At 38.5% G+C, this 144,179-nt stretch overlaps 1 protein-coding gene across 1 annotated transcript; it reads left to right on the forward strand.

Moving 5' to 3' along the window:
* The first annotated feature begins 25,878 nt into the window (after positions 1–25,878).
* Positions 25,879–119,226, forward strand: FILIP1 (filamin A interacting protein 1). Its single transcript, XM_028097781.2, has 5 exons — positions 25,879–26,154; positions 65,652–65,825; positions 73,124–73,302; positions 113,445–116,250; positions 119,020–119,226. The coding sequence occupies exons 1-5, from the start codon at positions 25,879–25,881 to the stop codon at positions 119,224–119,226; spliced, it is 3,642 nt and encodes a 1,213-aa protein (XP_027953582.1).
* Positions 119,227–144,179: the final 24,953 nt, after the last annotated feature.

Below are 144,179 nucleotides of genomic sequence, written 5' to 3' on the forward strand. Positions count from 1 at the left end.
GAGCAGTCCCCACTCAGTATTTCATTTTGTCTCTTCAATGTTATTAGTATCCCCATACTCAAGTAAAGCTGAGGCTTTGAGAGGTTAAATGGACTTTTTGCTATACGGCTCACTCTAAATGTGAGAATGCTAGAGCTGAGAGAAACTAGAGGTCATCTATTTCATCAAAAACTTAGATGCTAAGCAGTCAGGTAGGTAACTGAACACCAAGAATCCACACTATATCCAAATGGGACAACTGCTATTCGGTTTCAACCTTTGTTTTCACTTGGGCATATAGGCCCAGTGTTGCCAATCTTATGATTTTTAAAGAGAAATCAGAAATCTGGATTTAAATGTGAAATTTCCCAGTTTTTAAAACAGGCTGGGCAAACAAGGTATGTCCAAAGACTGGGTGTGACCAAGGGGCTATAGCTAGCAACGTCTTTTTTTTTTTTTTTTAAGGTTTTATTTATTTATCTGAGAGAGAGAGAATGAGAGAGAGGACACGAGAAGAGAGAGGGTCAGAGGCAGAAGCAGACTCCCCGCTGAGCCCAGGGAGCCCGATGTGGGACTCGATCCTCGGATTCCAGGATCATGACCTGAGCCGAAGGCAGTCGCCCAACCAACTGAGCCACCCAGGCGCCCCTAGCTAGCAACTTCTAATCGAGTACAATCCCATTATTTTACAAATGACACAGAGAGGGGAAGTGAGCTGCCCAATGTTATGCAGTGATTCAGTGGTATAGCTGGGAATCAATATGCAATATATATTCCTTCCATTTTTTTCCTCAAAATCATGTTAGATTACACATTACTAAAACAGTTCTTTGGGGCACATGGGTGGCTCAGTTGGTTGAGCATCTGACCCTTGATTTCGACTCGGGTCATGGAGATCCAGCCCACGTTGGCTCTACGCTGGGTGTGGAGCCTGCATGGGATTCTCTCTCTCTTTCTCCCTCGGCCCTCACCCCTCCCCTGCCCCTGTTGCATGCTCTCCCTCTAAAAAACAGTAATAGTAAAAAATAAAATAGAATAAAACTGTTCTTTAAGTTTTTCAGAAAAATTGAAGTGTGTAGATGAGGAAATGAGCTAGTGACTGACAAGGATGGACCAACGACCATAGATTTTTGAAAGGTATTTAAAAATTCTTTACTGCCTTGCCATATTCTATTGAAAATTGATGGACACTTTTTGTTTTTTAAAGATTTTGTTTATTTACTTGACAGAGAGAGACACAGCTAGAGAGGGAACACAAGCAGGGGGAGTGGGAGAGGGAGAAGCAGGCTTCCCGTGGAGCAGGGAGCCCGATGTGGCGGGCTCAATCCCAGGACCCTGGGATCATGACCTGAGCTGAAGGCAGATGCTTAACAGCTGAGCCACCCAGGCGCCCCCTGATGGACACTTTTAATGCTAATGCTTTTGGCATAAATATTTATAAATATTTGCTTTTCTTTCTGATGATTGCTTTTGCTTAGTGGTTTATAAGGAGCTTTAAATAGTGTGATTTGGAGAATAAAATTTCTAAGGAAAAAAGAAAATCTGTGGGTTGATTTTAAATTTTTGCTTAAAAGATATTTCATGAGTATAATGAATTCTAACTACAAATTTTCTAATATTCTTATTTTTCATTTGATATAAAAATTGGAGAAATGAGTTAGTGAATAATTTTTTTAAATAATGAAGGAAGTTTCTGCTTTCTCTTTAAGATTTTTCACTGTGGACCCTAGCAGTTATAGAGTCCTTCTATACTTAACTTGAAACATTTTCTTCCTTTTTTTGTTTCCTTTCTAATGTTAAAAAACAAAACAAAACAAAAAAAGCACCAAATGGCTCTTACGGGAATTCTTTAGTCCTCCTTTCATTAACTGGGTTGTCAAGGAATCTGGGATGGGCCACTCCACTGATAACCCATGGCTAAGGATCCTGCATGTGTGCAGACATGAATTTATAAGGATGAGTGTTTTGGGAAGGACTATAAAGTAAAGAGAAAGTTTTACTCTTCAATCACATCGATTTCTTAAAAGAAGTCATTGGAGTCAAAAGTTAGAGTGACGAATCAGTGGGGGTTTTCCCAGTAGGCCCTCACCTATGTGGTCTCAAGGAGTCATGTGATTCTTGATCTCAAGAAGCTGATTTTGCCTGCCCTTACACTTTGTAGATGGGTATCAGCATTTCCCTATTGCTGATTTGCGTGGCTGCCAATAGTACAAATGTTAAGTATCTTTAATAAACCTAACCATAGTGAAAATTCTCTTCATCTGCAACTTTTCCTTTACCTCCTGTACCATCATGGGCCAGCAGTAAACCTAGCTGACTAGTCACAAAGGTCAGGGAAGATGGGTGGAATCCCGAATTGCTAGGTTCTTAGGATTTCACTGACTTGAAGCTAAGTATTTTATTTATTTTTTTTGCACTTTTTAAAATTATGTTATGTTAATCACCATACATTACATCATTAGTTTTTGATGTAGTGTTCCATGATAAAGCTCAGCATTTTAAAAGATCAACTTATATTTCATAGTGCTCATATTTCATTTTCATATTTGCCACAATGTATTTTTTTAACTTAAATAATTTTAGATTTACAAAAAAGTTGCCAAAAGAGCCCATGATACATTTTCAAAATGAATTTCTTTAAAAAAAATTAAAGGTTATTTCCTTGTATTATTTATTTTAACATCTACTTAATGCAATTATTATATATATTTTTTATCTTTGTTAGGAAAAGCAAATCATCATAGCAATAGTATATGGCCATGCAAATGCCTATATTTTCCTATTGACTCAGGTGAGGAAGGATATCCATAAGGCTTTACATTCAGTAGGTTCTCAAGAAATGTTTGTCAACTTGTGTATATAATAGGAAGGATTTGCTGACACAAATTAATTGAGAATTACTTAGCCATGGTCTAATTTGTATTTCAATATTAGGAAGAAGTTATCATGTACTAGTTCAAATGTGTGGTTCCTTTAACCTAGAGTTTTGTTTTGGTTAGTGGTCCCATCTTAGTGTATTTGGGCTGCTGTAACACAGATGGGTAGCTTATAAGCAACAGAAATTTATTTCTCACAGTTCTAGAGACTAGAAGTTCAAGATCAGGGTGACAGTATGGTTGGGTTTTGGTGAAGGCTCTCTTCTGGAGTGTAGGCTGCCGACTTCTCCCTGTGTCCTCACATGGTAGAAGAGGCTAGGGGAGCTCTGTGAGGTTTTTTACAAGAGGACTTATCCCAATTACGAGGGCTCCGCCTTCATGACCTAAGCACTTTCCAAAATCCCCAACCCTAATACCATCACACTGGGCATTAGGATTTCAACAAATGATTTTGGGGAGAGCACAAACATTCAGATCATAGCAGGTCCCCAGTAAGCTTTCTGGAAGAGTATGGCAGTTGCTCTCTAGGACATTATATTTGAAGGGTACTCTTATGCATAAAAATTTCCTAACTTCTTTTTAGCATCCTTTTAAACATTGATCATCCATTTATTTATTTAAATCCCTTTGAAATCTGAGCTGCGTGACTAAATCCGAGGGGTGAATATTGTTCTACAGTGTTAAGAATAGCTTACGTTTTATTATACCGTATCTGCCCTCCTGCATACCTTAAGGACTTCTCTTTTTGCACATTATTCTGTACTTTAAGAGAACATGGCTTTGCAACCTCCAGTTATGACCATATTTGCTTACTATAGTAGCTTAGGTTTCCTCCTCTCAACAATCTGGGGAATTGCTATGATGTCGGACGTCTGTGTCAACGTGCTGAGGGTGAGAATTCAGATATCTGGAGACATTTCATTTGAGGTTATTTGAGGAGAATGTAATATTGACCTATCAAATTGGTCAGCAGCCCGTTTGTAACCCCCATCTCTGGCAGAGCTTGTCTATTGGAGTCATTCAAAATTTATCTAGTTTCTGAATCTTTTAGTCACTTTTTGGCTCTCCTGATTTCTGTTACGTTTGGGAATCCTATAAATTCACCATCTTCTTAATTAAAAGCCCATGAGTAGAAGCAATATTCAGAGGTGCTTATAATTTCTGAGGACTTTTGAGAGATCTCTCTACATTTTTTCACATTCTTCTATTTATTTTAGCTGGAATGGGGCCACCTTTTCCAGGAGATCAAGTAGAATATACTGGTGCCCATTGCATTTTCTCAAACACTGCCTCCCCTTCCTCCCCCCACTTTGTTTAATTCAATTACACAAAGATGTTCTGCTCATACATTTTTTTTTAAAGATTTTATATATTTATTTGAGAGAGAAAGATAGTGAGAGAGAGCATGAACGGGGGGAGAGGGAGAAGCAGGCTTCCTGCTGAACAGAGAGCCCTATGTGGGGCTCCATCCCAGGACCCTGGGATCATGACCTGAACGGAAGGCAGACGCTTAACCGACTGAGCCACCCAGAGCTTACATTTTGTGTAAGCTTTGTGCTAACTGCTGAAGGGGGTTACAAAAGTGAGTTAGTGAGTTTTTGTCCTAAAGCAGTTTATGATCTTGTGTGATAAGGGAAATGGTTAAGGACACCAAAGCTGTGCAGACAAAAAAATATTTCTGTTTCCGTTTTTATTTTTTACTTGGGTTAAATTTATCTAAAGCTTTCTAATCAAAGCTCTATGGAATAAAAGAGAAAAGGAAGAGAAAAGCAAAGACCCTGGGCCAAATATGCTTATCATGTGCTATGAATAGTCTTGCTCCAAAGTATGAAGTCCAGATGTTGGATTTATCCCCTGGTTCAGTGAATGACAAAACTCATAATACTATATCTTTTATAGCTTCACTATTTATATATAACCTGTGACAAAGCATTAACCCCCTTTGACTAATATTTTCTGCCTAAAAGGATCCACTGGCAGGCATACAATTAAGCTCAGTTGGAAGAAGCATATTCCTGAGTTCATGACAGTGAAACTGGTTGTCTTTGGCTTGTCACTGTGCCACAGTAATAAAATGTAACAGAGATAATACAGGAATTGTTACAATGCAACATGACTAACATTGCCATTGCACACAGTGCCTTGTACCTAAAATCTTTCTGTTCAACCAATTAATTCATGAAACTTTTTCATAGCTTACGACTATGAAAAAGAACAGTTAGTGGTCACCTGCCTAAGATGGGGAAACTGAGGCACAAAGCGAGCAGTTAATTTCTTTGAAATGTCCAGGGAGCAGTTAATTTCTTTGGAATGTCCAGTTAGCCTCTGAGCCAACATTACTGATGACTAATTCTTGGTTCTTGACAACAGTTCTTCCCCAGCTCAAATATGTTCTCAGCAAATCGTGAAGCTCATGACTGACCAATGAGCACTGATCAGCTTGTTCCATTAGAGAGGCATTAGAAATCTTCAAGGTCACTGTTTGTTTGTATATATCTTTGACATCATCTTTTGGACTGTACTTGAGGCCGTTACTTCGTAGCCAGTAAGGAGAGATCCCTGACTCTATCAACACACCAGTAACTGTTACCGAAATACCACAGACCCAGGCTCTCCCAGGAGGCATCCCTGGCCAAGAGGATTACTGAAATGAGGAGCGTGAGGAAGAAGAGAAAGCCAATATCCTTATGAACTAAACTTTATTTCTAATAAAAGAAAAGAGAACAAGAACAAAACATTGACTTCAGTTCAAAATCCAGCTTGTTTTCTTTACAGAGCTATTGAAGTTTGTCCATACAAACTCACATATTTTCTCCCTAGCTTATTGTCACATACTTTTAAGAAGACAAATTATTTCCTCCTGATTTTTTTCTCCTTCCACCTGCTTTTCTATCTGCTTTGAAAAACCACAATACTGTGGACGGAGGCTTGACTTGGTGGTATTCCTGGCAGGCAGACAGAGGGTTAAAGGACGGAAGCAGCAAGTGATGCTAGGTTTATCTGACATATCCGTTTTCCCTACTTCTGCCTTCATAATCTCTTACTTAGGAACACAGGGAAATCTCTCCAATCTGACCCTGACTGCATGGAAAAGAGCGAGCAGGAGGTCGACACTGCAGCAGTGACTTGGCCGTTTCTCAGGCGTGTGCTGGAGCCCGCTGGCTGTGGCTGTAGGAGCCGACTATGCTCATCTCTTCTCAGCTCTGTGTTCAGTGATGTCATGTTGGTAGCTTGAAATTGGCCACGATGGGGTATTTATGCCATGGAAATCTGCAGATGCTACCTACCAATCAGGGATTTTTCCCCCCCCTGGAGAGCTAGTTTACCAGCTTATCACTGCCCTTTGTCTTTAACCCGTACTGAAGGATTTCCACCAGTGTCCAGTGAAACTTCACCAAACCTTTGACATATTGTGAGCACAAGATGACAACCCAAAATGAATTCGGAAGAGATAAATTCTCCAGCTGTGTCATCATCAAAAGATAGCTTGGGGGCAGGGCTTTATCTGTCCCATAATCTCTAGGAGCAACTGCTTACGGGTCCACCAAACAACTCGTAATATATGACATAAGTGTGTTTCTAAGCAAATGGAGCTTTGAGATAATCTATAATCCCTTGTTCCCACTTTCAACCAGATTATCCTGCTAGATCTCCTGGCTCCAGTAAAATCTTAGCAACCCTTGCTGGCAACTTTTGGTACATTTGCAGTTATGGGTGGAGGCCTTTTGCAGCAGTAACTTCTGTGATTCTGTGCTTCTGTGATCCCCAAAGACTTGAAAAAAGCATCAGAGATTCTGGTCCCACCATGGCCTTCAGTGTGGGGGAAGTTTGGGTAGCATCTGAGCATTGGGGTAAACCTTGGCAGCTCTGGACTTCTGAGATCTTGTCTTTGTTGCCTTGATAACATCTCAACAGCTTCAATGATGGCAGGAGAGGCCACTGGCAGCAAGAGCCAGAGAGAAGGAAATACCAGAGTCTCTCGGTAGCTGTCAGGACAGCATCGAGGACCACAGTTATTCGCCCTTTCCCAGTAGGGATTTCTATTTCTAGAAGAGTGAGGATCTTTGAGGAGAATCTGCAGGTCCCCAGTCATGCATGGGAGCAAGAGTTTGAGAGGCCATCATTTTACTTTCAGCTTACTGTGTTCTAAGGAGGCATGATTTTAAGTTCTCAATCTGTGAAATGGCAGAGGCACAAAAATGCGGCGTCTGAATTTAGGCAGACATGATTTAACTGTTGGTTAAGCCCCTAACAATCACTTATCCATTCATTCATATTTCAAGATAAAAAAAAAAAGCAAAGAAATCCCCAATGACTTAACATCATTCTCTCAAGAAAAGTGAACAAAGTGATAGGGGCCTCTGAGTTGCCATTGCACATATGATACAATTTTGTGCTTTGAAAAAATCAACTGCTAGAATACAGAGTACTTAAAATTTTTTTGTTTAAGATTTATTTAATTGAGAGAGAGCGCTCATCAGGAGGGGGTGAGGGGCAGAGGGAGAGGGAAAGAGAGTCCCTAGTAGACTGCATGCTCAGCACAGAGCCGGTGGCGAGGCTCAATCCCATGACCCTGAGACCATGACCTGAGCCGAAACCAGGAGTCAGACACCCAATGGACTGTGCCACCCTGGTGCCCCTGGGGTACTTTAAAAACTTTTTAAAGATCACATTAAATATTCACTCTCTGTGAGCCATTGTGGATGAAACCTATGCCCTCTTGCATAGGGAAGGTGCTTTGTAACAGTTTTGAGGAACTGGCTTTGAGATAGGAATTTTGACTCATTTTTTATAATAAATTTAAAATGAATTGACCTGGAAATAACTCATTCAGCCAATCAGCTAGCACAGGCATAAGCTCTTACTAATTTCCCCAGCTCCCACTGTGACTTACCTATTCAATGATACAAACCACCTAGCATTTCTTTTCTTTACCCACGCTGGGCACTTTGAAATCACTTAATAAGCATGTATTGAATGAAAATAATACAGTGGAGCCTGAAAATAATTTCACTAATGACGGTAACATGAATTCTGTTTTTAAATTGAGTTTTGAGCAGTATATTTTAAAGTGACAAAGAAATGTTTATTCTAAAATTTCCTTTTCAATGACACATGCATAGGTAGGGTATGGTATTTATAAATATATAATTGACAAAATGATTTGATGAAAACAGTGGAATTTTAGTAAAATCTAAACGGCCTACCAAATGTAGGGCATGACTGATCTATAATCTAAGTGAAATCTATGGAGGAATAGAAAACCTCTAAGTGTGTGGTCCCTGTCTAGGACTTTGATTCAAGCAAAATCCAGCTATTTACAGTTCTTGGAAGAGAAACTCTATTTTCACACAATTTATATATGTCAATATCTTTTACATAGGGGATTGTGAGAAATTTCTAGAAGGTAGTTCTCTTATCTTCTGTGGTTTTGATTTTTGTTTTGTTTTGTTTTTTCTACTTTACATTTCTTCTTATGCTCCCGTGAGTCACTGGGTACATTTTCTGAGAGCAGAGGTACAGGGAGGACAGAGGGATGTTCGGGCTCATTACCTCAGTTGGCCCATGAGTCCACTAATGCGGGCACATTCTCTGCCTAGAACAACTAGCTATGGATGGTCTAGAGGAAAACTCTCTGTTCACAAGCCATGCCACCTCTCTACTCTGGTTCGTCAGCTGCTGCGCAAAACTTCGTCTTTGGCCACGAGTGTCATTAGATGAGAGAATACTGATGACAGAAAGCAAACACATCACCACTCCTAAAAAAGCAATTCTCAATTTGTGTTCTGTGGATGGTGAGTCATGCTAGTCTACTAAGAACAGAAGAGCACAGAAAACAAGAGGAAGAAGGGTAAAGGATGCCCTCCCTGCTTACAAATTTGGAAAATGCTCACTTTGGGCATTTTGGTTGGCTTGAATGACAGCTGATGAAAATGAAATGTCAACAAAATAAGGAGGTAGTATTGAATTACTGAGAAAGTATTTTTTCTCATGGCTGCATGAGAAACAGACTTTACTATTTACGTACATCTTAAGGTTTAGACATTAAAATTATAGGAACATAGCCAAAATTTAAAAATAACCTATGTTTTGTACTTTCTTGATGTGTAACTATAGAACATTCCTTGAGCTTCCTCTGCCCTTGCTCCCACTATTTAGTTACCATAGCGACCACCAAGGTTCACTTTTTTTTTTCTGATGTGGAAGAATAACTACCATATGAGGGACAAACTGAAGGCTGAACATGCAAACACAGAGTGCAGTCTTATTATAAGATGCCATTTGCCTGGGTTAATTCATTATGTTCAGTTACACACATAATTAGTATTTTGCTGCACTTGTCCTCCATTTTGAACTTTGTCTAAGTCCACATCAGGCCACTGAACAGCAATGCACTTTTGTTTATACTCTTCCTTTAGCCTGGAAAGAGCTTACTTGTCCCCCAAACCCAGGGGAATACTGCAATCTGAGAAATGCTCAGTCCTCAAAGCTTGCCCCTCTGTCTTAATCTGTAGCCCTTTGTCTTTGCACACTTCCAGTTTTGTTTTTTATGATTTTATTCAGGATCAGATCTAGTTATTTTTCCAATCCAAGAATGCTATTAAAGCATTTCTTAAGATACCTTTAATTTAAAAAATCTGTTTAAATATCTATTTTGTAGACAGTTTTTCCCATGAGAAGTCATTAGGATATGAACTTCCATTATATTTATTTATAATGTTTATTAATATTTAGTTATCTGTTTTTGGATATAATTATAATATGCCTAATACATTAAGAGATTAGCATAACACTTATACTTTATAAATAAATATACAAATATTTGGGATAAGTGATTACATTTTCAAATAATGCATCGAACTGTCAAAAAATTTAGGGACTGATATCTTGGACTATGACATTCTTGAGGGAAGGAACTTGTTTTATATTTTTGTGTGTCCTTGCACCCAGAATGGTTCTCAGGTGCTTGTTATTTGGTATAGTGGTGCACAAAAAAGTCTGTGGAATGAAAGATAACCCATAGTTCTCAAGCTGAGAAAACCAAGGATTTAGTAGTAAGAGATCAGTGAGGTATTTCCTTGTCTTAGTTCCTACCTAAATTTATATAGAGCCTTCTCTCTACCTTCCTCAGGTTAATTTAAGAAGTGGTCCCCAGAGGGTGTCTACTGGCCCTCCAAATGCTGTCCTGCCCCTGAGCTGGCTTGAAGATCTATTGGTGCCTCTGCTACTTCTGCTGGTTCTAACAGTGACCATGCAAAAGTTCCCCAAATCCTCTCCGTGCTTCCTGCTTGGCCACTTCTCAAAGCCAGGCCCCAGCTCCTTACGAGCATTCGCTGGTGCACCTCTCTTTACCATTTAGGCCTTTATTGTAGTCCCCTGTCAGCCTCCACTGCAAGTCTGTGGAGGCATCCCCTGGAGCACATTCCCTGCTATGCACAATATTTCCTCTCCCATTGCAAAGTGACATTGTCTTTGGATCAAGCTTGTGATAGACTGCAGCTTCTTTCTTTTGGACAATTTCTTTGCAGGAGGTTTCTTTGACTGTCTGCACACAGAGTCTGCCTCTTGCCTCTACTCTCTCCCCCATGCATTTCTCCCTGCCATCCAGGCTTGTCCAGACTGGACCCAAACTCAAATGGTTTCAGAAGACAGGCAGATAATAAACAAAACTGGCAGAGTGTTGGAATATTAAGCCCATAGGAGTAGTCATTACTAAATACTCTCTCCTTTTTTTTCTTGAAACAGGAAATTCTCTTGATGTAGCTTTTGTTTTTATCCTTAGCTGCAGAGAAGTATTTCTGTACTAGAAGAAAAACATAGTGCAGATGTAGTAATAAATATATGGCAATTGACTCTTGGGTCTCAGTGTTCAAGTGGTAATAGAGAGTGGTAAGGAGCTAGCAAGTAAGTCCTCCATCCAAATGAGTCAGCCATTGATTCAGCTCCAAATAAATGTAACTATGTGGGAAGATGGGCTCAGTTGTGCCAGATATTCTGATTTTTTCAATAAAATCTGCGCATCCAGATTATTTTGTAAAATATTCTGACAGAAAAAGTCTAATTATTTTTGATGGTCGAGTAATATTCCAATGTGTGTGTGTGTGTGTGTGTGTGTGTGTGTGTGTGTGTGTGTGTGTGTGTGTGTGTGTGTGTACACTACATCTTCTTTATCCATTCATCAGTCAATGGACATTTGGGCTATTTCCATAATTTGGCTATTGTAGATAATGCTGCAGTAAACATTGGGGTTCATATCAATGATGTGTATGGAGCTAGAGAGTATTTTGCTAAGTGAAATCAGTCAGAGAAAGGCAAATACCACATGATTTCACTCATATGTGGAATTTAAGAAACAAAACAAATGAGCAAAGGGAAAAGAGAGAGGCAAATCAATAAACAGACTCTAACTATAGAGAACAAACTGATGGTCACCAGAGGGGAGGTGGGTGGGGGATGGGTGAAATAGGTGATGGGGATTAAGGAGTGCACTTGTCATGATGGGCACAGGGTGTTGAATGTAAGTGTTGAATCACTATATTGTACACGTGAAAGTAATATTACACTCTTTGTTAGCGAACTGGAATTTAAATAAAACTTTAAAAAAAAGGAAGTGAAAATTTGCAAATAAATAATAAATAATACATAGTAAAAAAATGTCTAATTAACTGTTCCTTTCACCCCATATCTGCAAAGAGATTTTGGCCTGCAGGACATAATTTTTTAACCTACTAATCTAAACCCTCAAACAGGGATCCTGTTAGAGGATGAATGGTAATTAGGCATGTAATCAGTAATGTAAATAGTTACAATAATATATATTTTTTCCAGTCAGATCAAGTATTTCTAGTTTAGTTGTGGGAAGAGCAGAGAGTTTCTAGTTGAAATAGATAAATATTTTGAGGCCTCTTTGCCATTTTCCGGACTTATCTTAATCTTACCTTGTCCTAGAATGTTGGTTCTCAATGTATAGTCTGGGACCAACAGCATTATCATCCCCTGGGAACTTGTTAGAAATGCAAACTCTCAGGCCCCACTCTAGACCCATAGATTTCGAAATCTGAGGGTGGGAGTCAACAGTCTGTGTGTTCATAAGTGCCGTGTGTGATTTTGAAGCACTCTGAAGTTTGGGAAACACTGCCCTAGGCTTTCAGAGGGAGCTTCTCTACTTGCAGTTGCTCCTAGAGCTCTGGCAGGCTGTATAACTTGGTCTTCTGGCTTCCTTATCCCCAACCCAGGTTTTAGGAGCCAAGATATGTCTGCTATGTGAACTCTGGGTTCAGCTTGGCTCTCCAAAAAAGGGGTGTTGGACTAAGACATAAAAGGGCATTGGTACTTAGTAATGGAGGAAAAGGGACTTGGAAATTAAGCATGTTCAGAAGGGAAGAGGAGGAAAAAAATATGTTCTGAGATGTCTTCTTGGCCTCCCTCTGCCATGGTTTATTTTATTACCAACAGCCTAGTGGTATGATTGATTGATTGGTTGGTTGATTGATTGATTGATTTTTAGAAGATTTTATTTATTTATTTGAGAGAGAGAGAATGAGTGAGAGCGAGCACAAGCAGGGGGGAGAGGGAGAAGTGGGCTCCCCGCTGCGGGGGGAGCACAACATGGGGCTCCATCCCACGACCCTGGGATCATGACCTGAGCCTAAGGCAGACGCTTAACCTACTGAGCCACCCAGGCGCCCCTTGTGGTATGATTTAAAGAAATACTGTTTTTGCCCTACTTTTAGCCTCTTAAAAATGGCTACTTCTGTTTTAATTTCAATCACAGCTTCACTAGGGTTCATAAAGACTGAGGAATATACAGTTAGGGTAGTGAAGTAACTATGTGATTTACATTTAGAGAGGTTGATTTCTTAACTCCACCCTGAGATTCTGGAAGAGTGAGAGTTCAATAAATGGGTGAGAGGTTATATTTGGGCTGGGGACACACTTCAGGCAAATCCAGGCTGGGAAGGCCCCTTGTGCAGCAGAATGAGAACACTGGGATCTTACTTTTATAATTTCAGTGAAAGGCATACGTGAGGGATACAGATGAGAAGACATGAAAGGTGCCTAAAAGAGGGAGTACAGGAGGGGCAGAGAAAGGCAGTGGATAGCTTTGGGGCAGAGGACCCCTGTATCATTCTCTCTTTCCAAAAGCTTCTCATCGACCTCCTCTCAGAGGTTCTGCACAAAAATTTCATTGTTGGAAAATCCCTGAGCTCTGGTTGCCTCCAGTCCCCACATATGAGTCTTATTTCTTGCTTTTCTTTTTCAAAGCTAAAGCAGGAGTAATAGTGATGTGATTTAAAGGAAAACTAGTTACATATATTGCCTGAAGGTCCTGTAGCACTTATGGTTTATACACTGTACCCAGTGTTATGTTTCATAGTTAAGACACCCCAGAAAACCCAAGGACATAATTCTAATACTTTATTTCTTTGTGACTGAATTCAACTTTACTCTTTAGTTACCTCTCCTTTATTTCTTACCTCCAATACCCATCTGAGGTAGAGAACTTAACCTGGATATTTCCTGGTAAATTCAATTTTATCTGGTGATATTTTTCTTTTCTTTTCTTTTTCTTTCTTTCTTTTTTTTCTTTTTTTTAGCTCAGTCCTAGAACAACCCAGAATTCCATTTCAGTCTTCCCCTGCTCTCAAGCTCTCTTCTTCCATATTTCGGGGGTTATCACACAAACATAGTGCTTCATCTGTGGGGGCCAGGTAGGGAAGTTTGCTAACATGACTAGCTTAGTGCAAGTAACAGGGTAGGAGCAACTCCAGTATCTAGCTCAGATTGACGGCCCTGCTGTGGTCAGGACTGGCCACATCGTTTAGGGGGTTGGTACATAAGGGAAATGTGGGGTCTCTAGTTCAAAAAATAATGAAGGGTTTCAAGATAGCAAGAGCAGAGCATTAAACTGAGGGCAGGGCTCTCTGCAACTGTATGGGTCACATGCCTATAAAGCCATTTTACCTATATGTCCTCTTGTCATCTCCCAGCCTGGCTATGGCTCTTTCTGGGAAGTGCCCTGTCTCCCCTGTTGTGTTAGAAAGCCTACCATATTCTCACGGGTGCTGCAGATTCCCTGCACCTTCGGTTTCATCCCCACTCTGGGTGGCGTGCTTTGAAGCCCTCTGCCTTGGTAACTCTTCTAGAAGCATGCCAGCTGTCTCTCCAAATACCTCCCACCGTTACTAGACACACACCCCTTGTGTATCATATACGTAGTGGGCATCAGTCTCCATCACCCCCTTTGCACAGACGCATGCTGCTGAGTCTCTATAGTCTGTCTGCAAATCCTATGGCATGACTAATGCCAGTGGGAATCCTACTCTCAAATTGTAGCTTATCAGGTTCTTCCACCTTAGGTTCCTCAAACTTTGTGAAGGAACCTTTTTTATATTCATGCCCTCCTTCGAATTATCTGGAAGCAAAGAAGAGGATAGGTGGGCAGATGGTATAGCTACTACATGATCTTTTCTGTCATTTTTTTCTTCTCGTTTATTTTTAGCCATTTTTCTCATTTCTGTAAACTGGGGGAGGGAGTGGGGAGTGGCAGAAACCATTTCTGTTTCTCCCAGTTTAAATGCACCTACTAATTATAATTGTGACACAGTCTAAATCAGGTTTGGCAAACTAGGGGCGAGGGGTCGAATCTGGCCACACCCATCTGCTGCATCTACTCAACTCTGCTGTGGCTGAGTTGAGTAGATGCTGCAGAGACCACATGACCTGCGGAACCACAGATATTTAATAGTTACCCTTTTACACTGAAAGTTGTCGACTCCTGTGCTAGATGATCACAGTTGAAAGTAAAGTGTCTGTCTCCGGTGGTACCTTTATGGGGGTGTTGAGAGGTGTTTGATGACCTCGGTAGTGAATCTGCCACAGATGAATGCTTCCTGCCTTACTACTGCTAGTAAATATTTTCCCATACATATGGAGTAGAACAGGCATTATGATTTCACATATACGCAATGGGTGGAACAGGCATTATTATCCTCATTGTACAGATGGGAAAGCTACCGGCTGGAGAGGTTAAGTAACTTGTCCAGGATTACAGAATAAGTGAATGTGAGGTTAACAGTGGGGACATGGCTTTCTTAAGGCCTTAAATTAATGGCAAACATCTCCAGGAGGATTCAACATGTTAGGAAAACCAATGCTAAGGATGTATGAGGTCACAGGACACCTTAAGGTCCACTGTAGGGTTAGGGGTATGCTGAGGTAGCGTGGCTGGACGGTGGAGAAAAAAGAAGTGGTTTGGGGCCATTATGTGTTTGAAAAAAAGATTCCAAAAGTGGTGACTCATTTTCTTACGTACTTCCTGCCTACACACTGTGTTTGAAACTTCTGTATTATGGTAACATGACATTTTAGATAAATTAAATTTCTGATGCATCTTAATTAGCTAATCACAAAGTTCTATCTATTTACTCTTTTTGCCAGGCTTTGCATTCACATAGCAACTAAGTTTATGAAGACTGGTTGATTGGTATAAAATCCACAGCCTCTTCACACAGTATTAGACTGATAAGAGTCTTTAAACATCAGATAAACATCTATGACAATCATGTGGCTTCTGTTGCACTCATAGAATTTTTGCTTTTTTCCTCGCTTGGTTTATAAAGTAGCTGTGCTCTGTTTTCAATTTAGGCTTCCTGTGCTCTGATCTAACCCAAGACAAGGGGTGTTCAGGGATAATTAGAAAAGACAGAAGTCAGGAAGAGTTAAAAACAGACACAACCCATGACTCCCTTCATTATAACTGACTTTTATGTTAAGAAATGGCCTAGAGATTGAAAAGAAAAGGAATTTAAAAGACACCTGAATACAACTGACGTGTGTGTAGGCACTTAGAACACATGAAGTCATCAGAGGCACACAAATGGGGTGATCCACGCAGTAGTTCATCTTCCCCCTTGGTAGCATGAAGCAGTTAATATCCAAACCACAGCATGTCTTTCTTCTCGTTAACCCATCTTGTTGACATTGACCAGCAGTTGTGATTTGCCTCACATTTCTTGAAAATGCAAAAAAATTATTTAAGAATATTTGCTGCAGAAAGACATTACTTTTCTAACAGAAAATTTGTACAGTTGGCTTAAAGCAATCAGCTACTGAGCAAACTAGAATTTTTCTTAATTTGCCTAATTTAAAAAATCTTTTCAGTTCACATCCAGTTGTATAACAATTGTCATGTTTCTGGAGTCTTAGTTACTTTTTCAATTCAAAAAGTTAGAAGTGGCAAGATCTCATTCCTTTTGATGGCTGCATAATATTCCATTGTATATATATATACCACATCTTCTTTATCCATTCATCTGTCGATGCTCTGTGAAATAAGTCAATAAGAGAAAGACATGTATCACATATTACCTCACTGATATGAGGAATTCTTAATCTCAGGAAACAAACTGAGGGTTGCTGAAGTGGGGGTTGGGTGGGAGGGATGGGGTGGCTGGGTGATAGACATTGGGAAGGGTATGTGCTATGGCGAGCGCTGTGAATTGTGCAAGACTGTTGAATCACAGACCTGTACCTCTGAAACAAATAATGCAATATATATTAAGAAAAATTAAAAAAAAGAAGACGATAGCAGGAGGGGAAGAATGAAGGGGGGAAATTGGAAGGGGAGACGAACCATGAGAGATGATGGACTCTGAATAACAAACTGAGGGTTCTAGAGGGGAGGAGGGTGGGGGATGGGTTAGCCTGGTGATGGGTATTAAAGAGGGCACGTTCTGTGTGGAGCACTGGGTATTATACGCAAATAATGAATCATGGAACACTACATCAAAAACTAATGATGTAATGTATGGTGATTAACATAACAATAAAAAATTCAAAGAAAAAAATTAGAAGTCAACACTGCAAGGACAAAGTTCCTCTTCAGCTTTGTTGAAAACCTCAAGCACAGAGAAGTAGAAAGGCAACATAAGGGGAGTGATAAGGGAAGAGAGTGAGAGAGTGTGGTCTTAGAAGAAGAATGTATCACAAAAGCAGAAGACATTAGAGAAAAATATCTGCTGGAACAGTGGGATTCTGAATTAATTATTATTGTTGGAGACTATTTGGTGGATGCTATCCCCTGAGACTAAACTTATTTTGGTCCCATAAAAGGGTGGCTATGAATTCATTTGTGTTGCAGTAGTTCTGATACGGTGGGAAAAGCCCCCATTCGGATTTCCCCTTGCACATGGAGATCCAAACAAGCTTGCATTCTATCTCAGGCTTTCCAAGGCACTGGCCATATTATTTTGGGCAAATGTCTAAATCTCTCTAAACCTCATTTTCCTTATTTTTGTAAGAGGAAGAATTATAGTACCTGCTTTATGGATCGGTATCAGGATTTCATGAAATGATACTACGTATGTCAGATACTTACCCCAATGCTGAGAGCATAATGAGCTCTTTAGTAAATGACAGCTATTATTACTGTGAATAGAGGTAATATCTAAGAATAATTCATCAAATATAGACTGCTGACATAGAGTCTAAGGTATTTGTCATTCTGGCTACAGATAGATGTTTGTTAGGGGAAGGGAAAGAACTGATTCTTCTACAATTCTGGGGCTGGACGTTTTCAGGAGTGATGAGATACAGGAAGGAATTCTGGGTCCAGCTAAGCAGGGGTCTGGTAATTTTCCTGAGGTGTTCTCTTTGTCACATGATAAAACCAACGTTTAGCAATTTTGATTAAACTAAATGGTAACGTTTTTTAGAGGCCACAGTTACTGTTAGAACGTTTGAAAGAATTGTAGTGCCCAAGTAGAAAGGATATAAGTAAAATTAACCAGAAAGCTAAAGAGTTGTCTTAATCACTTAAATTTCAGGCCTTACTCTTTCTTTGTAATCAATGACTATGTATTATATACTATGTCTAGAAGAATAGTGACATCAGAATTACAATAATAAAGTATTATGAAAATATTTAAAATGTATTTGAGGTTTAAGAATGAGTCATTAAAGTTGAAAATGCGAGAAAAAAGTGATATGTCATTATGTCATCGTTTCTTTATAAAACAGTATATGTCTAGATAAATGCTTTTCTCTTTTATATGATTGACAGTAGCCTTATTTCTGTGAAGGAAGTAAAAAGAACAATAACAAACCCCAAACCCTGTTATAAATGCTAGAAGTGAGTATAAAGAGGTAAACTGACAGTTGCTAAGAGAGGTCACCCTATTTTACATTCAAAGTTTTAAAACCCTCAAACTGTACATTTAGACTCAGGTATCCTGTTTTATTTTATAATTTTTTTCAGTTATCCTATTTTAAAAGATTTTTTATTTCATGGCAGTTCCCTGATCTATTCTTTCATTATTTTTTTTTTCTGGGAACTTTTTCCAAGTCTGCTTTTATCTTCCTTGAAGAATATTAAGCAGAACTTTATAAAATATTTCACCATGGTTTGGGGCTAGGGTAGAATAATATTTTTCTATTTTGCCGCAGTTATAATATTTTCCTTAAACTCTCGATTACAACATCTCTGCAATGACCTCAAGACAATCCCCTTTCTTGAATTCTAACATTTTGTGGAATTATTTAGAAGAATTTTCATTTGGTCTGGATAGATCTGTCCTAATAGAATGTTATTCTGAAGATTTTATGAGTGTGGATAATGAGCAGTGAAAAATCATTTAACATGGCTTGTTTCATAAATAGGATGAAGAAAGTGAAAGAAAATTGTAAAGAAAATTTAACAGTAAACATAGGAACACTTCTGAACAGTCTGCACCATTAGAATGAATGATAATCTCATGAGAAGTGTTTGAACATTTTATGAGTTGGGCTCTTTATAATTAGACTTCACCAAGTAAATAAGATACGCAGAGGGAATAATCTGGCATCAATAGAGAATAAACTATTTGATTTTTTCATGTTTTAAAATTCACATAAAACTAGAACAGATGTTTTCTTTTGCCTTTAGTTTGGGGAGCTTTGGGTATTGTCATTTAAGTCCAACAGAAAGAACCAGGACAGTTCCATGCTAATGTTCTGGAAGCCTCACTTGCAGCAGGCCTTCTGCCAGGCCACACTGTAAAAAGTAGGCTTTTCTGTAATTATGTGCTTTCCTTTTTACTATGTACTATAATTTTTCCTTATAATTCTATAAAGTCATTTAAAAATAGAAATTATATAAGTAAAATTATTGTGACATCTCACCCTCTGCCTTAGGTAGGTTCTTAGAAAAGTATATAGATAAAATATAACCAGAAACAGAGGCTGGATACATGAGAATCATAGGAAATATTCCAAAACGCAATTTATGCAGAAAACGTTTCTTTTGGTGGTAGGGATGGGGAGTCTTGTGGCCAAAATTGAATCATAACACGAAAAGATAAATCTGAAAGCAGGCGAGAGCAAGAGTGAGAAAAGGGAAGGGGGATATTCAAGGTCAACATTTGCAGAAGCTAATGAAGGTGGGCACTAGAGTGGGTATTTCATTGCTGTAGACCTTTTCTTTGTCTTTTTCCTTTTCCTTGTTCAAAAGCTCTAGAAATGCTTGTTGGTTCAGCATAAATGGCTCAAAGTCTTTATAAACATTTTCTGATTCCTAGGATATTATTCATCTGACAGTATGCTCTGGTGATTGCCCAATATATGCGGGGGGGGGGGGGAGGGCGGGCCTGAAGAGGAGGGATGGCCATAGATAAAAGAGGGAGATTTGGAATACCATTTTGTATTTCTTTTCTTCACACCCTAGTCAGCAAATTCCATGCAAACTATTGCTGACTAATTACTATGAACGGAAAAGTAAGTCTACTTCTTGAACTATGTTAGGATTATTTACTTATTAAAAAGAGGAATTTGTGTCCCAAATAACAGTGATTCAAAAAAAAAAAAAAAAGAGAGAGAGAGAGAGTGGTGTGGTTACAAATCTGGTGTGAATTTTCAGTTTATTTATACCTTTGTCTCAAGGAGAACTTTCTTCAAAGGGTATATGCTGGGGTAGAGCAAAGGTATTTTTGGCTTCTTTCAGAAATTTTGTTATCTGCATGTCCCAACCCTGCAGCCATGAAATCAACTCAACTATTAAGAAGCCTACAGAGTACCCGATGCCTTTTTTGTTACCTGCCTGATACTCTGTAAACACAATGGACAGGATTTGGCCAACTGATTAAATGTTTACTATTGTTCAACTCTGGGACTTTTAACACAGATGGTCCCTGTTCAGACTTCACATCCTGTTTTCATAACATGTATCCTTAATATTTAGCCATGTTGCTTCTTGGGATGATTTAAAAGTGATTCATCATTTTACAAGTTCTGCATCAGGTTAATGATTTTGGCAAAAGTATTTTGCTTAGCAACCTAATTTTAATTGCTGTGTGAGTTTTGCATGAATGTCTGTGGAGAAAGATGGATTTCTCCAATTCTGTAGTATGAAGTGAAAAACATTACCTTAGTAAAGATTTGTAAATTTTTCTGAATCATCTGATTTACAGGGTATTCCCTTACCCCTTCCAATTTGCATGCGTTTAAGAACTTAGAGGAAAGCCGTATAGTGAGTAGGTATTTGGAATCAGACCTGGGTTCAAATCCTAGCTCTTCTATTCACTAGGAGTAGTTGTGTGATCCAGAAAAAAGATATTTAATGTCTTTCAACCTCAGTGGCCATATCTGTAAAACTGAGAATAATAAGGTTGATGTGAATATTAATTTAGATGAGATGCTGTATGTAAAATGCTTAGCACACTGTATAGCACTTAAGAAACAGTGTGTGAGGCAGCCATTCTGGAAAACAGTATGAAGTGTCCTCAGAAAGTTAAAAATAGAGCTACTCTATGACCCAGGAATTGCACTACTAGGTATTTATCCAAAGGATACAAACTTAGTGATTCAAAGGGGCACATGCACCCTAATGTTTATAGCAGCAATGTCCACAATAGCCAAACTATGGAAAGAGCCCAGATATCTATCAACAGATGAATGGATAAAGAAGATGTGGTGTGTGTGTGTGTGTGTGTGTGTGTGTGTGTGTGTGTGTGTAATGGAATATTACTCAGCCATCAAAAAGAATGAAATCTTGCCATTTGCAATGATGTGGATAGAGCTAGAGTGTATTATGCTAGTGAAATAAGTCAGTTAGAGAAAGGCAAATACCATATGATTTCACTCATATGTGGCATTTAAGAAACAAAACAGATGAACATAGGAGAGGGGCAGGAAAAATAAAATAAGATGAAATCAGAAAGGGAGGTAAATCATAAGAGACTCTTAACTATAGGAAACAAACTGAGGGTTGCTGGAGGGGAGGTGGGTGGAGGGATGGAGTAATTGGGTGATGGGCATTAAGGAGGCAGTTGCTGGAATGAGCACTGGGTGTTGTATGCAACTGATGAATCACTAAATTGTACCTCTGAAACTAATAATATATGTTAATTAAATTGAATTTAAATAAAAAATTAAGAAAAAAACTGTTGATAGCTATTCGAATAAGGAAGAGTATGGCTGTCATTAAATGTGATACATGGAAGTCATTATTGTCTTGATATTTTCTTCCTTCAAAATAAAGTAGTTTATTTTTTATTTTTTAAAAGATTTTAGATTAATTTACTTGAGAGAGAGAGAGAGTGAGTGAGAGAAAGAGAGTGAGTGAGAGAGAGAGAGAGAGAGAGGGAGGGAGGGAGGAGGGAGAAGTAGACTCTCCACTGAGCAGGTAGCCTGATGCAGGGCTCGATCCCAGAACCCTGGGATCATGACCTAAGCTGAAGGCAGACACTTAACAGAGTGAACCACCCAGGCACCCCCAAAATAAAGTAGTTTAAAGTGGACATTACTGGGGTGCTGGCTGGCTCAGTCTGAGGAGCATGTGACCCCTGATCTTGGGGTTGAAAATTTGAGACCCACGTTGGGTGTAAAGATTACTAAAAAAAAATAAACTTTAAAAATAAATAAATAAATAAATAAATAAATAAAGTGGACATTATTGATGGCACACTCGATTACACTATTGAGAATATGTCTTTCACTTTCGTATATGGTGTCTACTTCCTTCCTAAAACATTTCTTGGCTAGTTTGTGATCTCTGAGTACTTTTACATTGCTGAGATAGAAAAGGCGCTGATTGCTGACTTTGTTGTGGAGATAAAGATAGTAGACCCTATTTGGATCACCAAGAAAGTACTAAAATCCACGAGCACATGTCAAAGGAAAAGCAATTAATGTGAAATTTCAGTGTTATGGAGAAAAAATATTTCCTAAGACAGAGTTAACATCATGGTCTAGCACATGAGATGTTTTTATCAAAGTGAAATAACATGGAAGAGAATAGGGAACTGAAGCTTTTGAGCTGATTAGTGATATAAAATAATTAGATAATTCTAAAATATGTTTTTTCTGGGCGCCTGGGTGGCTCAGATGGTTAAGCGTCTGCCTTCGGCTTGGGTCATGATCCCGGGGTCCTGGGATCGAGTCCCACATTGGGCTCCCAGCTCCTTGGGAGCCTGCTTCTCCCTCTGCTTCTCTCTCTCTCTCTCTCTGTCTCTCATGAATAAATAAATAAAATCTTTAAAAAAAAATAAAATAAAATAAAATATGTTTTTTCTGTGAAAGTAATTAATTCTGTAATCAATTAATTCTATAATCAATACTAATTAACTAATATAATTCCATTAATTCCACAAAAGCTATTAATACTACAATAAAATTTACCTAAAAATGCATCAGACTGAAAATTTTAGAAAGTACTACTATAAAAAGAGTTGCACTAATTAAATGACACTTTCTGTGTGTGTTTTTTTTTTAAGATTTTATTTATTTATTTGACAGAGAGAGAGAGAGGCAGGAGAGAGGGAACAGAAGCAGGGGGAGTGGGAGAGGGAGAAGCAGGCTTCCCGCGGAGCAGGGAGCCTGATGCGGGGCTCCATCTCAGGATCCTGAGATCATGACCTGAGCCAAAGGCAGACACTTAACGAATGAGCCACCCAGGCACCCCTCTGTGTGTTTGTAAATACGGTTGAGTAAATGCACATAACATAGCTAGTTAGGCATTTTTCTAATTTAGGAATACCTAAATGCTGAAGATTCTATAAAAGATATAAAAAGTCCAGGGAAATATTACACAAACACATGCTACAGTCAAATACAAATATTGTATATGATTAAGGCCATGTATGACTAAGTTTAAAACCTTCCCACCTTACTATTGTCTAGAATTTTTATTAATGCATGATCTAAATTGAAGTTGTCAAATCAATATTTGATGCACCATCCCAAAGAGCCTTAAGATCTTATAGAGAAAATTATTTCAGGTAAAAAGGCATGGAGTTGTAGGGAGTCACAATTCAGTTTGGGGAGCCCATGTCTTAATTATGATGTGTAAAATTCAAGAGTTAAATTTGAAATTGTTGGGGAGGAAAAAGTTTTCCTTCTACCTTTCTAGATTCTTGGCTGAGACACCCCCTGCAAAAAAAGACAAATTAACAGGAGAAAAACAAACAAGTTTAAAACATGTATACCTCTTCTATACATGAGAGAGGAATTCTCAGAAATGGTTCAACCCATCACCTTAATATCATCTTCAGCTAAACACAATAGAAGATGTTGGGGTAGGGAGTCAATTGTGGGAGGTTACCAGGAAAAGCACAGTAGAGTAAAGTGTTGGGCAGATTTAAGTCCTTACCTTCTCTGCTAAGAAGAGGTTCCAGAAATTTAGTCATTCTTTTCTTCCTGGTACAAAGAAGAAGACACCCTTACAAATGGAGATTTCCCTTATAAATTTAATGTTTCATACCAAAGGGTAATTTCTACTCAGTTTTCAGAACTTCACCTGTGTCTATTATTTCTTAAATAATCAATATGCCAAAAGAGCATATTTTACTCCCCTTCAAAACTTTCTATTCATCGCTTTTTTTTTTTTTTTTTTTTTTGACTGGGGCTTAAGTCAGCCCTCTCCACCCACAACAAACTGATAAAGTATAGTAGGTCTGCTCTGAAGTGCTCTGGCTTCCATTACAAAGACACATCTATTCTTTCTTCACCAAGGAAGCAGAAAAGATGCTCTAAAATTTCGAGAACTAATCACTGAGTGAACCAGAAAATAGGGTGCCAGTGTTAAGCATCACTTTTTCAGTTTATATTGTTCAAAATTAGGGTGCTGAAGAAAGTTCACACACACACAAAAGGGTCCATTTGGTTATAAGAGTTCAGTTCAAAAAAGGAGCATGAATGTAGATTTAAAGATTGGTTGGAAGAATTGAATATGCACTATCTGAAAGGAAACATCACACTGTATTTATTTTTCTATTATAAACCTAGTGTTTTGAAAAGCTTTCCTTGGTTTCCTAAGTATGGTTGGGTTCATAAAGGAAATTTACTTTCAGAAAACAAGTCTTTCTATTTTATCTGGAATGAGTAATGAAAATCTTGCTGCTTAGCTGTTCAGGGGAAGGACTATTTATACTGTGAGTTTTAAATAATCCCATGTTCTAAGCTACTATATTTAAGAGTTTAGGCAAATTTTGTAGTACAGCCCCCAGGAAATTAGAACTCTCTTTCTTGCACTTTGAGTCTTAGGGTTTGAGTTCAGGTTGTTTGTTTGTAATATACCTGTTGGTCAAGTTCTTCTGCTCAGAGATTGACAGAGAATCTGTAAAGCATTCATGATGGAAAGACCCAAATGTGTTCCCCACGAGATAAATTATTCGCTGCTTTGTCTTTTTTCTTTATTTTACCTTAAAATATTTAAAATATTTTTGATTTTGAAATTGATCTGTTTTCCCCAATTCTTTGTGCTCTTAATCTTATTACTGTAAATGACTGACATAAAACAAAACAAAACACACCACCCTGCCCCCATTTTGAAAAAGAGGTTACAGAAAAACAAAATCCCACATTACTAAAAACAACACCACCCTCTTCCCTTTGAGTTTCCCTTTTCCTCTCTCCATTTGAAGCCCTCTCCACCCTATGTGGATTTTTCTGTACATTGTGACTTCCAACTGGTTCCTGGCAAGGTTTGATGTTTGAATTTTCTTTTCTTTTTAAGATTTTATTTATTTATTTATTTATTTATTTATTTGAGAGAGAAAGAGTGCACAAGTGAGGGGAAAAAGAGGCAAAGGGAGAGGGAGAGAATCTCAAGTAGACTCCGCCTTGAGCATGGAGCCCAACACGGGGCTCAGCCTCATGACCCTGAGATCATGACCTGTGCCAAAACCAAGAGTCAGATGCTTAACCAACTGAGTCACCCAGGTGCCGCAGATGTTTGAATTTTCTGATAGGCTTAATTTAGAATCATTTTTTTAAATAATTTTTTTATTTTACAACAGCTTTTGATTCATAGAATTATTGCAAACATAATACCTAGGGTTCCAATATATACCACACCCAGTTTCTTCTATAGTTAATAGCTTACATTAGTATGGTACATTTGTTATAATTTATGAACAAATATTGATACATTATTATTGACTAAAGCACACATTTTATTCATATTTTCTCAGTTTTTCTTCATACTGTCTTTTTTCTATTCCAAAATCCCACCTAGGATGCCATATTGCATTTAACTGTCATGTGTCCTTAGGTTTCTCTTGGCTGTGACAATTTTCAGATATTCTGTGTTTTTGATGACCTTGGTAGCTTTAAAGATTACTGGTCAGCAATTTTGTAGACTGTCTTTCAAGTAGGGTCTGTCTGATGTTTTTCTCATTATTAGACTTGGGTGATGTTTGGGGGTGGGAGGCCACATAGGTAAAAGTACCATTTATAGCCCATTATCCCAGTATATCAAAGATACACACCATTTACATGACTTAAAACTCTTGGTGTTGACCTTAGTCATTTGGTTTGAGATGTTTATCAGGTTAGAATCACATTTTCACTTTTTCCTGAAGACCATCAAAGCATTTTCCTGCAGATTTTAATGACCTTCATTAAAGCTATAAGGAAGCTAACTAGGACTGATCTTTTGGTATTTCTTTATTGGTGATGCTGTGAAGCTGCTAAAAGTTTCTAAGTAGTTAGACAAATAACTTCAGTGGTAGTAACAACTGTTATCTTTTTTCATGTATTGTAGGTGGGAATGAGATCCCGAAATCAGGGTGGTGAAAGTTCATCCAATGGGCATATCTCCTGCCCCAAGTCCTCTATCATCAGCAATGCTGATGATAAAAGTCTCTCAGAAGATGCAAAAAAGAAAAACAAATCAAACAGAAAGGAGGATGATGTCATGGCCTCAGGGACTGTGAAACGACACCTAAAATCATCTGGAGAAAGTGAACGAAAAAATAAGAAATCCTTGGAGTTATCCAAAGAAGACCTTATACAGCTACTCAGTATAATGGAAGGAGAGTTGCAGGTAGAGTCCAATTTTCTCAACTATTTGTCTCTAGTTCCTAAGCTATAAAATGAGAGACTATGAATCTATCTCCCTCACTGGATTGTGAACTTCATGGGGAAAGGGGTTATATTTTTCTTGTTAATTTCTAAATCCCTGCTATAAGTTTGTACTGAATAAGTATGTGTTGAATGAATGAATGAATAAAGAATAGATGCTGATTCCAACTTCAAGCTTCTCTAGAAGCAGAAAGTTTCTTCATGATATGACTTTGGCAATAATTTAACCCAGGCTCCTGTGCTTAGTAATCAGTGAGGTTATCTAATTTAGCCATTGGCTGTGGTTGAAAACCATAGAAAAGTCGTAATTATTAGAGCACAGAGTTGAGATCAATGGTTACTTTTGCCTCCTTCTAAAAGGTAGAGTAAAAGGGACATAAAGAAATAGAGGGAGAGACAAAGAGAGGGGAAAATACAGAAAGCTTTGTTTAGAGCAGCCTTACTCTTTCTTTCATTTTTCTTAACTTTCAGCTTTAATTTCCTACAAGTTGAGATGCACACAAATAAGCAGAGCATTGTATTGTGAAGATGTAATATTTTCACAAAACATTTTCAAATCTATTATCTCATTTGATATCAACAAAAAATGTGGGTTGTGTCCAGATCTCACCTTAGGTTTCCTGAGTCTTGGTCCAGTGCTCTTTCCACTGCCATCCTCACCATCCTTCTGTAGCTTCCATGAACCAGGTCCCCCATTAAGTGTTTGTTTTTAGGGATCCAAGGGGAAGTTGGGATTCTTTTGAGTTTCTGAGCTCTGGACAATGGTGTTTCTGAAAGTGGGGGAAAATAACTTTTTTCTTTTTGGGAAAGAGTATGACTTAAGAGTGAAGTTGCTATTTTCCTTTTTGTTTTTGTTAGGCTCTTAGCTTGCCTGAGCCTCGAGGGGAATGCAAATAATCACATGAGATGAAACCTTTGTTTGCTGCTGTTAGCATCAGAAATATTATTTGCAATCTACCCTAACCTAGGGTGGGCTAGCCTGATCTGTTCCTGTTCTCATCTGTGTGTGCATACAGATAAGGAAATCCCTGGGGAAAAGAGAAATAGAAAACATACAAAACTCAAATTTTAAACAAATAAACATGATTGAGCTTACCATTTATGGGCTGAGAAAAATCACATTTGCATTTCACAGCAAAAGATGAAATTTTCCAGAGTTCCACCATTACTAGAAATAGCTTCACCACTCCCAGAAAGGTGGTTAATGTTTTGTCTATTAACATTTATTGTGTAAGGAGGCAGAATATATTAGTCTAACTTTTTAAGCTGCCCTCAGTTGACAGGTACTAACCTGAGTGGAAGGTACACAGTTGTCATGAAAGTTTTCACAAAGCAAGGCCATCAGCTCCCTTCTCTCCAAGTATGGTGGCTTGTGTGAAGCCTGTGGCTCTTCCAGATTTTAATTTCTGTAGAAGGCTATTATATCATGGTGGACTCTGGAAGGTATTTAAGATTCATGTGACTTTTATACTCATGATATTGCCAGATACAGTTTCAGAGCCAAGGCATGCAAAATATAAGGCCACATACCCAGAACATTAAGGAAAATAGCCAGAAGGCGCCAAAGACATGCATTTTGCTCTCCATTAAACTTTATAAATACTGGATACCTTACCTTACACAATAGATATATTCCTGAGTAGCAATAAATAAGTAAGAAAGTGTAAGATATTTGTGGAGGAGGCAGTGAAGGAAAAGAGAAATGAAGGACCTGGTATTTTAAGAAATTTCATGGTAAATTCATTTGCAAAGCAAATCATCCATCCACCCATTTATTTATATGCATCCACATAAGTGTATGTACTTATAAACGCAGATTGTGTCATAGGTTTGTTTAAAATAAGAGTGTTCCTGTATTTGGAGCTTAGATCTATGTTTTTGTAGCAGAAACCTGTCCTTTATTAGCATTCTCACGTGAGAGGGTGTGTGTGCTGTAGCTAAGTGTGGGAGGCAGTTGGCTTTAGCAACTATGAGTGGGCTGGTGAAAATGTGGCAGCTGTGTGCCAGGTTTGCCAGACTAGAGATGTGAAAAAAATCTATGTAAAGATCTAGTGCTGTGAAGAGAGGCGAGGATATGCCTCGAGAGGTAAGGCCTGTATGCCATTTGGCTTGACATTTATGAACATTTAGTGACTTGTCTCCCAGACCTTCAGAGACCACTGATTACCTCCCTTTATGGGGTGGCTGTATGTGACTCAAATACCCTTCCTCTGGAGCTAGTGTTCCAAGGTTATATGAAATATTGGGGCCGACAAGCATCTTTGAGGTGTCTTATCCACCTCCTTTATATTACAAATGTAAAATGACACTCTGATAAATTATGTGACTTTCCCAAGGTTGCACAGCAGTTTAGTTAACATTTGCTCTAGATCCAAATTCCCTGTCTCTCAGTTCAATGTCCCTCTCATTAGGTTATTTACACTCGGGGATGTTCAAGGGTAAGATCCAGGACCTCTGTATTTCTTCTTCATTTGAGAATTTCTTTCAAGTAGACTCCTAGTGTGAACTCTGGGGCCAAAACCATTTTTTAGGTTAGAGAAATTGCGGAAGGTTTCTTTCACATCCAGGCGGTAGAAGTGTATGATCTGAGTCTTGAAGTTTGGTGTGATCTGGATAGTGAGAAACACGGTGGAGGGCAGGGGTGCCACATGGTCACAGGCTGGGCCCCACACAACTTTGGGGGGCTTCATATTCACTACCCTATGAGGGTTGTGCCCTGGAGTTTTGCAGCAGCTTAGCCTTGGGGAGACTGGAACTGCTGGTTAAAAGAAGTAGCGTGACACAAAGAAAAAAGGGCTTGTAATATTGGGGAGATAGACTGAGATCAAGTCTGCCTGTAGGAGATGTACCGGGGAAATGACTTGGGGGACAAGGAGGAGACGAGAGTTCACTTGAGCTTTCCATGTCAATTTTCCCTTTCTCAGACTCGTTTTTGATCTCTCTTATTATCTCTACCTCCATATCCAGGGTTTTGGACATTATAAACAATGATGTGTTTTCTGGTACCAATGACCTGCCACCTTAGGAATCTGTTGTGTGATCTATAGGAATTTGTTGAGCCAACATTAAAACAGCATGGCCTTTATGTTAGCATTGGCTCTTTGCAAAATCTGCAAATTTGCTGTTTTGCTTGCCAGTCCAAAACAGAGTAAACTCTTGAAGTGCAACTTTAGAGGATATGTATTAGTCATGGATTTGCCATTCTCAGGGATTTTTGCACTTTAAAGAGTCTTGTCTAGGAACTGGTGGTGTCATGACCTTTGTCTTAGAGAGGGACATCTTCCAGAGCTTTCAAGCCACACCTTAGCCGATTCAGGCCTGTCATTTTAGCACAATGGCTGGCCAGCATTGCCTGCATGGAAGTAGCTGGGATGGTTTCCATTATGATTCTTCTGTCATTGACACTTCCAATAACAAGAACTTTCTAATAAATTGGAACATTTTTACTCTGGGTGAAAAACTGGTTACATATTTCCCAGACTAAACTGAAAATAATGAAATAGTATACCCAGACTATCACTTGGGCACCATGATTAATTTTCCCTTGTATTTGTCCAAAAATAGCACTTTAAAGAAGTCAGTTGATTTGGCTGTACTAAAAACAACAAAAGTTCGAAGGAAATGCTACTCACATCAAAAAGCCATAACACAGAAAACTTGGCAGAAGGCCATTCTTGTAAAATGATTCAAAAACAGTATACCAATTAATTCTTCTTGATACAAAAAAATATTTAGCTATTTTGTATAGTGAATCCTCTTGATATATCCACTTGAATACATTTAAAAAAAATCAACCTCTAAAAAATTTTCATCATTCTTTCCCTTTGTCCTTATAGTTAGTTCTCTTTTACCCATGCAAAAGGAGGCTCAGGGAAATCTAGCTAACACGACTAGATAATGCACCACCATTCCATTTGGCTTTGGTGTTTGTCAGGCTGAGTCAGAGACAGGATCATCCACATGTTGAAAAATCTACCCTTGTCCCATGTAACTGGCAGAAGAAGATGTTATATTTCAGATACTTACAAAATAGATAACATGACCCTGTGGATTACTAGAAGTTTCCTCTATTCTCTCCTTTTGCAGTTCCTAGCCATTTTCTTCTCTCTCTTTTTAAAAAAATATTCATTCATTTATTTGGGGGGGGAGGGGCAGAGGGAGAGGGAGAGAGTCCCAAGCCGACTTCGCACTTTACCTCTCTACCACCTACTGTAGGTGAGCCTTCTACCTGCTCTCCTTTCTTACTAAGAGATTTCATTCATTCTTAGGGCACTAATTAATTAGTTCTAAATTGATTTTACAATATTTAAGAAACATTACTGTGCTAGAGGTCTGAAGAATGCAAAGATGATGAATAATAATACTCATAGCTAAAATTTGATGAGGTCCTACTATGTGCTAAGCATGGTTTTAGGCACTGGGTACTTCAGCAGTCATGGTGAAGAAAGAGCTCCTGACCTTGTAGGATAAATGAGAATATGCAAGAATGAATATTCTATAGGGTAGTTGCAATGCAAATTATGGGAGCACAAAGGAGAGAAAGATTATGAAAATCTCAGGAGATGAGCAAAACCTTTACTAAAGAATTAGATCATGAATAATTGGTAGGTTTTAGACAAGTAGAAATGAGTGTAGGGACCAACACAAACAGATTCAAACATAGAGTGGGTGGGAAAGTATAGGTTATATTCATCAGTAAATAGTCTTGCTTCAGTGGAGAAGTATTTGGCAGAGATAAAACTACACCTGAATCTGATGTACAATATGTTTACAGATAAGACATATGAATAAAAACAGTCAAAAGGAATGAGGATCCCGGGAGAGTGGAGTGATGCAGAAGCCAAGGGAGTCAAGATTGTCAAGAAGAGAGAGATTATGTCAGTCAAATCAGCAGAAAGCTTCAGTTGGATATGACTGAAGGGTGTTCTTTGGGTTTGTGGATCTGTAGGTTATGGGGAACATTTGCCAGAGCAGTTTCAGTGAGTTTAAACCTATTTTCAGTGGTTTGAAAAGTCAAGTTAAACAAACAGAATAACATGTTCTGTTGAAAATCTAGGAATTTAGAAAATCGTTTTTATTTTTATTTTTTGGTAAAAGTTAATTAGATTTGGGGTTTTTTTTTTTTTTTTGGACATAGTCAAAGAAGCCAAATTTCCCTTTTCTTTAGCATGACTATAAATTATTTGTCTGGCAGAGTAAACTCTTAGTGTATATTTGTTGACCTCCTGCTTTGAAAACACTATGTTGCTTTTTGCTACTTTTGGGCTTAAGTAAAACATGCGCTTATTAAAAAATAGAAGGTTGGAACAGTGTGAAGTCCAAGTCCAATGAGGGAATGTTGTAGAATCCAAAAGTTTTGGCAGTTGACCTTATTAGTGTTGACTTTGGGCCTCAGTTTATTCCCTGTCCGTATAATAGATACACTTCCTACTTTCTAGGGTTGTTGTGATTACTACACTTAGCTAATATAGATGTTATTAGATGGATAACTGTGGATAAAAAAGTAGAAGAAAGACAGGATAGTAGCTAGCGGGAAACTCAGGTCAATGGAAGGTTTTTATTATTTATATTTGTTTTTTTTTATTTATATTTGTTTTTTAAAGATTTGAGAGAGAGCGCATGTGCGTGTGTGCATGTGCACAAGTGGGGGAAGGGGCACAGGGAGAGGGAGAGGGAGAATCCTCAAGCCAAATCCCCACTGAGCACAGAGCCTAACGTGGGGCTCGATCCCAGGACACTGAGATCATCACCTGAGCCGAAATCAAGAGTCAGATGCTCAAACAACCGAGATACCCCGGTGCCCCCTAGGTGGTGGCCTTAAGGATAATTATGTACATGCCATATCACTGCTGGGGGGCGCGTTAGAGGAAGGTGATTGTGGACAAATGGGAGCATTAATTAGTGAAGTTTAGGATTTCACCAGCAGAAGCCATGTGTCTGCAGTGCCACTGGTGTGTTCAGAAGCCTGCGTGTAAATGGGGAGATAGATTTTACAGCACTGAATCTAGGGTTGCTGTTGTGTAAGTAGATGCAGTGGAAGAACAGAAGTGGAAGAAAGTCGGTGAGATAATAGCCAGCAAGGAAGAGATATGGTGAGGGATGAGCAGGTCAGTGGGAGGCCAGGCATGAGAAGGCTGGAGGGACTTGAAGTTGGGCTATTTGCCTCTAAGTTTTCTGTGTGGTGCAGTGTTAACTAATGTACGGGCCTGGGAGTGGAAGCGAAGGCAATCAGAATTCATGAGATCAAGGATTAGTAAAGTTAGGATAGTGGCTAAATCGCCCACAAGAATGTTGAAACCTCCCAGGCTGCTGGCAGGATTTAGAGTGAAGATCATGTCTGTATCACAGTAAATATGAGAGCTGGGGGCTAGGATCTCAACACTTTGGTGCTGCCAGCCTACTTTTTCTCAAGTGTTTCTCTGATCATGTCATTCTGTTGCTTAGGAATTTACGGGAGGCCTTGAGACCCTATCAGATTGATAGCTACATTGATCAGACTGGTCTGCAGAAGCTATTTACTAACTGACTCCCTCTTAGCTATTGCTGTTCATTTTTTTAAATTGTATTTTATTAGTTATGTTAATCACTATACATTACATCATTAGTTTTTGATGTAGTGTTCCATGGTTCATTGTTTGCATATAATACCCAGTGCTCCTATTGCTGTTCATTTTTGATGTTCCTTGACATGACTGTTGTTATCCAGTCAGGAAGTCTCTACATCCTTCCCCAACCTGACACACACTTGCACACAATATCTCAAACACTATCCCCATCACAGTGTTTTTTTTTTTCTTCTTTTTATCTTTCTTTATATTTCTCCCGCCTTGAGAGTAATTACAAGACAAAAACTGGGGCTTTCTGGGAAGATTCAGGACATGTATTTGTCCTTGCTCCAAACTGTACTTCCCTCATGTACTAGTTAATATGTCTTTTCTCTTTTATTATTAGAGACTTTATTTTTTAAGAACAGTTTTAGGATGACAGCAAAACTGAGAGGAAGGTATAGAGATTTCCCATAAACTTCCCTGCCCCCACACAGGCATAGCCTCTCCTATTATCAACATCCCCCACCAGAGTGGTACATTTGTTACAATTATGAACCTACGCTGACACATCATAATCACCCAAAGTTTATAGTTTACATTAGGGTTCACTCTTTTTTTTTTAATAAAGATTGTATTTATTTATTTGACAGAGAAAGAGTGAGCACAAACAAGGGGAGCTGCAGGCCGAGGCAGAGGGAGAAGCAGGCTCCCCACCGAGTGGGGAGCCTGACATGGGGCTCGATCCCAGGACCCTGGGATCATGACCTGAACTGAAGGCAGACGCTTAACGACTGAGCCACCCAGGCGTCCCTAGGGTTCACTCTTGGTGTTGTACTTTATGAGTTTGGAAAAAATGTAGTGACATGTACCCACTGTTGTCATAGTATATAGAGTATTTTCACTGCCATAAAAATCCTCTGGGTTCTGCCTATTCATTCCTCCTCCAACCCCCCACCCCAATATTTCTTTTAGGGACCACTGAAGGCTTACTCTTCTCTGAAGACTTTTCTAAATAATTGCTCCCCAACACTTGTCTTTTTCCTGTCCTGAAATCCCACCTTGTTTTGGTATAAGTGTGAATCAAAGCATTCCATAAACACACATTCTGTAAGTGTTTTATGTACTTACTTATCTCTGTTGTCTGAAACAACTTGAGGGAAGGGGTTGTGTCTTCTGCTTCTTTCATATGCCTCACTGTACCTAGAAAAGGGCTAGGCATATCATTGTTAGCTTATTGGTAACTGAGGAGTGGTCTTGGAATGTTTTAATATCTATATGCCCTATGAGGCAGTCATAAGATTAATTTTTTATTTTTATTTTTTTAAGGTTTTATTTTATTTTATTCCATTTTTTTAAAGATTTTATTTATTTATTTGAGAGAGAAAGACAGAGATAGAAGAGAGAGGACAAGCACGGGGGAGAGAGAGAAGCCCGATGTGGGGCTCGATCCCAGGACCCTGGGATCATGACCTGAGCCGAAGGCAGACGCTTAACAGACTGAGCCACCCAGGCGCCCATAAGATTAATTTTTTAATGTCTTTGAACTATATAGAGAAAGTTTAAGTATCACAGTATACACAATGCTATTGAATTAACAGTAATGGTCCTGAATATTTACAATTAAAATCCCACTACAAAACTATGATTCTGCTTTTCTGTCATCGTTAGCAGGAGATGTCATAACTCCATTGGGGATGGTGATAATCAGTTCAGATGGAATTACCTGGTGCAACCAAGCACAATAGGCTTATCCTACAGGGGTACCATTTATCACTTCTTTCTTTAGAGATGTTTTTTCTTTTCCTAAGTGAGTTCCATTTATCACATGGGAAGGCCTTCTGTGGAATCTCTGTACTTCTAAAGAATGAAGCTTTTAGTTACTCTGTATGGCTTTTTAAATTGATGACTCACCTGCACTTAATACACTCCATCTTTACCTCAGGCTGAGGTCACCCTGAGTGAGGCTGCCCAGTGAAACCTCACACCACCAAAATGGTCAGCATGCTGAGAATGGTATGTCTTTGCTAAGTTTAGGAGGCAGCAAAGAGACAGGTTGCTTTCTGATTAAAATCAGGACCAGATCTGATTCTTTGTTGAAGGCGATGCTTCAGAATCTCATGTGTCCAGGAGCATCGTCAGTCTTTTGGCAAAGAGCATTGGTGTCTGATTTTCATTGTTCAGGCGGAATATTTTTAGTGCTCCTAATAGAATCAGAAAGTTGATTTCTTTACAGTGAGAATAGTGTACTCACTGACACTATAGGGGAAAACCTTGGTTTTATTGAGATATAATAGAGAAAATGCCCCATAAATAAATCCATTTATTATTTTATGACACTCTAAACATGGGAAAATACTATATAGATACTATGTAGAAGATGGCGATTTCCCCCCTACATGGCTGTAGTTTATATTTTTCTTAAGGAAAACGATCTCTATGACTTTAGTGGGCAAAATTATACCTAAGTATCCAATTTACTTATGTAAATATTTCCTAATTACTTGGACATGTGGTCTTATTACATGGAGACTTTTTAAAGTAAAACTAGAGCTTATACAGAAAACTATTATGAGAAATATATGTTAAATGGAGTAGGATTTGATGGACAATGAATTTGTGATTCTGGAAGGACTTCTAGGAGAGTTGTCAGGTAGAATACTGCCAGGGCGGAAGATCTTACCTCAGGGGAGGGGTGCGATCTAGACCTGTGGTGTCCAAAGGAACTTCCTATAAAGAAGGAAATGTTCTCTATCTGTGCTGTCCTGTATGAGAGCCACTAGCCACATGTGTCTTGTAAACATTTGATATATGGCTAATATGGCTGAAGAAATGAATTTTAAATTATATTTAATAATAATTTAAATTTAAATAGCCACACGTGGCCCGTGGCTACTCTAACAACAGCACGGATATAGAGAAACAAACGTGGCACTCATCTGAGGAGACTGTAGGGATGCAGAATAGAAGAAAAAAGTCAAGTCCAAAGACAGACCCTTAGAAAACACCCTGCCTCAAGGGTGGGGAGAGAGAAAAGAACGGGCCAAAGAGCAGCAGAAGACATGGATAAAGAGAAAGGAAGACAGATGAGAACCACGACGTGCCATGGATGCCATGCAGGAGAGACTCTCAGGAAGAAGACATAGTTCTCAGTGTTGCTGAAAAGTGGGAGGATAAAAACTGAGAACAAGCCATTTATCGAGGTGGCATTTAAAAGGTGCATTTTCAAAGGAACGGTGAGTGTTGATATCAGATTGCTGATGTCCAGGAGTGCTTGGGCAAACTTTACTCTTGAGACGTTTGTGGATAGAGAATGATGGCGGGGCCGGATCTAAGGGAATAGTAAGGGGTAGGGAAGATTTTTGTTTAGTTTAGTTTTATTTTTGGAGGCAACACTGAAACGGGTTTGTCCATGTTAGAGACAGACTTTTCTCATAATCCCCATCCTCTCCTTGTTCCCTTTGTTCCCCGCAGATACTTTGATCTTCTGTTTTATTTAGGACATTAAGGTCTTCTCAACCTCTCTCCATTCCAAAAACTTCCATTCCTTGCCTTCCATTTCTCCCCTTCCCCCTCACTAAGAGAGAAGTATCCTTTTTTATCAAGGCCAGTTCTATTGACTTGATTCTACCCGCTTCCCGGACCAAGCTGCACACTCTTTACCTTTCCGGCGCGCTTCCCCAATCTCCCTCCCTCCTCTCCCTACTAGCTCTCCTGCGTTCTTTATCACCAGCTTGTAGGGGCTTGGAAACGTTCCACATGAAAGAAGCAAGACTGTTCAAAGCCCCTGGGGCTCTTTAGACAGGGAATTATTGTCAGCAAAGTCTCTGTCTCCCAGGGCATCTGGACGTGGAATATTCAGGAGCCCTTTTGAAAAACCTTCTGACTGTATACCTATGCCCCTTCTCTCCCGCTGCCCTACCTATATTCTTTACAGAGGTAAATTTATCTCCATCATTTTCTATGTGTTTGACTATTTTTAACAGAACTTCTCCATATCTTGTCTGTCTTTCAAGAACCATTTTATATTACAAATTCCTAGAGGACAGACTTTATCTAGGAAGCACTTGATAGGTGCTTTTTGGAACTTACTCTGTAGTTCCATTTGGTTAATATGAATTTTTTTTAGGAAGCCAAAAGTGGATTGCCATTTTAATTTTTTCTAAAAGTAGAGCTTGGTCTTCACCATAGTGACCAAGAGTGAGTATATTCCAAGGAAATGTCAGGTGACAGTGAAAATTTTGGCTTCATTTTCTACCTGTCATGGCACTTTACTCCCTGCCTCAGTTTATGTATTTTCTTATTGGATATGTTAGGCCAATATTAGTGGCAGAACTCTCTCTAAACCGGGAATCAGATTGTACCCTACCCTGAAGACACTGTCATTGTAATATCTTTCTTGTTGGGTGGAATGATGAGATGTCTGGTATTTCCTTTAAAATAAGTTTCCAGCCTCTCCCCCACCCGCCAAAAAAAGTATGTGAGGAGATAGCTAGGTGGTTCATTATACTCGTTTGTTCCCTTTGGTGTATGGGTAAAACTTTCCCATAAGACAAAGTTAAAACAAAACCCAAATAAATGGCAAAAGAAAAATAATTGTGTCTATATTGCCCATGTGTCCTTCCTGTGCTGCCTACTCTAGAGCAGCATCTTCATTATTTTATTGAATGATCACAGTGGCCCTAAAAAGTTAGATGAGTAAATGGAAGCTTTGATGGTTTGAGTGAACTCCCCCAAGGATGCCCTAGTAGGATGTACTATGCCTTGCTGACTCCAAAGCCAGTGCCTTTCGTCTGCCAGAAAAATAATAGGCCGCTATTGTTTTTGTAACTAAAATGGAAGAGCAAACTCACTGGCAAGAGAAACCTATCCCACAGATAAGGAGAAGAAGCATCTATTATTTGCCAACAGAACTTTTTCCATAAAATGCAACAGATTTTGAAATTTACAACTTGGAGTAATTTTTTGTCCTCTAAATCTTGAGTTGATGGTTCTGTTCTTTTTTAGTAGACTGCCTCATCTCCTCGCCTGCGTCTTGCTTTCTTTTCATGCTTTCAGTAGGATTATAACAAACTGAACCATAGCATCATTTGTAATGAGTCCAGTTGTGACTAATGCCAATGCCATTGCTTAATGGGGCCCTGAGATTGAGCCCTGCATGGGGAGCCTTCTTCTCCCTCTTCCTCTGCCCCTCCCCCTGCTTGTGCTTTCTCTGTCAAATGAATAAATAAAATCTTTATTTTTTTAAAGATGTTTTTATTTATTTATTTGAGAGAGAGGCAGAGAGAGCACACCCTGATGTAGGGCTTGATCCCAGGACTTGGAGATCATGACCTGAGCCGAAGGCAGATGCCTAACCATCTGAGTCACCAGACGCCCCTAAATAAAATCTTTAAAAATCAAAAAGGTGTATTTTTTCTTTCTTTCTTATTTTTTAAAAGATTATTTATTTTAGAGAGAGAGAGAGAGTACAGGTGGGGGGAGGGACAGAGGGAGAGAAAATCCTCAAGCAAACTCCCTGCTGAGTGCAGAGCCAGACTTGGGGCTCGATCCCAGGACCCTGGGATTACCACCTGAGTCGAAATTAAGAGTCGGCTGCTCAACCCACTGAGCCACTTGGGCACCCCTGGGTTCATTTTTCTGATTTATACTGTTAAGCCACATAAAACATTTTTTGTAGTTATTAAATGTTTTTTTAAAAATATTTTATTTATTTATTTATTTGAGAGAAAGAGAGAGAGGGGGAGAGCACAAGCCAGGGGGAGCGGCAGAGGGAGAAGCAGACTCCCTGCTGAGCAGGGAGCCCAATGTGGGACTTGATCCCAGGACCCTGGAATCATGACCCGAACTGAAGGCAGGAGCTTAGCTGACTGAGCCACCCAGGCACCTCTTATTAAATGTTTTTAAGAGTAAAATGCAGAAGGGGCACCTGGGTGGCTCAGTCGGTTAAGCGGCTGCCTTTGGCTCAGGTCATGATCCTGGGGTCCTGAGATCGAGCCCCACATCAGGCTTCCTGCTCTGCGGGAAACCTGCTTCTCCCTCTCCCTCTGCCTGCCACTCTGCCTACTTGTACTCTCTCTCTCTCTCTGTCAAATAAATAAATAAAATCTTAAAAAAAAGAATAAAATGCAGAATTACATATCTAGACCATGGTGAATTTAAATTGATGGTGTCCAAATTACTGAGATGTTTCTGTACAAGCACTGCTTATAACTGCTAGCAACTTGACATTGTTTACAAATTCCCAGGCTAGCCTTTACCTCTTTTTAATTCCCTTCTCTCTTTTGAGCAGTTCCAGGAACACTCCTGAAAGTCACTGGGCAAAGACTTAGTAGATAAAGAATGGTCCTTTTTTCAGCACTGCCTCATGATCTTCCCTTGTTTCGGCCCCAGTGATCCTCAGGAGACCTTTCCATGCACAGTGATAATGAAGGTTTTGTTCTGAACCTCTTGTGACCTGTGGCATCCTCGGGTTTGCCAGGTGGGGTTAAGAGTGCAGGCACAGTGTGGAATATTTTTCCTTGCAAAGCTAATTGGCCCAGGTGGGATTTGAAATCTGACTTCATAAGCATCATGTCAAACAGTCATAGACTAACCTCGAAACACACGACAGGCTCAGAGAGACTCACATCATAGAGCTGTCAACAGAAAAATACGTCTGTATTTAAAAGAGAAATCAGGGTGCTGATGAAAAATTTTGAAATCATTTCCCTGTGATATTAACGCATAATTGAGAGAAAGGGTATAAACCAATTCAAGAAGCACATTGTCCCTTGGTGTTTTCAGCGAACATGTAATCATACCTGTGGGCACCAGCTGGTGCTTCTACAATTTAGAAGTTTGTATCGGCAGGAAAGAACTTTTATCCACTTTTCCAAACAGCAGCCATTAGTCTCTAACAAGACTTACTCCCACCTTAAACATTTCCGGATCTAGGGCCTGAAAGGAAACAAGAAACAATGTGCACAAATTTTACCAGACTCTGCTCTACCCCTGCCTTTTTAAAGTTGTAATAATAAAAGCACATTTGCAAGTTCATGGCTTTGTGGGGAATAGCTAATTTGTGAGGAAAACCAGCAATAAACCAAGGGTTTGGATGTTCCTAAACAAATGTTGAAAATGGTCTGATGGACTCAAAACCAACTTGTACCAATGAAAGTGAGTGTACCTTGAACAGTGGTGTTACTGTTTTTGAACATTAAATGGATCTACCCTGAGATGGTATATTACAGTACCTGCCATCTTAAACTAGTGAAAAAAATTGTATATATGATACAAATAGGTATATATGTAATATATATTATATATGTGTGTGTATTTCGCTGTATATATACTTTTTGTAATTAACAATTATTTTTCTTAACCTCAAAGCAATGAGGAAGGTGAACTACGTTCTGAAACAATCAATATGCACGTCTTTTTTTTTTCTTTAATGGAATGTAAGTCCCTGGCTTTGTGTTTACAAAGGACAGTCATTTGAGTGCACTGTTGCATACAGAGCTTGAGCCCTGAGCATTTGTTTTCTTTGCAACATCCGACACGACTTGTTTATAGGTGATTGCGGTGTAACATGTCAGCTTGAAGTGCCAGGTATGCTGACTGCAAAATACCTGGACAACGACCTCTCCTGAAAAAAAGAGAAAAACAACTTCTGACTGGGAGACACTTCTGGGGGTCACTGAAGAGTTGTACACAGGAAACTGTGAACATTGCACTTCCTTTCTTTCTCTCTAGAGCTATAATTGCTTAAGTGGGAAGGGATAGAGGGGAGGGCTATTTTCCTTCTTCACCTGTGAGCCAAGATGCAGGTGGCTGCAAGATCCCATCTCCCCCTGAGTCTCACTGTCTCATGCAATGATCCTCACAGATATCACACTGTTGCCTACCTGCAGCAAACACTGGAGGAACAGTCTAGTCATTCCCACCGATTATCGACCGCCACATGATAGCTGATGCAAGTGACAAGGGAATCCTTGCCAAGCGATTATAGAATGACGGCTAGGTAGTGGAAGGAATGCGAGGGAAAAGAATAAGCCACAGGGTCCCCGACCTCACGAAACTGGAGAGACGGGATCTCCACCATCTTCACTTCACTTCGGGAGTCCTCACGACTTTTCACATGGTTTATTGCCATAGCCCCCTAACCGATACTGCCTTCCTGTGGTCTTGTCACCCATCATTCTCCATATCACAGCCAGAGTCTGCTTTTTAAAATGCAAACCAATCGCGTCTTTCCTCTGCTTCAAATACTCAGAGGCTCCCTATGGCTCCGAGGGGCTTTCGCGGACTGGCAGCCGCTCACCACTCCAGCCTCATCTTTCCCTGCGGTCCCTCCATCTGTGGTCCTGCCCTACTGACGTGTCTGCAGTCCTGTGAACGTTTCCTGTGTTAAAATAGTGTCGAGAGCCTCTTCTTTCTGGGGACTCTTCTCTTTCATTATGTATTATGCAAATGATTTGAAAGAAAAAGGTACTAATATTTCACATGTTCCAGGTTGGCTGATGGGAGCAGTGCATTGATTTTATTTATTGATTTTTGTCCTACTTTACTTTTAATGTTGTTTCCACATCCAGTGAAGGTTATTAGGCAAGGAAATCACTGCTCCATACAAATACCTATTGTTAGGCTAATGCTTAAAAGCTTATTCCATTACTCGTTGTAACTTGTGCACATGTTTTTTTCAAGGACTTTATGGGAGAGGACTTCCGTTCTGTCCAGGTGTTCAGGGATTTTTATATTTTGATAGAGTGTCATTCTTATATCTCTTCCAAGGTGGTGGAGTCTTATTGTAATTACAGGTTCAGGAATCATGTTGTAATTATAAGACAAGACAAGTGTATGGATGGAATCATGTTCTGATTTAGTAAATCCAAAAAACAGGTCAAACATAAAATGTTTCTAGGGGTAAAGTTTATATACTTAAAAAATTTTACATTAAAAATATTTTGTGTGGGATTTAAAACAATTTTATTATCTTTCCTTTTTTGTTGAGGTATAATTTAATTTCAGGTATACACCATAATGATTTGAGATTCACATATATTGTAAAACAATGATCACAGTAAGTCTAGTTAACTTAAAAATATTTTATTTAAGAATTTGAATAATCTTTTTAAAGATTTTTTAAAATTTATTTGAGAGAGAGAGAGCACAAGCAGGGGGGAGGGGAAGAGGGAGAATCAGACTCCCCACTGAGTGAGGAGCCTGATGTGGGGCTTGATCCCAGGACCCAAAGATCATGACCTGAGCCAAAGGCAGACTCTTAACTGACTGAGCCACGTAGGTGCCCCAAGAAATTTGAATAATTGATTCATATTTATTGTTGAAGAACTTAAAAAAAGGCCTAAAGTAGGCAAGTATGTATATTTTCTTTTGTTTTTTACACAAACAGAATGTATTATGTACACTCTTCTGCAATTGGCCCTTTTCAGACATCATATATGCCTCAGAAATCATTCCCTATTAGAACATACAGAGATTTTACATTCTTTTTAGTGCCTGTGGAGGGTATGGTAGTTGGGTGTACCTTAGTGCAGTCCCTTGTTGATAGGTATTTAAACTGTACCCTGTCTTTTGTTTTCACAATCAATGCTGCATGGATACATTATACATATATCTTATCACACATGTAAGAGTATTTCTCTTGGTCACACTGCCCAGCAGTGGAACTGCTGAGTTTGTGGTAGATTTTGTTGAATTGCCTAGGTCTGTTTTCTCACACTTTTGCCAACACAGTATATTATCATTTCGCCAATCTGGTGTTTTAATTCCTTTGACAATACAGTAGGTAAAATGGGTATCTCCTTGTACTTTTAAGTTACATTTCTCTTCTGATTGAGGTTGAGTATCTTTTCAAATGTTTTTAGAGATATTTGTATTTCTTTTTCTGTGACGAGACTGTTTCTATCTTTTGCCTGTTTTTGCTATTATATCGTTGGTCTTATATTGATTAATAAGAACTCTTCATATAGTAGAGAAATCAGTTTTTCGTCTGTGATCTGAGTTACAAGTGAAATATTTTTTCCATCTCATTATTTTTATTTTGACTTTACTTTTGGTATTTCTTGCTATGCAGAATTGCAGAATTTCTTTCTTACTTTCTTTCTTTTTTTTTTTTTTTGGATTTTGCTCCTTCCAAGTTTTTAAAAAAAATTTTTTATTAACATATAATGTATTATTTATTTCTGGGGTATAGGTCTGTGATTCATCAGTCTTACACAATTCACAGCACTCACCATAGCACATACCCTCCCCAATGTCTATCACCCAGCCACCCCATCCCTCCCACGCCCCACCACTCCAACAACACTCAGTTTGTTTCCTGAGATTAAGAGTGTCTTACAGTTTGTCTCCCTCTCTGGTTTTGTCTTATTTCATTTTTCCCTCCCTTCCCCTATGATCCTTTGTCTTGTTTCTCAAATTCCTCATATCAGTGAGATCATATGATACTTGTCTTTCTCTGACTGAATTATTTTGCTTAGCATAATACCCTCTAGTTCCATCCATGTCATTGCAAATGGCAAGATTTCATTTTTTGATAGCTGTATAATATTCCATTGTATATATATGACACATCTTCTTTATCCATTTATCTGTTGATGGACATCTGGGCTCTTTCCATAGCTTCGCTATTGTGGACTTTGCTGCTATAAACATTGGGGTGCACATGCCCCTTTGGATCACTACATTTGTATCTTTGGGGTAAATACCCAGTAGTGCAATTGCTGGGTCGTAGGGTAGCTCTATTTTCAACTTTTTGAGGAACCTCCATACTGTTTTCCAGAGTGGCTGCACCAGCTTGCATTCCCACCAACAGTGTAGGAGGGTTCCCCTCTCTCTGCTATGCAGAATTTCTTATTACTATTATTAGTCAGACATCAATCTTTTCTTTTATGGCTTCTGATTCAGGTTAAATTTAGAAAGCCTTTCCCATTTCTAGATTATGAAAATTTTCCTTCAAATTTTCTTCTAGTTCTTTTTTTTTTCCCCTTCCAGTTTTCCCATTATTTTGCCTATCTAGAATTCATCTTTGTTTAAGGCGAGTCATTTTGCTTTTTTTTGTAGATGGCTGTTGTATCCGTTGGGGTCCAGACAGGAACACAGAAACCACTCTAGATATTTCAAACAGAGAGGAATTAATAAAGGGATTTGGTAATACAGATGCTAAAAAATGCAAAGAGTACAAAGAGAATGCTGAGGTAACCAGAAACAATAACTGCCTGCCTCTAGAGCTGGGGAAACAAAGGCAAGAGGTAGAATCACTAGAACATGGAGTTCAGAGGAGGGACCTCTCTGAGGAGCGAGAGCTTGATGGGCTGGTTCTGGAAGGTCTGAAGAAGGTGGGACTGGAACACTGTCAGAGAAACAGGACAAAACAGAAAAGCACTCTATTCTCCCCTTCCCACCTTTTAATATGCCTCCAGTGACTCCTATTGGCAGAGTCCAATAGGAAGCAGCAAGTGCAGAAGTCTAGGAAATACAATTTGCAGAGTTCTAGACTCAGCATCACAGAGTAGAATAAAGATAAACGATTCTACAACTGAGAAATTATAGGTAAATAGCCATTAATTGATTTTTCACTTTTTCCCCCTGTGATTTGAAATGTCACTTTTATTCTATAATATAATATTTAAATCTATTTCTGAGTTATGGTTCAGTACATAGATTTCTCTGCCTGTTTCATGTGTCTGTACCACAGTGTTCTAATTACTTTAGCACTATAATATGTTTTCATGTGTGGAAGGACCTCTTCTCTCTTATTACACTGTTTCTGAGTTTCCCCAGCTATTCTTGTTTAAAAGAAATGGTTTTATAATCAGAGGATCTTTAAAGGAATTTAAAAATCAGGTTGTGGTTTTCTTTTTTTTTTTAAAGATATTTGTTTTCTTTTGGATATTTTTCATTGTTCATGGTAATCAGAATCTCTGTATATTAGGTACTTAACAAATGTTTGCAGAATAACTATCTAACATTTAGAAATGTCATTATGTCTTTTTTTAAATTCCACTCCTATGAACTCTAACACAGTTTTAGTTTTAGTTGTCTTGATAATGATTGAGTGTAATAGAGGAAATGTAGAGATCTTTTCCTTTGTCAGCAGTTATTTACTTCTTTGCTTCTGAGTTGATGTGAACCACCAGAAACAGGCACCTAACTAACAAGCTTTATCCAAACTAGACCTGATGGTGGCTTGGACTAGCGTGTAACTGAAAAGTGCTCAGATTCTGTACAAATTTTGTAGGAGAGCAGATAGTATTTGATGGCAGGTTGAGTGTGGGTTATGTGAGAAAGAGATTGTCTAAGGCTGTCTCCAAAGTTCTTTGGCCCAGCAAATGGAGAACAGAGGTTGTCATTTACTGAGATGAGGAAGGCTGTAGGTGAAGCAGAGTAGACAGGTGGAGTCCAGCAATGTAGTTTTGCACATGTCATTTTTGAGATGTTGTTAGACGTTCAGGTACAGAGAGTTATCCAGTAGGCATTTGGATATGAGTCTGGAGTTCAGGGAAAGATCTGGGCTGGAGTTACCAATTTGGGAGTCACCTGTGTGTAAATGGTATTTAATTCCATGAAACTGGGTGAAATTATGAAGAAAGTAAATTCAGAAAAGATAAGAGGTCCAAGGACTGAGTCCCGGGGAATTCTATCACTCAGAGGTCAGGAAAGTGAGGAGGAATCAGCAAAGGAGAATGAGAATGAGCAACTAGAGAGGTGGGAGGAAATTAGCAAAGTAAGGGTTTTGGAGTCAAAGTGAAGAATTTTTCAAGGTGGGGAAAGATCAAAAGCATCAGATGCTGCTGATGGATCAAGGAAAATGAGGAACGAGAATTGACCCCTGCATTTAGCAACAGGGAAGTCATGGTTTGCCTTGATAAGAGAGGTTTCAGGGGAGTGATAAGAGCAGAAACCTGAGTGGAGTGGGTTTTACTCGCAGTACCTAAATACCTAAAGTTCCAAGTGCCTCCACTTTAGCAGCTACAATATCAGAAGTACATGATTATTTATTTATGGCTTTGGTGAATCCCTAGGAGCTACGGCTAGAAAAAACAAGGCCAAGCATGTCAGGAAGAGATGCTTCAGATGGTTTTGCTGCGGTTAAGTCATCTTGGGATGTAAGCCTTCAGAACTGATCTCCATGAATTTGACACCATCTGTGAGGTGACCACTAGAACTTCAGCTGGAGTGAACCCATGTTGTTGCAGCTCCATGGTGTCTGGCTGAATTAGCTCTTGGGGTTAAGCATGTGTGAAGAATGGCTTCAGAAAGAGGGCATTCAGACTACTTGCTTGTTGGCCTTGAAGGTCATGGAGAAATTGGAAGGAAATTTAGGGATATTCTCATAATATTATTTAAAACTGGCCACGGCTGAACGTGAAATAATGAGTTCAGCTTTGAGAAATCTGGCAGCACTGGTTGTCTGATCTCATCCACCTGCCTCTTCTGTTTAGTCATCTCTGCCATGCTTTCATCTGACCAATGACTTGTGGATGATGAAGCATGGTAATGACAGCTCAGTTAAGGTTCCTAACTACAAAAACTCAGTAGAGGTCAATGCATATCAATCGTCTGAAACAACAAGGTTTGGCAACTTGGTACTTACAAAAAAACAGCAGGAGTTTGAAACAAACTAGGGGGACCATGAACCGTTTTAACTCTGTCATCATCAAGAAAATTCTTTCCCTGAAAGTTCCCAGCTATTAAAATGAATCTTGGCCAATTGTTCTTGGTCATTTATTATAAAAAAGCTGATGCATTGAGAATATTATACAAGCGAGTAAAGGCATAGATTTTTTAAATTTTTTTATTGTTATGTTAATCACCATACATTACATCATTAGTTCTTGATGTAGTGTTCCATGATTCATTGTTTGTGCATAACACCCAGTGCTCCACGCAGACTGTGCCCTCTTTAATACCCATCACCAGGCTAACCCATCCCCCCATCCTTCTCCCCTCTAGAACCCTCAGTTTGTTTTTCGGAGTCCATCGTCTCTCATGGTTCGTCTCCCCTAAGGCATAGATTTTTAAACATCAGACTCAATGTCAGGTTGTCAGGTAAAGCTCAGACTCAGGCTTAGGAATGAAAAGAAAAATTCCCAAGAGGGGGACTGCAAGTCATAAGACCATGATATGTAACATGTTTAACCAGAGTACTCCCAACTTTGAATGATGAGTGGTTATTGGTAGTAGTTGTTGATAAGCTTATAACAAAATTAACTTTTTTCTAACATTTACCCTCAGAAAGACTATAAGAAAATTGGTTGACTATGAGAACTGCACATGGGAAGAAAGTATGCTATAAATAATACTTTACATGTGCACTGACCTGAAAATTAAGGTAAAAATATTGAATCAACTGTTCTGAGCTCAGTAACCACATTCCTATTGCTAATGGACAAATAATGTATTTGAATATAAAATCAATTTCAGCGAAATGTCAATTACTTTTTTAGGGCATTGATTTTATAGCAAGCCAGGATTCCTTCAAGTGTGCTCGATGACATTCAAATGCTTATTTTAAAAAATGACCTCTCAAAAAAATTGCTTATTTCACCTTTTTAAAACAAATTAACTAGCATATGGATTAATTCCTACTTGAGATTGTTGCAATATATTTACTAGTGATTTAGTATGACGGAGGGATCCCTGGTCTGAGAATCAGGAGACCTGGGTTCTAAAATATAATCAACAACCAATTAGTTGTACCCCTTGGGGAAATCACTGGCTTCTCTGAACCTGTTTCCTTAGCTATAAATCATAGGGTTAAGTTCTTTCCTACTCTAAAGTCCTATGATTCTATGAATCAAAAGTCCTGCTATGGCTTGGAGTCATTTAGGTTGGACAAAAACCTGGAATTAAAATTACTCATTCCTTATGACTTCCCTATGCTATCCCATGCTCTAGAACTTTCCTCCCATCCTTTCTTCCAAAAGGTTCTGGAGGAACAATTAGTTTTAAGAATCACCTTCCCAAATCTCATTCCTACTTTAGTATAAAGTCATGCAAGCATGGAATTATGTCCTATTCATGTGGGATCCATCACAACAACTAGCAGAATAGCAACTTTACACACGAATAAATGAAGAAATAGATGGAAGAAGAAAGGGCGGAGGGTGGGAAGAAGGAGGGAGATAACTAACTGCTCCGTCCATGGTGTATGCTGATGCCTGTGGAAAGAGAAGTGATAGGCAGGCTCTTCAACTTTCAGCTAAAGAAGGGAGGAAGACAAATCAAAGAGATATTCAAACAAATTCAACACAGAATTCTAGTCTAACACAATTATCTTTCACTTGGAATTTTTTTACTTGGTATTAGAATTTGATCTAAACTTTAGGGGCACCTGGGTGGCTCAGTTGGTTAAGCGTCTGCCTTCAGCTCAGGTCATGGTCTAATAGAGGGGCGCCTGTGTGGCTCAGTCATTAAGCGTCTGCCTTCGGCTCAGGTCACAATCCCAGGGTCCTGGGATTGAGCCCCGCATCGGGCTCCCTGCTCCACGGGAAGCCTGCTTCTCCCTCTCCCACTCCCTCTGCTTGTGTTCCCTCTCTCACTGTGTCTCTCTCTGTCAAATAAATAAAATCTTAAAAAAAAAGAATTTGATCTAAACTTTAGGTTAGAGATTCAAGTAAGAAGAATTGAGCAAACTGAAAAAAAAACCTCAACCGAGAGATAGATATGTGAAAAGAGAAGAGACTCAATGAATTTATTGATTTGAAAAACAAATATGCAATATATATCTGTTAGTTCTGGTGAAATGCGTATTATTGGCATCAGTAGAATTTTATCCTTCTTGAGCTTTCCATTGTATTTGAATAAAAAATAAAGTGGTACATATTTGAGAGATTCTGTATTGATATATATCTATGGATAATTCATTAAGTGTCATATTAAGATTACCAGCTCTGGAGTTAGACTGTACATTTGTGTTCTGACACAACTTGTTAGTTGTGTGACTTTGGTCAAGTCACTGAACTTCTTTGTACCTGCCTCAGATCCCTCATCTACAAAATGTTGATAACAATAGTACCTGGGATGTCTGGGTGGCTCAGTCAGTTAAGCCTCCGACTCTTGGTTTTGGCTCAGGTCGTGATCTCATGGGTTGTGGGATTGAGTCCTGCATGGGGCTCCACACTCAGTGGAAAGTCTGCTTGAGATTCTCGCCCTCTGTCTGTCTCCCACTTGCGTGGTCTTTCTCTCTCTCTCTCTCTCTCTCAAATTAATCAATAAATCTTAAAAAATAATAGTACCTATCTGATGAGGTTATTGTGAGGTTAAAATGAGATAATATTTGGAAAGCACTTTGCACATTTCCTGGCATATAGTAAATGCTCAGTAATATTAGGGAGAAAAAGAGATGAGAAGAGAGGTAGAGACAATGTGTGTGTGTGTTGACATCCATATTTATGTATCTACAGAGAAAGACAGTTCTAAAAAGATCCACTTCAAATTATTAATAAAATTAGGTCTGGGGAGTGGAATTTGGGAGGATGTGGCACATACCTTCACTTTTTCTTTAATGTTGATTCTATAATGTTGATCTTTTTTATGATCAACTATTACATTATAATTTTAAATCCTTAACAGTTTCAATAGTAGAACCAAAGAAATAATTTGCCAAGCTAAATTAATCTAGAAAGAATACAATTTAAACTAGTTTCTGCAGAATCAAAGCAGCATAGACCATAAGTAACAATTCCTTTGCGGAGGGCAATATTAATATGCACATTCAAATCTATGGTCTTAGGATATTGCTATTTCCACCAGAGTTGAGAAAATTGAGAGGTTTCTTGGATATTACCTTATCACTCACCTGAAAAGCAGGGCCAGAACTCAAGTGCCCCAATTCCATCAAAGCCCCTCCACTATTTTATAACATCTACGGTGTTGATCATTCCCCACCAAGCCCCAGTTTTTAAGAGACAAGTAATAGCTCATTTACATAATCTTGAAACCCAGCAGAGTGGAGGGTGATATTTTCTGATGAACTTGCTAATTTGCTTTAGATCTATATAAAGATATTGATAAAAACTCTCAAAATATTTGGTCACCATTCTGGTAATTTCGTATATCTTGTAAAGTTTACATAAATTGATGTTTTAGGCTGTTGCAGGTGGTAAACAATCTTTTCACCTTGTGGATAATTCAACATGGTTAGCTTTGGTTGAGATCTCATTTTTCTGGCTGCAGATTCACAAGATCCCGCAAAGAGTCTATTCAGTAATTGTGATGCATTCCTGTAGCATTTAAGACTAAGCCCTAAAAGCTTTGCTTTGTATACTTGATCTGCAGCGACCTTTAGATTTTGCTGCCCATTGAACCGAAGGTCTTCCTTGTGAAATCATAGAATAGTGCCCCAGTTCACTTTCTGTTACTTGATATCACTGAACAAAAATACCATTATCAGTGTCTGAGAAAAGAAAAAAAGATATGGTACCCTGTCTCTTTAAAAGTTTAAGAATAGCAAGCACAGTAGAGTTAATTCTTTGGGGGGCTGTGCCTTGAGAATTTTCTGGCCCAGAATCAAGCTACAGATAATTAATTATGTCAGTGAAAAGCTCTGATGGCTTGCTCTCTTCAGAGAAAAGTGACATCATCCTTAGAATTCTCTGGCAATAAAGAAGAACAAAGCTGTGAGTGCAGGAAATAACAGACAGATGTCCATGAGTGCATATTTTATCTACTTCAAAGTGCATCGCAAGAAGTCGTGCTCTAGGCTGTCTCGCAGCAGCAGTGGCTTGGCAAGGGGTCTTGGAGAGTTAGAGAAGTACGTTTACAGGATTGGGTTCACTGCCTCACGTGCTCTGGCCTGAATAAAGAAGTGTGGCATTTTTAGGGAAGTTACTCAAAAGATGATAGTGCTCAAAAAATGTTGGCAAGATCATGGCAAGCCAATCAAGTTATGTAGTGTGGGGAAACTGGACCAGATGGTGGCGGCACTGTTTGTGGATAAATGTTAGGACAGGAAACATTACCCAGAGAGTTTAATTCCAGGGCCTTACTTTGCTTTGTGCTTATATTGTATTTGCATATGCAACTTGTAATGGAGAGAATAAATATCTTGGAATCAGATAACTCTGTTTCTTATGAATCCTATGACCTTGGTCAAACTATTTAATTTTTTGAGTCTTATTTTAATCATCTGGAGAATGGAATTAAGAGAAATAATACCCCTGAAAAGAATTTTATCCACACCAGGGTGCAATGTAAGTATTGGTTGTTACTAAATTCAACTCTGTCCTTCCCTGAAAAATATGTTAGTTTCATATTATGTACATAAAGCCAAATGTATTAGCTGGAATAGGTGTTTACTTACATAAACAATATTAGGCATGATAGATCATTGTTTCAAAATTTCAAATAACCAGAGGACCAGAAATTCTACTATAAATTTATTTCTCTGAGTTGAAATGGCCAATTTCAGAACTTTCTTTAATTTTCTTAAATCTAATAATCAAAGTAAAACCAGTTCAATATAGATCATTTAGAACATGCATTCTCAATAAGGGTGCTATTATTCCCAACAAGGTGAAAACTAATTCTTAGGGTGGCAAAGAAATTTTAGATGCTACAATGGTTTCTGACCCTCAAAAAGACCACAGTACATACATAACAGAGTTACAATCTATCTGTGGTATTGAAATTTTATAAGCGTAGTAATTACAAAAAATAATCTAAAAAATCTCATTAGGAGAACAAGTAAAAAAATTTTGAGAAACGCTTATTTAGAATTATGAAAAAGTTACAAAGAAAACTATCGATCACCCATAATTCTACTACCTTAAGAGAATAATTGTGATTATTTGGGTGAGTATTTTTCTTCATATGTATTTTTTACATAATTGCAAGCACAGTGTATATGCAAATTTGAATACATATTTGTTATAAGCACTTCTCACATCATTCAACATCCCCTGAAATATAATTTTTAAAGTCTGTAAAATGTTTTATTGTATGAATATAGACAGTAGAATATAATGCTACTCTAATATTTCTGTATTGCACATTTAGGTTGTTTCCAATATTTTTACAGTTATAAATAACATTGTAATGAACATATTTATGCACAATCTTTGTCCCAACAAAAAGCCTTAGTTAGGGTTTGTCTCACTGACATATTTGAATGCTTTATAACTGAGGATAGTTACTCTGTATTTGTCATAGTTATTACATATATTTCCTTTTTTTGCCATTTAATTGGCTATGATTTTTTTTTCACATGTAGAATCTCCTATCCTTTTTCTTGTCATTTCAGAGAAAGTCTTCACTTCATACAGAAGCAGATAACTACCTATGTATATTCATTCATTCATTCATTCGTCTTTGAACAGAAAAACACATGAAACAAGGTCATATATTAATAGATTGATGAAAACCCTGCGATGAGGGGCTTGTAGGAGCCTAACTGTATTTCCCCTAGGAGCAATGATTCAGTGTAACTTTCAGAAAATAACTACTGTTGGTAATGAGCATCACCTATAGTTCATTTCTCTTTTTCCTTGTATACAAGAAGGAACCTGAATCATGGAGAGATTTTATAGGGATTTCATGAACATAATGAGAGTAATAAGCCAGTATCTTTTGGAATCTAAACTTTCTCTAGTGAAAGAGAAAAGGTCAATTTTAAAAAGCTGTTCTGTTCTCAAAGGAGAAAATGCACATGCTTAGAAAAGGGGAAACACAGGAAACTGCTGTTGGACAAGTAGAGTACATATACACACAATACACACACACACACACACACACACACACACACACACTTTAGTCATACATTTAGCAAATGTTTATTGAACAACCACTTGTGTCAGTCACTGTGCTAGGGACTAAAGACACAAAAGAAACCAAGAGACCTCTGCCCTCATTGAATTCTCAGTCTTGTGGGGAGGGAGAAAATGAGCCATTGAAATTACTAAGTGGTGAGTGTAGTAATTAGGGAAGTATCAGGCATCGGAAATGGCAGTTCTACAAATTTTATGCCCATTCTCAAATTTCAGAATATCACATAGTTCCTAAACGCTAGCACGTAGGTAATAATATACATGAGATTCTTCTTTTTTTAAACAATTTTATTTATTTATTTCAGAAAGAGAGCATGGGGGTTGGGGGGAGTGGCAGAGAGATAGGGAGAAGCAGGGAGCCTGACACAGGGCTCGATCCCAGGACCCTGACCTGAGCCAAAGGCAAACACTTAACCAACTGAGCCACCAAGGTGCCCCTCACTTGAGATATTCTTGTTTAAAAAATTTCTGAATATGCCCCATCTCTGATCCAATATAGTGAAAAAGTGAAGTAATTGTATGAGCAGATGCAATGGACTACAATTTCTCTTTGAACAAGTAGATTTGGCATTTCAAAAGGAGACATGGCACAAGAGGGCCAAATATTGCCCATAAAAAGCATTTTGGCAAATCAGAAATATCATAGAAGTTTTGTAGCTTTCTCAGGATCTCCTTTCTTTAAAAAAAGGACGTACCAAGTAGGAACCCTTATAGGAATTTTGTTAAACGTCAAAGATGCACCTTTTTAAAATTAACATTTCTATTTTGGGGGTACTTATTTTTGTTTTATTTTCCTAAATCAGAGGGCTTGACTTTGGTTGCACCTTCATTTATAGGCAATGCCTACTTTTCACATGAGTGCTAGTACAAGATGTGTTATTTAACATTCTTACTGATGCCAGGTTTTAAATAGAATACTCAGAAAAGTCTAAAAAAATGGTAAGTCATTTCTGCTGCAATATGATCTTTTGACATGGTGATGAAGGAACTGCAGACTCTAAACAGTGCAGTCCAAAATCTTGAATTAGAGAGAAAGCTGCTCCTTCAAATTACATCAACAAACAGAGCAGGAAGCTCACAAGCGCAGGACAAGCCAATATGGGGTTGCCAGTTGCCTGTTAGGTTTGTGGCTTAGGAATCACAGATATTGTTAGGAGTGGTTTTTGTAGTCAAAGGATAGTGAGAGGAATGGGGATGAGGGAAACTGCCTTAGTCTTTGACTTACTGACTCAGTTTGTGGAAAGGTTTTTGGTTATGCTACTCAGTCGATGCAGCTGTTCCCCATCAGCCAGTTTACCTTTATGAGAAAAGAAAAGAGGAAATTGCCTTTTGTTGGGCACCTACAGCATTCCAGGCATGAATTAGGCACTTCACATATATTTCATTCTCATATATCATATTCACATATATCTCATTCTCATACAGACGGGGAGACAGAAGTTCAGAGCTAACTGGCCAAAGGTCACATGGCGAAAATAAACTGCAGAGCCACAGTTTGTCTATTTGGCTCCCAAAGGGCAGGGTAATTAACATTTGCCAAGCACTTTATACATTAGCTCCTGTAGGAGCTGTGACGTAGCTACTGCTATGCCCATTTTACAGGAGAGGAAACTGAGTTCAGAGAAGCTAACTCCCTTGTTTCAAGTCCCACTAGCAGTAGTGATCATGCATATTTCTAACTCAAGATTCCCAAGTGCATGTTCTTTCTACCACATTGCTTCTCTTGAGTTCTAGTAAAAATAAGCATTTCACTAGCTCTAAGTTTACATCAAGAACTTGTTTAAAGAGAAAGATGAAAAACCAGAGGCTGAAAGAACCGCATAGCAAAATACATCTTCAGTACACCAGAACAACTGATACTTAGAATGACAACCTGAGTTCGTGAAAAGACAGTAACTTATGTGCATTATATTCTTTTTAAGAGGAGAGGGGCTTTATAATTCATTTGAGGTTGCTCCTATTCCCAAGCCCTTAAAAGGAAAAAAAAAAAAACTCTAGTGTTTAAAGTACTAACTCTGGGTTACTTATAAAAGTAAATATCCAGTGTGACATTCCCTGTAAGTTCATAATGGCTGACATTTTCTTGTATTTTTCTTTAAAAAATTAAACTCTAGTTCTAAGTTGGTCACATGTGTCTTGTAAACATAGAATTCACTGAAGTCAGAGGCTGAAATGAATATATCAAAAAACATGCCAAATCTGAAGGAACTCCATTTTAGGTGATTCAAATAAACCTCATGTATAAGTTCTGTCTAGATGATATAGTCTTACCTTGTTTGGTTGAAATATTTTCTCTTTTGAAAAAAGTCTTACTTATATTTCCCAGCCCTCACCAGACACAGGATAAAAATAAGATCAAAGAAATTAAGCTATCTTCTCCCTCTCCTGCCTCTGGCCCTCTCTGCTCTGTGGGAATGCCAGGTTCCCTGAGGTTCCTCCCATAATATGCTAGAAGTCCTCAGAGGGTGACCCACACATGTTCTGCACACTCCTCTGGGCTACCATTTGGCATTTGCCATTTGCCATTTTGCCCTTGTCCTTACTCCAACCCACTTTCGTAATGATGGCTACCCCTGTAAGTGCCTGCTGAAAGCTCAGCCAACACCACTGTGTGTGCCCCAAAGGCTTCCTCTTCTGTTCACATCAGCTGATGTCTACTTGGAGACTACTCAGACTGATGTCTACACTGAGAGCATGATGCAAGATATAGAGAGGACTGCTCCTTCCTACTTCCCCCACCCCCTAACTACTGAAGCATGTTATCTTGAATTCTAATTTACCAATTCCTCTCGGTTTTATTTAGGTCTTTTATGGCCATTCCTCACCCCGAGACTCAGGCATGGGTTGAGGGGGATGGGCTGGAGGGGAGTCTGAGTGACAGACACTGTGCTGCACTCAGACTCACCCTTCCCCTCTGACCCTGCTCTATTGTCCTTGAACCAACATGGTGCCCTTCCTCCCTTGGGATGAATTCTTTCCCAGGAAGAGCCTTAGTTCCTCATGCAAATAGCCCTATGGCAAGGCCACCCTGCCAGTCAACCCTCCAGACAGGATTACATCACAAGATTTTGCTCAAGTTTGAAAAATAACTTCTAGAGACAATCTAATAAGGAGACACTCATAGAAAAAAGTAAGGAGGTGAACAAAATTTAACCTAATAAGCAGAATGGTACCAGAGATGTCTGTACAGAAATGTCTGGTACCATATCTAGTATAAATGCTTTCTCCGTCCTAGGTCTCATCTAGCTGGTTTTTGCTGAAAGGATTAAATTTATGGAGCTAGATAAACAACCACAGTAAGAAAGTAATCATCTAGTTGTGCCTTAGCAATGGCTTCTCCCATCTTTAAGGAAATTCAGCTTCTCAACTTGTTCACAGAAAGCTGGACCCTATCTGCTGGACCTGCTCATATATAGGGGTGAGGAGTTTAAAGGCTCTGCCCAAGGTCTTTATTAGCACAGAACAAAAAGCTTGTAGTCTTTTGGAATTTAAGAAATTATACACTGTAGCATCACAGCACTGCATGGGGGAACCTGTGACCTTATCTAATTTCTAATCTGGGACATAGCAGCTGTTGTACTATTAATATCCTGAAGTGCGTAAAAAGAAAAAAGAAGAAAACCACATAAGTAGTGAAAATGTGCTTAAATCCATGGATGACTCTGACATACATCTAACTAATCATAAGGAAAATATGACTGAACTTTTATAATTTATTACATGGAATTTTACTTTTTTCTCTAAAGTGGTAATCTCTAAAAGAATTGGGAATGGTTTTTCTTTTCTTATTCCAATTATTTTGGGGGCAAACAAGGCACTTTTAATTTTTTTAAAACTGTGGTAAGATATACACAAGGTAAAATTGACCATTTCAAGCATTTTTAAGTACACAGTTCATTGGCATTAAATGTATACACCTTGTTGTACACCATCACCATCCATTCTCCAGAACTTTTTTCATCTTCCAAACCTGAAACTCTGTCCCCATTAAACAACAACTCTGTCTTCCCTTCCCCTCTCCGACCCTGACAAGCACCATTCGACTTTCTGTCTCTGTGAATGTGACTATTCTAAATACCTCGTGTCAGTGGAATCATTTATTTGTCCTTGTGTGACTGGCTTATTTCACTTTGCATAATGTCCTCAAGGTTCATCCATGTTGTAGCATGTGTCAGAATTTCCTTCCTTTTAAAGGTTGAATACTCTTGCATTGTGTGCATATACCACATTTTGTTTACCCATTCATCTGTCAATGGATACTTGGGTTGTGTCTACCTTTTGGCTATTGCCAATAATGTTGCTATGAACATGAATGTCCCTGCTTTCAATTCTTTTGGGTAGGTACCCAGAAATGGAATTGCTGGGTCATATGGTAATCTACTTTTAATTTTTTGAGGAACCACTATACTGTTTTCTATAGTGGCTAAAGTATTTTACATTTTCATCAGCAGGGCACAAATAGTTTAAATTTTTCCACATCCTTGCCAATATTTGTTATTTCCTGTGTTTTAGATGATAGCCATCCCAGTGGGTATGGAGTGGTGTCTGACTGTAGTTTTGATTTACATTTCCCTAATGACTAGTAACACTGAGCATATTTTCAAGTGCTTGGTGGCCATTTGCATATCTTCTTTAGAGAGATGTCTATTTAAGTCCTTTGTCCAATTTTTAAATTTTGTTTTTTTGTTGTTGAGTTGTAGGCATTCTTTGTATATTCTGGATATTAATCTCTTAATAGATAATCAGATATATTATTTTCAAATACTTTCTCCCATTCTGTGAGTTGATTTTCACTCTGTTGATTATGTTCTTTGATACTGAAGTTTTAAATTTTGGTGCATTTCGACTGAGCTATTTTTTTGCTGTTGTCATGCTTTTGGTGTGTCACATGTAAGAAATCATTGTCAAATCCAATATCATGAAGTTTTCCCCTTATATTTTCTTCTAAAGGTTTTAGCTCTTCCATTTAGGTCTCTGATCATTTTGAATTGGTTTTTGTATATGGCTTAAGATAATGGTCCAGCTTCATTCTTTTGCATACAAATATTCAGTTTTTCCAACATCATTTGTTAAAAAAACTGTCCTTCCTCCATTGAGTTGTATTGGCATTCTTATTGAAGACCATGTGACCATTTGTAAGGATTTATTTGTGTGCTCTCAATTCTATTCTACTAGTCTACATGTCTGTATTTATGCCAGTACCACACTGTTTTGATTACTGTAGCTTTCTAGTAAGTTTTGAAATCAGTAAGTCTGGAACCTCCAACTTTGTTCTTTTTCAATATTATTTTGACTCTTTGGTCCCTCTGCATTTTAGGATGGATTTTTCTATTTCTGCAAAAAACATCATTGGGATTTTATTTTTTAAAATTCAAGCTATTATATTGATAATAACATCAAGTTTTAACATGAAAATAGCATCTGCTTTCAACATTTTAATGAAATATTTCTTTTGGATGATATTCTGTCTGAAATGCTAGAAAGGAGTGATCTTTAATAAACATGGGTATAGAGACTTTTAGGCACTATTGGCCATATATTTATGGAAAGAAATTTCTCCAGAGAAACCAAAAGACACATTTTTAGTCCCAATGGCCCTTTAAACTAACCATGTTTGAATCCTCTCCTTTTATGTTGTTGTGTTACTAATCATGTTAACTTTGTGTTCTAAAATTCAGGAGAAAAAATGGATTTAATTTCTGTAGTAATAGCTAATATCATCATAAATTATATAGCTTTTTTCTTTCAGTATATTTATAGTATTTGTATTTGTCTAACAAGAGTAAATAGTATAATTCAATTTGTGTGAGATTTAAAGATAGTCCATTTCCTGTTGCAACATTCTGGTAGAAAGTACTGTTTTCCCTTATTCTGTTTACATATTTTCTTTTTGCAATAAACTTAAGAAGAAGAAAGTGACTCCTAAATTATAGACAAAAATGTCAGATGAAAGAGTAGAAGTTCACAGAATGTAATTAATTGTTTAACTCTTTTAAACAAGGCTAAGTAGTTAAGGTTGTTCTGAGAGTTTCAGTGCCAGTTTATGCTTCTCTGACTTCACATCATTTAATTTTACTTTTTTAGTTGAACAAATATTTACTGAGTTCCTATCACATGAGCAAGCATTCTTTTAGTAGGTACTGTAGATACATCTTTGTCCTCCAAAGCAGCTCACAGCCTAAGGAAGAAAGACAAGTAAACTAATAAATTACCTTATTTAAATAGAAACAGAACATTAAATGGAATTGCCAAAATAGGAAAGCATTAACAGAATGGGCATGCGTTGGTCATCCAGGACCATCTTTTCTAGGGTTCCTTGGCTCACTGCAGCACCAGGACCATACTTAGGTAGTTAATGAAATAATACAAAGAAGCAAGAGTGTTTAGGAACTTTTAAATCCTAAATATTAAAGTGAATATTAAAATTGTATTAATTTTTGAAAAATTTTTAAATTATTTCCCACTCACCACAAGACTTCAACTAATTGTAGTGCTTCAGGAAGCTATAATGCTTTACCTCGATTTTACCCTGTCCTCCCAGAATCATATACATACCCATTTTAGAAGTGCGGAAAAACCTATGTCACATGTGCATAAGAACTAAGCATTGTTTCTGACTCATTATGGGTTTTCCCAAAGATTGAAAAATCCCACAAGTTTAAAATATAGTTGAAATTGTCACCAGGCATAATCATCAATAATGGCATTTTGCCTTTAAAGAAAGCTAAGTTTTAGAAACACTGTCACTGAAATTCAGTACTTGAGTATAGTAAGCCTCCTATGGCTGCCAATAGCTAGATACAGGAACATTTTGGGATATCCTGTCTCCTGTCCACTCCTGTCCACCACTTTGTCCTAGGATGACCAACTCATCACAATGTGCCTGGGACTGTCCGGATTTTCAAAAGTCTAGCTTTGTGGGGCCCATCTCTTCTTAATCCTAGGCAAACTGGGATAATTATTTACCCTTATTTCCCAGAACTGGCAAACACTTCCAATGGTTTCCAGGGACCTCCCTGGTTTAGATTGCTGGTGTGAAGTGATCCTGATTCCTTGGTGAAGAAAGAAACTACTGGGTCAAGCAAGTGCCTAAGAATTAGGCCACCCTGCCTGGAAGCTTAAGCTAACATAGCAGATGTTTTAAGTGGTTTTAGTGTTGAATTGGCCTATCTGTCCTAAAGCAGTGGTTTCTAAGTGCAGCTGTGCTTTAAAATCACCTGCAGAGGTATTTTATTTTATTCCACTATAATTTATGTACAGTGTTATATTAATTTCAGGTGTACAATATAGTGATTCAACCATTCTATACATTATTCAGTGCTTTTCAAGATAAGTCTACTCTTAATCCCCTTGACCTATTTTACCCATCCCCCACTCCCCTCCCCCCTGGTGACTATCATCAATTTGTTCTCTATAGTTAAGAGTCTGTTTTTCATTTGTCTTTTCTCCCTTGTTCATTTGTTTTGTTTCTTAAATTCCACACATGAGTGAAAGCATATGGTATTTGTCTTTCTCTGACTGACTTATTTTACTTAGCATTAGATTCTCTAGATCCATTCATATTGTTGCAAATGGCAAGATTTCTTTCTTTTTATGGCTGAATAATATTCCATTGTATGTGTGTGTATGTGTGTAGCATGCCTTTTTTTTTTTTTTTTTTAAAGTAGACTCCATGCCCAATATGGGGCTTAAACTCAGACCCTGAGATCAAGAATTGGATGCTCTACCAACTGAGCCAGCCAGGTGCCTCTGTATACCGTACCTTCTTTATCCATTCTTCTATCGATGGACGCTTAGGCTGCTTCCATAGTTTGGCTATTGCAAATAATGCTGTAATAAACGTAGGGGTGCATGTATCCTTTTGAATTAATGTTTTCCTATTTGGGGGGTAAATACCCAGGAGTGTGATTAATAGATCATAGGGTAGTTCTGTTTTTAACTCTTTGAGGAAATTCCATACTGTTTTCCACAGTGGCTGCACAGTTTGCATTCCTACCAATAGTGCATGAGGGTTCCTTTTTCTCCACATCTTTGCCAACACTTGTTGTTTCTTGTGTTGTTGATTTTAGCCATTCTGACATGTATGAGGTGATATCTGACTGTAATTTTGATTTACATTTCCCTGATGATGAGTGATGTTGAGTATCTTTTTGTATGCCTACTGGCTATCCGATTTCTTCTTTGGAGAAATGTCTGTTCATGTCTCCTGCCAATTTTTTCATTGGATTATTTGTGTTTTGGGTGTTGAGATGTATCATTTCCTTGTATATCTTGGATACTAACCCTTTGTTGGATTTATCATTTGCAAATATCTTCTCCCATTCAGTAGGTTGCCTTTTAGTTTTGTTGATTCTTTCCTTCACTGTGCAGAAGTTTTCATTATGATGTAGTCCTAATAGTTTATTTTTGCTTTTATTTCCCTTGCTCCAGGAGACATATCTAGAAAGACGTTATTATGGCCAATGTCAGAGAAATGATTGCCTGTGCTCTCTTCTAGGATTTTTATGATCTCAGGTCTCATGTTTATGTCTTTAATCCATATTGAGTTTATTTTTGTGTATTGGACTACTTTCTTATAGGAAGTAGTCCAATCTCATTTTTTTGCATATACTTGTCCAGTTCTCCCAACATCATTTGTTGAAGAGACTGTCTTTTTCCCATTGCATATTCTTGCCTTCTTTATTGTAGATTAATTGATCATATAAGTGGGGGTTTATTTCTGGGTTCTCAAATCTGTTCCATTGATCTATGTGTCCATTTTTGTGCCAGTACTATACTGTTTTGATTACTACAGCTTTGTAGTCTATCTTGAAATCTGGGATTGTGATACCTCCAGTTTTGTTCTTCTTTTTCAAGATTGCTTTGGCTATTCTGGGTCTTTTGTGGTTCCATACAAATTTTAGAATTTTTTGTTCTAGTTTTGTGAAAAATGCTGTTGATATTTTGGTAATGATTGAATTAAATCTGTAAATTTCTTTGGGTAGTATGGACATTTTAATAACACTTGTTTTACCAGTCCATGAGCATGGAATATCTTTCTATTTGTTTGGGTCATCTTCAATTTCTCCATCAATGTTTTATAGTTTTCAGAGTACGGGTCTTTCATTTCCTTGGTTAAGTTTATTCCCAGATCTTGTATTATTTTTGGTGCAATTATAAATGGGATTGTTTTCTTAATTTCTCTTTCTGCTACCTCATTATTAGTATATAGAAATGCAACAAATTTCTGAATATTGATTTTGTATCCTGAATTCAATGTAACTGTTCTATCTGGTAGTTTTTTGATGGAGTCTTTAGGGTTTTCTATCTGTAGCATCATGTCATCTGCAAAGAGTGAAAGTTTTACTTCTTTACCAGTTTGAATGCCTTTTATTTAATTTCTTATCTGATTGCTGTGGCTAGGACTTCCAGTACTATATTGAATAAAAGTAGTGAGAGTGTACATCCTTCTCTTGTTCTTATCTTAGAGGGAAAGCTCTCAATTTTTCCAATTGAGTATGATTTTAGCTATGGGTTTTGCAGAGATTTTAAATCACATGTCCTGGACTGCACCAACATACCTGTTGATTCAGAATTTGTATGTTTTTAACAGGGTAAATGATCTTTCTACCACACAAACCTGACCATGTCACTGTCCTGCTGCTTAAAAATTCCAAGGCTTTTTGCTCTTCCATGAGAAAATGCAAACTCACTACCTGGTTTACAAGGCTTTTCATGAGTTGCCCATTATTTATCACTCCAGCCTCATGTTTTCCAGCCCATGTATCTACATCTGTTTGGCTTTTGCCTACAGTTTTTCCTTCGCCAAGAACACTCTTACCCTAGTTCCCCTCTTTCTCTGGCTCAAGTACTCATTGTGAGATTTTTGGGTCACTTCCTCTGTGAAGCCTTTTCCTTAGCTTATATTCAAGTCAAGTATATTTTTAGATGGAGTTCTTAGCCCCCTGTATCTCCTCCATCCTAAGACTTATCATGTCAATGCCTTTCAATAATTTGTTCATATCCTTCCAGGTTTAATCTCTGATGATGCAGTTATATCTCCAATACTGAACACAATGCATTGCCCAAAGTGAATGTGCACAAATATTTATTGAATGAATGATTAGATTTAACTCTTTTTTTTTTTTGAACTATGCCACCTGTTCGTGGCTCTACCTTTCTGTGTCTTATTCTGCCCCCTAGCCCGCTCCATCCCACCCCCGCCAGCTCCCTGCTCTCCCAGCAAAGCCCAGATACCCTCTATTGACTTTTTAAGATTAATCACACACTCACCTGTTGGCCCTGGGCTTTGCAGAATAGCTCTTTGCTGCCCCCATATGTCTTTAATCAGTTCCTTATGTAGCCAGTTGAGACAACCCCTTGCTCCATCTGGTGCAGTTACAGTTCTGCAGGGACATCTTTGTTCTTGGCTTCCATATGTCCCCCTTGGCACAAAGAGGAACTTGTAGGATGGAAGAGAAGAATGTGACCCCTTCTGTGTCTGTTTTTATACCCTAATCTCATATTTATTCTCCTTCATCATCAGGACTAAATAAATTGAACAATTTTATTTAGTCCCTTCCTCCTCTGACCCCTTTCTCTCCTTTTTCTAGAGTCCTCTTCAAAGTATTCTTCCCTCTGGGTCCTTTTACATGTATATAAATACACTGGTCTATTTAGCACTGCTGCAGCACCCTGAGAATTTAACCACCTGCTTCTGATGAAACTTCTGTGTGAAAACAGTAATGTTTAAGGAAAGGAACCTTCTTACATTTTGTATTTCATTCTTTTATATAAAAATTAAGAAATTTCGGGGCGCCTGGGTGCCGCAGTGGGTTAAGATGCTTGGTTTTGGCTCAGGTCGTGATCTCAGAGTCCTGAGATGGAACCCACAGCAGGCTCTGTGTTCAGCATGGAGTCTGCTCAAGTTTCTCCCTCCTTCTCCCTCTGCCCCTCCCCCTGCACATACACTCTCTCTCTTCAATAAATAAATAAATCTTTAAAAAAATTAAGACGTTTCTTAAAATGGGGATGTAAAGTGGTTTATCCCCAAAATGTAGGACCTTATTTACATACATTAAATCATTTATTGTGATTACAGTCATTTCATTAGGATTAAACAGACACCATAATAATAATGATTGATTTACTATATTAAACTACTTTAAATAGTAGTGATTTATAGGCAACATTTGTATTCCTTCCAGGATTATTGTTATAGCAATTAAAAAGCTTTTAGTAAGCTCATGCTGAATAGTGTGATTCTAAATATATAATGCCCAGTGTTATACCACCATAGCCTCTTTTTCTTTGGTAATTAGTGTCTAGAGTAATTAAACTAAGAATGAAATGTGTGGTATATGTAGCATATCACACTTAATACAACTCAAGCATAAGCACATTTTTAGGGAGAGAAGAAAAAAGTGTTTCATATCAGTTGGAACAAAAGAAACTATTATCTTCAAGGGAATTAAGAAGATTTGGTCAAGAAGATAGATACCAACAATATTTACATGTTTTAAAACCACATAGCTAAAACTTTTTGAACTGAAGTAGCTACCTATTTACATTTCTAAAAGCTCCTTATTTATATTATTTGCCTGAAAACCAATAACCAATGACAGACCTTAGGGTCCTTCAGTACAGGGCCACCATTTACAGAATGGAGTTATACCTTGCACAAGGGTGCCTGGGAGAGGGGACAGATAAGGGTTGAAATATAGCCCTTTCTTTTCTTGCTAGGTAAGCTGCACTCTGACTCAGGCTGTATCTCCCAGAGGAAGTAGACACCTTTTTCTAAACTGCGCAAAGATACTGTATAGGATAGCCTGGTACTGCATCTATCCTTAAGTTCTTTTATTCTATGTGGAAACACATTGCTTTTCCATTAAATTATTTTCTGACTTTCACTTTCTTGCTAATTCCAAACTACTAGTTATTTCAAAATTAATATTTTCCAATTTTTGTCTTGAAATGAGCACATATAAATGTGGCAGAGACAACATGGGGAAAATCTGCAAATTCCAGTCTATTGACGTTTCCATAATAGTCTTTAGCCATCTGGAATTAGATTAATTTTGAGACTATGAAAAAGCAATAAAAGTGAGAAACCTCAAGAAAGAGAAACTTTATAATGCTCTTGTCTTAAGACTAACTAGTTAACTCCTTTGTTTAGAATACCATGATAATGAGCCAGGTTTATAATTTCAAACCCATAGTTAGCGTAACAAAGGGGAAAACTTTATTCTATTGTCATAGACTGCAACTCTTGCCCACTAGTTTGTTCTTTGGTATAAGTTGGCATGAGGTCCAGATACTTCATACCCATAACCATTACTGGAAAAAACAAGTATATGACCAGATGGGGGTACATTTACCAAATGTCAGCTCCATCATAACTAGAAAATTCATCACTACTAACCAGTAGAAAATGCATCCAGATGTATTTGCATTATGTGATGAGATCCATAGTCAATATGATATAAAACCTATAATCATGTGGTTTTCTCAAGAACTCAACAAAGTCCTAAAGTTTTGCTGAGAAACCAAAAGAACAACACTGACCCCACCAATCTGGCTCTTGTGATTGGTAGTCTGGATGTTACAGGAGTTTAGTTTCACCTTTGGTGTGAATGTCTTAGATCGAAAAGCCCAGTGCAGCACCATATGAGTTCCCAACCATGTGTTTCTGTATAAAATGAATCACTTGATGGGAAACAGGAACTCACTAATAAAGACTGTTTTTGTTAATTACACATAGAGTTATAACTAGAATGGGGAAACCAGATTTGAATGCTTCTTTGAGAGCATAAATAGAAAACTAGAAAACTTTAAATTGTCCTTGACCTCATTTACAGTGAAATGGGCAAGTATCCCAGGTCCTCCTGATTCAAAAGCACTCAGAATCTTTTCTACTTAGATAAAGCAATTTTTATGTAGTTAATATTAGCACAAATCCGTTTTCTGCTTGCCTGCTTCCTAGCAACCTGAAGCAGAGTAACTGCTTGCCAATCTGCTTCTGATAAAAAATAAGAACAAAATACCCAGTGAATTTGCCAATAGTCCCGAAGAGATGGGGATGTGTTCAATAAGCTTTGTGTTGATTTTGTGAGTCTGGCATGTGATTTATGTTGTCAACCATCTGACCTTGCCGCACTCTACCACAGGCCAGGGAAGATGTGATCCACATGCTGAAGACAGAGAAAACCAAGCCTGAGGTTCTGGAGGCTCATTATGGGTCTGCAGAACCAGAGAAAGTGCTGCGAGTCCTGCACCGAGATGCCATCCTAGCCCAGGAGAAGTCTATAGGAGAAGATGTCTATGAGAAACCGATTTCAGAGGTAAAAATAGGACATCAACAAGTTCCCGTATATAAGGGTACCTCAGAGTGATGGCTTCACATTTTCCATTTTACATGCTTTAACATTTTCTTTCAAAGGCAAAATTTTTATGCTACACTAGTATAGAATTAAAGTATAATTAAATAAATTATATGAATTTACAATGTAATATGAATCACATGAATTATAGTGGATGCATTGCAATGATAAGAATTTTAGAAGCATTTCCTTAAATATACTTAAAGCCTGAAATATATTTCTCATGTAATTACGCTAATTACATGCTCTTGCAGTCTGTTACTCTTTTATTTCTCTAGGAGATGATGTGTGTAAAAATTTGAAGTGCTCATCAGTTTTGGCATTGAGTTGTCAGGATCATTATTAAATTGGTAACCTAAAATTAAATTGATTATTGATATTGTATTGATGGACATTTATTTTATTATTGTTATTTACAAAGGGACTGTGTTTTAGTATCTCACAGACTCTGTCATAGTTAAAATGGTCTCACGTGAGTAGCTAAAATGCAATGGTTGAGGCAAAATCCCAATGAAATGCTTAGGACAATTCTTTAAGATGAAATCTAATAGGGCTATATTTAATCATTTTTATATAAGATTGTGTTAGGAACTATTTACTATTGTTATTAATTTCCCATGATACTACATATTAAAAGTATTCTCATGTTGTAGTAGAAGTTTGAGGCTAAACTAGGCAAATAGTTGCTAGATCTAGCCATACTGACTTCAGAATTCATGTAAAAAAAATGCAGAGATACGAAATTAGCATCATAAATGAAGAAAAAGAACACAGAAATTAAAAGTGAAGCAATTTATTACAATATAAAAGATAATAATATAATATAAAAGATAATATATTATCTTATGTCAAGCCTTTGTAGAAGCTCAGTTTGACAGATCTCAGATAAGATCCGCTTGAGACAGTATTCACAGCAGACTGATGGTCCCGTAATTACCCTAATTTCTGCAGCAAGGATAAGCCGGAGCTCTTGTTTTAATCTTTGCCTAAAATGTTAAGAGATGATTTATGATGGGATGCAGTCAACTGACTGGATCCACTTCCATGTCTGAGAGCCACGGTTACCAGCTGCATATGGCTTTGGGTGGGTCACTTCAGCTCTCTAAGTTTATTTCCTTCTCTGTCAGGTGGGAGTAACAACAATGTGTATCTCCTAGAGTTGTTGTAAAGATTAAATGAAGCAATGTCTGTAAAGCTCTTAACACAGTGTCTGGTACATACTGAGTACTCAACAAATACTATCCATTAGCATTTGCTGGGATTTGAGCGTGATATTGTGATATTCTCTCACACCTATAATTAGTTCCAAACTTGGAGGGGTTTTAGGAGTGAAAGACATAATGAAGTCAAAATATTCATTAAATATTCTTATGATAACCCCCTGGATTGGAGAACTCAGTTTGGATATCATTTAGGTTTCCTAATTCTTTTCTCCCAAGTTAGAGCTTGGGATAACACCTCAAAGGAGACGTAGGTCTGAAAGCACACACACTTACCAAAAGCACTGCCTCTAACCCAGTGAATTCTATTGAAAGTACCCAAAGAAGGAGTTTCTGACCTACCTTCAGAAAGTAGGCCTAACCCAAGGGTTCCTATCTCGTGGGCAGAGGAGCAGAGCAGAAAACACCTGCCCTGTGGGTGATCCTTTTAGAACTGGCTCAGCTGGACAAGCTTTTTGGTTTCTTTCTCCCCTCACCTCACAATCTGAAGAGTTATTCCTCACTTGGGGAGGAATGAGTGAGGAGGTAGAGAGAAAGACAGAGGCTACTTTTCCCAATACTGACAAAATGGTAAGGTCCTGCTTTGTGGGGAAAATAGAATGCTAGAAGGAGAAAAGATTTATCTTCTACCATCTACAAATTTGGGGTCTCCTAACCTTTTGGATTTAACAATCAAGTTGTTACCCAGGAGCAGGAGTCCTTCTTTCAACTTCATGAGGGCCGATTCCAATACAATCACTGTTCCATTAGCCTCCTGGGACCATGAGCGGATAGTCTAGCTCTTATTCTTAGAATCCATGCTGCATCTTAAGCCCCCAAATCACTGCTCATTTTAATTTCTGTACCAAATTAGGCCCAGCTAGGTTATCCAATAGAACTCACCAGAGGTTAAGCAATGAACCCCATGTGGTAGACCCCCTCTGCCTTGCCAAATATCTGGGGAGAAATTAAGCAGCAAATATTAAATCCCCCTGAGCTTCTTTGTGAATTAAAATCCAGGATATGAAAGTTCATAATTCTTAAGTAAAATTCCAAAGAAATCAAGGTTTCAGTGTCTTTCCTTCCCAAATTCTTATTCTGCTTAGCTTTAGCCAGAGGGATCTTAATCTTAAGCATTTTCAAAGTTTAACTAATATATCCTAAAGTCTCCCTATTCCCCTTTTATTGAAGAGTCTAAAGAATTATTAGAACACATGAAAGTATCATAATACCAAACTTACATGCATAAGTATTAAAAATACAAGAAAATCCTCAGTTCCATAGTCAGTTTATCTCAAGCAAAATGACTCAGCATAATGCAGGCCCATGTTACTCTTAGCAAGACCAAAGTAGAGACTTAGGCGATGTCTAAGGGAGGGAAGGCATGTAGAGAAAATCCTTTAACTACAACAGGATTCCAGTCAGTCTGGGGCAGTTACCTTCTGTGTTCTGTATTATATGGTCTCCCTCAGTGATAGAAGTAAAATCAAGGAGTTATGAGCCTGCCAACAGGATCCTTTGTTTAAAACAAATCTTATCTACGTTTATGTCCTTGGGTTGGATAATCCTCACTGACAGACGAGTCTTTTCTCATCTTAGTATATCCATGTTTGAACTGTTTATGTTACTGTCCTGCCTGAATCCCCTGATGTTCGACTCATCTTTCCTTCAAACTCTACATCTCCAAGATTCTCAAACGTGTTCACTCAGGGCCCATCTATTTTAGCTGACACACTGAAACTCACCAAATAATGCTTCAAATGTTCTACCTTAATCTTCTCAGAATGTAATTCTTAAATCTGTCTATATTTTATGTATCCACTTCTAATAGCTGTTGCAGTCTTCAAGAGAATGGCTCCCAACTGATCTCATGGAGAACTATCAGCAATTTTACAGCACATTCCTCAGACATTTTCTGGATTCCAACACTTTTTTGGGGGGACTCATATTGCTCTGTTCCCTGTGCTCACCTATCTCTACGTCCTCTGGTCACACATTTTGATTCAAATAATGACTAAAATATCTCCCTTCTTTATAGCCCTATCTTTCAGAGCACTTAGATCCATTTCTCTCTTGTGTATTCCAGTTTGGTCTTTAAGACTTTTTGTTTCCTCTTTAGTAGAATTAGATTTAGATTTAGATTTAGATTCAGTAGATCTGTCTCTTCCCAAATCCCTTAATACTGCTCCAGTTAGCCTTCTGCTGATAACAGCTAAAAGCACTTCCTCAACCATGATTCTTTTGTCTAAAACATGCTGAAATTTCTCTCCATCTCAAGTCCTTAAACCTCTTCTCCAACAACTTGATTTAGTAGAATAAGACTTCCCGGTATACTCTCCTTTTGGCCTTTGGTGTTATGATGATCTCATTTCATTTTCCTTCCACCTCTGTCCAAGTGAGAGCTGTATTTCTAAAGTAACAGGTTCCCATTTCACTTTCACTATTCATTAATAAAAGCAACTATTCCTCTAAGTTGAGCCACAGTTTGGATACTGAAAATCAAAAGTTATGGACATAGTGACATGATTAATGAATCAACAGAGCCCAGAGTTATGGGAGGTGGTCTTCAGAGCCTCTAGACAAGTCACATAGATCCAAGAGAGAGCTTAGCCCACCTAAGTAACAAGAAACAGGGTCTCGTACAGCTGATCTCTTGCTACCTAGGTTGGTTCTTACATCTAGAATTTAAAATTGAAAGCTAGATCCTCACACATGAATGCTTTATTGCTAAAAAGGAATTTGCTACCTCTGCAGTTTAAAGGCTGGGCCTGCAGTTCTGTGTGAAAACCAGTGTGCACACCAGTGTCTTGGCATCCTTTCAGTGCATTACAAGACAAAGAGATGTCTTCCTGATTATATAATCAGTGTTGAGGTCAAACTATGCTAGTGTAGGTGAGGGGAACATGGCCTGCTGAGACCCCAGCAACTGCTCCAGTGGGCTAGCCCCGGGACTGTAGCTGCTGAGAACAACCAATCTCAAAGGCCCATGTGGACAGGACATACTAAAGCTAAGGTCTACCTTCTACCTAGGCTGACTCAGAACACTTCATATCAACATAAGCTGTTTTTCTCCACATGCCCTCACAATGTCTATTTTTCTGAATATCTTAGCTATTCAGTTAATAATGCCCCCATCTTCCCCTCCAGAGTTCCTTGAAGGGACTGAGAGTAACTGCAGGAGTTGGATAGATGAGTTAAAGCATTTAGTTTTATTATTGGTCTGAACAGACAAATGAATACCACCAGACTTTCTATTGCTTTCCCTCCTAGACTTTGGAGAAACCACTTGAAGGAGAGTTTGGGGCTTCAGAGCACAGTGTACCATTTTATGGCAGGCAGAGTAAAAAAATAAGAAATGAAAAGGCTGAGCTGCTTGTGCCTAGTTCCCTAGCCCAAATATAACTTTCTTTTTCCTTTTTTCAATTTTTTTATTATGTTATATTAATCACCATACATTATATCATTAGTTTTTGATGTAGTGTTCCATGATTCACTGTTTGCGCATTACACCCAGTGCTCCATGCAGAACGTGCCCTCCTTAATACCCACCACCAGGTCAACACATCCTCCCACCCCCTCCCCTCTAGAACCTTCAGTTTGTTTTTCAGAGTCCATAGTCTCTCATGGTTCGTCTCCCCCTCCGATTTCCCCCCCTTCATTCTTCCCCTCCTGCTATCTTCTTTTTTTTTTAACATATAATGTATTATTTGCTTCTTTTTCCTTTCCCTTATGTTCATCTGTTTTGTTTCTTAAATTCCACATATGAGTGAAATCGTAGGGTATTTATCTTTCTCTGACTTATTTCGCTTAACATTATACTCTAGTTCCATCCATGTTGTTGCAAATGGCAAGATTTCATTCTTTTGATGGCTGAGTAATATTCCATTATATATATGTGTGTGTGTGTATATATATCACATCTTCTTTATCCATTCATTAGTCGATGGACACTTGGGCTCTTTCCATGGTTTGGCTATTGTTGATAATGCTGCTATAAACCATAGGGGTGCATGTGCCCCTTTGAATCAGTATTTTTTGTGTCCTTTGGGTAAATACCTTATAGTGCAATTGCTGGGTTACAACTTTCAAATAAGTCACCCCTCCTTCCCTAAGGGAGGGTATGAAGAAATAGGCAGAAGCTGCTTTCCAAATACTTTCAAAAGAAATGTGGGTCCTACTTCATGATAAAGTAGAGAAGATCAAAAGAGGGAAAGAGTTGCTCTTTCTACATTGATAAAAATGCTTGACAAATTCTATAATATATGATGAAAATCACATAGTAAAAAGATGGAAGAGTTCCTGGGGAGAATAGTTTGTAATAGGGATATTCCATTGAAGGAAATGTCTTGTAGAAGCTGTCCTTTTAAGACTACAGATATTTATCAGAACACATAAAAGTACAATTTGCCAATCCCTAATGGTATCAAATATTATTTACTGCCAGTTAACCTGGGCTTCTCTACCAGTCTGTCTAGTCACAGACTCTTACACAAAGCGATGCGGATCTGGTCAGAAACACTAAGGATTTTGCAGGCAGTATCTCTTTTATTTGGGGGCCCAGAAATGATCCCCACAATGGAGATTTCACACAACTGTAGAGGTAACCTCAGATCCTCCATATGACTGAGGGACAAACATGGAGAACCCAGTGGAAGAACTCTGATGCTGATGCCGCATGGAATTACCCCCATTAAGTTTTAGGGGGTAGGTTGTAGATTGAGAATGGATTTTAAATATATTTCGACTAAAGCTGTGGTTCTCAATTTGGGGTGGGTAGTGGTGGAAGTGTTTTGCCCTTCGAGGGACATTTGGCAACGTCTGAGGATAGGTTTGTCACAGTCGGAAGTAGTACTACTGGCACCTAGGGGGCAGAGACCAAGGATGCTGCCACATATCCTTTGCACATACTACCACACATCCAGTGCATGTCCAGGATGCTGCCACACACCCAGTGCACATCCAGGATGCTGCCACACACCCAGTGCATGTCCAGGATGCTGCCACACATCCTCCAGTGCACAAAACAGCTGCCTAAAATAAAGAATGATTTGGCCGAAAATGTCAGTAGTGCTGAAGTTGAGAAACCCTGTACTAGAGTTTGAAGAGGAGAGTAGGATAGGGAACTATTAATATTGCAAGATTTGGTCCAATTGAACAAACATTTACTGAACACTTACTTTGTCCCAGGCACTGTGTTAGGCAGTAGGAACTAAAAATTTCATCAAAGCTCCCTTTAAAGGTCTTCTAGGCTGGCAGAGAAATAGGCACAAAAAGCCCTGTAATTGGGGCACCTGGGTGGCTCAGTCTGTTAAGCAGCGTACTCTTGATTTTGGCTCAGGTCATGCTCTCAGGGTCGTGGGACCCAGCCCTGTGACTGTCTTCACACTCAACAGCGAGTCTGCATGAGATTCTCTCCTTCTTCCTCTGCCCCTCCCCCCACCCACGCGCTCACTTTCTCTCGCTCTCCCTCTCTCAAATAAATTCTTTTTTTAAAAGTCCTGTAATAATATTTGACAGCATCTCTTTTAGTCTGAGACATGTGCTCTCTATAAGTCCTGAAATCCTCCCTATATTTAGCATATTTTGAAGAGAGAGGACTGTGGATCCTTCCCATACTTTTCCTAGAAGTGCATGTAATGGCAAGTCTTAAGAAAGATTGTGATGATGATAATGACTTCCCAGGGGAGAAGTTTGGTACAGGTACCATGCTGAGCTCTTAATTTTTCTGAGACCGGGAGAACCGTTATCTTCTTTCTTGCTAAGTATAGGGTTTTGTGCCATCTCACGGAAATAGCGAAAAAGTTTGTTCTCTCAAAAGTTGAGGAACCATACATCTGCTCGCAGCAAAAGGGCCAGGAGGCCAGAAGTTACTGCAGCCTTGTTATGGCTAGTTTGGAGAGCCAGTTGGCCTAGACAAAATGATGGAATGGGGAAAATGGCAGAGGACACCAGACTCAACGTTCTCTCCTTCAGATAATAAATCACTAGATCAATACAATATTTTGAGTCCTATGCAAATCAAATGAAATAGTAAGCTCTTTCCCATGTTGGTTTACGCAGCTGGACAGACTTGAGGAAAAACAGAAGGAGACGTACCGGCGCATGCTAGAGCAGTTGCTGCTGGCAGAGAAGTGTCACCGGCGCACGGTGTATGAGTTAGAGAGCGAGAAGCACAAACACACTGACTACATGAACAAGAGCGACGACTTCACCAACCTGCTGGAGCAGGAGCGGGAGAGGTAATGTGCATGCGTGTCCCAGTCACAGGAGAGCCCTGCCGTCCTTTAGTCTCTGTCCCTCTGGTCCGGGAGCCGACTTCAGCCTGGTGACACCACAGACGGGAACCCAGGTTCTGACTCTGAGTTCCGAGTGGTTTGTGACCTGAATGGCTTGTAGAAAGTGAGACAGACTTTTACCTGCAATCATCCATGTGAATAGGTTTGGGGGTGCACGGGGTGGGATGCCCGATTCCCTCTAGGACGTTGAGAGCCATAAAGCCATACAGCTGGAAACAAATCTGGGGAGCTCATATATGATCAATGAAGCACCTACGTTCGAAAAGCCGCTCTACTAATTTCCTTCTATGGAAAATAATCTACTTTTACTTCCTGAATAAGTGGTTGAAAAATTTGTAAGCTTAACCATTTAAAATGAATCCTGTTCATCCTTAATACCACAACAGAAAATCTTAATATTTCATTGTGTATAAATTATTTAATGACTAGAACTACCTGCTTTCTAAGGGTTGCATAACTCTTAAAACTCGGTGTAAAAAAACAATAACAAAAACAACCCCAAACAAAACCTCCACGTGTTGAGCATTGATATCTGTCCTGGCAGGTAGTTCTCTCAGACCCTGGGATCACCATGTTTGAAGTTGCGACTCCAACTTGAAAAGTTTTGTAATGAACTCTTCTATATTCTCCAGTTTTGTTCAGCATCTTCTCTTAGCTTATTCTCTCCCTTTTCTTTCCTCCGCTGAATGGTTATGTCTGTGAATTCCACAGTCTTTGAAATCGGTGACATCCAATCCTGATGCTTTGAGTTACCAAGCGAGTCTGCTTCTGTGTTTAGGACTTGCAAATTAAGAGCCACTTGGAGACAGCTTTCCTAATCCCAGCTTTATCATATATTTAGTTACAAGAAAGAGAGATGGTTTTCCCAGATTAGTTTGCTTATAAGAAAAAGCTGTCACAGTAAGAGTAAATAAATGCATGAAGCAGCACAGGTTTGTGTTAAATGTTTAAAAAATTATTGGTAATTTTTACTTATTGTTGGACTTGACACATCCGTTGGGGAAGGAGAAATGGAAAACAGAACAAAGTTCTCTTTGCTGGAGCGTAATGTACAATACTCTCCATTCCTTTAAGCCTGTCTTCTGCTCCTGTAAGCTAAGGTTTATCAGCTTTGTGTTTGAACAAACAGATGGCCTAATTTGACATTTTTGGGGTAACCAAGCTCTGAGAATAAACTCCACTCCCTCAGTCTCTGTGAACTTTCCAACCTCAAGCGTGGATCTTGCAAACAAGGTTTTAATGACAGTGTAAATTATGCATTTCTACAACAGCCCTCTGGGTAGGGATTCTGTGTTGGAATGTGGTCAGGTGAAAGAGTAGGCGCTTGTTTGATAGTGACTTCTTAAAAGATCTGAAATCAAATAATTTTAAAGAACACCTGTGTGAATTGTTTTCCAGTCACATTGTAAATGATTTGATTTAGAACCAGACACACCTGACTTTTCTACAGTTACCCCCGTAAGCTGAATGCTTGAGGTGGCACCAGTTCACTTACAGGGTTGTTGGTTTATTTATTTTTAAATGTTATTTAAATTCAACTAATTAACATTTAGTGTATTATATGTTTCAGAGGTAGAGTTCAGTGATTCATCAGTTGAATGAAGTGTGTGGATGGAAAGACTGTACTTATCCAGGCTGTTTCTTTTCCTTTCTTTTTTGTCTTCCTGATTTTTGTGTTCTGTGAGAGTAATTGAAATAATAACACACGAGGGAGAGCTTTATAGTTCACAAAGTACTTTTATACTCTACAATAAGCTTATCCCAGATGTGTTTATTTACTAACTTCATGTTGATCAACTCTAGATGAACAATTCCAATCCTCTGTACCCTTTTGGAGTTGTCTGATTTTACTAAAACTCCAGCAACCACTTCCCCTGAGCAAAGTGCTACCTAGGTTTTTAAAATCAAAGTAAAAATTTTTAAAAAAAATTATCTTAAGATGCTTTTGATACTTTGATCAGCAGCACTACTGGGATACATCAGCAAACTTTCCTGTATTAGATAAGAATTCACTAAGAGATCTTTGATGCTTACTTACATATCAAACCACCTTAAGGTTTTTAAATAGTATTTTTGACTTCACAGGTTATACTTGAGTACTTTATATTTTTTACTGTCATTGTTTTCCCCCAGAACAATCCTCTGACTGACCACCAGTGCACACGCTGTGGTGGGCACGCCCTGCCAGACACCCGTTATGCTAAATTAAACACCCCCATTAGGACCCTGATAACTCAAGTTGGCATCCCTGAATTTCTCTGCGATCTGCAGAGTCTACGGTGACTGGCTTGCCGAGTTCTCAGAGGCAGTGAAGCCTATAGGATTTTCTCAAAGGTCAGGCCCGGGATTCCTGCTGCCCTTTGGAAACTGCCCTGCTAAATCTGCTTTGGGTTAAATCCTCTTTTTGAAGTAAGCAGTCATAATTAGATCTACTTATGGGGACTGGCAGTTTGCTGACCCCGAGGCTTTCTTTCCCGTGGCCAAGTCACCCAGGAGCCCCTCCCCCACAAAGTCCGCGTCCCTCGGGCCTCAGCCAGGGCTCCGGGAGCCGCAGCACCTGCCGGGGATGTGGGGCTGCACCTAATAGGCAACCAGCATTTCCGAGCATGAGTGGGAGTCCTCCTGTAGACTGTTCCAAGTCCTTGTTTCCTTCTTTGTTTTGCCCTCCCTTCCCCTTCTCCAGAAAAGTCCCTTTTGGGGTGGAGGAGAAGCCAGGAACTTTAAAACATTTCCCTTTGTTTCTACTGTGAGCATAAGTAAAGGAAGGAAGAAAGGCAGACTAGAGATAAGCCGAGTGGTTTGCTTCATATGATCTTACTCAGCTTCTCCCACTGACAGTGCAACTCTGGGGGCGGTTTCCACCCCAGACAGCTTTTCATTTGGTGGTGGTGGGGTGATGGGAGGGGTGCCGAGCTAAGGGGACTTTCCCCACGGGGTAGCATCTTGGCTTGATTCTCTGTAATTATCCTGCTGGAGTTTTTCATTTCCTGCGGAAAAATGGTTAAAAATAACAAAAGGGACCCAGATATGCAGGATCAGTAGCAGGTGTTGATAAGCAATCCAAATTGAGATATTTGATGAGCAATCCAAATTGAGATATTTGATGAGCAATCCAAATTGAGATATTTGATGAGACCAGGAATCCGAGGCTCGGAGCCCAGCAAAGGACTTATGAGATCAATCCCTTTAAGTCCTTCATTCTATGGGTGGAGAAATTGAGGCCCAGAAAAATTATCTAGCTCAACTCAGATCACAGTACACAGTGGTCTGGCACTTTTGTGCAAATGAGTCCCTTGCGCAAAATGGCTTGTTTTTTGTTTCCTCTCTCTGTGTGTGGGCTCCCCACCTCCAGGCTCTTATGGCCAAACTATGACATAAACTCTTAAAAGGCAGAATGATGGTTATTGGGAGGATATAAACAGAGATATGCAAATGAGGGGTGTCTCTAGACTGTCAAGATAGGAGAAGCTTTGAGATAGCATCTGTTGGAAGAAGCAGCCTGGGGACTTGTTTGGAGCTCAGTTTGAATAGCATACACAGTGCTCTACTTTGGTTGGATTCTGTTTGGGGTAGTTATGATGGGAGGCTGATGATGCTTATGAGGGGGCTAAATAAAGCCCCCCTCCAAGCTGCCTCCTTGTTATTGCCACTGACCTAGACCCTGCTAATGTAAAAATAATAGAAGCAGAAATTATTTTTAACTTTTCAGGAGTTGTTAAATTCATCTTATATAAAAATTCTGCTAATTATTAACCTAAAATGGGCAATATATTGTTCTGGGCTTCCTTTATTCTGTCAGCAAACTGTGATCATAATTTATTGCCATTATTTACTGCATATTTATTTTTACAAAGTCATATTCCCAAATTAAAAAGAGGAAAATAGCATGAAAAAAATGCATTGCTTAACTAGCATTGTTAATAATAAAGATGAAAATATACTTCATTGCATTAGTTAAGACTGGGTAAAGAAAGCTCCTTTTCTAAATGCTATATTGTTTATTCCATATTTTAAGTCAGCTTGACCTTTAAAGGCTTAATTCTGAGCACATGAGATCACCTTCAGCGTTTATACTTTATTCTCTGTCTGAACTGCAAGACTTGTGATTTTAATCTTAAGCTTCACTAGGGCTGCTTCAAGAATGTCAAAATAGAGAGAACACAGTTACATCAAAAGTGGTCTGAAACTTAAAGAAATATTTGAGGTGTGTGTGTGTGTGTGTGTGTGTGTGTGTAAATGACGTGTGGGAATACTGTCTAAATCTATAACTGTAGATACAGATTTTAAAGCTTTTGGCTTCTATAGGCTCAGCCGTGACTACATAAATAATTACATCATCATATAATATTGCAGCAAGCTTTCCAAGCATAAGTTCATTTTTTTTAAGGTACAAATCAGCATCTCAAGAGAAATCTCTTAACTTACAAAGCAGAGAATGCAGGAGCAGGGGCTTGAATGGAAGGGAAGTTTTCGAGCCCTATTTTGGTCAACATGAAGGGGAATGGCTTTGCCCCGCGGCTGGTGGGACAGGCTGCACTACTACACTCTCCTATGCTGGGAAATGACCGGTCAGAGCAAGTCTTCAAAAAGTTTCTCTAGTTGCCTGGAATCCTGGGAAATAATCCTAGCCCACTTTATAGAAAAAAATTCACACGTCGTTCTCTGGCATCATACCCGTTAAGTCTTTTTTTTTTTTTTTTTTTTTTTTTTAGAGTCAGATGCCTTATCTTTAAAATATGGCAATAAAATAGACTTTTCTCACTGGTAGCTTGGAGAGTCATAATAAAGCACTTTGTAGGAAAAGATTGCAATGGTGTGTAAAAAGATCAAGTCTTATCAAGCAGAAAGTAATCAATTGATGGAACATATTAGCAAAAAACTGAGCCTCCTTCTCTGTGCTTAGCACTCTGCTAGATGCTATTGGATAGCAGAGTTAGCTTTTATTGACTTCCCTGATATGCTGGACAAATATACATCCTGTTCAATCCTTGCAAAACTATATGATGCATAATTACTATCCCTGTTTGGCACATGGGGAAGCAGACAGGGTAAGTTCCTTCTACCAAGGTTATTACCGATAGTTAATTGGAAGAATCAACGTTTGAACTGAGTTTACAGTAAAATATAATAATCTTTTATACTTCAAAGTTCTTACCTTCTTCTGATTAAAGTGAATGCTTCATTTCCCCAGTGCATGGAGGAGGAAAAGATGACTTGGAAAGTTGGCCAGTGACTTTGTGGACTGCACATCCTTTCTGTTGCAGATTCAGAATTTGAGTAACAGACCTTAACTTGGTCGTGAGATATTACTATCAGTATTCTACTGGCCAAGAAAATTGCTGGGAATAAACAGTTTTTAAGAAAGGAGAGGAATTAGAATTCAGAGACTCAATCACAGAAGGAATAGGTTTTACAGTTGATTTTCTGAAAGAATGCGAGGATCGAACTCCTCCTTCCAATTCCTCTTACTCTTGCATTATGCAAATCCCACTTCCTACAGGCAAATGTGATTGAAATGAAAGGGGCTGAGGTGCTATAGTGTTACTCCTAGCTCACAGCTGGGTATCTGTGTTGGAGGATGGGATAAGTCAGGATGGTATAAAGGAAGTGATGTTACATCTTAAAGGGACCAGGCAATTGACAATTCAAAAAGACAGTTTCCTAGGGTTGGAAGTTTGGAGTTAGAAGAAGAGTTGATCCTCTTAATAGACCCAGGATAGTAACATATCTGCTTTCATCCCTGTAGAAGTAGGAGCATGTCACTCATCCTGAAGTAGGCACTCCCTAGATTAAATATGCCTGGGTCCATTAAAAATGTCCCTGGGGTTCATTTCACCGGATCCCACTGTACAAAAATGCTGGGTCTTAGGTGGATGTGATCTTCCCAAACTTCATAGCACCGTCATTCTCAAGGTCAATGAAATAGCAGCCTCTGATCTAAGACTTTTCAGTCTTAGTAATATAACTTTCACAGACATGCCTAGGAAAATGGATTATCTGATCAACGACATTTTCTGATTAATCAAAGGTTATGATATAAATTAACTTATTTTACTGTTATGGAAAATATTCTCAAATGCATTTTACTTTCCTGTAGACATTTTTAAATATACCACAAAATCATATTTGATGATTCAGGATCTTGTAGTGCTGCTACCTGGGTGGCTCTGTACTTCACAACCTTGGAGCCTATTAGATTATATTCAAATCTGAATGTTAATACACACACACACACACACACACACACACACACATATATATATATATTAAAGATTTTATTTTTAAGCAATCTCTACACCCAATGTGGGGCTCAAACTCAAAACCGCTGAGATCAAGAGTCACACGCTCCACCTACTGAGCCAGCCAGGCGCCCCAGGAAGGATTCTAACATTATAGAAAGGGGTGACCACTAGAAAACTGGCCACTAAAAAGGAAAAGCATTCAAAGGGAGGACTTGAGAAACAATATACAAGAAACACACTTTACTGTTTCACAATTTTTAACACATGAGAATGCCTCGGTCCTGGTATTTGATATCCCTTATTCTGGAAAAGCCCTAGGAGAAGTAAGAATGGAGGAGAGTATTTGGAATTTAAATACGAGAGATAAAGAGTGAGAGCCCAGTAATGGGAGTTGATCAGGTTGTCAGAGTCTCTAGATCTGAACTGATCACTGAGTTGTTCTCTTTTAGAAAGTTTTCAGGCAATTGCTAGACAGTTCCTGAAACTACCTGATTCACTGAAGAGGCCTCTTCTGAGAGAAATAGAGGCAACTCCTTTCACATAACCATCATTCTTTCCTTTCTGTCATATGACTCCTCAATGCTGGTCACAACCATGTAGACCAGGATCAACTGTCCTGGACAGAAGTCACAAAAGTCTCAGACTCAAACACCTTCAGGGCCAGGCAATAACTGAAAGAAGCAGATCCAGCCCTTCAGCACACACTGCATGAGTCTTGGGGGCTCCTAGGCTGGAGATAGCAAGCTCTGACTATCAGGGAAAGTCACAGTTCAGCTCTGGGTGCTTGACTTGATTTTAGGTTGTGGATTCTGTTGCCACATTGTTGCCAATTCTGATTTTTTAGGAAAAGACAGAACTCAGATTTTAGTAAAATCTTCTATTTTTCAATGTTGACTCAAATTTATAAAACAATGTGCAGTGAGCAAAATTCACCTCTTGGCTATTTATTTTCTAATGTGGCTAGTTTGCAACGTTTGATAGCCTAGACATTAGGGGGGCTGAGGCCTAGAAGGTAGCCTGGCATGAGAACACTGCCAAATAGTGGGCTTTGTTTGATGAGGCCCGACTAACCCATTGAGACACTTTCTTGGGGGCATATGAAACAGAAGGACATAAAGACAACGGAAGCCAAGAAAAAAACCAGCAGAGACAGAGAAATTCTAAGAGTAAAGCATAGCGACATCACAGGACTGGGGTTTCAGTGGACACCTGCCTTTGAAAGGATGACAAGCATTGGGTCACACTCATTGCTGTGGAGTTGCTAGAACTTTAGGTGTGTGCCACAAAAGGATGTATAATATTCCACTTCATTCTAGGCATGATTGGTTGTGGGGACAGTTTTCTGCATTAATTTACTCTGGGGTATTCTTACTAATAACTCCCATCATCTTAGGTAGTATGGGTGAACCTGTCCCTTACAACCTCAAAGATTGAGTAATTCAATTATAATATTGTTACAGCTTGGACATTTTCATTTGCCTATGCTCAGATATAAACACTTACTACAGTATGATAATAATTTGATTTTTTAACCTAATATTTTCTGTTATCCTGTGTCCTGTTCTTATTTGAACAGCCAGCTAAGAGCAACCACTGCTTCAAGGAAAAGTTGCCACTGATGAAAGTGAGAAATCAATATCTTGTCTTTGGATTTCAGAAGCAAAGACCTAGGTATAGCTTTAGAAAGAATATGTAATCAAGTGGATCCAATTTTTATCACCCCTCATCTTTTCTGTTAGATAAGATGCTTGGAGAAGGAAGAAAGCAAGAGCCATCTATGTTATTTGTGGGAGGAGATAGTGCAAAAGAAGAGGCTCAGTTCTGAGCTTTTTTGGGGAGTAGAGGGTGGAGAGAGGGAAGGTGAAGAGTAATAGAAAGTGCAGATAGATATGGTATGGAGAATTTGAGAGTAAAGAGATGACTAGTTGGAGTCCAAGTGTGTCTTAGTTTGCTTGGTCTGTCATAACTAATAGACTAGGTGGCCTAAACAACAGGAAATCTATTTTCTCACAGTTCTGGAAGCTGGAAGTCTGAGATCAGGGTGCCAGAATGGTTGGGTTCTGGTGAGGTCTCCCTTCCTGGCTTGTAGATGGCCACCTTCTCACTGTAGGTTCACATGGCCTTTCCTCTGTACAGATACATGGAAAGAGAGAGATTTTACAGGAACTCTCATCCTATTGTATTAGAACCTTACCCTTATGACTTATTAACCTTTATTACCTCCCAAAAGCTGCATCTCCAAATATAGTCACTTTGGGGGTTAGGACTTCAATGCATGAATTTGGGGGGGGGGGGGACACAATTCAGTTCATAGCAAAAAGCATGGCAAAACTTGTGGCTCTCCCTCTGATAAATAATTCAGGAGAAATGGAGTAAAAATGGGTATCCCTATGCAACCTTAAAAGAATATCTAGATTTTCCCCATGTCCCTGAAAGGCCATGTGACTAAATGAAGCATGGCTGGCCAGGAGGATAGAACTGTGACTCATTTAGATCAGCAATCTGAGCAGATCGACACCTGAGACAAGAGACCACAGGGTGCCTCTCCAAGAAGGCCAGTACAGAAAAATGATGACTAGCTGACCTTTTGCCCACCTTCTTGATGGTCGCAGAACTCAATCTCAACTCCAGAAATAGGGTTCTGAGACCCTAGAACTAATTCAGGAGACCGTGACTTGACTGAGGAATCTTTAAATGTATTAAGGGAAACCAGACTTGACTGAGCTTATACAGAATGAACTAAAATAAAGTATAATGGGAACCCATAGCAGAAATTATAAGAGATACAGAAAAATGAAGAAAATTTATTTCCTGTGCATATCAGCTTGAGGCCTGCAATCAGTACCCCCTTTATTAGAAAAAGAATCCATATGTATGCTAAGGAGAAATCATGTGGCATTGTGGTTGGTTCCAGAGTACAAGTGGTTTGTGACCTTCAGGGGATCATCTGAGCTAAGTCTAACCTCTTCAACTATGGTTAACTCCTCCCTGGGTTACTCTAGCTGCAGCGTGCCAGAGCCCCTCAAAATCTAGAACCTAGAGACAGTTGTTTTCTCAGTCTCATGCATTTCATTTGGAACCAACTAGCTCTGATTTCAAATTCTGACCCTGCCACTTCCTGTCTGTAAGCTTGGGCCAGTTAACTGACCCCTCTGATTCTTGGTTTCTTTCTTTCTTTCTTTCTTTTTTTTTTAAGATTTTAATTATTTATTTATTTATTCATGAGAGAGAGAGAGGAGAAGCAGGCTCCCTGTGGAGAAGGGAGCCCGTTGTGGGACCGGATCCCAGGACCCTGGGATCATGACCTGAGCCGAAGGCAGATGCTTAACTGACTAAGCCACCCAGGCGCCCCATGATTCTTGGTTTCTTCATCTACAGAGTGGGTATAGCTGAGTACTTATGTCATAGAGTTGCTTAAGTTCATGAGATAATGAATATAAAGTCCTTACCACAAAGCATAGCACATAATACCTAAAAGTGAATATTTCTTCTGCTCACCTGTGTATTGAACACTAAGAGGAAACTTATGCAAGTTTCACTAAATCACAATGTACATTTTATCCAACTAAGATACTTTGAGAACAATGCAAAGCACTGGGAAAGTAAACTCTTCTATTGTTTGGGTGGATATATTTGTTTTGTATTTAGATTGTAGGTAGATTGAGGAAAACTAAAAACCTACTGCAAACAATTAGAGATTTCAATAAAGTGAGGTGGCAAAGTATAAAACTACATAGAATCAAGAGTCAAAAATCAATATTTCCTATTTCCAAATGAGAAAATAAACTACATTAAATATAAACTATCTAGAAATAAACTTAAGAATGTGAAAGATCTACATAAAGAAAAATTTTAAATGCTACCTGGAGATATGAAAAAGACTGGGACCAATGGAAAGACTTTATCATATTCTAGAACTGGGGACTCAACATCATAAAGATGTCACCTTATTTTAATCCATGAGTTTAATGTGATCCCAATAAAAACACCATCAGGATTTTTCTTAAGGTATGGGAACAAAATGAAGTGATTCTAAAGTTCATATAAAAAATACACAAGCAAGAATAGTCAAATTTTGAAAATGAAAAGTAGTAGAAAAGTTTCCTTCTAGAAACAAAAACTCATTTTAGAATTATAGTAAGTAAAATGGTATTGTTTTGGTATAATAATAGGTAGGTCAGTGGAGAGGATAGAAATTCTGGTAATGGAATATAGTAGATATGGAAATTTAAAATATGTTAAGATGGCATTCCAAATTAGTTGGAAGAAGTTGGGACCCTTAGTAATGCTTATTTACTTTTATGTATAGTATTGATAATCTTTCATAAACACGGAAGAAAACTGACCTTATTTTTTTTTTAATTTTATTTATCTATTTGAGAGAGAGGCACACCAACGAGGGGGTGTAGGGTGGCAGAGGGAGGAGCAGAACCCTGCTGAGCAGGGACCCCAATGCAGGGCTTGATCCCAGAACCCTGGGAACAAGACCTGAGCCTAAGGTAGACGCTTAACCGACAGAGCCACCCAGGCACTCTGAAAACTTATCTTATTTTAATCAGGGTCATTTCTCTCTGGCCTCATCTGGTTTCTGCCATTTTAGGAGAACCAATAATATCACAGTGTGGTTTATGTTGAGGGAAGATTTAGCATTTGTTTTTTTAAGTTTCCAAAGGACAAATAAATCTTATGTGATAAAAAAAATTATATTTGAGGAGTAAAATATAACTATGAAATACATAGCTGGAAAATGATGACTTTCTACCAAAAAAGTAGTATTATGGATTTTTAGCTATATAAAATTTTATGAGAAGTAAAATATGTGGTAACATAGGCATCCTGTGGAAGAAGAACTGTTGTAGTACCTTTGCTGAGGTCATAAATTTACTCCTATACTTCTAGAACTTTGCATATTCAAAAATTCAGTAAATTCAAGAGGAATGAAAAAACACATTTTATATCTTGAAAAGAATAAAAGTTTAAACCTAATTTGGACTGACTTACAGAATAGCCTGGGGAATAATTATTTTCTTTTCCCAACAGCTGCATAAAGCAAACTGCTTTGAATGAGAAAAAAAGCTAATCGGAAGTGTACTAGTGTACCAAATTAAAGGGTTTAAATGCATGTATTTTGTATGCAGAAGTTATTGTGGGTTATGAAACGAAGTACAGATACAAATTCATTTATTTAGAAAGTCTAATGCAGATTTACCTTATAACTTTTGGATTAAAAAAAGTTGATTGTAATATAGCATATATATACAAATAAAATGTGTGCCTATTTTCAGTATTAATCAGAGAGCCCTCAGGAAGTGCAGGCAGATGGAAATTTTTAAGAAAATTATGGGGCGCCTGGGTGGCTCAGTTGGTTAAGCATCTGCCTTCAGCTCAGGGTCCCTGGAGGGAGCCCCTGGTAGGGCTTCCCTCTGTCCCTCCCCCTCTCCCTTCACCCTTGTCTCTTTCACACTCTCTCTCCCCCAAAAATTAAGTAAAATCTTAAAAAAAAAAAGAAACAGACAATGAAGATCATTAGGAAATAACAAATAGGCCAGCTTGCATGGTACAGGCAAATTTTTAGTCAGCATTTACAGCTTCAGAGTCTACCCAAGTTGCAAAAGTGCTCTATAGTGACAGATTTAAAAAAAAATATATATATATATATATATATATTTTTTTTTTTTGTCTGATCTCTCAGGACACTGATATCAATTGTAATCCAGGCTATTGTAATGGCAGGCCATTGACCAAGTCTGATAGGCATTCTGTATGTTAGAAACACAAAACCAAAATCTCTTTTAGATCTTTTTTGAACTAATTGAATCATTAGTGAGATGTGTAATTTCCAGAGAAAAATGACTGCATCTAGGTTGCAAAAGCAACTGGATTCAAAGTGAAAATTTCTAACAAATGGTTGGGAGTTTTCGGTCCCCAAATTCCAAAGTAGCTGAACTGGATTTTTAACTAAGCTGATGGTTTATTATAGCATCATGGACAAAATTGGGTATTGCAAAGTAATAAATGAGATTATTCTTCTGGTATGAAAACCCTTGGGAATGCTGCCCGAAATTGGCAGCCATTTGTCATCATGCTAAATACCAGGAAAATGCTGTTTTTGTCAATTTGTACACCAAGAAAGAGTTAAGAAAGGAAAGTGCTGGAAAAATATGTTGTCTCTTAGCACCACAGTGAATATTCAACTCCATCACTTTGATATTTTTCCCTTTTTTCCAGGATGGAAGAAGGTACTCAGATTAGCATTACAAATCCTGGACTCCAGAGAGGGAGTTGGAACTTGGGAAGGTGGTGTTTTCAGTGTTTGGAGATTGCTTCTTTCTGGCTCCTTGACCGAGTATGCACTCTTTTTCCAAGAATGCTTGTGTTTGGAAAGTACTTTGTGGTGGTGAAAAGTTTGAACAGAAAAGATTAATCAAAGGTTGAGTCTTTTATGCTCAATGCATAACATATTCAGCTCTTGGATGTGAACTCTTAGCCAAGAAACTATTCAAATTATTCAGGGGCTGAATGTGAGCTTCAACTGCAAACAAACTAGAGGTCAACTTTATTTAATCTCAACTCATTCCTCTTAAGTTCAGAAACACTGTGCCTTAAGAATTTGCTTTAAATTTCCTGCATAACTCTCAGTTTCCTATAAAAGTTTACTTCCTATAGAAGTTTCTATTTATTTTATTCTTAAATGCTCAAGGAAGTACATGTATCTGATCTGAAATGTGAAGGGAACTGGAAATGGTGGACTGTCATGGCTGCTCTGCATCCCGTGTGCTTTTAGAAGGGAGGAATGCTTTGGTCTACCTAGTCTTTGTCATTTGTTACAATTTCAGCAAATCCTGTATTCTACTTACAGAAATATTCTTACTTTACCCACTTATTTACACCTACCATCCTTCCTCCAGTATTCTCTGATTTACTCAGTTCTCTAAAGCTCACAGATTTGTCTGACTTCTGGAATCTGTAACATTTGAGAAGTTTGGGATTATATTTCTCCCAAGGAAGGAGGCATAATTGTGTGCAGAACTACTGCCCAGACTTAATACACCATTACCAAACCTCCAGGGAGAGATCCTGGAAGAATGTTCTGCACCCCCACTCCCACCCTCTGACTAAGGAACGAAAAGTACAGTGCTTTTAGCATATCCTATGACTTCTCCTTGTCTGCCCACTCCAGCTCACCAGTGCATCCACTTCTCACAGTTCTGGAGCACAACCTCCTCTGCAGCAAAAAATGTCTCCTGAGATAAAAGCACATTGAATTGGCAAGACCAATAATCGCCCACACACTGAGAAACTTCCCACTTGCCATATGCTAAACTAGATTTTTCTCAGAATGTGTAGGAAATATGTTCTCTTTATCTCTTCTTTTCCTGATTAATTTTAATAAGGAGCAATCGTGAGAAGATTTGATTTTAAGAGCCACTTGCTCAGGTCATGATGCTCAGTGGCAACCAGATGCTTAAAAGATGATGGGAACCTGGATATTCAGTCTCTAGGACCCAGGACTCTAAGAAGTTATGATTGTCTTAGAAGATCCCCACCCACAGTGGATTTAGGACTTGGCCTATGGATCCGTAATCACGATAATACTTTCCATGTGCATTCAATTAAGTTGGAGTATACATTTCAGTTAACACATGCTAAGAAGTTTGAGAAAGGGAGAGCTTCCGTTTGAATGAATGTCATTCATAGAAAAGAAAATTGCTAATCCTCTTTAAACAAAAATGTTTATTTACTTCATTGAGTAAATAATAATTGAGTGGATGTCCATACTTGACCAGCTCATTTGGATGTTTAATAGGCTTCTCAAACTTACAGTGTCCAAAATGGAACTCTTGGTTACTTCTTGAAAATCTATTCCTCTTATGCTTATCCCCGTTAACAGTACTTCCATCTATTTACTCAAACTAAAATGCAATCATCCTAATCCTTCTCTTTCTCTTAACCTTCCAAACATAACCACCAGTAAGTTGTATTGATTTTGCTTCCAAATGATATCTGGAATTTGTCCATTTTTTTTCCCAGAACCATTGCCACTGCCCTAGTCCAAGATAAAGTCTTATCTAAGCCACCATCCCATTGCTTGTCCGGGCTACCACGAGAGCATCCTTTAGACATCTTTCCACTCTTGGTCTCCCTGCACTCAAGTTCCTTCTCTAAATATTAGTCATATAAATCAGATGCTTCAGAATAGAATCCAACTCCTTACCATGGCGTGGCAAATTGTGCCAAGTTAGCTTGCTTTTTTCCAATAGTCAGATCTTATTGGAAGATACTGGTAACTCATGACAAATGATATATCACAATGAAAGCAAGTCTCCAAATGAATTGCTCCACACATACAGTTATACAAGTAAGCACTACTTGTAAGCTCAGTAAAATTTCAGCCCCCTAGCCTGTAGACATGCTGACAAGTTCCCTGCATGAAAGATTCAATCAGGCAAATGCAGCAATACTCTAGCTACGGGATCAACTACATTTCTGGTTAAATCAGGTGATGGAAACCTCTGCTAAGTTTGAGGAGCCAGATGGAGGACTGCGTCTGGAGCAACACTCCTGAGGACATCGGGCTTCTGGGTTCATCAGGTTCTTATGTCTCACTTATACAAGGATGGAAACCCCTCGTATCTTCAACCACACTCATGTTGAGGTGGGAAACAAAAGCAAAAGAAAAAATTAAATTTCCTTACTACTTACAGCCTTGAAATAGGCAGAGTGACCTTCCTGTAGGAACTCATTTCTCTCTCTTTTTTTAAGGATTTTATTTATTTATTTGACAGAGAGAGAGAGAGAGAGAGAGCACAAGCAGGGGGAGCGGGAGAGGGAGAAATCGGCTTCCCGTTGAGCATGACCTGAGCCAAAGGCAGATGCTTAACCAACTGAGCCACCCGGACACCCCTAACCCTGCAAGTTAAAATCCCTATCCCTACTGGACAGCTGAGTCCACTGAAGCCAGAAGAGTTATAAGACATCCTCTTGGTTATCTACCCAGTAGGTGCCAAGACAAGATTCAGTCTTAGGTCTCTCGATTGCCAAGAAGCCCCTTGCCCCAACACTAGTGCAGCCTTGTACACAACACATGGTGGCAGCAGTTTCTTCTTCAATTTTGGTTTTTCCCAATCATGTTAAGATAGCTGGGAAACCACCCCCCCAAAACAAAAAGCCCCAAACCATCAATTAATTTGTTCAATATCTGTAATTTTACCTTAACCATAAATGTTGTTTTATGGAATTTTTACCAAAATAACTCAATAATCAAAACATTTTATTCGGAACTGCAACCCTGAAACATGCACTAATCATTGTTCTAAGTTTAGATAAGATCGAAGACAGACATGTTCATAAAGCAAAAGACATGATTGAACATGAGAAAGATAGAAAAGCAATTATCTTTAGCTTATTTTTCCTTCATATTCTTTTCTATGCCATAACATAATGGCTTATATTTGTATAATATAAAAGGCATCTGAGGACTCAAAAATGCTCTCCAAACATTTAATTCTGCTAACTTTAAAGTTAATCTGTTAGAGTTAATTTGACTAATTTATCTGATACTATGCTTTTATTCTATAATTAAAATGGCATGTTAACATAAATGATATACAAATTCTATGCATATATATTAGCCCAAATTATACTGGAGCTTTTGTTACCTAATGGTTTTTTGACTGAATTATTACTCACAGACTCAGGAAGAAAAGAAGGAAGGAAACAAGGGGAAAAAAAGATAGAAAAGGGAAGCTAATTGAAGGTGATAGAGGATTTTGAGAATATTTGTATGAATGATGATCTAGACATTCCTTGAAATTTGGCTGACTCTATTCGCCCATTTGGTTTGTGTGGACAGCAGTTTTTTGCCATTTCAAAACACTTCTAGGGAAGAAATAAATTCAGGTAAAAAAGATTTTTTTTTTAAGACACAATGATCCTTAAACTAAAGGTTACTTGGCATTCTGCAGCCCACACCACAGGGTTTTCACTTAGATGCATGTAAGTTAACCGGCACTCTGGTTGACTGTGAATCCCCTCCTGTTGGCTGAATCACAGATGAGGCTCTAGAGGGATCCCTATTTAAATTCCAGCGTGTGCTGAACAGAACTGTATAGAGTTTAGCTAGTTTGAAAAATCGGAAGTGAGGCCCATTTGACATTTTATGCATATCTTTTCTTTATCTCATTCTTCCCCCCCAACTTCATCCGCCTCCCCAGTGCCTTTTCCTCAGTGGAGAGCGTAATTCCCTTCACTTGCTTTGCTTCTCAAGATCTGCCTCCCCTTCCAGTCCTGGGCAGCTCCACCCCTTTTCACAGACCAAAGTAAATCTGCACAATAATGAACCATATAAGGGAGGAATGACATCATCAGTTAGTGGTCCCAAGCTGTTTTGCACAACATTCACCTTTCATTGTTCTGATGACAGGGCTGGAATGTGACGGTTAATTCCCTGTGGAGTAGGGGGCTGAGCAGGGCCTGCTGCTGTTGAACAAACTTCAGTACCCCCTTATAAAAAACAAAAACAAAAACAAAAGCTACTATGCTTCCTAGTATTAAGGTAAGGAAGTCAAGATCTGTTTTGATTTAAGCAACGTTAGTTGTTACTTTCGTCCATGCGCATTTCATTTGTTAATAGGCTTACTTGGCAGTAAACTCATTTCTAAGTGTTATTGCAAAGAGCATCTTAGAAGCTGGGTTTGGACATTTGTACAGCCTGACTAATCTGACAAGGGCTGTAAAAACTCGACAACCTTTCAGCTCTCGGCTATAGCTTTTACTGAGCGTGGACAGTGACAACCCTTGAAAATGACCAGCTTATTGTGACTTTCCTTGGTACCTCAGAATCCTTGACTGGAACTGGCCAAGATGCACCTTGTTGTGGTATGAGGCATGCTCCTGTTTTTCTATGGAGGGAAAAGCAATCTCATCCTACAGAAACTTGGGGAGTTCGTATAAGAATGGAAAAATCGCGTATCTTGCTGCCATCAGTAGCACTAATGTGTTTTGAAGGCTTTTTAACAGAACAGCCTTTCCATGTGCTGTAAATGTATCTTCTAGTTAATAATTTCTGGGTGAGCAAAAATTAATTTAAGGTAAAAATATTTTTTCAAAATTTGTCAGTGTTACATGGATTTTCTGCAGATCTCTTTGCATATGTGGGGAAGGCTTGTAAAGGTTGGCAATGAATTAGAATGCATAGTGATCCAAAGAAAGCTGTGTTTGTTCTGAAACAGTGTGACCGTGATAACAAGAATAATAAAGAAAATAGGAGGTTCGATTTCAAAGTGGGAATGGGATTAAAGTTTGGACTATGTTAAACAATTGTGTAAAAAGTTCAACTTTAGTAATTTTTCAAAACGCCTAAAAAACATTGTCTGAGTTCAGCAGAGTGTGTCAAAATAAATAGCTTGCATTTAGCGCTCAGTAGGGCTGGAGGGTAGTGTGAGTCTTTCACAAAAGAACTTTACTTGGCCAAAACCAAATTTTTATAGCATGATTTCAGATTCACATGACCCATTTTATAGAAATTTGAACATAAGGGCAGATGGTATGGTTTTCATTTGTGTAGATTTAATTTTGTGTAACATTGATTGTTAATAATGTTTTGTCTGTGTTTAAAGCAATGAAAATCTTGAGTTCAACTGAGATGAAAATCTTGGGTTCATTACATTGATCTGCCCAGATTCTTAATTCCATGTGATGGATGAACTTCTGTTTACTTGTAAAACTAAATATTCTTTCCACAACAGAAGGGCACTCACATTTCCTTTTCTCTAGATTAACAATAGTCAGGATCAATACAAAGTTAAGTCTTGGGATTTTGGAGTTTAATTTATTGTTTTGACTTCTTATTTTTTGCATTAGCTTTAAAGTTTTTCCACAATTGGTTAGATAAATGTTAACATAATAATTTCAAAAGTATTTAGTGAAACTTCATGTATGTTTATATTTAAAAGCTTCTTAAAAGACCTCTAGGTACAATGGCAATAAATTCTAATGCCATTTTAAAGAGGGAGAGGGTTATTTTTTTGAGTAAATAAATGCATGGGAATGTACTATCAGTGATTTATGTACTTAAGTTAATTTGTTACTTATTTTATATCTATATTACTTTAAACACATCTTGGTTATGAAAATGAATTTACCCAAGAGACAAATTAACTTAATAGTATCTTAGTAAAAGGCTTTACAAAAGGGTATGTTTTTATATTGTGAGCTCTTTTAATGTATAAGCTTAAAAGCCTAATATATAAACTTAAAATATAACTTTTGTCCAGCACCCTATAAATGCATATACAGAGTAAAATGAGGTATATTTGTACCTTTGTGGACTGTCTTCACTTGTTTGAATAGTCTTAGGAAATCTGATTCACACTCTCAGCTCCTCTCCTCATGTTCTGTGTGACCACAAGGGCAGCCCACAGAGGAGAAGCCTCCCTATTTAAGCAAGCGGGAGGATCCCTCACATTGTGATTACAGGGACCTAAAAACCCACCTGCCTCAAAACATCCTCCTACTCTCTGGCTTCCCAAGGGACGCTCCCCCTCCCCCCCCCACCACATTTTGCTTATTTTCTGAGGGAGAGAGTTACTTGTGATAATGCACAAGTGTTGCCTAGATGAGCATCTGATAATTAGGTGTGATGAACCTGGGTGACTTATTCTTTAGGAATGGGATAAGAAAGATCTCTTTGGGTTAGAGTAGGGGAAGGTGAGAGGGCCACTGGGAAGAAAGAGCCCAGGGCCACATATTTAGGTGACAAACTTCCCTGGCTCATGGCATTTTCTGTTCCTCATGAAAATCATTCAGTAAATTTTTTCAGCTGGCTGATTTTTTAAAAACAACATCAATGGGGCACCTGGGTGGCTTAGTCGGTGGCTTAAGCATCTGCCTTCTGACTCAGGTCATGGTCCCAGGGTCCTGGGATGGAGTCCCGAATTGGGCTCCTGCTCAGTGGGAAGCCTGCTTCTCCCTCTCCCTCTGCCCCTTTCCCTGCTTGTGCTCTCTCACTCGGTCTCTCTCTCAAATAGATAAATAATTTTTTTAAAAAGAAAAAAAGAGAAAACATCCAAAAGAAAGAATAACACTTTCTACTGTTTAAACAATTTTTCATCTGATCAATCTGAGGATGTTTGAAAGTACTTTGAACAACTTAGGAAATATGAAAACACAATAAAAGGCATATTATTGTGGGTAGAAACTACTCATCCATGCCCACAAGATAAACATTTTCAATGAGATTATATTTACATAATATCCATAGATGCACCTCCCTCCTCATTGTCTTTGAAGAATTAATTCTCATTGGAAGGAAAAGATGCAAATTGACAGTAAGTTCCAATTTAGGATTATTATTAATAGTATCTAATATTTATTGAGAACTTAGCCTTTTACATATAATAATTCATGTGATTCTGACAATGACCCTGTGAATAGGTACTATTATTATTATCCCTCTTTTATAGGGAAGGAAACTGAGAAAGAGCTAAATTAAGAAATTTGCCCAAGATGGTAGGGGGCAGAATTAGACTCAAACCGGATTATCTCCTTCTGGAGCACATTGTCTGAACTACTACCCTGAGCACTGAGGGTTAGCTTTGAAATGACAGATTTCAAAAAAATAATGTATATTTTCAGCCAATGAAAATTATTGGCATGATTGAGTTACACAGAGATTAATTTTCTACACAAATTGCTCCATGTGACATCATATTTGGTCCTCTGTCAGGAGTTGTCCATTTTTTTTCCTCCTGAATATTCCCATTCAGCTTTTAGTATTTGTGGTCTTTCTCTTTTATCAACCAGAAAATTTCTACCTAAAGAACCTACAGTGCAAAATGACAAAAGTAGAGAGCTAGACTTTAGGATTGTTGTCCTGGGATCCAAGGCAAGGCCCTTCTCTGCTGCCTAGCTTTAAAATGGGGACAGATGAGACCCCTTCATGTCTGGTCTGAGGGAGAAGAGGAACAGTACTCTGCCTCCCTCTTCCTTCTTCCACTTCATTTTTGTTCTTGTTCCTGCTTCCCACCCATAGCAATGTGTACATGTGGCTATAAGCCTGTCATTTTCCTTTTTCTTCAGCTTTTTGTTGACCCACTCTCGGCCATGACTATCTGTGACTCCTTTCTTCGTGGATTTGTCCTATGATAATAGGACAAGCTACAGATTTGTCTTACAAAGTATGTGTTAGGTGTAGAGAAGGGATATGATACTGAGCCCTAACATTTGCATCTCTTATATGATCTGCTTAGGTTATAGCAAAAAACCCGGATGAATCAAATGGGGTAACTTAACATTATATACGCGTGTAAGGGAAGCTAATAAGGGACACCGCAGTTCCCTAGGGCTAGTAAGGGGGGGGGGAGGCATTTGGAGTGTAGGAGTGTATACCTCTTACTACCCATTAACTTGGAGGTAGGGAGTAGTTCCCAGAACCCTCAGAAGTAACTGTATCTATCAGAGAGGGCTGTCTAAAGAGACTGTGGCCTTCAGTAGAAGAATGAAGCCAAATACCCAAGACTCCGGAGGGAATTAATACCTCATTCTCCAATCTCCTGTGAGTGCCTCCTATCAACAAAACCAAACTTGAAGCCAGAAGGGGCTTGTCACTACAATGCCTCAAGATCAGCCTGCCAGGATTGAGAATGGTGGAGAGTGGAACTGGAGAGGTAAATGGAAAATATGCAGGACAAAGGATAATAATTAGAAGTATAGAGCTTTGTGTTATTAAATAATATACAAATGACAAGCTTGGTAATTTAGTAAGTTCAATAACAATTTTTTTCTACAGCTATACATAACATTGATCCCATAAAGTGAGTTGATGTCCCTATTCAAAAACACTCCCTCCCAAGAGGTTGAGAGCCTGATTTGTTTGTAAGAGACAACTATACTTATTTTTCAAAGATGAATTAAATTGAGACTTATAAGACATTTCAAAAAGTCATAATTCTAGGGCCACCTGGGTGGCTCAGTTGGTTAAGTGTCTGTCTTCACCTCAGGTCATGATCCCAGGGTTCTGGGATCAAACCCCTTGTTGTCTCATCATTGTTGTCTTTGTCATTTTCCTTGTTGTGTGTTGTTGGGCTCCCTGCTCAGCAGGGAGCCTGCTTCTCCCTCTCCCTCTGCCCTCCCTCTCCTCATGCTTGCTTGTTCTCTCACTTTCTCTCTCGTGCTCTCTCTCAAATAAATAAAATCTTTAAAAAAAAAGTCATATTTCCAGAAAAGACCTGGAGATTTATCTTGTCTATGCTGAATCAGCTGAGATGAGTTTTTTAAAAATATTGCTTTGCCCTCTGCTCAAGTTGTCTTGAGGAAAAATTGGGCAGTTGGTACACCATAACTATTTCCCTAAGATTCCACATGGTATCACTTAGATCAGTTGGCTGGATTGTGATGCTGATGCGGCCATTATGGTCAAGGAGTGTACCATCATTCACATGGTCACCCATGTCAAAATGCAGGAATAATCTTATATAATTCTTTCTATCTTATCCTTCACATTCAGGCACAAAAACCAGATACTTCTACATCCTAATCATTCTTAAAACCTCCTTTTCTTGTATTACAATGTAATCTTAGTTTAGTCCTTTTTTTGGGTTGGAAAATCTCAATACTTTTAACTGATCTCCTTGCCTCTAGTCTCCCTCTTCTCTAATCCTTACAACTATATTGTCATCAGAATATTATAAAATACAAATTTGATATTGTTACTATTCTTGAAGTCCTTACAGAACTTTGTATAACCCTCAGGATGGAGCCCAGCTTCTTAGGAGAGCATACAAACTCTTGACGATCGGACCCCCACCTTCCACTGGAGTCATCCCTTGACATTTTCCCACGTCCTCCTCTGGGCTCTCACATGGACTCTGTGCTGTTCTGAGTGAGGTTCTGTTTCTTGCACTTGTGTGCATTTTTCCCTTTACATGGCATACTATTTCCCCATTCTTCATCTGGATAATCTTTGTTTATTCACTCATTGATGAAATGTTGATTGAGCACCTCCTCTAATAGGCACTTTGTTAGGCGGCTGGTGTTCAGCCGTTGACCCTGCTCTTAAGGAGCTTTTGCCCTGTGGAGAGGTGGGGAGACAGACAATATCCAAGTAAACAAATAAATGAATAAGATGATTTCAGATAGCAGAAGTGCAGTGGAAGAAATAAATAGGGTGATATGATGGAGAGTGGCTGGGGAAACTATTTTCAATAAGCTGGTCAGAGAATGCATCTCTGGGGAGGAGGAATGTGAGCTGAATGAAACTTGAATGATGAAAAAGAAGAGCCCATAGGACTATTGTGTGTGGTTGTGCAGGTTGTAGTTTGCTGGGGCACCTGACTAATGAAAGAATGGGGACTGAAATCCGGTTGTCAGTCAGAGCATCAAGCTAGGCACCCAGTTTGGGACTGGTTCCGTAGACAGCAGAGGAACCCTTCTCTTGTTCTCTGAAAGGAGTCATATGGCTGCACCCCTGACAGCAGAGGACTGGTATTGGGAAATATTTCCTACAGTCACATCCCTACCCTTGGGTGTCCCTCAATAGCCTATGTTTAAAGCATAAATTGTACTTTTCACACAGCATTGCAACTTTTTTATTTTAAGGATCTAATATACTATCTGACAATGGTAGGGCATTCAACCCTTCTTTGTTGAATTACTAAGTGAATTAGTGAATCATAGTTATAGTTCTGTGAGTCAGGGAGCTTCATACCACAGTATGACCCGGGAGCTCCCTCTCAAGTAGTGATTCCCCAATATGGACCTCCTGATGGGCCGCAATCAGAAGAAAACAGTTATTTCTATGTTTTTATGAGCAAATGACAAATAATCTCCCAGACTTTAATTTCTACTATAATTAAGAGTAATTTGCTAGTAATATACTAGAGGATTTATTTTAAAATATGACATTTGTAAATTTAAATTAGCATGTTATTAGATTTTTCTTAAAGACTAAGAGGGTATTTTCCAGGGGAGTCTGGCTACTACCACAAGCTGGCAAACAAACTGAACATGTGCTTACCTGGTAGTAGGAAATCCCATAATCTTCAAGAAGAATAATTTGTTATCCACCATGAGCTTTTCATGGTTTTCAGTTGTTACCATCTGTGCCTTTTAAAGATAAATTGCTATTGGTTAAACTTCATAATCAGTTTAGTTTGTTGTGGGTTGTGGGGCCAACCCACAGAGGGGCCCTAACGCATATCCTTAGTTTATAATTTTCAAAAGCCATTTCTTTGTGTCTTTCTCAATTTCTTTCATGAGTATTCTATAGTTTTCTGAGTACAGATTCTTTGCCTCTTTGATTAGATTTATTCCTAGGTATCTTATGGTTTTGGATGCAGTTGTAAATGGGATCAACTCCTTAATTTCTCTTTCTTTTGTTTTGTTGTTGGTGTCTAGGAATGCAACTGATTTCTCTGCATTGATTTTATATCCTGCCACTTTACTAAATCCCTGTATGAGTTCTAGCAGTTTTGGGGTAGAGTCATTTGGGTTTTCCACATCAAGTATCATATCATCTGCAAAAACTGAGAGTTTCACTTCTTCTTTGCTGATTCAGATGCCTTTTATTTCTTTTTGTTGTCTGATTGCTGAACCTAGGACTTCTAGTACTATGTTGAATAGCAGTGGTGATAGTGGACATCCCTGCTGTGTTCCTGACCTTAAGGGAAAAGCTCTGTTTTTCCCCATTGAGTATGATATTCACTGTGGGTTTTTCATAGATGGCTTTTATGATATTGAGGTATGTACCCTCTATCCCTACACTCTGAAGAGTTTTAAACAGGAAAGCATGCTGTACTTTGTCAAATGCTTTTTCTGCATCTGTTGAGAGGATCATATGGTTCTTGTTCTTTCTTTTATTAATGTATTGGATCACATTGATTGGTTTGCAGATGTTGAACCAACCTTGCAGCCCAGGAATAAATCCCACTTGGTCGTGGTGAATAATCCTTTTAATGTATTGGCTAGTATTTTGGTGAGAATTTTTGCATCAAAAGCTAGGCTTCAAGGCATGTCATCAATGTGCCCATTCTAGAGCAAGATTATACCTAATCCGTTCTGATTAAGAGTAAAACTTCATTTGTGATAACTTGTCTCGGGCGGGTGTGTGTGTGTGTGTGTGTGTGTGTGTGTGTGTGTGTGTGTGTGTGTTTGCATTACTTGGATTATAATATCAAAGTAAATGTAATTAAACTACTAGATTATTTTTAAATTGTAAGATATAGTTTTATTATATAAAATAAACTTTAGAGTCTTCTCTTGTGAAATATAAGCAGTTCATGAAAACTGCTAGCAAAAAGTTTACTGATTTTTCTTTTCTTTTAATTTTTTATCACCAATTTCTTTTTTATTGTGAGAGTAGGTGAGAAAGGCCTCTGTCCCACTACATTGGGCCAGGGTCAAAAAGTCTGAGATCAGGGATGCCTGGGTGGCTCAGTTGGTTAAGCCACTGCCTTCAGCTCAGGTCACAATCCTGGGGTCCTGGGATCGAGTCCCACATCGGGCTCCCTGCTCAGTGGGGATCCTGCTTCTCCCTCTGCCAGCCGCTCTACCTGCTTGTGCGCAATCTCTCTCTCTCTGACAAATAAATAAATAAAATCTTTAAAAAAACAAAGTTTGAGATCAGATGTTCCACAATACTGCTGGTTTTCACAACAGGGAAAAAGGGAAAAGTGTACAAAGGCTTTTGTAAACTCATCCCCACTACTAAAAAAACACAAAAGAAAAACAAAACTCAAAAGTTTGTGTCCTGCCATTTATTTATACATAAAAGAAATGATTATCTAGAACTCAGAGCTCAAGGGCTGGGACTAGGGTGAGGCAAATGAAGGCGTTACCTTGGTACAAGATTTAAGGGGATGCCAAAAAACTCAGTAAGCAAGATATACAATATTTTAATGCATTACTTTTTAAAATAAAAATCAATGCAAAAAAAATCAATGATGAACAAAATTTCAAATGAGGACAGGATCTGAGTGCAGCTGCACCACCCTGCCTTATTCAACTCACCCTAATCTCAGGCCTGTGCCGTATATTGGGAAGTTAGATTAATGCTGCATAATTATAATAGTAGACACCATCTTGAGGAACTGAAGCAATTTATGAAAAATAACACTTCTTCCCAAGTCATTTGGTAAAACCATGTCCTATCATGTTGCCAAGCTGCTTAGCTCTGTTCTATGCTCTAGCTGGGAAAAAATGCATGTGATCAAAGACTTCTACCTACATGCAAACTTGAGTCTTTTGAGGTTCATTCATCTTTAATTACTATCATGCCCTTGCTAGTTTTAACCTGCCTTTTCTCTTGGAAGAGAGAGAGGCATACATACAGGGAGAGTTGAAGAAGAATAAAAGAATAAAAATAGTGAGAAGGGAAATTAGCATGATCTGGGTGAGAAACAAACGGAATTAACTTTTAAAATGACATCAGTGTTTCAAAATGGGATCCCCTGGATTAAGATGATGTTGTGACAACATCTAAAGGAAGTGAAGAGAAAAATTGCTGCTCTGGGGCTAATGCTGATAAATTTGATAAAAATAAAAAAATGATAGAAGTGAGAGTGTCAAGAACATTGGGGAAAAGAACCTGTGAAATCTTACATGGTTTACTTTCCAAGGATGAGAAGTGAGAATGGTTTTAGTCAGGGGTGGCCCTGGGTCTTTAGGAACACAGATTGAAACCGTTCCAGGGAAGGTGTTTATCTCAAGGGTAGATAACCAGGATAAAGTTAAAAAAACTCTCACTTCCCTTTTCCCCCCACAACAACAACAAAAATTGTGCTTAAAAGGAAAGATAAATTCATAAATATCTGTGGAACAGAACGGGGCAAGGATTTTTTTTTTTTTTTTTTTAGCATGTTTGACTCAGCATCAGATGGATCCCAGTGAGGAAGAAAAAGTAAAAGTCTTTAATATGCTTCATTTTATAAGTATGGAAATAAATGAAAGAATCACTCATAATCACAAACAAATATGAGGGATACATGGTACTGTAAAGAAAGTAAAAATATGACTAGATACCAAAGGAGCTGAGATTTGGGAGGGGGTGAAGCTAAAGATCACAAAAAGGGTTAAAAAAAAAAAAACCTTTATATTGGAAAATTTCAAACCTTTGCAAGAATAAAAAGAATAGTATAATGAATCCTCATATACTCATCACTTAGCTTCAACAGTTAATCAACTCATGACCAGTCTGGTTTCATCTATTCCCACTGCCCTGGGTTTTTCTCCACCCCCCTCCCCCCAGATTATTTTTTTTTCTTTGCCCTGGATTGTTTTTATATAAGTTCCAGACATATCATTTCATTCATAAATATTTCAATATATATTTCTAAAAGACAATGATTCTCTTTAAAAATATCCTTAAAAATATCCACCTAAATTTAGTAATAATTCCTTAACAATGTAATCTTTCCAATCGTCTTATTTTAAAACTAGCTTGAATAAGAATCCAAGTATATTATAATTGGCTGATATGTCTTCTAAATTTCTTTTAATCTATAGCTTCCCCTCCCCCAGGCCTTTTTCTTCTTGCAATTTATTTATTTAAGGTAGTATTTTATGCTGGGTTGTCCCTTACATTTTGGGTTTTTCTGATTGCATCATCACAGTGTCACTTAGTATGTTTCTTGCCCCTGTCTTTCCTATAAACTAGTAAATAGTTACAGCGGCTTGACCTTATTTGGGTTCACTTTTTTTTTTTTTTTGGTAGGAATATTTCTTGGGTGGAGGTATGTACATATGTATATAACACTTGCCTATCTCTCTTGGGAGACATTGATGGACATTGCCTACATCCACTATTTCATTGGGCATTGCAGAACAGTGGTTTTCTATAATTACTTCTTTATTTATTAATAATGGTATTCTATCATTATTTATTAACTGGACTATTTCCATAAAGAAAAAAGCTTTAAAGTTAAGTGAGAACATGCTAATCTCACATACATATATGTGTATATAAAGGGTTAAAATGTTGATCTTGCCCTATCTGATTCCTGGATCCACGTCCCTGTTTCTCTTTCTTTTCACAATCAAGATCTCAAATAATTAGTCTCAGATATTTGTCTCCATGTTTTGTATTTTTCTTCTTGTTTTTTCTTCAGCTAGGCTTTACTCTGTATTTTATTCTGAAACTCCACTAAAACTGCTCATATGAAGTACTGATGATCCATATTGATGTATCCAATGGGAAAAGCTTTTTAAATTTAAGTTTAAATGGAAACAATGGACATTTTCCTGTTTTCTCCCTTGATCTCTCCAGAGTATTTGGCATTATGGACATGTCCTGTTCCTTATGCGTCTCTCAGCCCTCTTCGTGTCTGGGAACGCACTATTTCCTGGATTCCTTTCTGTTTCTCTGGCTATTCTGCTCAGGCTCTTGCATTAAGTTCCTTTATATTTTCTCATCTCTGTGTCTTTTTTCTGTCCTCACTCCTTGTTCTCTCTTAGGTCTACACACCTCCTACTTATCTCATTCTCTCTTATGGCTTTAGATTGTACCAGTCCCTGGAGACTCTCAGTCTGTATCTCTGGCCTAGGTTCATCTGTAGGAACTCCAGGCTTACATATAAGCATTGATCTTGAAGGATTCTCAGCAACTTCAAAGTCAGTTTGTCTTTTTGGAACATCATGATCTTCCCCTCCAGGTCTGTTTCTCTTATGTTACCCTATATGTGATAAGCATGATAAGCACAGATACCAAACTAATAACCTTGACCAGAAGCTGGAAAGTCTGTCCAAATTTCTCCCTCTCATTCCTCACTCAGTCTGTTACCAAATCCTAAAAATTGCCCAGGGCAACACCTTCTCTCCTTTTTCAGTGACAAGATCTTAGTTTAGACTCCATCATGTTTCTCATCTCCTCCTTTTGAGGCTTCCTAAGTGAGCTGCAGCTTCCTGGACACACACCTCCGTCCTCTACACAGCTGTCACATTTCCTCATGTTCTGAATCCGAAGTTCAGATTCATCCTCTTAGCCCACGGGATGCTTTGTTTGGTTTGTCCTTCTTTTCTAGCCTCATTCCAACCCCCACTGTCCCCACAGGTGTCCCCCACAGGTGTTGAGCTCCCTGCTGTGCCTTGAAAATATCTCCCATTTCTCAACGCTGTGACTTTATTTTTTTTTAATTTTGTTATGTTCTGTTCGTCACCATACAGTACATCATTAGTTTTTGATGTGGTGATCCACAATCCATTGTTTTCATATAACACCCAGTGCTCCATGCAGTACATGCCCTCCTTGATACCCATCACAGGGGGGTGGGAGGCTAACCCATCCCCCCACCCCCTCCCCTCTAGAACCCTGTTTGTTTCTCAGAGTCCATAGTCTCTCATGGTTCATCTCTCCCTCCAATTCCCCACCACCTTCATTTTTCCCTTCCTTCTCCTAATGTCCTCCATGCTGTTCCTTATGTTCCACAGATAAGTGAAACCATATGATAATTGACTTTCTCTGCTTGACTTATTTCACTTAGCATAATCTCCTCCAGTCCCATCCATGTTGATGTAAAAGTTGGTATTCATCCTTTCTGAGGGCTGAGTAATATTCCATTGTATATATGGACCACATCTTCTTTATCCATTCGTCTGTTGAAGGTCATCTCGGCTCTTCCCACAGTTTGGCTATTGTGGACATTGCTGCTATGAACATTGGGGTGCATGTGGCCCTTCTTTTCACTACATCTGTGTCTTTACATACTGTTTCCACTAGGCTGCTCTTTTAGGCTGTGCAGGCCACATACAGTGTCTGCCGCATATTCTTTTTTGTTATGTTTTATAACCCTTTAAAAATGTAAGAGCCATTTTTAGCTTGAAATCTGTACAAAATACCAGCCTTGATTAGATGTGGCCTACAGACAATAGTTTGCTGACCTCTGGTGTAGAGCGCCCTTTCCTTGCCTTCTCTACTTACCGAGTTCCTATTTAACCTTTAAGACTCAAGAGTCATATCCTCTGGAAGCCTCCCTGACTCCCTTGCCCTGCTATGACTTCACTGCCCTTCCTCTGTGTTCTCACAAAGGTATATGTTTCTTTTGTATGTCTTTATGATTGTTGGTGTAATTGTCCTCTTCTTTAGAGACTAATACCATGCCTTAGGGACAAAAACTGTGTTTTGTCTTTTCTCTAAATGCCCAGCAGAGTGCCTAGCACAGAGCAAACGTTCAGTAAATGATTGCTAAATGAGTAAACAAGAAGAGGTGCCCTACTTGCTGCTAATAGTACCAATGGCTGACATTTATTGAGTGCATTCCATGGGATAGTCACTGTCTAAGCACTTCACAGGGGTCCTTTTCATTTCGTGTTGTCTTCACAACAGCCCCATGAAGGAGGCACTTTCATTCCCTCCATTTTGTAGATGAGAAAGCTGAGGCACAAAGAAGTTAAGGAATTTGGCCAAGTGCATTTGAATTTCAGCAAGGGAAGGCCTTTTGTGATCATCTTCAACATATATGTACAGAACTCACCATGTGCTATGTTCTCGTTACAGGCCACAGCAGTGAATAAAATACACAAAAATCCTCCTTTCAAGGTACTTACATTTTAGAGAAAAGAGCCAGTCAATTAAAAAAATAAGTATATTGTATAGTGTATTAGATGGTAATAAGTGCTATGGAGAAAAAATTGCAGGAAAAGGAAATAGAAAGTTCTGTTATGAAATGCACAAGGTAAATAGGGTGGACAAAGAAGGTTTCCCTGAGAAAGTGATATTTGTACAAAGATCTGAAGGATATGAGGGAATGATCTATTAGAATATGTGAAGGATGAGAGAAAGAGTTTTAAGATCTGAAGTCGGAGAGGTAAGGGAAAGGGGGTGATAATGTAGGGTCTTTTAGGTCATTGTAGTGATTTGGCTTCACTCAGAGTCAAATGGGAAACTATTGGATGGCTTGGAGAAGAAGACTGACATGATCTGATTTACTGTTTTTTTTTTAGAATCACTCTGGCTTCTGGGCAGAGAACAGACTGAAGGTGAGCAGGGGTAGAAGCTGGGAGTCAGACTTGGTGGTCATTTCAATAATCCAGATAAGAGATGATTGGTGGCCTGGGCCAGGGTGATAGCAATAGAGGAACTGAGAAGTAATTGGATTTGGAATCTATTTTGAGGGTAGAGTTGACAAAATTTGCTGAAAAATTGTAGAGCTAGAGGAGAAAGAAAGGACTCCAGGATGACTCTAGATCTGGGGCCTAAGCATCTGGAAGAATTTAGTTGTAGTTGACTGACATGGGGAGGATGTGGTTGGAACAGGTTCATAGGGGAGGACTGGGAGCTCAGAAGAGAAAAAGAATAACAGCCCAGTAGGCGAGAGCTAAATGAATGACAGTATCCCTGCTACTGAATGGATTGATGTCAACGGGAGGGAGATCTTGAGACTGTGTGAAGAGCTCTGTGCAAATTGACCTATCTTTTTATTAATGTCTGGAGTTCATTTTGCCATTGACACATGCTAGGTATAAGTTGGCATCAGCTGGGTAACAAACCAGAGTCCAAGGAAGATCTTGACAATTCCAGAAGGATAGGCTAATCCAAGCAAGATGAAGTTCACCTAAACAAAAACAAAGTCTTGCAAATTTGATCTATGCAAGTAATATCAATTTGAGGAATGGTACTGTTGTTAAAAGCACTTTGTTTGTGGTCGAACAGATCTGGTTCAAAATCCCAACCTACTCCTTCTCAATCCTGTCCCTTTGATTAAGTCAAATAACTTTTGTTATTTATAAAATGGTACAGTAATGCCTTGCTCAAAGTGTTGTTGTGAAAATGAGATGAAATAATAAAGTACTTAACACACTCCCTAAGATGCAATAGGTAGTTGATAAATAATTTTTTTTTAATTACTGAAGGACTTGCTAGCCTTTATTTTCTTTTAAAAATTAGGTATTAGCAAAAATTGGAATTTGGGGTGGGCTTTTAAGAGCTTCTTGAAATAATATTAGAACTAGAGGTTTTCTAGTACTTGAAACATGTCTTCCCAAGAACCTGTCTTCCTATCAGCTTCCCCAACCCAGCTGAAAATGTTACACTCTTCTCTTTAGCTTCCCTACCTCTGCTTTTACATCTTTCTGCCTTAAGATTAATAAACTATTTTATATTTTCTATTATATTTTAAGTCACTCTCGTAATATTTGTTTACAACTTTTCTTCCTTTATCTGACATTTGAAACACTTTCTAGGGCCATTTATTTATTTATCTTTTTATTTTTTAAGAAGATTTTATTTATTTATTTGGTGGAGAGAGAGAGAGAGAGAGCATGAGCTGGGGGTGGTTGGTGGTGAGGAGGAGCAGAGGGAGAGGGAGAAGCAGGTTCCCCGCCAAGCAGGGAGCCCGATGCCGGGCTCAATCCCAGGACCCTGGGATCATGACCTGAGTGGAAGGCAGAGGATTAACCAAACGAGTCACCCAGGTGCCCCATCTAGGGCCTTTTGTATTCTTTTTATCACTACATTTTTTATTGAGATACAATTTACATATAATAAAATTCACCAATTTTAATTATACAAATTGATGCATCTTGACTATATATATATACATATATATATATATACATATATATGTATATATATGTATATATATATACCATAAACGATCATAGAACATTTGGGTCTACAATTTTAAAGTCTTCTAGTTGAAAATAATTGAATTTCTAAAATGTGTAAATGATAAATTTGCAAGTTAAAAAAATATGGTTTTATTCAGCATGAAAAGAGAAATGAGGAATACACTTAAGAATCATTTTTAAGAAAGGCAATAGAATTCTGAAAATCTATTAGATCATTTACTTGTCTTCCTTTCATCCTTTAAATAGGATAAAATGCTTGTTGAAAATTAAGAACTTGCCAAGAATAAATTTGATTCCAGGATACTTAGGGCTCTGCCTATAACTGCTGATGAGAATCAGGGTACTAATTCATCTTCTTAGTCTTGGTCTTCTGGTTTGTTTCCTTTTTATGCTAATCTGCTTAGAATCATGGTTGAAGGATGGCAAGATGGGCAGAGAGGAGGTGATAAGACTAGTTGGCACAAACAACACCAACTCCCTCTTATTCTCCTCCTTAAATAGCATAATTACATAGCAACGGGGCCTAGTAATATAGAGGAAGTGAATTGTTTAAAGCACAAAGTGAAACTGTGACTATTGGGAAATTTTTTGAAAAAGGAGACATAATATGCTGTAGTCATTATGTATTGTGAATAGTTACATAATAGTACTTCTGAATTCTTGTTTGATATAAAAATGAGGCTCTCTAGATAGAGGGGAAGAAAAAAAGCCCACCTGAAGTAGAAGGGTAAAGTGACGAGGGAGGGAGGTAGACAAATGGAGACAAGTGCCCCCTTCCTTTGGTGCGCCAGTGTCACTCCATGGGTCTCTCCCAGTAGAACTCTCTTCTCTTATTTCTCTTGCCAGGTCTTTACTAGCTCCTCCTCATTCTTTTTACCCCTTATTTCTGAGCATTTCCCAAAGTCTTTTCTCTATCCTTTCTTTTTTCTCTCTCTACATAGTTTCTCCTTTGGAGATCAAACTTATTTCCATGATCTCCTGTAACTTTCTTCCTGAGACATCTCTTGCTTTAATTACTGCTGTTCTTCTCACTAGACCCCAGATGTACACTACCCCAACATTAGAATTCTGGTCCAACTGTGGGTAAAATACCTTCTCTTGTTTCTCTGTAGCTGAGGTTGGAAGCTTTTCTTAAAAAGAACTAAAACAAGCAAGCAAACAAAACAAAACACAAAAGAACACTAAAACCTATGAGAGAGACACAAAAACTTTACTTCAGCCTGGTCTACAAAATATTATTTAGGGTACTAATTTTCCCAGAGGTACTTCATAGGAGTATGACAGATAGACGTATAGTAAGGGAGACCTTCCCAGTCCACAAAGAGAGGGCTCTGTCTCTGTTCTTGTTTCCACTTAGGAGATACACCTCTTCTCCAGGAGACTGATGACGAGAAAGACCACAGTCTTCAAGAGAGGCCACTGCTCACTAGATCAGAGCTTCTTGTTGTCTAATGACCCCTATTAATGTCAAATTACTGGCCTTGTAAAAATCACATCAACAAAAATTTATACCCAGCATTGTGAGGAACTTCAGTTCACACATCTCTATGTAAGATGACTTGAGCTCTATTTCTAGCTCGAGCTTATTTATTTGTTCTTTCTTTCATTTATCCATTCAGTCACTATTTTTTGAACACTTCCTATGTGTCAGGCATTGTCCTAGGGGACAAACAAGACAGACATGGCACGTATCCTCATGCAACATGTATTAAAGGTAAACAGGCATTACAAAATTGTAAGTCGAGGGGCGCCTGGCTGGCTCAGTTGGAAGAGCATGTGACTTCTTGATCTCGGGGTTGTGAGTTTGAGCCCCATGTTGGGTGTAGAGATTACTTACAAATAAAATCTTTAAAAATAAAATCTTTAAAAAAATTTATAAGTTGATTAGTCTTATAAAGGAGGATTTCAGGGTGTTATGGGAGTCTATAAGAAGATCTACCTTAATCAGGTTGGTCAGGAAGGCTTCTGGAGGAAGTGACATTTAAGTGAAACTTGAAGGATAAAAATCAGCCAGATACGTTCAGGTGTGTGTGCCAGAGTGAAAGGAGGAGCAGGGAGGAAATACCAGGGCAAAAGACACAACATATTCAAAGAATGTTAGCAGCTTAGATCATAGGGAAAAGACTGACTTCAGATGAACCTGCCAAGGTACTCAGGAATCCAATCATGCTAGGCCATGATATGGATTTCTCACCTCTATTCTTTTTTTTTTTTTATTAACATATAATGTACTGTTTGTTTCAGGAGTACAGGTCTGTGATTCATCAGTCTTACACAATTCACAGTGCTCACCATAACACATACCCTCCCCAATGTCCATCACCCAGCCACCCCATACCCCCAACCCCTCTCCACTCCAGCAACCGTCAGTCTGTTTCCTGAGATTAAGAGTCCCTTATGGGGGGTGCCTGGGTGGCTCAGTCATTAAGCGTCTGCCTTCCGCTCAGGTCATGATCCCAGGTCCTGGGATTGAGCCCAACATTGGGCTTCCTGCTCCGCGGGAAGCCTGCTTCTCCCTCTCCCACTCCCCCTGCTTGTGTTCCCTCTCTCGCTGTGTCTCTCTCTGTCAAATAAATAAATAAAATCTTAAAAAAAAAAAAAGAGTCCCTTATGGTTTGTCTCCCTCTCTGGTTTCGTCTTGTTTCATTTTTCCCTCCCTTCCCCTATGATCCTCTGTCTTGTTTCTCAAATTCTTCATATCAGTGAGATCATATGATACTTGTCTTTCTCTGATTGACTTATTTCACTTAGCATAATACCCTCTAGTTCCATCCATGTCGTTGCAAATGGCAAGATTTCATTTTTTGATGGCTGCATAATATTCCATTGTGTATATATACCTCATCTTCTTGAACCATTCATCTGTTGATGGACATCCCCGCTTCTTTCCATAGTTTGGCTATTGTGGACATTGCTGCTATAAACAATGGTGTGCGCGTGGCCTTTCGGATCACTACATTTGTATCTTTGGGGTAAATACCCAGTAGTGCAATTGCTGGGTCATAGGGTAGCTCTATTTTTAACTTTTTGAGGAACCGCCATACTGCTTTTCAGAGTGGCTGCACCAGCTTGCATTCCCACCAACAGTGTAGGAGGGTTCCCCTTTCTCTGCATCCTCACCAACATCTGTCATTTCCTGACTTGTTATTTTAGCCATTCTGACTGGTGTGAGGTGGTATCTCATTGAGGTTTTGATTTGGATTTCCCTGATGCCGAGTGATGTTGAGCACTTTTTCATGTGTCTGTTGGCCATTTGGATGTCTTCTTTGGAAAAATGTCTGTTCATGTCTTCTGCCCATTTCTTGATTGGATTATTTGTTCTCTGGGTGTTGAGTTTGATAAGATCTTTATAGATTTTGGATACTAGCCCTTTATCGGATATGTCATTTGCAAATATCTTCTCCCATTCTGTCAGTTGTCTTTTGGTTTTTTGACTGTTTCCTTTGCTGTGCAAAAGCTTTTTATCTTGATGAAGTCCCAATAGTTCGTTTTTGCCCTTGCTTCCCTTGTCTTTGGCAATGTTTCTAGGAAGAAGTTGCTGCAGCTGAAGTCACAGAGGTTGCTGCCTGTGTTCTCCTGAGGATTTTGATAGATTCCTGTCTCAGATTGAGGTCTTTTATCCATTTTGAGTATATTTTAGTGTGTGGTGTAAGGAAATGGTCCAGTTTCATTCTTCTGCATGTGGCTGTCCAATTTTCCCAACACCATTTATTGAAGAGACTGTCTTTTTTTCTTTTTTCTTTTTTTGGACATTCTTTCCTGCTTTGTCAAAGATTAGTTGACCGTAGAGTTGAGGGTCCATTTCTGGACTCTCTATTCTGTTCCATTGATCTATGTGTCTGTTTTTGTGCCAGTACCATACTGTCTTGATGATTACAGCTTTGTAACAGAGCTTGAAGTCTGGAATTGTGATGCCACCGGCCTTCTCTGGCTATTTGGGGTCTTTTCTGGTTCCATACAGATTTTAGGATTATTTGTTCCATTTCTTTGAAAAAAGGTGATGGTATTTTGATAGGGATTGCATTAAATGTGTAGATTGCTCTAGGTAGCATAGACATTTTCACAATATTTTTTCTTCCAATCCATGAGCATGTAACGTTTTTCCAATTCTTTTTGTCTTCCTCAATTTCTTTCATAAGTATTCTATAGTTTTCTGAGTACAGGTCCTTTGCTTCTTTGGTTAGATTTATTCCTAGGTATCTTATGGTTTTGGTTGCAATTATAAATGGGATCAACTCCTTAATTTCTCTTTCTTCTGTCTTGGCTTCTGTGCATTGATTTTATATCCTGCCACTTTACTGAATTCCTGTATGAGTTCTAGAAGTTTTGGGGTGGAGTCTTTTGGATTTTCCACATCAAGTATCATATCATCTGCAAAAACTGAGAGTTTCACTTCTTCTTTGCTGATTCGGATGCCTTTTATTTCTTTTTGTTGTCTGATTGCTGAGGCTAGGACTTATAGTACTATGTTGAATAGCAGTGGTGATAGTGGACATCCCTGCCATTTCACCTCTATTCTTAGAGCAACAAGAAGGCATGGAGAGCCAGGGTTCCATTACAACCTGTGATTATATTCGAATTTGGGTGAGAGTGAGAAATAATAATTGTTATAATTTAAAAATAGCTAAAACTACACTCAGTATGGGCCAGGCACTGTTGTAAGTGCTTTCCATATATTAACTAATATGCATCTCACACAAACCCTATCAATTAGGTACTATTTTGATGCCCAATTTATAAGTGTGGGAAGTGAGATATACCAATATCTCATATTATGTAACCTGTCCAAGTTCACACAGCTCACAGGTGGCAGAGCTTGTGAGGAGACCCATTGGGAGGCTGTTGCAGAATTATCAGAAAAAGATGCTCAGGGCTTGGATGGAAGTAAATGACAGTGGGGAGTCATTAGGGTAATGACATTAAGATATATATGAGCTATAAAATTTATAGGATTTACATCAAAAGTACTACATTTCTAATTGTTTGGTATCCTTAAAAATTACTCATTATGGAAAGAACACTTAACATGAGATTTGCCTTCTTAACAAATTTTTAAGTGTACAATACGGTATTGTTAACTATGGCCAGACACTTTTCAACTTGACTATCTTGCTGTTACCTCAATTTTCTACTAAGACTCTTTCTCACCAGTTTTTCCTATTCCGGTTAAAAGTATTATCTGTAATCATGCAGACTGAAAGCCTCAAAGTAATTTTTTTCTATTTCTCCCTTTTTCCTAGTGAGTGAATAGTCACAAAGCCCATGCCAGTTACCTTTGGCAAAGTCTTCACAATTCATCCCATCCTTCCCATCCCCAGTGTCCTCCCTGTAGAAATTTAAGTGCAAGTCTGCTCACACAGAAGGCTATCAGCAGGCTGTCCTGACTGAGTCACACAGTTTTACCTTGGTTCTGCATCTAACCAGAAAATGGGCTGTGTATTGCTGTTAGATCCACTTTAAGAGATGGGAACAATTTAAGAAGTGATGGAAGAGGGAAGGAGAGAGCTTAAGGGGCAAAAGAGAGAGAGAGAGAGAGAGAGAGAGGAATAATCACAGCTAGGAGGACCTGAAAAATGTGGTTTCTTAGAAGCCAAATTCCTGCTCTGGTCACAGGATTTCCTACTCCTGAGAAAGCCTTCTATTTTTCTCTGGCTGAAACATTAGTAACCCAGGTTTTACCACCAAAGACAAGTTACAGACATGAAAATATTTACAGATTCAACACAAAAAGCATTAGGCAGACTTTTCAGATGCATACTCTCTAGTTCTTACATTTATTTTTGTGTTTTATGACATCCATGTATTGAGTCTATATGTCAGTCACTTTACTTCTACTATCTCGAAGTTGAGAACAATCCTATGAGGTAGGTGTTAACATCCCTCATTTTATAAGTAAAAAACCTGAGGGTCAGAGAGTTTTGGCAATTGCCAGAGGTTACAGTTGGAAAATGAAAGATAGAATTCAGGTGCAGCTATGTCTGCCCATGTTTTAGTCACTCCAGCCCACTGTCTGTAATAGCATTGAGGCATAGGGTATTTAAAGAAATATCTTTAGAAATTTTAACATTTAAACCTGGAGTTGAAAGTACTGATTTTTCAATGAATTCATCTCAAGATAGTCTAGTTAAGGTTAAGGAATTTAAAAATATCCCCTAAAGTCTCTCTTAGTCTACAGTTCTGTGACATTATTTCAGTTGTTTTGACTTAAGTAAAAAGAAAAGATGATAAATAAAATGCCCTTTTCCACACGTAAGAACCACACTTAATGAAACGATTACAGTATTGTTCATGTGAATCCATAGGCTTTGAAAACAATCTTTTTGTTCTATTGGAGGAATAAAGTCATAATGGGTTTTGGAAATCATGTATTTAGTTAATTGGTGCTTAGTCACAAGGGGATGTTTGTGAAATTAAATTTCAGAAAAAATTCTTAATGACATCACAAGAACATTCCTATAGTAATTCTCTAACACCACAAATAGCTTTGATGTATGGCCAGTCATTTCTTGCACAATGCAATGTGAGACTATTAGCTTCTATTTACTTGGCTATCAGCTAATCTAGTCATAAATTTGAAATAAATCATTCAGAATAACTAAGGTAAATAAGGCAAAATATATTGAAAGAATAAAATATCCTTAAACAAATACATGTTTATAACTTGCTTCTCTGACAAACATATTAATATTAAAATATTCTTAGACTACATAAAGTGAATATGATTATTTCAACTCTGTTTTAATGGATAACTGAAAATAATTATTAAAAATTGGTGCAAGTTATGAAGGGGAGTAGGAGATACAGGCTTCTGGTTATGGAATGAATAAGTCACAAGAATAAAAAGTACAGCATAGGGAATGTAGTCAATGAGGTTGTAATAGTGTTGTATGGTGACTGATGGTAGCTGCACTTGTGATGAGCACTGCATAATATACAGAGTTGTTGAATTACTATGTTGTACACCTAAAACTAATGTAACTTTGTGTGTCAACTCTCCTTCAATAAAAGAAATTGGTACAAGCTAACTGACCAAGGATGGTGAATTATTATTCTGGCGTATTTATATTCCTACTTTTTAATGCTATACATAGACACCATAGAGAAAATGTATTTCATACATGTGAAACATAATAATTCTTGTGGTTGCCATATTTTTGTATTGATAGTAATTCAGACTTCCTCCCTACCTAGTTCTCTATTTAAAAAATCATTTAGGGGCACCTGCATGGCTCAGTCGGTTAAGCGTCACCTTCAGCTCAGGTCATGATCCCCGGGTCCTGGGATCAAGTCCCACATCGGGCTCCCTGCTCAGTGGAGAGCCTGCTTCTCCCTCTCCCTCTGCTGCTCCCCCTGCTTGTGTGCTCTCTCTCTGTCAAATAAATAAATAAAATCTTTGAAAAATAAAAAAATCATTTAAATCAGAAAACTGCAACAAAATTCTGTGCCGGTTCTTCATTAGCTGAAGTTAGTTTATGTAGATCAACTTTCTATCAGAAAGCTTGTCTTGCTTTGTCCCTAAAGGTGATCATTGCCTACAAAATTAAAAAAATCCAAGGTTCTTTTTTTCTGCACCTGCCCTTTCATTCAAAATAAAATGATCTTTTGAAGTCATAAGATGCAGAGCTGAGGAGCAAGGATTCCAGAGCCCTACTGCCTGAGTTTGAATGCGAACACTGCCACTTCCTGATGGTGGGCCCCATGCAAGTATCGTGTCTCACATTCCTTATCGGGATGACAGTAGCAGTACGTGTCTCATAGGATTGCTATGAAGAGAAAATAAACACATAATACACAGTGCCTGGAATACAGAAAACACTATTTAAATAGTCATTGTTATTGCACGACCTAAGTGTTAATGGTTGTTATTGAAGTATAACACATCTGCAGAAAGGCACTCATATCACAAGTGTTTAGCTTACTGAAATGTAATAGGCTGACCAATCTCATGTAAACAGCACATAAATCATGAAACAGAAACTAGTACCTGAAAAGTATGGAAACTAGTCCTCTTCATGCCCACTTCTGGTCACTACTCACTACCTAAGGGTAACCAGTATCCTGACTTCTGATTAGCTTCATTAATGACTACCTGTTAAGCCTCGATATTGTAGTAGTTAATAGGTATTTATTATGTTAGCATTTCACTTTTTTATTTAATATCCAAGACAAACCTACTTGCTGATGAACCTTTTAATATGTATAACAATAAATATACATAAATGTAATATATGATATATATATAAGATAATAATAACATATAATATTTTAATACATTTTGTTTCCTAGGTTGAAAAAGCTCCTTGAACAAGAAAAGGCTTACCAAGCCCGAAAAGAAAAAGAAAATGCTAAGCGGCTCAATAAACTAAGAGATGAGCTTGTGAAACTGAAGTCCTTTGCACTCATGCTGGTGGATGAAAGGCAAATGCATATTGAGCAACTTGGCCTCCAGAGCCAGAAAGTACAGGATCTTACTCAGAAACTGAGGGAAGAAGAAGAAAAGCTCAAAGCCATCACTTCCAAATCCAAAGAAGACAGACAGAAACTGCTCAAGTTAGAGGTGGATTTTGAACACAAGGCTTCGAGGTTTTCCCAAGAGCATGAAGAGATGAACTCGAAGTTGGCCAATCAAGAGTCTCACAACAGGCAACTTAGGCTCAAGCTGGTTGGCTTAACTCAGAGAATTGAGGAGCTGGAAGAGACCAACAAAAACCTCCAAAAGGCAGAGGAAGAACTTCAGGAATTAAGAGATAAAATTGCCAAAGGGGAATGTGGCAACTCCAGCCTGATGGCAGAAGTGGAAAATCTCCGGAAGCGTGTGCTTGAAATGGAGGGTAAAGATGAGGAGATCACGAAAACTGAATCCCAGTGTCGGGAATTGCGGAAGAAGCTGCAAGAGGAGGAACACCACAGCCGCGAGCTCAAACTTGAAGTGGAGAAGTTACAGAAGAGAATGTCTGAACTGGAGAAACTGGAGGAAGCATTTAGCAAGAGTAAATCTGAGTGTGGCCAGCTCCATTTAAATCTGGAGAAAGAGAAGAACTTAACCAAAGACCTGTTGAATGAACTTGAGGTGGTCAAGAGTCGAGTTAAAGAACTGGAATGTTCTGAAAGTCGATTGGAAAAGGCTGAATTAAGTCTAAAAGATGATCTTACAAAGTTGAAGTCATTTACTGTGATGCTGGTTGATGAAAGGAAAAATATGATGGAAAAAATAAAGCAAGAGGAGAGAAAAGTGGATGGACTCAATAAAAATTTTAAGGTGGAACAAGGAAAGGTTATGGATGTAACTGAAAAACTAATTGAAGAAAGCAAGAAGCTTTTAAAACTGAAATCTGAAATGGAGGAAAAGGTGTATAATTTGACAAAAGAAAGAGATGAGTTAATAGGTAAACTGAAAAGTGAAGAAGAAAAATCCTCTGAATTAAGCTGCAGTGTTGACTTATTGAAGAAGAGACTTGATGGGATAGAGGAAGTGGAAAGAGAAATAACAAGAGGAAGGTCTCGGAAGGGTTCTGAGCTCACCGGCCCAGAAGATAACAAGATTAAGGAACTAACACTGGAAATTGAGAGACTGAAGAAACGCCTTCAACAACTGGAGGTGGTTGAGGGGGATTTGATGAAGACGGAGGATGAGTATGATCAGCTGGAGCAGAAATTTAGAACTGAGCAGGACAAGGCCAATTTCCTCTCTCAACAACTGGAGGAGATAAAGCACCAGATTGCCAAGAATAAGGCAATCGAGAAAGGCGAGGCCGTGAGTCAGGAAGCAGAGCTGAGACACAGGTTTCGGTTAGAAGAAGCCAAAAGTCGAGACCTAAAAGCCGAAGTACAAGCTCTTAAAGAGAAGATCCATGAATTAATGAACAAAGAAGATCAGCTTTCTCAACTCCAAGTGGATTATTCTGTCCTTCAACAAAGGTTTATGGAAGAAGAAAATAAGAACAAAAACATGGGGCAGGAGGTCGTCAATTTGACCAAAGAGTTGGAGCTTTCTAAGCGGTATAGCCGAGCTCTTAGGCCCAGTGTGAATGGAAGAAGAATGGTGGATATTCCAGTGACGTCGACTGGAGTGCAGACAGATGCTGTCAGCAGTGAGGCAGCAGAAGAAGAAACACCAGCAGTATTTATACGGAAATCCTTTCAAGAAGAAAATCATATCATGAGTAACCTTCGGCAGGTGGGATTGAAGAAACCTATGGAACGATCCTCGGTTCTAGACAGGTATCCTCCAGCAGCCAATGAGCTCACTATGAGAAAGTCTTGGATTCCATGGATGAGAAAAAGGGAAAATGGGCCCCCAATCACTCACGAGAAAGGGCCTCGAACAGATGCCAGTCCAGGGCACCCAGGAGAGCTGGTCCTTTCGCCAAAGCAAGGCCAGCCCCTGCATATTCGAGTGACCCCAGACCATGAGAATAGTACCGCAACTTTGGAAATAACCAGCCCGACGTCTGAAGAATTTTTTTCTAGTACCACTGTCATTCCTACCTTAGGGAATCAGAAACCAAGGATAACCATTATTCCATCACCAAATGTTATGTCTCAAAGGCCAAAAAGCGGAGATGCTACTCTTGGCACAGAACGAGCCATGTCCCCAGTCACGATTACTACATTTTCTAGAGAGAAGACCCCAGATGGCGGAAGAGGTATGTTTGCAGAAAGGCCCACATCCCCCATTCAGATAATGACAGTGTCTACATCGGCAGCACCAGCTGAGATGGGAGTCTCTCCGGAATCCCAAGAAATGCCCATGGGAAGGACTGTCTTCAAAGTCACCCCAGAAAAACAGACTGTTCCAACTCCTCTACGGAAATATAACTCCAATGCCAATATCATAACTACAGAAGACAATAAAATTCACATTCATTTAGGTTCTCAGTTTAAACGATCCCCTGGGACTTCAGCTGAAGGAGTGAGTCCAGTTATTACTGTCCGACCTGTCAATGTGACAGCTGAAAAGGAGGTTTCCACTGGTACGGTCCTTCGCTCTCCTAGGAACCATCTCTCGTCAAGACCTGGCGCTAGCAAGGTGACGAGCACCATCACCATAACACCGGTCACAACTTCATCTACTCGAGGAACCCAGTCAGTGGTGAGTAGAAGACACTCCCAAGTGTAGGCCGAGGGAGGGCGAAGTGAGTCGTGAGAATCACCCAGGGCCCGAAATGAAAGAAAAGCACATGCCTCTTGCTCTACCTGAGTCCACTAGCAGATGTTTCCTAGTGGACAAGCTACACCATGAAATGAAAATAAAAAGTGGCCTAATATTTTAATACATTGAACTAATTGGGGGAAATTTTCTTTTTTTTCATATAAATTATGAAGGCCCCCAAAATTCTTGTGATGATGGCCTCTTCATAATATCACCATATGGTAATAATCAGGTTTAAAGTTTAATTTTTATATTTAAAATACTTTTAAAAATGAAGACTGAGAGAAATGGTCAATAAGCAGGAAGAATGAAAACTGCCTTCTGGCTTACATTTCTACACCCTAAAATATTCAATATGTGGTTGTGTATGGCCATAGTCTTATTTTTTTCCAAAATATTTTATTCCAAAAATAAGATTAAAAGATTTTAATATTAAAACCTATTTTTAAAAGTAAAAAGCAAATGAGTCTATATGTCTAAACACTACATTTTATTAATAATATCTTGCAGAGAGCAAGTGCTGGATAAATATTTATTTAATAACCGACTGGAAGGCTAAATGACTGATTACAAAAAAGTGTGTCTGAAGTATAAAAACCAGAGCTTAAAAATAAATTCTGTTTTTTAAAAATACCTCCAGTGATAGTCTTCATTTACCTGGCACAAAATGGTAAATTAAATTATAAAAGAATGTGTACTATTTAGATTTTAATTTAAACCAACAGACTAGAAATTATGATTCTTAGACTCTGAACAAATTCTATAGCTTGTATTAGACACTCTTAAAGACAGGAAGCTTATTTTTAAGTATAGAAACTGTGGCTTATTCTCCCACATCCTCAATATAATTTACTTAAATTTTCATAGACTCAAGACAGACTTCAAAGTGTGAATTACTAATTGCTTTGCTAGTAAAGCTTTTCGTTATTGGCCCAAAGGAGCTGAAGAGCATTCAGAATTGTTCACACTTTTCAAATGGTCCAATATAATATTGCTTTATAAGCAACACAGAGCATAATTTGGTGTGCATGGTTACTTCTTTCTGATGATTTTTATAAAAAGATGGTGGAGGTGTAAGTTGTTGTAACTTAGAGCAGATTTTCTGCTGCAACATCTTATTCCCATTTTAAGGGTCAGATCAAAATAGCTTTATTTTCTTTGGTAACATATTTGACTACTGATTAAACCCCATATACAAACAAGACTTCAAATAAGATTTACAAGGCCTAAAGGATGGCCCACTTCAGATATATCGGATTCCATAAAGTCAAGGATGACAAAAAGTTTAGGACACCTCTCTTAGAAATTGAATAGCGAGGCTGGTTCATTTGTGCACTTATTCATTCAACATTTATTAAGTGTTTAGCTACACTCCGGGCACCGGGTTTGGGGCTGACTGCAAAGAGGATCTTCAGCAGTACCCAGCTTAGCAGGAGAAGCAGGATTGGAGCCTACCCAATTGGAACTTACCCTCCAGTGGTTCTATGATAGAGGTGTGTACAAGGGAACCCACCAGAGAAGGCTTCCCAGAGGAGGAAGTTTTCACAGATAAGGAGAGATTTTTTTAAGAAGAAAAAGGGAAGGAGTATGTAGAGAGAACAGTCTGTGCAAAGGTATGGCAATGTGAAGGAGCCTGCCATATTTGGGGGAATGGTGATAGAAGAACGACATGATTTACGTGTTAGAAACATCTGTCTATGAAATAGTTTAAAGCATAAATTGGAGGGTACAAAGACTGAGGGCAGGGACACTGTTGCAATGCTCTAGGCTAGAGATGGGGTAGGCTTGAACTGTGGTAGTGAAAATGAGGACAGAGTTGTATTGAAGCTAGGATCAAAGATTTCATGACAATCTGCATATAGAGAGTGGCTCTGGGGTTTTTGGTGTGGCTGTATGGGTAGATAGGATGAGAAACATAGGGGGACTACCGTTTCGGGAGAAGATAAGTCATGTTGGGGGCATTTATATTTGAGGTGCCTGAGAGACAGTGGAGATGTCTGGCAAGTAGTTGGAAATATACATGTGTATTCCAGAAGATCACTGGAGGCTCGAGGTCCTGGGACTCATCAACACATGGGGTGACAACTGAGGCGATCATCAAGGTGAATGTGGAAAATGAAAAGAGAGCTGAGGATGGAGCGTGGTGACACCCACATTTAGAAGAAAGGCAAGCTAGGCCAAGGAGCCAACAAGACATTGGATAGGAGTCATCAGAGACAGGAGGCGAATGGGTGAGACTCCAGTAAGAACATATCACAACGAGAGAGTTTTAGGAAAACTTTAAGAAGAAGGGTATGGCCAGCAGTGATGGGAAAAATGAGGCGATTCTGGCATCACTAAGAGGCAAGGGGAGAGCTGCTTCATCTAAAGAAAGTAGTGATAATTTGGGGGACAGTGGGAGTAAAGTTGCCTGAGTTGATGCCAGGTGGCTGTATTTTCTCTGTGAAATAGGAGTTAAGGTCACTTCAGGAAGGGTAGAGGAAGCAGGTCAGGGGCTTGAGAAGAGAAGGAGGTCTGGCGTAGATGTTTCAGGACAGGGAAGAGGAGGCAGTCAGCGTGGATGAGATCCCAACTCCAAGTTCCTAACAGCGTTATCTGGGGAGGGGTCATCCGTGGGCATTCCCGTCCTGCTGATGTTCAGGTTGATGGCAGATCCGGGCGGAAACTCACCGACATCTCCCTTGTGTCTGTCTCTTTTCTCTCTTACAGTCAGGACAAGACGGGTCATCCCAGCGACCTACCCCCACCCGCATTCCTATGTCAAAAGGTATGAAAGCAGGAAAGCCAGTAGTGGCAGCCCCAGGAGCAGGAAATCTGACCAAATTCGAGCCTCGAGCTGAGACTCAGTCTATGAAAATAGAGCTGAAGAAATCTGCAGCCGGCAGCGCTACCTCTCTCGGAGGGGGGAAGGGCTGAGGGCAGTGGCTGAGGGGGTATGTCGTGCCCATGCTCCTGCTGCCATGAACACCGACCTTCGTCTGTTTGTGCCAACTCCTTATGTGCACTAACTTCCGTTTTAAATATCTTGTTTATAAAGTAATCCACTAATAGCCATGTGTCCTTCCTATTTTGTAAATGTGTTTCAATGCCAGAGAAAAGAACGAGCTAGCAGAACTGCTGCTTGTTGGCTGCTTTGTTGAGGATGCCGGGCTTGAGGCAGGGCTGACTTCTAGTCCCATTATTGTTTCTAGGAAGTGGGCCCGTCGGTTAACCCGCCTGAGCCTCGGTCTCTTGATGTCAGTAAGATATGGGAGCTGGATCTCATCCTCTCCAGAGCCGGATCCCATATTTCCTAATTGTAAATCAAATCTAATAGGCCTTGTTCCACAAGAATTGATTTTTCAGAAATTCTATTATGAAATAGGAAATAGCTTAACAGTTGTCATTTGCCTCTATTAAATCCTGAATTTGCTTCATGTGCTGAAAAAAAACATCTCCTAGTTATCACAAGGCCTGGACCTTAAAATTTTGCAAAAACAAAAGCCTCTGGGATGATTTCAGGAAATAATTTGAATGTGAAATAAAATGGAAATGAAATATGGATTCCTAAAAACAGAGTTTTACTTATTTGTGTGTGTCTGTGTGTATTATAGGGGTTTTGGCCATCTCCAAAACATTCCCAGAATTTTATGGACAATAATTTTAGAACCATTAATGTCAAACTCATGTTCTATTCAAGTGTGCAATTGATTTAAATTATGGAGCCATTTGAATAGAGCTGCCAAATGGCCCTTCTATCCTTTACAACCTCAACCGAGGTTGTAATGGATAGAAAATAGAAGAAAGTAATTGTGACACATTAATGCCAAGAAAAAAAATGACATCATGCATAGCTTAATTGAATTCAAATATTTTCCTCAGTTGAGTGTGGACTTTATTTGGAAATATAGAACTAGTTCATGAGTGTGTGTGTGTGTGTGTGTGTGTGCGCGCGCGTGTGGTGTGGTGAAGTGAATTATTATTCCTGTCAGTTTTACTTATATTTGTATCATTTTCATTCATTTCAAGCATGTTTTAATAAGCATGAAACTGTGAATGCAAAATGCCAGGTGTCTTTGTGAGATTAACCATGTTATTAAAGTGGACATTGTGCTTCCTGGTCAAATAACCACAAATGAGCTCAAGGCTAATAACCCGCAGCTTAGCATCTGAGATCTCGAGTAGGGAGCACCTTTGTCAAAATTCTTAAGCCAATTGAGTGAACTTTATAAAAATACAATAACTACAAAGTTACAGGTTGTTATTTTTCCACTTCTGAATTGTGAGAATTCCAAGATTATTTGGATAGTCCCTGCCTCTGATATTTGGGGAAAGATAGTTGTTCTTTTTTTTTTTTTTAAGATATATGATTTAGCTTTTATCATCAAATCATCAAGTTTCATGATAAAGAGGCTCTTCTCTGAGTTCTTTCCACACCGGATTTCCTAGCTCTTGTAGAGCTTGGACTTCAATTGTATATGATGGTGGTGGATGCCTCGCAGAATTCATATTCTTTTTAATCAGGTCTCTATTGCCTACAGCTCATCAGTTCTCGGCATATGTATTAAGAGATGTTGAATAACCGTAGGAAACATGCTATAATAGTGGGATTTCAAGGTAGAAGGAGAGAGACTGAGAAAAAAGCTTTTATAAAATGTGATTTTGAACAAGTGTAAACAAGAGATCTTTCCATTTCCAATGCTGACTTGTCTATTTTTAAGAGGAAATCTTCCCCTTTTGTAAAGTACACATCCATCCCTTGGAAAAACAAAGCCATTCCCTGTTTTTCAAATGCCTCCTTGGCATTGAGAGTATTTAGTGCTATTGTGGTGTAACATACTGTATGTGAACAGTGTCAAAAGAACGAGACACTGTGCTTCTTCTGACTCTACCTGTCATTCTCCAGTGACTTTTATCATAATCTGTTGTCACCGCTGCTGTCTTTTGCTGATCCCCGCTCACATCACGCTTATGTAGTTTCTGCCGGGAAGTCCATACCATCTGCAGGGAGAGTGCTCCGAGGGGCTGAACAGTGCGTGTACAGGATGTTTATACATCTGGATGCTGGAAGAGAGCCACCTACAAAGTACAACTGCTAAGAAAACTTGGCAGAACAACACATATTCACTTTTCAGAAATGGTAAAGAGCAGCCATGGCAGTTTTTCTTTGTAATTTTAGAACCAACTCTACATTATTGGATAGCTTTGGTTTAAACCACATATTAGAAATGAAATCCACTGGGGATAGGAAGTGGAAGATTAAATGCACTCCAATTCCAGCTTCTATTCGTGAGGATAATGTTTTCGTGATGAAGCTTAATGTGTTTTTATAAGAGTGAATGGGATTAAAAGGTTAGAGTCTTTTCCCTGTCCTGGAACATAGCATCGTGCAGTAAAAGGGCTCACCAAGGCTGCTGTGTACAGCTGTTGCTCAGGTCCCACCCAAGGCAGGGGAGGGAGGGCCATTTCCATAGATTTCAATGGGATGACTCCCCCTGCAGGTGCGCAGGGCACAATCTGTACAGGTATCTCTAAGAGGCCCTGGGCTTGCCCTCCAGAGAGTAATTTTCATGGGTTGACTATTTCAGCACAGTACGGTGGTGGCCATTTAGCATGCGTGGTACGAGAAGTGTTCCTGTATGGGACGTGACCCTAAGGGTGTTTATCCTTTCTTGAAAATGACCTTCCTGTCTAGGTCACTTGCTTAAACAGAGTCCTTCGGTTTCTACTGGCATTTTTATTATGTTTTCAACGAGGGCAAGTGAATGGGTGGCAACTAGACTCTAGAGATGTTCGTGTAGTCATTAAGGGTAGGTCTTACTAGATGTCTTGCTTGAACGTCTTCAAGAAAGAAAGGAAGGGATGGCTTTGATGTGTAGTGTGGAAAGAGTGTAGCTTCAGGGAAATGAAAACATGTCCAAGAATATAGGATGTACAAAGATTTGAATTTCTCATTCCCTCAGAGATTTGGAACACTGAGGAAAGCACGAGACTTTCCCGATCAGAAAAGCCCCAGGGACATTAGATAAGAAGGCACTTAGGTGGGAGGCTGGAGGGCAGAGAGAGAGGTGGAGGTAACAAGCTGGGCTCAGAGGGGCTTCCCAGTCAACAGGAACATACAATTCCAAAATTTCCCCAACCTGGATGAAGTTCAGTGTTGCCCTCCACCCTCCTCCTCCATCCTCCAGGGTCTCATGATTGGTTATGTTCTCATCCTCGGCTGTTTCAGTTTCTCCTTTTTATCTGCTACTTGCACACAGGATATAAATGTGCTCTGGACTGTTCCACCTGAGCACAATTCCTCCCTCAGCTGCGCAGTGCTCTATAGGGGCTGCCGGTTAAGCCACAGACAGAACATTTGACCTTTTCTGCCTCCACTTCCTCATTTCCATTTATTCTTTAACCTGCTTTTTAAATTTTTATTAAAGTCGTTCATATACGGAGTTAAAACTATCAGCCAGCACTGAGAGAAAATGGAAACAGCTGTTCCTGATCTCACCCCTCTTTTCCCTCAGTCTGACTCCCTGGAGAAAATCATTCCTAACCCTTAACTCTTTCTTCTGATATTTGTCTACATATTTCTAAATAATATACTTGTACTCTTTACTTATCAATCATTATGTTTTTTTTTAAATATTTTATTTGTTTATTTGAGGCAGAGAGAAAGGGAGAGCACGAAGTGGGGGGAGGGGAGGAGGGAGAGGGAGAAGCAGACTCCCCGCTGAGCAGGGAGCCTGACCCGGGGCTCCATCTGTGGGGTTCGATCCCAGGACCCCGAGATCATGACCTGAGCCGAAGGCAGACGCTTAACACCACGGTACCCCTTTCCTTTATGTTTTTTTTTTAAGATTTTATTTATTTATTTGAGAGAGAGAATGAGAGAGAGAGAGAGCATGAGAGGGGGGGAGGGTTAGAGGGGGAAGCAGACTCCCTGCCGAGCAGGGATCCTGACGCGGAACTCGATCCCAGGACTCCAGGATCATGACCTGAGCCGAAGGCAGTTGCTTAACCAACTGAGCCACCCAGGCGCCCCTTTCCTTTATGTTTTGATGGTTGAGGATGTAGCGCTCTCACATGTCCCCTCTTTCCCTTTTCCCCATCCTCCCAGTATGATTACAACACAAATTTTTTGATAAATCATCAGTCAGCATTTATATGTTTATATATTTATAAGTTTACAGTGTAAATTTAAATGTTGTTCCCTGTTGGGGTGCCTGGCTGGCTCAGTTGGTGGAGCTCACGACTCTTGATCTTGGGGTCGTGGGTTCAAGATCACATTGTGTGTAGAGATTACTTAAAAATAAAATCTTAAAAAAAAAATAAAAAAAATATTGTTCCTGCTGAGCCAAATAGTATACCATGTTTGTGTTCCCTTCCTCTTACCCCTTTCACCCTTCAATAGGATAAGTATTTTAATTTTTCATCTGTTTGGTTTTCTATGCATCTATCTTTATTTTTTCCAAATGCTCCAATAGATCTGCCAAACACCTATCAGTAATTTTTCCAAACACTTAAATACATCAGTTTCTTATTTTTACCTGGAGGCTTTCCTAGTTGAGCCCCCTCGTTTCCTCCGTTGGCCCTCTGCTTCCCTACTTAGTCTGGACTGCTCATGCTCTAGGCCAGGGAAGGCTCTTGTCCTAGTGTTGTTTTGCCTAACTTGAATCCCCTCTTTCCTGGATTTCTTCTTCTACTTCTTTTGCTTACATACCTGTCTGTATATCTATCTCTCTTGAAGTACATTTGACCCCTGAATAACATGGGAGTTGACGGTGCTGACCCCCAGCGCAGTGTAAATTTTGACTCCCCCAAAACTTAACTACCAAGAGCCTACAGTTGACTGGAAGGCTTACCAATTGCATACACAGTCAATTAACACATACATCATATGTTACATGTATTATATATTGTATTCTTAGTAGAGACAAGAAAATATTAAGAAAATCACAAGGAAGATAAGCACATTTATAGTATATTTGTATACTGTATTTATTGAAAACAATACTGTATTTATTGAATTACTGTATTGTAAACAATCCACATATAAGTGGACCTGCACAGTTCAAACTTATGTTGATCAAGGGTCAACTATATATCTTTTAGGAGTTTCTAAAGAAAAAAATCCTTCAGTAACTTCCTTGGGGTGGGCTACGTGTATTCTGGGGATAGATCAAGGGAAGTGAGATGGAGAATCTTACAGTATGCAAACATTTTTATTCCCCTGCATTCAGTCTTTGCTGACCATTCATATGCTTGGGTCTAGTAGAACTGCTTAGGTCAGTTTTGGGGGGTTTTTTTGTTGTTGTTGTTTTTTCCTGGAAAAATAAACCTTGGGTCTCTGGTAAGGGTGACTAAGACATCTAATCTCTTTTGGTTTTCCTTTGACCTCTCTGACTGCTCCACCTCAGTCTCCCTTGCTGACACCTTATTTTATGCATACAATCTAAGGGTCACTGTTCCCCTCATCTCTGCCAGTTACCTACACTACACGCTCATTTTATGCACACCCATAGCTTCAATTATCACCCATATGTTGATGGCTACCAACCCTCTATCTCCTAATGCATACCCAACTTTGTACTGTATATGTCCAACTTAACTTGTCTAAAAGCAGTTCTCAACACCCCCTCCAACCCTCGTCAAGTCTTCTCCTCCTCTTACTATTCTGCATCTCAGCAAGGGTATCCTCATCTACCCAATCACTCAAGCAAGAAGCCTGATAGCCATTTTAGGCTTCCCCTCCTCCCTCACCTGTCAGGTCCACTCATCAAGCAAGTCTCATAGTCTAACCCCCTAACACCTCTATCAGCTGAACCCACATCTCCATTTTCCTTGCTACTGCCTGAGTTGAGGTTTTAATTACTTCTTATCTGGATTACTCCATTATGCCCCCTAATTGGTCTCATAATCTCTAGCCTCAAAACTCTCAGATTCATTCTTCATTTTGTTTTCCAAAGTTCAAATTGATCATATCACTCCTCCAAAGGTTGAAAACCCTCCAAAGGTTCCTCATTACCTAAAGAACATAGCACCAACTCCTCCATATGGCCCTTGAGGCTCTCTGTGACTGGGCTCTCTCTCTCTCCCTGCTCTATGAGCATCCCTCCCCTTTCCTTTTCCGTGCCTGGACTCCTGCCCCCCAGGCAGACCGAATGGCTTGCATACCAGGCCAGGTCACCTTTCCTTGACTGTTCACTTTGTCCCTTCTCCCTACTTTTCCTTCTGGTGGTTGTGTCTGTCTCTGTTCAAAATTTCTTTTAAAAACCTTGCCTCTACTAGAGAGACAAGCCATTATTTCAGAATCTAACCTGGGGTTTAAAGCCTGTCTGTTTCTGTAAAAAACTTGGCACTTACTGTAGAGAAAGAAAACCAGAACTTGAAGGATGGCTGGAGGCTGGAGAAGAAAGAGTTATTCTCACTTCTCGCTTCCTCCCTTTGTCTGCAATGCAAACCTGTGAGAATGATGTGGAGGGTTCTGACAAATCATGAGTGGGATCATGGAAATAAAGAGATGGTAAAATTAGAGGAAATTCACGTATCACCATTCTGGATAGTGTAAGTTACATCTTTCCCTTCCAAGGCACTATAGGCCCATAATGGGTGCAGAACAGCCAGGGATCCTGGACTGAGGAGTTGTCATCTCTGAAGCCATCACATATGTGGAGAACTAAGGGGAACTGAGAGCTTTCTGTGACATACAAACATACCTGAACGAATTATGAATTGCTCTTTCCTCACCCTCTCTAACTCCCCCAGAGGAACATAAAAGACACTTCTGGAAAGAGAAAATTTCAAGTGATTTATCATGCTCTTCAGGTTCATGAAGGACCTTCTAAAATAGGTCAGGGGACACCTGGGTGGCTCAGTCGGTTAAATGTCCGACTCCTGGTTTTTGGCTCAAGTCGTGATCTCAGGGTCGTGGGATTGAGCCCTGCAACAGGCTCCATGCTCAGTGAGGAGTCTGCTTGAGATACTCTGTCTCTGCACTTGCCCCCACTCTGCTCACGCGCGCGCTCTCTCTCTCTCTCTCAAATAAATAAAATCTTTTTAAAAAATAGGTCAGGAGGGGATCGTGTTTTAAAAAACCAAACACCACCACCACTAAGCAGAATTCAGACTTAGGATAGATATTAAGGTGAACATCCAGAGAAAGTGGATTGCTGAACAATGCCTAGATACCTGAGCTAGAACTGAAAACCAGGAGACCAGAGTAAGTTTGTGTGACACTTGCCAAATCGCCTTACTTTGACTTATGGTTTAGCATTTAGCTATCACCTTTTATGATTCTGGCATTCCTCCTTATAGTCATAATATGATAGGCTTCACTATTTAGCAAGCAACTTAAAACACTCTACCATAAAACTTCTCCTAAGAACTAGTAAATAATTGCTTATCTGGCAAATGTAGTTTTGGCCTCTACGTGTGCTAACGTTATGTATGTATGATGGTCAGAATTGCAAAATCAAGGGCTGGTAACATCTGAACCAGACTTTAGAGGTCAAGAAGATAATTATCTCTATTATTAAAGATGAAAACAAAACCATGACCAAGAACAAAACAAGAAAACCCCAAGGCTTAGAGATGTCTAACCATCTCACTAATGATGATGCCAGATTTTCTGTACATTACTCATTATTTCATATGATGAAACAACTTCACGTAAGCAAAGTATATATTCATATATAGACTAAAATACCCACACGCACTGGGCCAAAATAATACTGCCAAAGGATTTTGAGATATTAAGATATCTACATAGAAACTATATGTGTCAAAGTTATCATAACAGTACTTTGATGAATATTGTTGTCCTTATCTAAAAAGCACAAGGCCCTTCCCAACTTTCACATACACTGTTATTTTCCATGTGATTTTGTGGCCAGCCATAGACTGAGATCAATGCTAGGCATTTAGCATCTGTGTCCAAAAGGGTAGAACCTAAGCATTCTTGGCTCAAATAGTTAACTATTTTTCCACTGTTGAGTTCCTATTTATAGTTAATGTTATATGTGGGATGATAATTAGTTCCAATTTGCTTGTATCTGGAAACAGTAAACTATTTGAGAGATAAGGATTAGCTTGCCTAAAAAAGAAGTTACCAGTCATAACTGATTATTGGTAATTCCTGCAACCTGTAGAGGTAAGGGGATGATTTGGGCTGATGATGGAGTGGGAAATGTTTTGGAAGGAAGCAAATAAACTATTAGAAGGTTGAGAAACCCCAAGAGAGTGTATATCATCTGGTTCAAAAGTTTCCTGAAGCAAATGACAGAACTGATGAGCGGAAGTATTTTTAATTAGCTGAGCTGAATCCAAAAGAGGGAATACAAATCCAAGTCAACAGAGGAAGTTCATTGGACTTCCTATTTAAAACAGATGTTTTATCAGGACTCTGATTAATTTCTGAATGTGATAATAACGGGACTGAATACTGAAGCAGTTTATTAAAATGAGAACCTTAAAATCTAGGCATTTCTACTTCTTTCTAAAAGGTCTAGGACATTTTTGCAGGTGAATAAATGACTCTGTGGACAACATATTAAAAGCTGGTGTTTAGTAGCTAGTGGAGAGGAAGAACAACACAGCTCTAAGCCTGTGCACTGCCTTTCAGGCAGAGCCCATGGGGAGTAGGGAGCCATGGAACCCGGAAAGCAGGTCATAAGCCAGTCAAATTGATGCAAAATCCAAGAGGAAATGGTTTCTGTATAATTTGGTATGCAGTTTCCTGTGTATGAAATAGCCCTCCTTTGTGGAGGCAAAGTCCTACTATAAGTTGAACTTCTACTCTCTTAGTCTTCAGCATGTGAGCTTAAAGGCTATCTATTAAAGTGATCTTGTCTCATTTACTAGAATAGATTTTTAAAATTCAGAGCTCAAGTGTCCCCTTGCAGAGAGTTTGGCAGAGTATAAGCATATGTATTGCTTGGGAGGAAGGCATTGACTTTCCAGGGAGTACATCTTTCCTACTCCACAGCCAAGGAACTCTCCTGGGAGGAACCAGACTCGCAATTTGTTGCCTTGTTGCCCCATTCTAGCACTTGAGAGTCTCCCCCCAAATTTCTCCCCAAATCCCAGCTTTCATATACAACTTTGGATCTCAAGTCATCTGGTGGCTAGTAGTTTAGGGTTACCACCAAGGGAAGATGAATAGTAAGGTCAGAAGTCAAGTATAATTAGGAATTGATAATATGTTAAATTTCCTTTCTGTGGACCATTTGCTAATAGCTAGTGTACTAAAAGAATGAATTCATATTATTGTGAAACATCATTTCACAATAATATCATAATCACAAATAATGTATTAATGTGTTACCCAAAGTTTCTTAAGGAGAAAATATCAAGATAACACTTGAGAGGAACATATAGAGGAAAGTGTAAGTACTTTTGGTAAACTGTTAATGTCAGAAATACATAAAAATCCAATGTCCCCATATGTGTATGCTGATTAAGATTTAGAGTTTTTTCCTTCTTCCAATTAGGAAGAAAGAAATAATGTTCTTAAATGTTTGGACATCAGAGAGCCCTAAATTTAAGTGCTTTGCTATTTTGAGTTTGCTTATAGAGGTGGAAATTAACTATGGCCTTTGTTCTCAACTTGCCTGTTATATACTCTACAAATTACTAACATCAGAAAAATGGTAACTGTAAAAAGAGAAAAGTTAATAGAAAATTATACCTGATTTTATTCAGGTTACTTTAGAGGCCCCAAACGACCTATATTTGGGTCTTATTCTGAGATGAAATGAAGACAGAGGAAGAAATGGAATAAGATTTGCTCACCGACTTTGTAACTTCAGTAAAATTTATAACATTATTTTATTGTATTAAACCATAAAAAAAAAAAGCCAGGGAGAAACTTGGAAACTCTGCCCCCCCCCTTTTTTTATTAACATATAATATATTATTTGTTTCAGGGGTACAGGTCTGTGATTCATCAGTCTTACACAATTCACAGCGCTCACCATAGCACATACCCTCCCCAATGTCCATCACCCAGCCACCCCATCTCTCCCACCTCCCACCACTCCAGCAACCCGCAGTTTGTTTCCTGAGATTAAGAGTCTCTTATGGTTTGTCTAACTCTGCCCTTTTTTAAAAAACTTAACTAATGGCATAATCCCTGAAGCATTTTTTTTTTTTGCCAGCAACCAAGGACTCTGTATGCATCAGACAGTTTTGCTGTGTAACGAGTCACCTCAAAATCTAATGGCTTAATAAGCCATTAGATAAGCAACAATTTTTCTCTCTCACAATTTTGTGTATTGGCAGGATGATTCTTTTCTGAGTCAGTTTACAGGTTTGGGGAAAACACAGATAATAAGCAAGCATAGATTTAATAAATATGTTTAATAAATTTCAATTAAAATAGGTCTTCTATCATATAGATCTTTTCTCACAATCTCTGGAAACAAGATGAACTATGTCTCCATGTGTATAAAACAAAATAACTTGGGTTTAATTGTATTCCTTTAAATAAAGTTTATGTATATAAATATGAAATACCCTCTTTTTAAAAAGATTTATTTATTTATTTGAGAGAGAGAGAGAGCACAGAGGGAGAGAGAGAGAAGCAGACTCCCCGCTGAGAAGGGAGCCCGATGCAGGGCTCTATCCCAGGACCCTGGGATCATGACCCGAGCTGAGGGCAGACACTTAAGAGCCACCCAGGTGCCCCTGAAATGCCCCCTTTTATTATTAAAGTAGAATAAAATAAACTGTTAACATTGTCAAGTATTTTTGAGACAATCTTTTTAATAATGCAATCTGATTAGGGGCACCTGGGTGGCTCAGTCAGTTAAGCATCTGACTTCAGCTCAGTTCATGACCTCAGGGTCCTGGAATCCAGCCCCCAGTTGGGCTCCATGCTTAGCAGGGAGTCTGCTTGTCCCTCTCCCTCTCCCTCTCCCTCTGCCCCTCCCCCAGCTCGTGCTCTCTCTCTCTCAAATAATAAAATCTTTAAAAACATTTTAAGAAATAATGTAATCTGATTAATAGCATTAATATATATACATATATATGTATATATGTATCATGTAATATTACAAGCTTGCTAATTTAAATATAATAATAATAATAATAAAATGAATGGTTCAACCAAGATATTGTTTCTTCTATGTATGGACCCAATTACTGAAAATTCTGAATTCTGAAAATTCTAATTCTGAAAAGTTATTATGAGGATTGCAACATGTTAAGATTAAGGCAACTCTAGGAATTCAGAGGTTTGCACACTCAAGGTGAGAGTAGTAACACAAAATGTTAGCATTGCAAGGCACTTTAGAGATGATCTCTAATACTCTCACTTTGTGGTAAGGAAACAAATGCATGCCCATTCTGAATTACATCTAGGCTAAGAACAATTCTGGATTTCACTCTTTTTTTTCTTTCCTTTTTTTCCCCCTTTTTCAGTAGCCAACACAGGGTTTGAACTCACAACTCAGAGATCAAGAGTCAGACACTTAACTAACTGAGCCACCCAGGCACCCCAGGAATTCACTCTTTTAAATTTAAGTTCTCTATGCTTTGTTAAGGGAGGAAAATGGAGAAGATACTTTAATTCTATTAGGGAGACGAGATCTATGTCTTTTGACTCTTCGAAAACTATTGCTGAAATTTTAAAAAAGAAAGTGTTGAGTGGGAAGTGGCATTTGAATCTTAGATCCTGATCTTTAAATACATAATATTTTTATTAGTGTTTTTAGTTTTTGCCTGAATATTTTGATATATTTTTAGGTGTTGAAAAAATTTAGAGCTATAACAATTTTTCATTGAGAAAAATGAGATGATTTTAAGGGTTTGTAGTATTGTCAAAAATCATAGTATGTCTTAGAAGCATTACAAAACCTTCATATTAAGTATATAAAACCTTTATGTATTTCATTTTACTTTGCTGTTTTAATTCAAATCAAAAGGTCGAGGGAAGGAATGGAAATATCGCCACCTAGTGGTCAGCATGAAGTGAAGTAAAGTTAATAAACCCGAATTAAGAAAACTTTGAGAAAGGACAATCCACAGTACATAATTAGCACAAATCTATAGGCCTATGACATAATATGCTTTAATTAATGTTTATTTAGATGTTAACTACTTAAGTAAAAATAAAATATAAATATTATTTGAAATTAAAGTGAAAATAATAGGTGGAAATTTCCTCATGTTATTGATAAACCCTGACATTAGTTTCTATACTTACAACACTGCCATATATTGTCAGGGAGGTAATACATTTTTCAGGTGAAGAAACCATTTGAAGCTCAGTTATTTCTTTGCTCTGTTCTTTATGATCTCAACAATGACAGGACTCTTTCTCATTTTGATCACTTATGTAGTTCCATGCCTAGCACAGTGATGGGCTGTAGGAGAACCTCAATAAGTAGTTCTTGATTGAGAGAATGAAAAAAAAATGATACATTTTCATGAAGGCATAAAGGTTAAGGTAAAAATGAAATCAATCAAATACATATAAATATCATACACCCATAACATGGCTGGTACTATCTCAATCTATTTTTTTTTTTTTTACTTTTATAAGAATGAATTTAGATTTAAAAGCATATACATAAGGGGTGCCTGTGTTGCTCAGTCAGTTAAGTGTCTGCCTTGGGCTCAGGTCATGACCCTGGGGTCCTGGGATTGAGCCCCACCTCAGGCTCCCTGCTCAGCAGGGAACCTGCATCTCCCTCTCCCTCTGCCCCTCCATCCTGCTTGTGTTCTCTCTCTTGTTCTCTCTCAAATAAATAAAATCTTAAAAAAAGGGCATTCACATAATTTTGCAAAAAGCAGTCCAAGATAAATGTGAATCATCTGTGTTTAGTGACTTCTTAAGAACAATGAATATTTCCTTATTAAAACTCAAATCTACACACATAAAAAATGAAATTAAAAATATGTGAATATTGCTCAGATTAGAAAGAGTATGGCTAGAGTAATAGAGTTACTTCTAGAAAATAGTCTAGTTTCCCAGTATGGGGTTTATTATGTAGTAATTAACGTCCTTGTGTTCAGTTCTTTCCTTGGGTAAAATCCACCTGAAATTATTAGAGTATTAAACATTGTATCTAAAAGACTTTAAGAATCTTGGAAATAAAGCACATATGCCAATATAAAGAAATTACCCAAGAACAGTAAAGAACTGCAGGGGAAGCTATTGGGCTCATGTACCTGTTTTTGTTTGTTTTGTTGTTTAACATCTACAGTCATTTAGTGAAATGATGTGGTATTGATCTTCACATAAACTACTGATTTTTCAGTTTAATTGAAAATGCTGTATCTTTCTTTTCTTTATAGAAAGCATCATCATTCACCAGTTACGTATGAACTCCAGATGAAATGGTAAACCAAGCACATACTGGGTGTGTGTACTTCCTCTGAATCCCTGTTGAATGAGTAGTATTTCTACAGCCCTCCATCATTACTAAGGTCCTCCATGCTACTGATCACTACTGGAAATAATTTTCTACTTCCAGTGATTTTTTTTTTGAGGATATAATGTAAAAGCTGAAAATGGCATTGCTGATAATATGAAAATAGGTAGCAAGAGCAATTCAATCTTTGTGTCAAAATAAATTTCTCTTCCTTTTACAAAGCTTTTAGGTCTATGGGCACATGCTATGTAATTTATTTTTATAATACACTTTGTAATGTGATTTTTTTCCTAAAGTGTTTCCTTTTTCGTAGTCTATGGCACATATATCTATAGAGTACATTGTCAGTTCTTCAAAGTATTGGTACTGGTGCATTCAAAACGGGAATCTATCATTATTTTCCTTCATCACTTTTTTATTTCTGAAGGAAAAGAAAGTACAACACTCTGCATATTTCCCGGGGTAAATTCAAGAGATAAAACAGAAGCAGGAGATTCTAGAAGAGGTTTTATTATTGTTTGTACAATGCTGTGATTCTGATCGTGGTTCAACAGTAATAAATAATGTTGATGTAAGAGTTAATTTTAAATATGTAAAGCCAGTTTTTAAAGTTGCCCTATCTAGTGTTCTGTGCCAAAACCCCTGAATAAATTGAATTTCATATGGAACAAATTAATAAAAGGAGATATATAAGTTTAACCAGTAAGGGTTATGGGAATAGCTTCGACTGAGAGTTCAATTATATTTCTGTGTGCATTGTTTGCTTATATGTACAGGACTTATAATAAGGACTGTGATATCAAGATATTTCTCACAATCTGCCCAAATGAAAATCCAAAACATAAAAACTGACCTAGGTAATATCTGCATCTTTCAAAAAAAAAAATGGTAAGAGAAATCCCATGATAGATAACATTTTTTTTCTCAATAGACAGGATTTGGATAGATTTTCATAACTGTGTATGGGTTGCCGAATATATTCTTTAAAGATAAAAGCACAACATGCATTACTCAACTCTCAACATCAGAGCTGCTGTTGAATTTAGGTTTATATGAAAATGTGCTCCTAAAGTCTACCTGAAACCCTAATAACACAGGTTTTTAAAAAGACTTTGCTAATGTGGACATGTTTTCAATAAGGTCTTTAAAAAGATAACTTTAAAGATAAATGAAGAGTTGACTTATCAGTTTCTGAATGCAGAAATCATATATGATGGAACTTTACCAAGATTAAAGAAAATGCTTCTGAGTGTCACACGGATAACTGAAAACCATGCAAGTAACACTGTTGGCCCATTTCTCCAGTTGACAGTTTGTATCCAGGTTACAAACCCATAGAGGCAAGTCTACATTGAATCTCTGGAATAGAAAAATTAATTGAATTTCCTCTCCTATGTAACTTTGGAAGGTTTTAAGTTATACTTTGTGGAATTAGCAATCATATTTGGTAGATATTATAAATTAACTATATTTTATGGAAAATTAGTTTGATTTTTGTAAGTAAAAGAAATGCTATAGTAGGCTTGTCCTAGCTTGAATGATTGTCAATGTATCACATATCTTTCAGGGCTTTTGATTAATGATTAAGAAAACTAGAGTGTGTATGTGTGAAAATTTAAAAAATTGTTGCCATGAGTTTTGTTTTCTGAAAATGTTTCTCAACTGTAATGACATTTTCAAGTAGAAAAGGGTTTTTATCTTGTATTGTTATCTTTTTTGACACACAGTTAAGTTCCCTGTTTGCCAACGTTTATACTTCTGATGGCAAAATATTCTGATAAATCACAAATTAGCATTTGAAGAAAATAGCTTTTTCTCAACTTGTGGGAATTTTAGTACATGAATAGTGAAAAGGCTAGAGGATAAGACTTTACTTCTTAACTTTAAGATATTACAAGTGATTTATGTCTATTTGGATCTAAAGTTTTTATTTCTCTTGAATTTGTAATGAATTTTGGTACTGACAATGCAGAGTAAGGATGGTGGTGCTATCTGAGTCACTTATATGGATGCTGAGTTTTTTCTCCTCATGCTGGGATTAACTCCTCTGTTTAAACCCAAATGGAATCTGAGTGACAAATGAGTAAAATTAATAAAGAATAAAAAGTTAATTGTTCTGAAATAAAAGATTAAAAACTAACAGAAAGAAAAAAATTAACAGAAAGGTGAAAACACCAAATAGTTATATCCTTATCTAATGAATAAACAAACAAGATCATAAAAGGTCCTATCCCAATATCCATATCCAATTGAAAAAACTGCCTCCATGTGCAATCCTGGCACCACCCTAGACTCACATAATTTCTGTATCTTTTATTATAAGTAAATCTCCAATCACCAATATGAAAGGGAATCAGTTTTGAATGGAATAATTATATTTTCTGAAATGATTCCAGTTTAAGGTACAACAGCTGAACTAATCCATCCTTTCTTTTTGATAAGAGAGTTTTTTTTGAGGTATCTTCTGCAGATTTTTTTCAAGTATTTCATAAAATTTTAAGGCTTGATGAAGATAGTGGATACATTTTCCAGATGTTAGATGCCTAGAATGTTCACAAAATGTGAAGAATTAATTGTCTCTTAGGACAGCCACAAAAAAAAAAAAAAATTCATGATGTGGAATAACTAGCTTAAGCATTAAAAAAAGACACCGGCGCTACTGAAAAAATTCACAGGTTCTAAAAATCAGTGGCAGAGCAAGAGTAAATGTTGGATCACACAAAGCAATATGTGTATGTCCTTTCTCTTTATGCTGTGGTTGAATTTGCCTGGAAATGAATAAAAAACATAGCAAGAGTTGGGTGTGTTCATGAATCGGAGGAGCAATAGTTCTAAAAATAACAAAAATGCAAAATGGGAGTTAAAAACAGCAACAACAACACAAACTGGCACCTGAGGCATATATCTACCTTTTGACTCCAGCGCTATCCCCCTGCTAAAAATACTAATTAGAAGGCAAAGAGGAAAAACAATAAAACTTATTGTAATAAATTCATAAAAATTGGGAGAGTTTCATGGAACTAACTTTGCTTAGTGAACACTAATATATTACTGTCTTAAATTTTCAACATTTACTCCATAACTATATGATAACAACCGTGTTTGTTACATAGGGAAAATGCAAAATGCTGTAGATTAGGAAATTTGAATCGAAATGTTTATTGGTGCCATGATATAATACATTTATTTTTTGGTGTTGTTTTTTCATTTATGTTATTTGGGTAATTTTACCTTAACATTCACAGATTTTGTTATTTTTAATGGTGCAGATTGTATTTATTTAGATTTTGTTTAAAAAACATCAGATGTCAGCTTCTCCAAAATAAGAGGCTTACAGTGTGATAGAGACGTTCTTAGAAGTCTTGCAGCTGAATGGATTTTCAAAAGCAAAAGAGTGGATTGAAAAATTTTGGAGTTACATTGTATTTTCACAGCATTCTCAATTTTGTCTCCTTTAAGTTTTATTAAGTACATGAGAAGTTTATTATTTTTCACTACAGCCAAACGAATTTATGGGTATCTACTTGTCTTTTATATGAATGTAATATCTTGCTTTCAGTTCTTCACAGGTTATTGAAATTATTTAGCCAATTAAGACATTCTCTTTGTGTTATTTCCAAAGTCAACCATGTTTATCAAAATCTCACTATAGACAGTGAGAAAAATAACAATTGTGATATAAAAACATTGTGCAATATTCTTTTTTGAGTTGGAACATAATATTCATAAAATTAAAATCATTTAAAATGAGTATTCAAAGTTCACTTTCTTTTTATTTAAAATCATTTGCTTTAAAATAGTTTTCACTTCTGCATTTCATATTTTCTTAAAAATATGGTCTTTTTCACTGTGAATAAGCAGAAATGGCAGCAGATCTGCCAAAATGAGAGATACTTTTCCCCTGAGTTACAAGTATAGTGTGATTTAGTAGGATGAACACTGCTACACAGCAAGAGATAGAACTGGTTATAGGGTTTCCCTCAGCCCTTTATCGTCACCAAATGCACCGTCAGTCAATATTCAGATATTACTTTGCTGCTTTCTGCTGTCAATCTAAAGGTAGGTTACTCAGTAGAACAAATGCTCCTGAGGTTTTGCCCGCAGGCCACAGCCCAGCTTCTAGAGAAGCAGTTAGGTGATGCTTTCGGCAAAGTGGGATGGGGGTGACAGTGGGGCTATTCTCTGACACCTTTTATTTATCAGCTTTGGTCTATAGCCAATCCCCACTTATCTTTGTCTTATTTGGACAAAGGAATGGCCTTTTCCTGTTTATTGTTTAAAGATCTGCATATCAAAAAAGCAGGCAAGCATATTGTCTAAACAAAGATACCTTCTACAGGGAAGTTGCAGATGTGAGGGGGTCTTGCCCACAAGGCAGTTTGAGGCCTCTTTTTGGAGGAGCGGCGCCCCTCGGGTGCACATGATTTAAGAACACTGGCCAAAAGTCATTGTTTATTTCATGACTTCCCAGGAGGAGGACGGTCTCAGGCTTTCTGTATTTGCTCAAATGCATTTGTTCCCTTGAGCCCTGGGCTAGAGTCACTTTTAATGAGCCCCAGGCTATTTCCGTGTGCAGAAACTGCAGCAAGTTCCCTGGGCTCCATGCATGTTGGCACTAGGGCACATTGCACCCTACTTTTTTTTTTTTTTAATGTCATTAAAATTTACTTTTGAGGGGCGCCTGGGTGGCTCAGTCGTTAAGCGTCTGCCTTCGGCTCAGGTCATGATCCCAGGGTTCTGGGATCGAGGCCCGCATCGGGCTCACTGCTCTGTGGGAAGAAGCCTGCTTCTCCCTCTCCCACTCCCCCGGCTTGTGTTCCCTCTCTCGCTGTGTCTCTCTCTGTCAAATAAATAAATAAAATCTTTAAAAAAAATTTACTTTTGAAATTTGTATTTAATGCTATCCCAAGGAACCTATAAAAGATGTCACACTTTGAGGCCTCCCCTCAACTGGGGCAACCCTCACTGACTGCATAGTTCCAGGCATAGCGACCCGTCCTCAGATATTGGTTGGAACCCAGTTCTCTGGAGTTCCCGTTTCTTTTTTCTTTTTTTTTTTTTTTTAAGATAACCAGTCCTTTAGTTTCCACTGGCATTACTTGCAGCATTTCTTTCAGAGATCAGTGTCTCTAAGGAGAAAAGATTTTTTTCTTTCTCTTCAGAAGTCCATTTTCCCATTCTGCCTACATTGATTAGCATTGGTGTACAAAGTTGTCTCTCCAGTTTGACTGTAAGCTTCCTGAAGACAGGACCTGCATATTCCTCAGAGTGAATACAGGATACTGGATAAATGTTTGCAAAGGGCAATATAATTCCTTCTAGGGAGAGGCCTTTTCCCACTCTTGTAGCTGCCCTATCTCCTTTCCTCCAACCTTCACAGACTTTTCCCACGACCATAATCACGTTTTCATTTTTGACTTTTCTGGCTTGGAGGGCACAGGTCTTTCTCCTCTTTGACAGCAAGATATATGTTTAGTCAAAGTGGCAGGGTGTTTTGTAGGCACCCAATTACTGACTCCTAACCCCAATTGCTCCTCTAGGAGGCGTACTTCAGCCAGCGTATTCTATGCCAGATCTTCCTTACCAAAGTGTTCTGGCTGCTGATTCTTCCCTTGTAGAAACCTCTGTGCCCACGGAAGATTTTAGATGTGGAGTATCTGGATTAAACAAGAAGACTCTCAATAATCACTGATCTTAAGGGAAGACAGGCTCCTGGCAAAGACAGAGGTCCCTCATCTTATCAGACCACTAGATGGCCTATGCCATTTTAACAAGAAAAGTGTGTTTGGTCATTTTCAATTCACAAAAAGGCCAAGCATTGGTTTCCACGTGGAGCACTGTTCCAAGTAGACAAGTGGGACAAATGGACGGTATAAGCTAACTCTCAAGAATGGGGAGTACCAGAGATCTTGGTTTCCAGGGAAACAATCTAAGATCTTGAGAAAAAGAACATGAGCAGCCAGGGTATGGGGTCTTACAAATCATCAATAATGAGTGTTGTATATGGTTCAACTTTCTCTATGTTCTTTTTTTTGTGATCCTATTCTTTCCTGCACGGAAAACCATAATATCACTCAGACTTTAGGACCCATTTCCTCACAGTTTAGTTTTTGACATCATAAAGAGGATGAGGTGTGGCATCTCCTATAACCCCTTGTGTACTCTTCTTATATGGAACTGACCTCATTATATTTCAATTGTTTGTTGGCAAGTTGTCTCTTCCACTAAAATGTGAGTTGAGAGTAGGTTTGGTTAGTTCAACAAGATTTACTGAATGTCTTTAAGACCTTGGCATTTTTCCAGGTGTTGTAAATATAGAGACAAATAAAAGCAGTCTCTGACCCTGAGAAGCTTTATCTAGTAGGAAAGACAGACATAAACATATTTCTCAGTATTACGGTAAGTGCAAAGATAGAGGTAAGTATAAGTTGCCTTAAACTCAGAGAGAAACTCAGTGCAGCTGAGGGCAAAGAAAGATTCCTCAAATTGGCTACTGTCTTGCTCTTGAAGGATGAGTAGGAATTAGCAAGGCAGTTTCAGTGGAAGTGGGGTCTGAAATAGAGTCTGAAGCGGGGGAGCAGTAGGTTGGACGGGTTAGGAATTGAAGACAGTGAGTGCAGATTATTCTTCTCAGAAGATTCAGTGAAAATAAAAATGTTGTGGAAGAGTTTGCTGAACCCCTACCTTTTCCCTTCACCTTGCATTGGTCAAAGGGAAGTCTAGGAGGTCATGGTTATTTGTTGTCATAAACATTTAGTTCCTGGGGTGCTTGGGTGGCTCAGTCGTTAAGCGTCTGCCTCCGGCTCAGGTCATGATCTCAGCCAAGGTCCTGGAATCGAGCCCCATATCAGGCTCCCTGCTCCTCGGGAAGCCTGCTTCTCCCTCTCCCACTCCCCCTGCTTGTGTTCCTTCTTTCGCTGTGTCTCTGTCAAATAAATAAATAAAATCTTTGGAAAAAAAATAAAATAAATATTTAGTTCCACTGACAAAAAAAGTGTTTCCTTTCTCGGGCTCAGTAGAAATGGACTTTCACATTTAAGTTCATTTTGTGAAAAGTCATCTTTCAAGAATATGTTAGAGCTATTTTAAAGAAATTATAACTTCATAGTGACCCAGGTGTTTCAAAAAACAAATAATAATGAAATGGCTGTCATATCTTCCCCGTCCCCTCAAACTTCCCATAATTTCAAACTTGAAGAAACAGAAAAATGTATGTCTAAAAATAGTCCAAAAGTGATTATAAGTGGTTAAACATGAAAAAAAAAAATTTTTTTTAAAGTAGGCTCCATGCCCAGCGTGGAGCCCAGTGTGAGGCTTGAAGTTAAGACCCAGAGATTAAGACCTGAGCTGAGATCAAGAGTCAGATACTTAACTGGCTGAGCCACCCATGCACCCCTGGTTAAGCATTTTTAAAGGTCTACTTTCTTGTGTCTCTCTATTTTCATGGAGTAATAAGTCTCTTCCTTCCTCTGCCTGTCCCCTTTAAAAAATAATTTCACTGTAATACATATAATAGATGTCAGTTGGCTGTCAACTCAATGGCAACATCATATTTGAAGGAAAGGCCTTATCTATAATTCATGGCACCATGGGACATAATCATCTGAGACAGTCTATACAGTGGGAGTCATGAAGTCTGAAATATTATTAGAGTTATATTTTTTCATTTAAAGAAAGTGTGGAATTATGAAAAAGGAAACCTTAATTTCCTCCCCAAAACAAAGTTCTTAGGCTGTCTACTCTTTCCTCTAACTAGACTCATCATTAAAATATGTCGTTTGACTTGTTATTTCTGACTACTGACTAAGATTATTATTCATGAACTTGCAAAACCTCTCATCACACCCCCAATGACCTCAGGCTAATCAGACAATCTCTCAGTGTGAGAACAAAAGGATTTTCTTAAATGCCTACATGAAAAAGTTTGATAAATATGCAACATAAAATACAGTTTAAAAGCAGTAATTTTTCAAAGTCAGTCGGAACCAATCTCTGATGCAATAAATATAACAAATTAAATTTATTATACAAATTCTCTATCATTCTTTCCTTAAAGATCTTCTCAGATAATTAAACATGAATATGAATTAGTCCCACCAAAGTTCTCTAAAGTGAGCTGCCATGATTAACCGAATAGAAATTTTTTTTTCCTTCAAAAATAAACAAGCAAAAATACTACCCAGTCACTGAAAACAATTCAAACAATTTCGAGTCCCTAAGAACTTTCTCTGAAACTCATGCTGGTAAAAACTATGGTACATTTTTTAGGTCTCTTCAACTTTCCTAAACATTGTTATGCTACATATGTGAATGAAATGGCTTGAAATATGGCTAGAAACTCGAGAGCTTAAGCAGCACCAAATACTCAAAGGATTCTAACAAGCAAATCTGTGTGGCACTTTGGCTAAACAGTAAAAAGACCAGTTTCACAGGGAAATACAAATCAAAACCTCAATGAGATACCACCTCACACCAGTCAGAATGGCTAAAATTAACAAGTCAGGAAACGTCAGATATTGGCAGGGATGCGGAGAAAGGGGAACCCTCCTACACTGTTGGTGGGAATGCAAGCTGATGCAGCCACTCTGGAAAACAGTATGGAGGTTCCTCAAAAAGTTGAAAATAGAGCTACCCTATGACCCAGCAATTGCACTACTGGGTATTTACCCTAAAGACACAAATGTAGCGATCTGAAGGGACACGTGCACCCCAATGTTTATAGCAGCAATGTCCACAATAGCCAAACTATGGAAAGAGCCTAGATGTCCATCAACAGATGAATGGATAAAGAAGATGTAGTGTATATATACATATATATGTATATATACACAATGGAATATTATGCAGCCATCAAAAAAATGAAATCTTGCCATTTGCAATGACGTGGATGGAACAAGAGGGTATTATGCTAAGTAAAATAAGTCAATCAGAGAAAGACAGTTATCATATGATCTCACTGATATGAGGAATTTGAGAAATAAGACAGAGGATCATAGGGGAAGGGAGGGAAAAATGAAACAAGATGAAACCAGAGAGGGAGACAAACCATAAGAGACTTTTAATCTCAGGAAACAAACTGAGGGTTGCTGGAGTAAAGGGGGGTGGGAGGGATGGGGTGGCTGAGTGATGGACATTGGGGAGGGTATGTGCTATGGTGAGCACTGTGAATTGTGTGAGACTGATGAATCACAGACCTGTATCCCTGAAATAACACATTATATGTTAATTAAAATAAATAAATAAATCTGACTTAGCTATTAAAGGGCAAAAAAAAAAAATGACCAGTTTGTTTCCTCTTCATAATTCTTTAAGTTACTCAATAGTTATTCAATTTTTTTCTTTAATGTTTCTAGTTACCTAGTTTGGTGGCTTGAACACACCAATTGAGCTACCAAATAAAAATTATTATTATATAAACTACCCTGTCAAAAGCTATTTATATACATCTTTTCAGATCAAGCGGTTTGCATCTGCTTTGTCATTTTGGATTTACTTTTATATTTGGGCTCATGCATTCATTGCACACTTACTGTGTTGACCTGGTAGTCAGCATTAATATCATTTAGCCACATAAATTCTCCTTTTTACCAGGAAATCAGCAAATGAACAATCATTTGAACAATACAAATGTTATCTACGTGTATCCACACACACACACACACCAGTCACTCCGAAGAACCACAGTGAAAAATGCATGTATTGGTAATCACTGTGAGACCACTCTCTTTTGTTACCCCAGAAATGCTGAGTAACATTTTAAGAATTTCTACTTCATCAGATTAAATGAAAACAAAAAACCCCAAAAAACTACCTGGTAAGGACAATCATAAAACAATGTGTAACAAAGGAAATCATTAAATTCTGAGTCCCCTGAGTTAATGAGGTAGATGTGAAAAAAAGAGCTCCGTAAAGCAGCATATTGTGATGGCACAGTACAGAGAGGAAAAGGAACAGTAAGGATATCATCAAGAGATTGAAAAAGGTCATTTCATCTATTTGGTCCTCATCTGAAAATGCAAGTTTTAGACAAGAATCTAAGGAAGCTTTCAGTTCTACAAGTCTGTGTTTCAGTCAAAATGAAATTTCTAATAAGAAAAAAAGAGACAAGGAGTTAATCTTTCTTATAAACAAACAAAACTAAAGAAAAAGCTGATAAACATATTGCCATCACTCAGATCACTAGAACAATTAACAACAAAAATCTGAGGGCAAAATAACTGACCATTTATACAGAATGCTGAGATAGCAATTCTCTTAAGGAACTGTAACATTTAGTGGATGTGATAATATAGGTAGAAATGGGGAGACAAAACTTGCCTTACACTATATTTCTGCATCATGTCCAATATTGTTACACTCATTTTTAGGAATCAAAAGAACTCAGCAAAAGAAAAGTATTCCATGCCTTCTCCATTAACTGTGATAGATGAATGTTTTCCATTTGAGCCCTAGGTTGAAAGTAAACGGGCATAGATCAAAACAAAAAATAGCACTATGTTAACAGTGCTAAGAATTTAAGAATGGATGTCGTATAAAAGCAAAACCAAGCCAGTTGTCTGCCAGATAAGTATTCGATTGGCTCACATCTTGAGACTTGTAGTCATTTTGAAAATATATTTAATTTTAAATTTGAGGCCTAAACACTCTTCATTTCCCTTTCCTTGGTTTACCTTACAAAAGGCGTTAAGTACAAAGTCTGAAAGAAAATAAAGTTTGGGTATGTTTTCAGATGATGTGACTTACTCTCTGGTCTGGATTTCAAAGATGCCAATATAATGTGAAATGTATATAATTTTTTAAAAAAATTTACAAGTATTTGCTTATCCCAGAAAATTTGGAAAATACATAAAAGTGCAAAAAATATATAGTGCAAAAAATAGATTGCCACGACTTTTTTTTTTTTAAAGATTTTATTTATTTAATTGACAGAGAGAGACAGGGAGAGAGGGAACACAAGCAGGGGGAGCGGGAGAGGGAGAAGCAGGCTTCCCGCCGAGCAGGGAGCCCAATGCGGGGCTCGATCCCAGTACCCTGGGATCATGACCTGAGCCGAAGGCAGACACTTAACGACTGAGCCACCCAGGCGCCCTGCCACGACTTTTTTGTTGGGCTTTACACTCTATACCTACACTACTTTGGTATCATTTAGCTATTTTTTATATATCAGGAGTATCTCCTTGGATCATCAAATACTTAGCAGTTTTAAACTGTCTACATAGTATCTCATTTTACAGTGATGCCATAATTTGTTGAGGTTTTTTGATTATCCACAGTAAAGACCTACAGCTTATTACAACAGACTTCTTAAATAAATGTGCAAAAGAGAAACGTGGACACAGAAAATAAGGTAAAAAGTAACAATAAGACATTAGTGGAGGAAAAAAGTGAGAACAAGTGGCAAGATAACAGGGTTAAACAACTGGCATGATTTATTATTGACTTTAGTACAAAAGGGTCACCCACCACGCATCTCACTTAACGTTTACATTTGCGCCTTGGAGGTTTATTTATTTTTAGAAAAAAAAC

The sequence above is a fragment of the Eumetopias jubatus genome, unplaced genomic scaffold (genome assembly GCF_037043125.1).
Source record: "Eumetopias jubatus isolate StellerSeaLion01/CBP00866 unplaced genomic scaffold, mEumJub1_p1.0 scaffold_6, whole genome shotgun sequence".
NCBI classification, from domain to species: Eukaryota; Metazoa; Chordata; class Mammalia; order Carnivora; family Otariidae; genus Eumetopias; species Eumetopias jubatus.

Bases quoted from the DNA above. Each gene is read 5' to 3' on its own strand.
- FILIP1 (XM_028097781.2), top strand. From the start codon at position 25,879: ATGAGATCCCGAAATCAGGGTGGTGAAAGTTCATCCAATGGGCATATC. The intron at 65,826-73,123 runs GTAAAAATAGGA...TGGTTTACGCAG, and splicing joins ATGAGAAACCGATTTCAGAG to CTGGACAGACTTGAGGAAAA. The intron at 73,303-113,444 runs GTAATGTGCATG...TTTGTTTCCTAG, and splicing joins CTGGAGCAGGAGCGGGAGAG to GTTGAAAAAGCTCCTTGAAC.